Here is a 144,179-nt window from a genome sequence, read left to right on the forward strand (position 1 = left end):
GGATGTGCATTGTTGCATTCCCAGGAGAGCGGGGGCTCTCCACCCAGGGGTCCAGCAATATGTCTGCTGTGTAGCAGCCTAGGCAGCCTCTTAGACCAGAAGTGGATTGTAGGTTAGGTTTCAGGGGGCATCTCTAAGATGCCCTCTGTAGTGCATTTTACATTAAATCCCAAACTGGCATCAGTGTGGGTTTAATGTGCTGAGAAGTTTGATATCAAACTTGTCAGTCTTCAGTGTAGCCATTATGGTGCTGTGGAGTTTGTAATGACAACCTCCCAGCACCATATACTGTTAATGGCATCACTGCACTTACAGTGCCCAGGAATGGCCCTGGGTACTGTAGGGGCACAGGGCTCCTGCACCGGTGCCCACACCACTGGCATAGGGCACCCAGCTAGAGGGGTGACTGAGGTATGCCAGGGAAGTAGGTGTGTGGGCATGGCACACAGGGATGTGGGCCATGTCGAGACTTTGGTTAGTTCTGCACCAGGCCACTCAGTCTGCAAAGGCAGTGGGTGGGTGTCAGGGTGCCAGGCCCCTAAGGGTGGCACAATAAGTGCTGCAGCTCTTAGGGGTCTTCTCTGGTCACAATGCCCTTGGTACCTAGGGTACCATTTACCAGGGGCTGACATGTGGCCAGAGATGCCAATTGGGCTTCAGCTTCAATACAGTTTTAGGGAAGGAACACAAGCCCTGGGTACCAGAATGGCAGGAGCCCAGGGCACACTCAGTCAAAGTACATCAGCAATTCAGCAAAACGTAGGGGCATACCAATGCAAGAATGATGGCACTTTTTCACAGCTCTTTTCTCTTGCCTGATGTCAAAGGGACTTTTCTGCATTTCTGATCACATCTTTCTTGAATCTGTTCCTAGCCTGAATATAGAGGGTAAAAAGCTGGAAAGGGTTAGCTCCTTCCCATATTTAGGTCTGGACTTCGATGAAGATTGTACGTGGCATACCTGCATAAAAAATAGAATAACAAGATTCACACGCGCATTTGGAACCACTTATTCACTTGCAATGCCCATAGGTAAAAAGCCCATAGCCCCTATTTTAGAGATTTATAAGCATACATGTATTCAGATTTTAACATGTGGTATGGGGATCTGGGGATGTACATGCTATGCATCTGGAGGAGGACAGATTTTGCCGTTGAGTTTTCCCCTCCATTTGGAGTTGGGTCTCGAGTATGTCTCAGATACTAGAAATGTGGCACCTTTAGCTACCTGATGTTCCACCTAGACAAATGAAGAAGCTGATTTTAATAGGGCAATTATTAGAGACTGTCTAAACTGTACTCGAGGCATTTGTATCCCCCTGGCTCCAATATATTAAAACCTATTTTACGGATCTTGGTTATCCCTCCATGTTTGAGCACCCAGATCAAATTGTTAAAGGGGATCGACAGCGGGTTTTGGTGAGCTTTCGAAAACAAAAAAAGATCAGTCCAGGGAATTGACTGAAGTAACCAAACCCACGGTCAGGGATTATTGCCTTATACAAGTTCCACCCTACATTGCCCCGTATTTAATATATGTAAATAATGTGCATGAAAGGAACCTGTTATCTAGATTCAGGCTGGGATCTTTTCGTTGGTTGATATGCTTCCCCCTTGGGCAGTATTCTTCTGAATCTATTATGGTCTGCCCCTCTGATGAACAATCAAGTCAAACCATTTTACATTTTATTTTTTTGTCAATTTTATCCTCCATTTACTAGGAAATTTTTAATACCTCTCTTGAGCAGACACATTTTATAAGTGCAAAGCAGCTTTGTACTTTTTGCAGAAACTTAATGATTTTGATGTCAGTTTTGCTGCTGGCAGCTTTTTGAAGTGCATTTTAGCAAAGAGAAGGAGTATGCTGTTTTAATTCTAATGTATTTTATCACTTTCTGTATGGAATGCATTGGTATTACTGCTAAAATGTTTACCTGATTTGCTAACTCCTTCGTAGGCCCGATTTTATTATTTGTGTTTTTTATATATATTAATTGCTGCTATTGATGGCTGCAGTTGTTTGTCTTTGTTGCACTATTAGATACTATTTGCTGCTCTTTACAAACCTAAGCGTTTTGCACTGTCACTTTAGTTCACATCTGATAAATTTGCTGCTACTTACCAACCCAAGTGTTTTGCACTGCCACTTTAGTTTCGAGAAAAAGTACTGTATTTGTGAGCTGTTGTATTCTTTTTAAATGGAAAATGAGTTTGTATTTGCTGCAACAAGATTTATTTTATATGATGTCTATATTTATGTGTATCTTTTATGTCCTGTCTTTGGAAGTACGAATAAAGAAATAATTGAATTGAATTGACTCTGTTCAAGAGTTACAATATTGACAACGAGGCTAGTTACACTTTTTCACTCTTAATTGGGACTCTCTCATGGACACACAACACTTTTCATGTATACTATTCTGTACAGGGTGGCACCGTGACAACAGACTTCCTCAACATTCAATCCTTGACAGGAAAGTCTGATAACAATTTCACCATAGACGTATGGGGTATCACTGATTGCAGGTGCAAATATTTGTTAAAGGTGTAGGGTTGAACAACATCCCTTTCTTACCTCCTTAACTTATGTAAAATATGTGGTATACCCCCTTTTATGACATTTTAAAATTGGGTGGAATTCCCAGAGTACCACAGGATATATATGCTACAGAAATCATGGGGCAATATTCAACACTAATCAATTCAGCCTTCAAAATCTTCTCGACTATGTTGTCAAATGAAATTAATAGTCTATCAAAACTATAATCAGACTTCCACCATGGAGAACTCTGCACAGAGGATATAAGAGACATTTCAAAAAGCCACAACATGTTCCCACTAGTACACCTTGAAATGTGTGCCTAGGGTAGCTTTCCACACATACTACTGAAAATATTTGTAAATAGAAAGAGAAAAAGAGACACTCAGACAGACGTACAAATCTCCATTTGTACTTTAATGTTTGTTTCATGATTAGAGCCCTAATTTTCTAAAATACAAATGAACCAAAAGTAGGTTCCATCAGGTAGCCCAATACATTTAGACGTTATCATGACATTGAATGGTTAATTGGCGTTTCTTCTGTAAAACGGTGTCAGAATTTTGTATATACGTAATGCTGCTTAAATACCAATGAAAGAGATCCATACCATATACATTTTTTTTTAACATAAAATTATATTAGTGAAAAAGCAGAGTCCTAACATCAGTCACAAACAAAACAATGTATGTAGATCAGTACAAGAATCAGGCAGGTTATACATTAACGCAAATTTCGGCTTATGGGTCCATCACGGGACATAGCAAGCTATGAGGTAGGCGAGTCACGGAGTTCTCCTCGATACCTATTCCAGTGTCCCCACTTCATGTCCCACTTCTTAGGGCAACCTCTAATTTTATACACAGTCTTTTCAGCAATCATGCAACGGTCCATCTCAGCCACCCAGCCCACCACCAACGGCCTGTCTTGGGAGCCTCACTTCATTGCAATGGAGCGTTTAACCAACAGAAAACCCAGCGCCGCCCACTGTAATTCCTGGTCGTTCAAATCATTAGCCCCCCATATGTTGAGGACACATTCCCTGGGCGTTAGGAAAAGGGGCTTACCCAAGGACCTACTCATTTTCTGGGTCGCGCCACTCCAGAACTGTTGCACTATCGGGCAGTCCCACAGGATATGATAGAAGGGGCCGGTTAAACCACACCCCCGCAGGCACATTGGATCAGGACGCCAAGGTAATAGTGGACATGTAAGCCCTATGCAAAATCTTCAATTGAATCAACCTGAACTTATGGCAAATAGCCGATTCTCCAGGGGACATGAGGGCTGAACGCCAGTCTTCTTCGTCTAGAGGACCTAGGTCCGCTTCCCACTTGGTCCGCAGTGACTGGAATTGGTCAGGGAGATTATTACAGAGCTTGCGGTAGGTATAGGAGATGGCTTTCTCAGGGAGGGGCTCTGACAGTAACCTATCCTCTAAGGGGGAGGTCGCAGGTATGGAAGTAAGATCCGGGATGGCGGCCAGAATGGCGTGTTTAATTTGCATGTATCGGAAAGATTCTGTGGATGCAAGGGAGTACTTGGCCTGGAGATCACTAAATGTCAGTAGTTTACCCTTATGAATAAGGTCTCCCACCTCCAAAATTCCTATAGTATCCCATTTGTCGAAGCCCCGAAGGAAGCAGAGGGAACCCAGACGCTGCGACGACCACAGGGGTGTCGCTTTAGTGATCGTGTCTGTCCAGCCCAAACTTTTGTTGGCCCTATGCCATATCGCGACCGTGTGTGCCATGGGTCCGATATACCTATTCTTAGTTGGTCTGCTGTAGAGGGCCCCTAGATATCCCTCCCGCCCAGTCTGACATCTGTCCAGGAGGAAGGCCGGATTCAAGGGTGAGCCATGAATCCAGTGGTTAACAGCCACCAACTGCGACGCCCAGTAATAAAGGCGGAGATTGGGCAAGGCTATGCCTCCGTCATACCAACCCTGAAAAAGTTTACAAAGAGCAATACGGGTGGCCCCACCGTCCCATAACAGAAGACGGATTTCACTCTCTACTGTAGGGAAATAGGAGTCCGGAACTAAGAAGGGGCAATTATGCAAAACATACAGGAAGCGCGGGAGTGCTAGCATTTTGAACAATGCCACCCTGCCCAGAAGAGACAGCGGGAGGGACCACCAGTACCAGTGGGCAACGTCATTGTGGAGTCTGCGCAGGGGGCCCAACAAGTTGCGATCGTGAAATATCTTAGGATCAGGCGTGACATATGTACCGAGGTATGTAAAGCCATCAGTAGCCACCGTGATGGAAAACCCGCGGGGTAAGCGGGGTGGGGGGCCATGTAGCATGTAAAAAGTGGATTTAGTCCAGTTGATCGAATAGCCCGAGTACTTTCCAAAATTGGTAAGGACATGAAATAAACTGTTTATAGAGGATCGGGGGGAAGATACATAGATTAGGATGTCATCAGCATACAGAGAAATTTTATCAGTTATATTGTCATTCCAACGAAGGCCTCTGATGGAGACATCCGTACGGACCCAGTGGGCTAGTGGTTCGAGGGTGAGGGCAAACAACAGCGGAGACAAGGGGCAACCTTGTCTGGTTCCCCTGTGGAGGTGGAACCGCCGCGACGTGTGGTTGTTGACCCGTACTTGGCCCAAAAGGTCTGTGTACAGGAGCCGCACCCAGCTAATAAAACAAGGTCCGAAACCAAAGCGGAGCAAGACCTCGAAAAGATAGGGCCATTCGATCGAATCGAATGCCATCGTGGCATCTAGGGCTAGAGTAGCCGAATCCTGCTGTATAATGGATCTGCGACTCATGACATTATGAACTCTTCGAAGGTTTAATGCCGTGTTGCGGCCTGGGAGGAAACCGTACTGGTCGTCATGTATTAGGGAGGGAAGTACCAGAAGTAGGCGGTTCGCCAGAAGTTTAGCCAGGACCTTTGCCCCCGCGCTAATTAGGGAAATCGGTCTATAGGAGCCGCAATCTGTAGGTGATTTATTAGGCTTGAGGATGACCGCAATGGAGGCCAGCCTTTGGTCAAGTGGGAGAATACTGTTGTCACAGCTTTCCGTGAACATATTGTGGAGATGGGGGACAATTTCCGGGGCCATGCCCTTCAAGAATTCAATGGGGACTCCATCGGGGCCCATAGCCTTGCCGGAGTTAACAGCAAAAAGCGCCGCGGTGAGCTCCTCTGCCGTGATGTCGGCGACCAGGGCCTCTCTATCGGAGTCTGAGATGACAGGGAGGCGCCTCTCTTCCAGAAGTTGCCTGGACTCCTCCGGACCATAGCATGCTGCAGCAGTGTAAACGCGCTCTAGATGGTCGGCAAAAGCCCCTGCGATGTCTCCGAGGGGGCTGCGTTATGGGACGCTTCAAGGCGGATGAGGTCAGATACACCCTGAAGGATCTGCTCACTATGCTTCCGCAAGTATCCCATCTTAAGTGCTAGTGCCTTGCGCTTCACTACCGCTAGGTACGCCTCCCAGAGCGTGACCGCCGAGTCTGCAGAGCCGACATTTTCAGCGAAATAAAATTCAGTGCGCTCAGCTAGGGTGTCCTTGATATCCGGAATCTGCATAAGCCAGGGGTTAATGATAATGGGACCTAGCATGTATCGGCGATGGTAGGTTAGGTCCACACAAAGAGGTGAGTGATCGGATATGCCCCATGGGAGCCCCTTCGGGCGGACGAAGCAACCAATATCTGCGATGGGACAGAATAAGTAATCGATGCGAGACATACTGTTATGGGCATTGAAGTAGTCTGTAAAATACGGCGTATCTGGATAGTGGTAGCGCCAGATGTCTTCCAGTCCCATGGAATGCGCGAAGTCAGATAAGTCCGAGTTCAACCGGTGGGAGCTGCGCTTGGGTTTGCGGTCTAGGTCGTCGCATATTGTGGCATTAAAATCCCCTCCGATCAGGAGAGTGCCCGCGGGGAGGCCTAACAGTAAATGTAAATGTAAATGTAGTTGAGCTTATATAGCGCACAGCTACCCGCAGTGGGTGTCCCGGCGCCTGCTTAGGGAACCCTTCCTGGTACTCCCCTGTGAGATAGCAGGGTATCCACAAGGTGAAAGTCAGGCATCCCGCCGCGAGGGGCCGTTGTGGAGATTAAGCAAGCTATTGCCCAGAGTCGCAGAGTGGGAACCCGTGAGTCGAGGAGGCACCGGGGCGAGAATTATCGAGTCCGTGGAATTTTTAGCCCAAGACCCCGCCGAGGCGGGGAATTGAACCCTGGTCCAGGACTGATCTCAGCTTCCGGGTTTGCTGCCTCTAACCCCTGAGCCACACTTCTCCAGTAGTACTCCCAACTCCCTAAGGGGGTCACGGACCAATGTCGGTGGAAGATAAGCAGAGATTATGTTCAGTGGACGCCCTTCCCAAGCGGCCTCAACCAGAGCAAAGCGGCCCAAAGGGTCAGCCCAAATCCGTGAGTGAGTGAGGGCAAGGCTCTTCCTAACCAGAATCCCAGTGCCGCGGGATCCAGAGGTGAACCCCGCGTGGACCAACAATTTATAACCCCCTCTCTGGAGAGCTTGACAAGTGTTACCGACCAAGTGTGTCTCCTGCAACAGAACGATGTCAGGGGAGTGGCGCCGCAGAAATTGGAGGACTACACTTCTCTTGATTTTGTGCCCCAGCCCATTAACGTTCCATGACAGGAACGTGAGATTTCTAGTGAGGGACTTCGTCATAGTAGTAAAACAGAGTGAATATTTGGAAGGAGAAGTGGAAGAAAGGCCGCCCGGGCCGTCGGAACGCCTGGACCGAATGAAGCACATGATCAGGAGGATTGAGGACCGCTCGGGGACCAGGCACCGCCCAGGGTGGCCAACCCACTGTCAGTGGACTCCGAATGAGTAGGTAAGTGTGACAAGAGAGAACCCTGCTGAAGATATAATAAGGACTCAGTTCATCCCCAGAGCCAAACAACACCCAGTGTGGCCTATTCGTCGTTAGTGGACCCTGAAGATGCAGTGCTGTGTGACAGAAAAAAACTCTGCGCAGAATACAAAGGAACATTAAAACAACAACAAAACCAATAAGTGCCCCCCTCCCCCCAACCCTACCCCCATCCCTGCTTCCCTGCCCGCGGATTTAGAACTATCCACACCCCAACTAGGCAGAGTGCCTGTCGACCTCCCAATCATATCAGGGGTACCTGGTGAGCCGGTGAGACCGCTCGCCTGATAGCAGTAGAGTAGTAATTAAAATACATGGAACAGGCCAAAACCCAATTGGGTGCAACATTCACATATTAGAAAAGATACTTTACAGTCAGCATGTGCAGCCTGATCTGGACCTGTGGAAGCGCCTCTCGGGAGCCATGTTATACATCAGGCCGTGTCAAGTCGCCCACAGTGGCGACAAAACCATGGGAGTAAGTTCAGCGTAGCAGAGCTAGCAATAAGCCGTCAAAAGATTCCCAGCTGTCAAAGGCAGTTCATTCCATTATGTTATCAGTCCCAGTAAAAAGTTCCTGGCTTTCCGGCATCTGGCCACCTTGTGAATGGTCGTCTGGAAGGTTACGTGTTCTCGGAGACCTCTCAACTTTGTGCCAACCCTCGAGCCAATCCCATACCTCGTCCGGCGACAAAAAGAACCACGCTTTACCGTCCATTTCCACTCGCAACTTCGCAGGAAAGAGCATGGAATACTTTATATGTTTATCACGCAGGGCTCTCTTAACCTCCAGGAAGCTGCGTCTACGGGCCTGCACCTTCATTGTGAAGTCCGGAAACAGCGTGATACGGGCGTTGTCCAGGCGCAAAGGCGGCCTTGATCGAGCCGTTTGGCGGATGGTGTCTCGATCTCGGAAATTGAAGACCCTCGCAATGATGGGGCGGGGAGGGGCCCCTGTTCTTGGCTTCACTCCTGGGACTCTGTGGGCTCGCTCGATTGAAAAGTAATTTGAGAGGTGTTTCGGCTGAAGGTGTTTAGTAATTAGATCTTTGACAGAGAGGTCCGCCGCTGGCTCCTCTATCCGTTCCGGAACGCCTAGGATACGGATGTTGTTCCGTCTAGCCCTTCCTTCATAGTCGTCCAGCTGGTCGCTCATTTGCTTCTGTTGTTTTTGGAGTAGGGAGACCTGCTGCTGGAGGGTGGATGTGTCGTCCATAAGGGCCGCGGTTTTGATTTCGACATCCTTGAGCTTTGTGTCCATTTTTCGAAGGTCAGTCCGTAGTAGGGTCACTTCTATATTGACCGAGTCAATACGGGTTTCTAGGGAGGTCCGGACCCCAGCTATCGCCTCCATGACGTCCTCCAGCATGAGAGACTTCGCTCCTGGCGAGGGGGACGCAGGTTTGGGGTCACCAGATGAAGTTGTGTCCTTACCGTCCCCCCTAGGGCCCCAGGAGAGCTTGTTGAGTTGCCTCTGAGTGGGCGGCTTAGTCCCTTTGTTGGACGCCATTTGGAACTATGGTCCCCGCCCTTGAAAACGGCAGGCTGGACCCGGGTCAACATGCAATTTAGGGGACCAACTCCGCCTCCGGTCGTGGCTGATTGTCACTAGTTATCCCAGCCGGGCTACCACTGGGGGACCACGGGAGAGGAGCGCAGAGCAGCTGGCAAGCTGGCCCCCTGGCTCCCGGCCAGATATAGGTAGTCCCCAATAGTACAGGAAGGACCCAGGGAGTCCAGTGGCCAAGAAGACTGTATACCAATCAGGGGCTTGGGTTGTCTAGTCCCAGATCTCCTCGAATACGGAAACAGGGAAAGCCACGGATGGACCGAGCCTCACTGTCTCCACCAGCCAAGGTCTATAATGCCTGCCAACCCCAGAGCAATAGCGCAGTAAATAAGGGCCGGTATTTCCCAAGCACCACAGGGGTTCCGATCTCGCCGGGAGTAGCAGGATCTGTCCTTCAGGTCCGCAACATGGGTGTGGCACGCAGCTTGAATACCTCTAGGCACCTCAGGCCCTGTCCGGAGTCCGTCTACTTCGTGGGGGCAGGGAGCCTGTCCTCAACCCCGGCTGTGCGTCGGAAGGCCGACAGGGAGTCCGGGCAGGAGACGGCCGTGATCGGCGCCAGGGGTAGGAAAATCTGGAGTCGGGCCTTCAGACCACCCGGGCCGCAAAGCCGGGACGTTGCGTAGTCGTCTCCTCGGGGTGTGGGCGGGGACCAGCGGCTCGCTCAGCGCGGGATGTGCTGCCTTCTGAGCGACACGGTGAGTCTCCGGCAGTCGCGGAGGATATCTAACCCGCTCCGGTGGGTGCTGGAGGGGTGTGCCTTGTGTCTACGGGTCAACTCATGCCTCAGGTCTCGGGGTCGATTCGCCATCAGTCCGGGCCTCCACAACGGGCGCCATCTTGCCAGCAACGGGGTCGCCCTCCAGCGAGATCCTTCTCCCTCACAGCATCCTCTGTCCGATCAGCGCTGCAGCACAGTTGTGCACCACACTTTCGCGCTGGGGACCACCCGGTTTTCAGGGGTGTCTCCAGCCAGGTGGCAGATCTATGGGTCGGATAATCGTGCGACGGCCGGGAGTCGCGTCAGCAAGCGACCATTCCCTCTGGCTGCTAGCCACACCCCCCCATGCCATATACATTTGAAGCTATGCAGGGCATGCAAATTCTGGCATAGCAGGGAGGTAAATTCGACTCAGGCATTCTGTAATCGTTGAACAATGGACATCAATGCGACATTTCCTTTTAAATAAAAACACCAAAAGACACATCCAAGATAGTAACAGTAGTCTGAGCCCTTTTGAAGTCATACACTGAATAGGGCATATTACCAAGGCGGGCGAAATGAAATTATCGCCGCTTTTGCGGCCATTTTCAGCAGCAAAGCGGCGATAATTTCATTGCCCTATTAGCAAGTTATCGCTAACTGCTGTTAGCAACAGCTTTTAGGTGATAGCGAGCGGTTTGGGGCCCACTTTGCATGTCAGCGATATTTATTGCTAATGACATGCAAAGTGGGCGTACCCAACCTGTTAGCGACTAAAAGCAGTCGCTAACATCGCTATCGCCTATTATCAACGCAGGCGTAGCGTTTAAAAATTCGTGCTAAGCGCGAATATCGCTGAAAACTAATGCCTGCTCAGACCACTTCTTAACCTGTATATCCAATGGGAGTTGGATATTCAGGTTAAGACCCTATTGGCGTTAATGCCTGAATATCGCTGGATTCCCAGCGATATTCACGCATTTCGCCGCTATCGCCGGATATTTTATCGCATTGGAGATAAACGTTGCTATAGCACGTTATCTCTGCGATAAAATCCGGAGATGCGTGGCGATAAAAAAAATTTCGCTAAGCTTATTTAGTGATAAATATCATTAGTTGTTGATAATATGCCCCTTTGTTCTTAACCAGATTGTTTTTTTGTCAGGTCTTGCCAGCACGTGTTTCATCTAATCTGACAATGTGTCTAGGTGCAGGAAGCATCAGTGAATAGGGGGGGATCTCTATGATTTGATCAATATATAGGTTACGTCCTGTTATACGTAACTTCCTCTGTCATTCTTATAGTCCATTTTGAATTTTCCCCCATAACTTTCAGTACCAGAATGCAAAGATAGATTATATGCTGATGAACTATTACTGTGGGGTAATACAAATAGATCCTTTGGTAAAGGGCAGCAGGAAAATGAATTGTGGAAGGCTGCACACTGGAGCCACTAAGATAAGGAGTGGGAGTGGAGGAACTGCAGACAAGGGCATGGGAAATTTTGATTTTGGCAACCTTTTTGGCTGAGGGCAGAAATGTAAAAAGTAAAATTAATTTGGTTCTTATGCACGTACAAGAACAAAAAGACACACAGAGGTGCCAAAAATGAGCATGCAAAACCAAAATGGCTGGCAAAAAATGTAGCCTGGCTCTTTAACAGCACATAGCCTCACCATGTGGCTCTTACCAACCACTCGTAATCCTGTCCCCTGGCTGAGTTTGGTGAGAACCAGGACTCTGCCTAGCTACTTGTTCAACAAACTACTCTTGCAAGAGAACTGAGAGACACGAGAAGCACGCCTCACTGTCTTCTTATAGTGCCAAAAGCTAACCAATTAAAAACAGTAAACCATCCCTTTGCTTGCCAAGCCATTGCAAGCCAGTGCTGCACTGAAGGGAGACATATGGGTACTGAGCCACACTAGGGCCTTATTTAGGAGTTCTTATAGCACCATTGTGTAAGTTTTATGTGACGCTGCAGCTGTGTAAACACTTCGCCACACTGCACCATATTTACAAAGTAAACCCTTACGCTACACTATACCTGCGTCAGATATAATGTATGCAGGATGGGCGTTCCCCCATAAAAAAGGCTTGTATTCATCATTAAATAAACTTTGGAATGCCTCAGTAGAGACTGGCATTATTCCATCCTTATGGAAAACAGCCTACATGCAACCCATCCTAAAAAAAGATAATCTTGAAACAGCCATTTAAAAAAAATTCAGACCCATTTCCCTTCTATCACCCCCTGTTAAGGTTCTTGAGAAGGAGGTTTAAAAGCGGCTGTCTAACTTTTTGGAATCCAACAAACTATTGCATGACATGCAATCTGGATTTCGTGCTGGCTACAGCACCGAAACAGCTCTACTGGAAGTCCCCGAATCTATCCGAGAATCTCTTGACAAAGGCTGCTGTACAATGCTGGTGCTGCTTGACCTGTCAGCAGCATTCAATACGGTGTCGCACAAAATTCTGCTGGACAGGCTCAGGCATTTAGGGATTTCCGGCACTGTGCTGGCCTGGTTCCAATCCTTCCTTGAAGGTCGGATCCAGAAGATATGATTACAGCCATTTGTCTCATCATTTCGCCCACTAATTTGTGGAGTCCCTCAGGGATCGGCCCTTAGTCCTATTCTTTTTAATGTTTATCTTGTGCCACTAGCCCCACTCATTGAACAGCACAATGTTAGTGTCATGTCATACGCAGATGACACTCAATTGATTTTTTCTTTTAAGGATCATTCGGAAGCAGCCCTTACTAAATTTTGGAAATGTCTGGCTGATACATCCACTTGGATGACTAGGAACTGCCTGCGGCTGAACGCCGATAAAACTGAAGTCCTTTTTTTTTTTAATCAACCATCACCCCCTAGTTCTAATCTTTAGTGGCCCTCGGCACTTAATCCAGCTCCCTGTCCTGTTCCATCAGCAAGAAATCTGGGTTTTAAAATTGATGAGACTCTCTCATGCAAAGCCCAGATAGCCCAAGTTTCATCCACATGCTTTTGGAAATTAAAAGCTTTGCGTAAATTCCTTCACCTGCTTCTGGCTGAATGTAGGAAAACAATTGTACACGCATTAGTGACATCTAAACCGTTTGGTGACCGAGCGCGGTATAAATAATTTTAACATAACATCACATAACATCTCAACTGGACTACGCTAATAGTCTATATCTTGGCCTGCCAGTCTACTTGTACAGAAAGCTGCAGACAATGCAAAATGCAGCCGCAAGGCTCATTAAAAACATTCCCTTAAGACATCACATCTCACCACACTTTCGTTCTCTTCACTGGCTTCCAGTAAGAAAACACACAGAATTTAAAGCACTCACTATCACGTATAGAGCAATAAATGGCACTGGTCCATGCTATTTAAGAAAACGCATTCAAAAACTAAGACACACAAGAAACCTAAGGTTGAACTATCAAGAACTCCTCGTTATCCCCCGTTTTTCAAAGGCCAGATTGGGTGAACGGTCTTTCTCGCTAAAGGCAGCCGCCTTGTGGAACTCCTTGCCGTTACAAATCAAACTTGCCCCATCTGAACCTAACTTCCGTAAACTAGTGAAGACGTGGCTCTTTAGCCAATTGTAGCTCAGTCGGGTTACACTATGCTGACCTTCCCTCTTTTCTGCTCAGCGCCGGGACACTCCCGTCAGGGGTAGCCGTGTGCTCTACAAGATGCATAATAATAATAATAATAATAATAAGTGAAATCTATGAGATTTCACTATTTCCCTGTATCAAATCCTTATGCCAGCTTCCCAGCCATGTGTAATGGCACATTGCTGGAGTTGCGTCTGTTTTGCGACACACTCCAGCAAAATGTCTTTACTGCACCACCTTATACGTCCGGATTCCTGACGTATCGGATTAATCATTACGACATGGAACGCCGTGCTGTAAATAGGGTGCATCCATCCAAGCACGGAGGGTGCAATGAAAACTGTTGCATTGCGGTTTTCAATCATCGATTTGACACTTTCATAAATGAGGCCCTTACAAAGCAAGACTGCCCAAAGTAAAGTAATAGTATTGCTGAATCCCATACAAGCAACCTTTGGCGCTGGTTCCATAAGCCTTCTTTTGCTCTATGTGGAGCCAATACCAGCAAAACAACCTGTATCATCATCATCTAGTTGTTAAGGGAAAAGACAGGCCGACCACCCCCCTACCCTTTGATTTTCTTGAGAAAACAATTAAATGCCTGTTGCCATGGTTTTCCTTGATTCTGTGTTGTTGCCTAGATCGCTGGCGCGATAACACCGGGAGTCCTTGATGTAATATACTTAATATGTTCATGTAACATGCTGTTCCATTTGTATTTTATGGTTTGTGATATGTTACTTCATTGTAATTTTGCTACTCCAATACATGCATGCGTCACTGCTACTGATAAGCGTTCGAACATTAGTTCTTTATACATCTGTGGCTTCCTGCTTTTACGTCGTTTGCCTTTCTTTTCAAAGGGCTAAAATCTATGCTTTGCAAATGACTTGCTCACATTTGTTATCCCTTTTTTATGAGGAGTGTTAATGTGTCTAGTTTTATTTGAATACTACTTTAGTTTTGTATATATAATCCCTTAAAAGCAATGTCATCTTTATATTTATTATTGACAGCGACAAATATCCAAATGATACCATAATCTGAGAACCCGAAACATAACGACCTGCTACCAGGCAAAACGATTGAAATAATCAACACACATGACAGAATGCCCAGATCGTAGGGTTCACCTATACTTCTTTCAGAACAAGCTAAATCTGCCACTAGATACAAGAGCAATTGCTTGCCATTGTCCTAAAAGAAACACCCTGTAAGCACTCATACTGTCCTGCGGCTGACCCATCTCAAGCATGCTAGTGCTCATCAAACTCTAATAAATAACAATAAATCGGTAATTAAAATACCAAGCACCACACAATCACCTATTGGCCAGCTAACAATCATGATGTTGCTCATTTAGATTTGTGATGTCTCTGAATTTTACATAATTTTCATATTGGTACTAATAAACAGAATGACAGAATTCACCACATCATCCAAGGCCACCGCCATCTGTTTGAAAGTCTCCATGGCAGACCACACCTAAATCATCGACAAAGAAAGCACCATATTCCACACCACCACAGGAATATAACACAGATTCCAGTTTACGGCACCTGCAGCAGTTGTGTTGAAAATAATGAAATCACTTTGTGCCATCAGGTATCATATGATATATGTGACATCATACATGACCTAAGAGGCTGTCACCACTGTTCATGATTTAAGCAGTTTGTTTGTACAAAATCCTAATGAATGGCCCTTCTACCTTTGTAAGTGGAGTAAATATGATTTACAGAATCCTATCACAACTTCACTCATTCCTCCTTCAATAAAATTGTCATGTTCCAATTTGAAGTGGATATAGTTCTTTATTGATTAATGTTTACTGCCAGGCTGTTTTGATCTGGCAAATCCACAAACTGGCATTTTCAAGGCAGAGATCATAGTTGAAGGTGGGCGTAGTTCTCATTACAAACTAAATTCAAAATGAATCAGTGTCATATTGGTCACATTGTATTGTTCATAAAGTCAGGTTGTAAGTTGTATATTCAACTATGACTGTGAACTTCAACAAGACAAAACTAATCAATGGATTTGCCAGAGCAAACCATGTGTCAGATATTAAGATCACAGAATAAAGAAATAATTGCAAGAAGCTGTTTGTCAGTCAGTCAGTCAGTCAAAAGCAATGTTTATTTAGACCTTAGTCTTTAAACTGCAGTACCCACAATAAAATTATTAAAATAGAAGATAAATACACAATCAGTAACACACGATAAAAAACAACATATTCATCAATGGGTTCTTGTTCCAGGATATGCTTTTTGATGTCCAATACAAACTAAGGTTCACTGAGTAGTTACAAAAACGTACTTACACATTAAAATTCTACCTGTATGGCACCAAGAAGGGAGAATTAATTCATATTAATTTAAAATTTATAAATAATCCTCATAAAATCACTAAAATCCAAGATAAATCTAAAACTTTTACAGTATTTTGCTAAGAGATTTTCACAGCCTTCATAAATATTCCAATAGCTATAGCAATCTCTAAATTAGGCATTTTTGTAAGTAAGTCAATCGCCTGCACACGAGACCGTATTTCATATTTTACAAAAAAAGGCCTCAAGTGCAATTTACGCTGAGAGATAAGCGCCATACAATCTACCAAAATATGTAGCATATCACCCTTAATGCCTAGCAAACATTTACAATTCCCATCCGGGTGGAGCCTAATGGCCTTCTCCCTCTGATTCGACAGCCATGGAATAATACCTATCCTAACTCTTAAAACTTCAGATCTAAGCCACTTATTCGGTAGGGTATCCAAATAAGGGTAGCAAGATTCATTTTGCCAGGATGACAACATAAATTGAACAGACGATTTCCCGCTCAAATAGCCTTGATCAATTGTTCTGGACTGCTCAAGGCCTTGCGTCCTGAGCTCCTTCTTGAAAAATTCAGCCTGAAGTGACTGTTGGCAGAATCTCACCTTTAAGTTCTCTGCAACCTTAATCAATTTCCTTCTTATCTCCTTGGCCCAATTTAGATTACTTGATTCGATCTCCTTCCTACACCAGAGGGAGACCTTCTGCACCCCCCCGGGTCCTGTCGGCTCCACAACCTTAATACATTTATTTGGGCCTGTACACTCCATGAAGTCGTACCTAGCTCTAATCTAATCGCCTGAACTATTGCTTTGCTGGGTAGCGAAAGTAGGGATTTCAGGCATTTACCCTCCTCAAAGTCCCAATTATCTTTGCCGCCAAGCCAAAGTACTTCTGAACCATACAGGGCTTGAGGAGGGATCATTGCATTAAACGCCTGAAGCACAGGTCTATGTGACATGTCACCAAACTCACTATTAAATCTTTTCAGCCCACACACTAAACTGAGAGCTTTTGCTTTTTGGGCTGTCAATTGTGCTTTCCACTTTAAGGAGCTTTCGAACCAGACCCCAAGGTACCTATATTCTTTTACTACCTCCAACTTTAAGGGACCTAGGGGCATATTATCAAGTAAGGGCGTTACATTATCGCCGCTTTTATCGGCAGGAAACTGCCGATAAAGCGGCGATAATGGGCTTGATAATATGCTCTATGAATTCCAATCGAAGCCCATGTTAGATGTGAAGACATCTAACATGGGCTTCGATTGAAATTCAGTTTCCTGCCGATAAAAGCGGCGATAATGTAACGCCCTTACTTGATAATATGCCCCCTAGATACCAACTAAAACCTAAGTCTCTTTTTCCAAAACACAAGATTTTAGTTTTATCCACGTTTACAGTTAGGGACTTTAACACGCAATATTCTTGGAAGACATTCAATTTCCTTTGAAGGCCCATCGCTGTCTGGTCAAAAATCACCAAATCGTCTGCGTAAAGCAGACAAGATAATTTTATACCATCATTTTAGGGCTGGCGCTTCTATCAATCTCTAAGGTCTTTGGGAGGTCAGCAAGAAAAATGGCAAACAAGAGCCGTGCCAGCACGCAGCCTTTTCTGAGGCCATTTCCAAAATATATTTTGGGAGTTAAGGACCCTTCCTTATCCGTAATAATCAGAGCCCAGTTCTCAGTATGTAGCTCGTTTATGAAAGCAAGGAGCACTTCGGAAATTTTATTCTTTCTAAGGGTTTCCCACAGGCATTTCCAATCAACTAGGTCGAATGCCACACGGAAGTCGACAAAGCAGCAATATAGCTTCCCATTTTTCTCAACTGACTTCCGTGCGACAGCCCACAATGCTAGGCAGTGATCATTTGTCGAGTGGCCGTCTTTGAACCCCCCTTGCTCTATTGGCACGACTGCACAATCCTCAACCCATTCTTTTAATCTTCCTAATATTATCTTCGTAAACACTTTTTCCCCGATATCTAGAAGATTAATCAATCTGTAATTTTTAGGGTCATTCATAGCACCCTTATTATGGACCGGGCGGATTACTGCCCCTCTGCAATTACTCGGTATCTTTCCCTGTAAAAACATATAAATATAAATAGATAAAAATTTTGCCCACTATTGAGGCTGGGTTTTCAGTATTATTGCAGGGAGGTTACCGGGGCCGGCTAGTCAGGTTTAGACTTCCTATTGTTTTACTAACATTTGTTACTGAAAAGTCTGCTTTTAAGTCCCCTATCAGATCTATCCAATACATAGGCTCGTCTATCACCACAGCATCACTGGGGCTATACAATCCCTTTTCAGTTTTATCAGGTTTAACGATCCAGGCAAATTATAATTAACTTTAAGATTACGTACTTCTCTCCTTATTTCTCTCTTCTTTGCTAGGCATACAGCTGAAAACCATTTTAATTGCCTAACCTGTGGATTTTGTTGGTTTATTTCACCTACTTTTGCTTTTTTTAAATTCCACTTGAAGACAATGCACCACCTGAGAGATTTTTCTCTCAAACCAATCCAGATTTTGCCCTTGTGGGCTCTCCAAGACTAACCTCTGTTGTAATTTTAGCACCTTTTCTATATACTCATCCGTCAGTCTGGTGGTAGCCCGTCTCGGGTACTTTACATTTTGGGTAATTACAGTCTGATGCTTAGATAACACCACATCCTGTATCTCAAACTGGAGTAGATTATGGTCACTATTTCCCATTTGAGAAACCATAAAACCCTTCATTAAGGCAAAATTCCAGGCATGCGTAAAAACATAGTCAATCGGGCAAATCTGCTCACCTATTTTAAATGTTTTCTTCGCAGGACAGTCCGTTTATGACCGTCCGTTTAAACAAAATAGACCCTTTGTGGCTAGATGGTTTACTAACTTTAGATCTTGCTGTGAGGAAACACTGTCTGTGAAGGTTGCCATGCTTATATCATAGACTTCCATGATTTCTATATGCCTTGGGTCAGACTTAGAGGGGTTGAATTTGTGATTAAAATCACCCATCATAAGAATAATATCGGAGTCATACTTTTCAGTCAGATAGTCCAGATCTTCTTTGAAAAGCCTCAGCTCTACCCCATATTCATCTTGAGACCCCCATTGCATATACACATTTTGTTTGTCACTTTGTTGGTGAATTTACCTTTTTCATGAGGACGTATTTTCAATAAAAAATAATGTCATAACTCAGTTTGGAAAAATACTAAATAAATAATCCATTGATGTTTTTTAATTGCCATTAAACATTTAATTCAATGGTGAACGTAGTTTTTGATAAGGGCAGTGGAAAACATCTTTGTGAAACTGTACTCTGTACTGCCTGAGAGCAAACTGGTGTCGAAAGGTTTGCCCTACACCAGAGACTAGAATACTCATTCCAGACTGGTTGTTAATGACTGGCCTCCTGAAGTGAAACGGAACTGCCTTTGGGAGCATGCCGGCTTATGCTGTTTAAGCACTGGCTACTTGGAATGGAATCTGGGAGGGGAACAGGATGGAAGACAACACAATGGGTGCATTAACAGCTCTTCCTTTTAAAGTGTAGTTCCAAATGGGTACCAGGGTGGGGAATTCCTATCGCCTTACACCCAGGACATATTGCTTGGGGTTTAGCACAAGTGTTCATGTTTATTTAATCCTTTGGACAAATAAAAAACAATCACCTGCATCACAAACCATGTGGCTGTCAGTTTACAGTACAGCAGTCTGTAGGAATGAGAATGGTATGCTGCTAAGGAAAGATATGTATCCTCATTTGTAATATGTTCAAAACTGCATTTATAATTTATTAAACAAAATACTTTTCTATGATGGTTAGCAGTCATAGGAAGTACTCATAGTGAAATGTAAGCCCAACTTGCGTTACTGGCAGTAGTTTCCAAATAGAAACAAATGCACCACAAGTTTGAAACATTTGCCTATTTTAGGCTATTTGTAATGCTCACATAATGCTTCATGATTATATACGAATGCATGCAACCAAATACATTCAAAATTGTGAATGTTTGGTTTCAAAATTAAATTTACAAAACAAAAATGTGCCGCCTGAAAAACATTTACAAACGCTGCAGTTCTGTTAAGTTATTATGTGAACTATCAAAATAATAAAGTACACCCCAAAATTATTTGAGGTTGAAAAAAAAATGAATGTTGCAAATAATTTTGTTAAATTATTGTTCTATGTGTTTACTTTCAAAATAAAATTCCCCCCAAAATATTTGCATATAAAGAAAAGGATGCTAGTCACAGTTTTTCTAAACAGTTATGCAAATTGTAAGGATAGCTTTAAATACCTTTTCTGTAAGGAATCATTTATTAAAACCCGTTTGATACATACCATTATTACGAATAACATGTAAAACAAAAAAAAAATTAAGCACCCGATGATTAAAATAACTCCTCACAAAAGTGCACCCACAAGGTCAATGACATGCAGGGTGCAGGTTTATGCCTTTCAGTAATTCACAAGAGCGTGCAGAAGGAGGCCTTCAAAAATTGTGAATCAAATGTTTGCATCACTAAATATATACAACAGTATATTTGCTATATGCGAAAAAATACTGATCAAGTGCAAGTTCACCTGTTAAAAATGTTCTTGCTTCTATTTCCAGGGGCATAACCTTTTCTGTCATAAAAACTTGGGGGCATATTATCAAGGGGGTTTATCTCCGCTTTTTTGGCTTTAAAAGCCAAGAAAGCGGAGATAAAATGATCTCCCTATTACCTTAGCGACAGCTAGTAGGAGATAGCGACCATCTTGGGCCCCACTTTGCATGTCAGTGATATTTATCACTAATGACATGCAAAGTGGGCGTGCCAAGATGTTAGCGACTGGAAACAGTCGCTAACATCGCTATCTCCTATTACCAACTTTTTGAGATATTCGCGCTAAGCGCGAATATCTCCAAAAACTAACACCTGCCCTGAGCAGTTCTTAGCCATGTTATCCAATGGGAGGTGGATAACATGGCTAAGAGCATTAGCTTGGTAATGCATGGATATCGCTGACTTTTCAGCGATATTCATGCATTGCGGCCGTTTTTTATCGCATTTGCGATAAACCTTGATAATAGCAAGGTTTATCTGCGATAATTTCTGACGATGCTTAGCGTTACAAAATTCGTTGCTAAGCATCGTTAGCGATAAATATCGCTTAACGTTGGTAATATGCCCCTCCATTCCCTACACCTCACTTTTTGGGGGATGGGGGCAATGTTGCAGTGACAACCAATGAAACATCCAATGCGTCCGTGAGCACATGGGAACCTGGGGCCTATTAAATAATGACTCAGAGACAGACTCTGATGTTACCATGTCCCCAGCCTCAGATCCTCTGCCTCCGCCCACCTGCGGGGTTGATTTATTAACTGTAGCCCACGTGACCCACAGACCATACCATGGCCCATGTTCCCATCAGGTGCTGGCTCTCCCAGACCCCTGCTCAATCACGTCATGTTGAGCATTCCTAGTCGCTCCAGTTACGTCACTGGAGTGATATAACAGATGGGGGAATTTTACCCTAGCCCTATTCAGGAATAATGTTTTAGCCTTTTCTAGGGAGGGAACAGGTTGGAGAACAGTTGGTAAAAACCATTAAAAATAGAGGTTGCACAGTCGCAAGATATTCCTGCCCTGAAGCTACCTCATCCTGTCTGCTTCCAGCCTGTCTCAGATTTGCTCATGTGAAAAGATTTGTGCAAGGATATTCTTTTATGTGTGCAAATCTGGCGTTTGCCTGTGTAACAAACACGAGAGGTACTAAAAGTCTAGAAATCAGAGAACTACTGGAACCTAATTGTGTCCCATATTAATGTTCAGACCACACTGTTAATCTAAACAAGTGACAATGTCATGCCAGAGAAGTGAGACAGAGAAGATACAAAGTCTGAAAGACTAGAAAAAGTACCCATCAGCCCACTCAAAAGTGGAATCTCGTCATCTGGGTTGTTCAGTGTTGGAGACAGGTGTCCTGTAGGCTCCTCCTCAGGGAGAGTCTGAGGTTGCCTAATGATGGACCCTGGGATCAAGCATCCAACCAACAGAAGACAGTCTGTGAGCGGAAGGGGCAAAAGTTGCAGTGCTCAAAAGAAGAACAGAAAAGGAAAATAATCCTAGTGATTTAAAAATACCTACTTTGATGACATAAAGAAACTTTATTGGGTCTGACCATCAAAGTGGTATTATTAAAAGCAGTATGCTGATAGCGTGCAAGGAATTGCTATCTACCATGAATGTTAGTTGGTCGACATGTTTCAGCCTAGAGCGGCTTTCTTCAGGACCTATGATTTGCTACTGCAACACTTACTTATCATGTTATAAGACGTGATTTACAACCATTCTCCAATTGATTAAGAGGAAAGATGGTATATCTTCTCCTGTGTATACAAATGTGGGAGACAAAAGTAAAACAGTATTAGAAATATGCATATCTGTAGCATACACTTCACAACTCTGTACAAGTGAAAAAAATATAATATGAAAAATGTAGTTCTCACTCACCCTCATTGTGGGGAGAAAAAACCTCACCTCACCTGGCGACAGCTCAGGTTGGAAGGAGGCCACGCACTGTAAATAAGCGCATGGATCTGAAGTTAATTTCAGGGCAACTATTATAGTCTATTATAGTCAATCATTAGACAGAAATGGCGGATTCTGAATAGCTCAGGAGAACATATTCCTTTGCCATTGTTCTCTTTCAAGAGAGGTATATACACAGGAGAAGATATACCATCTTTCCTCTTAATCAATTGGAGAATGGTTGTAAATCACGTCTTATAACATGATAAGTAAGTGTTGCAGTAGCAAATCATAGGTCCTGAAGAAAGCCGCTCTAGGCTGAAACATGTCGACCAACTAACATTCATGGTAGATAGCAATTCCTTGCACGCTATCAGCATACTGCTTTTAATAATACCACTTTGATGGTCAGACCCAATAAAGTTTCTTTATGTCATCAAAGTAGGTATTTTTAAATCACTAGGATTATTTTCCTTTTCTGTTCTTCTTTTGAGCACTGCAACTTTTGCCCCTTCCGCTCACAGACTGTCTTCTGTTGGTTGGATGCTTGATCCCAGGGTCCATCATTAGGCAACCTCAGACTCTCCCTGAGGAGGAGCCTACAGGACACCTGTCTCCAACACTGAACAACCCAGATGACGAGATTCCACTTTTGAGTGGGCTGATGGGTACTTTTTCTAGTCTTTCAGACTTTGTCTGTCTCACTTCTCTGGCATGACATTGTCACTTGTTTAGATTAACAGTGTGGTCTGAACATTAATATGGGACACAATTAGGTTCCAGTAGTTCTCTGATTTCTAGACTTTTAGTACCTCTCGTGTTTTTTGCTGTCAAGTTGGGGGACTAGGTACTCTCACAGTCTATAAACAAACTCCCCTAGGACCCTCCACCACTCCTTTTGTCTTTTTGTTTGCCTGTGTAAGCCATCCTACATACATCATAGCTTTAAAGAGTCAGGCACCATAACAATTTGACTCTGACAAGGCAACATAAAATGTATCTAGTTGTAAAATGTAAATTCCCAGTCATTGATGTAACACTTAGATCAGGCCCCCCCAATTATGGTTAACAAGGAATCTGAGGCACAGTAAGATGCCGTCTTGTGCCCGCCAAATCGACAGTGTGATCACACAAAGAAGGTGAAACTGTCTATGATGTTGTTGATCTTCATTTGTTAAAGGGTACACTGAATTATAAGGATAGTCGGTGTTTATTCACACTAAAATGTGAAATTGGATGACTGCTTAAAAGTAAATCTGTCAGAGCAATTCACAAGACGCTGCCTCAAACACGAAAGCAATAAATAGAGCAATGGTATGATAAGTACAAGAAATATATATTGAGCTCTGTTATAATCAGAACACTGCCTAGTGAAAGCACTGGCATTATAGGCGACCTAACATGATCAGAAAGCTGGCCTTAATAGAGCCCATTTATAAACAGAGTGTAGCAAAAGGTAAACAACCTTTACTACAATTTTCCGAATTCAATTATCACGCATACTTTCACTACACAAATGCATTCATACCGAATACTTTCACTCCGCACATACATTCACACCGAATACTTTAACTCCGCAATACTATTACTCCGCAAGCTGCATTCTAAGCTGGAATAGGGGTTAGATAGGGAAGTGAATCACCAGGGTTCTGAACTGTTCAGGAAATAAAGCTAAATGAGTAATATATAACGGTGCAGAACTACCGCTTACTGCCTCGGTGTTGGGTTAGGTGCGAATGTGCAGAATATCTCTAATGCACATTCTCAATCTTATTTTTAATCCACATGCATTTCATAGTTTTCATAGATGCACATTGGGTAGATTGTTATTATTCTTAGAATGTGTTTTTAAAAAAACGGACAGGTGCGCTTTGACGATTTGACAATATGGTTTAATGCTCGCATCTCAGAGATGCACTTTCAGGTTGCTCCCCACCAGGGCTGGTCCTAGAACTCCTGGGGCCCCGGGCGAAAGAGAAGATGTGAGGCCCCTCTAATTTTCATGCATCTTCCAGTCGCAGCCGGCATGACTCGCGGGTGGAGGATCTCGCGGGAGTTCGGAAGGGGGGGAGAACAGGAAGCAGGCAGCCTCCCTACCCTCCCCTAAGCCAATCATAATGCTGCAGTGGCAGCGTTGTGATTGATCAGGATGCCGACCAGCCAGGCGCCTATGGGGAGGCCATTTTCCCCATGTAGGCTGCATTGCAGCCTAAATAGAGAAAGGCCAGAGTGCGCAAGACTGGTTTGGCCGAACAGTCAGCGCCCTTAGCAGTTGGCAAAGCAATCCTCCCCTGCCATAAAACAGACCGCCCTCCCCCAACGAAACACTTCTGCTTTCTCGCAATGCTAGAAGCAGAAACATAAAATGGTCGTTTTAGCATTTTGTGTTTCTGCTTTTGCGAGAAAGTAGTGGTGCGCCGCTCCTCCGCCCTAGTGAAGGAGCCGCCCTTGGTAATATCACAAGAAGTGACATCATAGAAAGTGACATCGCAGGACTATTTATCTTATTTGGCATCCCTGAAGAGACCTACCATGGATATCAGTAACATGGACAAAAAGATAAATATACAAATGAAAGAATTCATATATTTTAAAACTTTTAAATGGATTACATTTGTCTCATTAGATGGAAAAGCTAGGTGTAGGTCTCACAAAGATGTATATTATTTACTCCTCGTTAACAGATTGTTTCCAGATGAGTGCATGATACAATTTCCAGTTCTGCCTCATAAAACGTGGAGATCCTGTTGAGGTAATGAGGGGCGGGATCATTCAAAATATAAAATTACACAAGAGAAAACCTCTCACACCATGGATATAATTGCACATTTCAAAAGGCTCCCTTATCTTTCTGTGCCATTATTGTGCTACCTTAGGATGACATTACGTAATTTGTTTTAACGTAAGTCCTCTCACCAGAATCCCACAATCCCATGCTAAGAGACGTAGGACAATCTTTTTTGTGTGTGTGGTCTTTACTCACCAGAATTATGTTAAGTGCAAAAACACAACACATATTGTACAAAATTACGAGACACCATTGCAAACAAATAAAGATTTTACATAAACAAAAACAGTCTTAGAACAACCGAGACCACTGCTAAATCAAACATTGACTTGAAGGTATGCTACAGATTCAAGGGGTTGTCAAATCAACGCTTTTGATTTGGTGTTAGAACTGTAGGAAGTAGATGTGGCCAGATTTAGCACTGGTGGAGCCCTGTGCGACAATGTTGGTGCCCCCAATGACTTGCTCTGCCACGGATTCCCTCACTACCACCCTTTAACAGTGCCCCTCAAGTCTCCATAACTACACTTTCTCTTCTCTCAGATGCATTTAATTTGATAAAGAGCACCACTGATACCAGTTTAGAGTGTCAGAGAACTTTATATCACACATTACACAGAGATAATCAATAACACGTGTGGAAATCACAATTGGTAATTTTACTTAAAACAAAGGACTAGGAGTCACATGACAATCGTAATAGTAGGCAGTATAGTTTACTAGTGATTGATCTGGAGAAACACAAACTCTGAATTTAGAACGTAATACCATGGTTGGAAGTTCTCTTTAATAACCAGAATTGATTTCTGTTCAAGTGAACCCTTTTCACAACATTATGTTAACCAAAGACTGGGGAAAAAACCATAACGATGTAAATTATACCTTGCAGTTGGCATGCAGATTTTAGATGACAGTTAATAGCTCATTGTTCTATGTTAGGATTTTGACTTATAAACTGCAAGTACCAATAGGATCTCTCTGACAAAAGCAGTAATCCACTAGCCTATTTACATCTGCATGGGACATGTTCTTTGTAGCGAGCACATTAACCCTCTGCGCTACCTTTCCATGAGTCAAAACTTCCACTTGACAAACCTCCATCTCTCTCTAGGAAGAACATTGATCACCGGAGTTTCATGACATTTTTATTGTGGCCGAAAATTCCTGGAGGCCAGGAAGGAGGCAGCGAGTGCTTTTAGAAACATAATATACTCGCAAACATGACCCAGAGTCAGCGCTTAATGGGATCTCACCGTTTGCACCGCCCTAGAGCCTCCCTGCTCAAGGGTCCTGTGACCTCAGTGACAGAGTCACTGTTGCTCTAGGGTGTGCTGCTTCGTAGGCCTGCCCAAAAGACTTGCGGTGGGCTTCAATAGGAATTGTGGTAGACAGGCCTTCAAGGTTAACCCACACTTGCCACTGCTAGGGTTCACCTGCTGGTGCTAAGACACCAGGGCTTCTAAGGTCTTGCGGGTCCTTCCAAGGTCTAGCATGGCAATATGCTCCCTCAGGGAGATTGGTCTGGTGGACTGGTCATGAAGGCTGAACCTGGCTCCCCAGTTCCAAATTCAGCAGCTCTGACCATAGTGCCACATCGTCTCCCCACTGAACACCATACTACCCCACTGAGAGAAACTCGCACTGCCTTCAACTACAACCCAATTGTGCCCCGCTACAAACACCGAGAGGCGACTCATTTCAAATTACGCACTAGACAAGAGCAATATGCTGCCTAAAAAAAAAGTGACAACATTCTGGAAAAACCAAACACTCATAAGGAATGTAATTAATTAAAGCATGTGAAATGTAAGCAGGAACAACATGGTTACCTTAACGCTTTTGCACTTATTCAGAAATGAATGAGTGCTTTTGCATGAAAAGTTAAGGCCATGACTACAGGGCCGGAACGGACCTGCTTCAATGCCCATTGAATATATCCTTACAAAACGAAAGCAATATGGTTTAAAAAGACCACATTTGTGAATACAGAGCAGCGGTATGCACTTTATTTTCCAGTCCGCCCATCAAGCAGGTATTGCAGTACATCCAGAAATGGTGCACTTCCCTACACGGGGAAAACAATGCTGTTTAGAGCAAGACAAGAAAACAAAAGTAGCGCTTCACTGGTAAACTCTGTGTAGTGGCACTAATGTGTTTTGGGTGTGAATAAAATGAATCTGGCCCCTTTTCGACCCACTCTGTCTTGCTTTAGTTATTTTTTACATTTAGAATTTTTTATTTCTCTCTTTCCCAAGGCTGCACTTTGGAAGTGAAAAATGTCACAAAAAAGATGCCCTTTCCAGCAAAAAAGTTTTTCTTTTTTGGATTCATTTCACACGGGAACAAATAAAGGAAAGGAAAAGAAAGAGGGAGTAGTGGCTACTGGGAAGGGGGCCCCACACCCTGACCTTGCAGATTTCTATAGTGCTTAGAGGCCCAGGGAAAGGGTGCCCCACACCTGGACCTTGCAGCTTGCTTTAGTGCTTCAAGGCCCAGGGAAAGGGGGCCCCCTCCCCTGGGCCTTCGAAGCAGTAACAAGGCCTTTCTTAAAACACTGCCCCAGCACCAGTTGATCATCTGGCTGCTCCCTCCTCCCCTCACCCACTGCTCCTTACCTGTGTCCGGCTGGTCCTGGAAACAAAGGGACCTTCTGTCACCTAGCAACAAAATGCAGACAGGGAATGGCCGGTACTTGAGAGAGGTGTTGCCTCGCCCCTGACACTCTGAGCCCGAATTGCTGGCCCTGCCGCTTTGACTTCCCCACTCTGTTTGTCCCTCCCCCCCACCCCTGCACCCCCAGGAATGCCACCACGCAGTCGACACCAGACATCTCTGATGTATATTGTAATTGTGTGGGGAGGGGGCCCTGGTGGGCAGGGGAGCAATCTGTGAAAGTAATTCATTTCACAGTGAAGGGGGAGGCCCCCTGCCTCTCACCGGAGCGCGGGGCCCTGGGCGGCTGCCCATACTACCCATGCCTAGCGCCGGCCCTGCTCCCCACTGTCCTTGTGATTTGTCTCATCGGCAGGCTCTTTAATTTGATGGGCTTTGAACCTCATGAGCGATCGCATCTTCTGCTTTTGATAAATGCCCTAACAAAAAATATTGACCCGATAACTCCAGCAGAATATTAATTCTATGGGCATAAAAAGATAAGAAATTGTCCGTGATAAATCCTACGAAACGAATTTTAAATAATAATTATTGAAGTAGTAATTTATCAAATAAAATTAAAAATAAAGTGACTCACTGAATAAATGTAGTGTGTATCTGTTCCTAAAATTAAAGGTGATAAACCTCCTTTGACAATCCTGCAGTGTTGGGGGCACTCTCTTAACCCACCTGAACTGTGCAATGTGAGTACAGTATTCACAGCAGTCTTGTGTGAAGGTTCATCAGCCAGCATTGACGATGGGAGGTACAAATGAGAGGAGGTGGGGGTATCCCGTGCCAGTAACTTAATTATGCAATAATTTAAAAAAGCATTTTAAAGACTTTTATTTTCGTTGTTAAAGCATTCGTTCTTAAGTAATGCGTGATAAATGTAGATTTATATATTAAAATAGATTTTTCGTTGTGATTGCTTCGTTTAAAAAAAATGCAGAGTAATGGTATTTGTGGAATTATAAATGTGTATAAATGCATTGCAAAATCATCCTGTGCCCTGGGCACCCCCAACTTTTTGGTGAATGGTACTGGTGGTTACTGACTCTAACTGACCCTGGGCTATGCCTAACCAGGCCCATGGCCAGTGCTATGCTGAAAGGGACACATTCAGAATACAGTGAAATTACCTACATACACTAGGGTACACCTAGGTATGGGGTACCCCTGTTATTGCCATTACCTACCTTATCAGATCCCATTAAATAATAGGGCAGGGGTATTAAAACTACCTAGAAGTTCCTAGTCCACAATAGGCAATGGCAGTTTAGTGGACAGCAGCATTTTATGCACTTACATGTGTGCACTGCTGAAGCCTGAGGTCAGTTTAAAAGTAGCCCTGGGTGGCAGGACTGCTTTTAAAAAGTAAATTGTGCCCAAACACGACTTTGGTGTTTAGAGCACTTAAAAATGAATAACCTCCAATGTTTTGGCATATTAGGATCCCCCAGGGTCTCACCTAGGTATCTGAGGGGTGGGGGGGGGTGTGGGGGGGCGGGTTAGGTATTGCTAATGTAGACCCTTATAGAATGAATTTTATATGCCCTGGGTTAAGTAAAATTTCACATTTCACTCCATACATTGTGATAATGTGCTGCCCAAATACGACTTTGATGCTAGGAGCACTGTGAAGGGAGGATCTCCATTATTTCTACAGATTCAGAACCCCTAATTTTTCCCCTGGCTGTCCCATGTGGTGGGGGTCCTCCCAAGCGAAGTACTTATAAAATATGTTTTTATAAGCCCTGGTGCTGGAAAAATGGCCCAAGTCATTTTTCCCATTGCAAATCCAATGCCACATAGTTTAACAAGGCAAGAAGTTATTAACTAATAACTGCTGATAGGAGAATGATGGGGCATATTATCAAGGCCAGGCGATAAACTTATTGCCGTCTTAGCATCCGTTTTTGGCGTAAAGCGGCGATAAGTTTATCGCCTAATCAACAAGGACACGCTAGCGTGTGTCTTGCTGACTTAGCCCCCGTTTCCAGCACGCTTAACTTTGCATCGCTAATGAAATGCAAAGTAGGTGTGGCTATGAAACCAACCAGGGAAAATATCACGAAGGTAGCTTCGCGATATTATCAAGGAAGGGTAGCGATATTTGAAATTGCGTTAAGTATGCCTTAATGCAGGAATTTAACGTCTGTTAAATTCCTGACTAAGGCACACTTAACATGGGGGGTGGATTGTGTGGCTAAGACCACAGGCCCCTATCATCATCGCTGAAAAACATTGCTGTTGCTAGGATAATTATCACCATTGCGCTAAGCATTGTTAATACAGCGCTAGCATGGCGATAATTATCTGCGATAGCCGGCGTTGAACATTTTAACGCTAAGAGCGGGCAGCGATAATTATCGCTGGCCGTTGATAATATGCCCTGATAGAACTTCCATTCAAAGACTTCCCAGAATGGTAGTGATGAATCCAACAATATCATATTGTTGCATTTCTCCTAAAATGTACAGACAAGAAGTTATAAGTCCAGATTCAGCCTTACAGTGGTCTGTCCTGATTGGTCAGAGTTAAGTGGATTAGCCAGGCTGCCTTGAAGAGGTGATAAAGAGCCCCTGGGGTTAACCAGCTCTGCTGGGAGGGCAGTGTGCTAATACACAGGAATGTCAGAGCAGGGGGGGGGTCGTAAACCATGATCTTCAAAGGGAAGGGAACGGCCCCAGTGTCATTTACAACTTTACTCTCTTGACCCGAAACCAGAACTAGGATTAAGGAAAGAATTAGCAGATGCAAGGGGGAGAGGATATGGTAAGTAGCCATCCTAGGGGTGTGTTTAGCCAGCTCTTACCTCCCTGCTGGATAATCAGCCATTATGAATCTGGAAGATTTGGTGCACTGTGGGACAAAATAATGTCACACTCTATAGAATATGGTCATATTCTTGGGGAGTTGCCCTGCTTCCATTGGGCAGGACTGATCTCCTGCTTGACCCAGAGAACTTGGAATAAGTATCTGAGAGGTGCAGAGTCTCTCAGATCTGCTGCTTGAATCTTAAGAAAGCAAGACGTTGCCGTGCTGAGAAGGTGGGGTGCAAATTCTAAGACCTGCCCTCTGAAGACAGCACCAGCTGAAACTACAGCCCTGTGGATTACCTTGCTGTAAAAGAACCAAAGATTGAACACCCTACAAGCTACAGGTTAACAGAGCTCACCTGGAACATCACCACCAAGTATCCTCAACCTGGAGAACTACCAGTGGATTTGTAAGTGTTTTTTCAAAGTGGATTGTGGGAACTGAAGTCCTCAAATTTTACGGACCATCTTGGAGCTTCCAGACCCTTGGAGTGAGTTTGAGATACTTTGGGGACCTTTGTGGAACTTCAGGAATATGTTTCAGAAGTTTAGAGAACTTTGGAAAAATGCTCCATAGGTAGACCGACTCAACCTGGCCAGCCAAGCCGCCAGCCTTCAACTGTGAGCCAGCCAAGCCATCCAGATTCGTCCCGCTAAAAGCTCCGTAGGTCCGACTTCCAGAGTTTGACAGGTAGTAGAAGAAATCCGAGACTGGCGAACCTCTCACCGAATCCTGCTGGTAAAGAGCATCGAGGGACCCGCAAGAAAAAGCTCCAAAAAAGTTTCTAAGTTCCAAGCTAAAAACTGTCACCGGGACCTACCGCGAGGGGTAGCTGCTCTGGCCTCCATCGGGGTTGGCCTGAAACTATGACTTTGAGCCGGTCTATCGCAATCAGATATCCCAATGTGGTGCTATACGTTTCTAAGTGCTATATAATGCTACATGTTTGAACATTCATATCTCTGGTTCCCCACATTGGATCTTTGTCGTTTTGGTGTCATTTTATAGATAAAAATATTTCCTATTTCTATAAATTGGTGTTGGATTTTTATTATGTATTGTGTCTTAATTATTCACTGATTTTTTTTATGCTTTACATACCTGTCTTTGAAGTCAAGCCTGACTACTCGCAGCCAAGCTACCAAGGGTTGAGCATGGGTATAATTGGTTGTTATTCCTTAACGATGTGGAGTTCTGAGCCCTATTCTGTGGTAGTAGCCTCATTGCCAGTGGCAGACCTACATTTGCCCCTACCAATAATCCACTTTCCAACATAGAGTCTCTGCATAAGTAAAACCTATGAATAGCCAAAGAAATGATACAAATAAGGCCCTGTATGTTCAGAGTCTGGTAGAGTCAGAAAGGTGTCAGATTCACAGCCTGGCTAGAATCCACATACTGGCACAAGGCCTGGAATGATCAAAGTAATTATTTTCAAAAATTCCTCTTGGGAGTCTTAGGAAATTAAGTCATTCATTTGCATTACCACTTTCGACAATCTATCTGGGCTCCCAGCAGAAAGGGGAAAAGGTTTCAGCACTAGGAGAGGGGGTTGGCTTGTTTTAAAAAGGAACACCAGGCTCTGAAAGGGAACCCCAGGCTACTGTATATCAATGAATCAATCAACTTTTACAAAGCTTGGCACATCACCTGTGAGGGTTTCAAGGTGCTGGAGATGTTTGCTGCTACGTGGTGGTTAACTCTTTCAAACATCCAGGTCTTGAGTTCTTCCTGGAAGTGGTAGAAGGGTAGAAGAGGTTTGTGGTGTTCCTGACAGAATTGGGTCTAGGGAATTCTCCAGGAACTGGCTGGTGCACCGGACAAGATTGGTACCGCACCAACACCTCCATAGAACACCTCTGGACCTGGGAAGAAACATCTGGAAGAAAGAAGGTTTTGTTTGACTGCTTGAGAAATATTAGAGGACTTTTGGCATCTAGGGACTGGAAATCCCCTCCAGGGTGCAAGTGGTGGCCTTCTTTTGCTCCTAGAGGTATACAAAGTACAGAAAGTCTTCTTGCCCAACTGATCACTTTGGGTTGGAAGTTAAGAGACTCCTTACTGGAGAGAGACCAGTTCCCTTCAAGCGTGCTCTGATGACAGGGGGACTATCAGAAAGGCCATAAGAAACATTCCCGAGTGATCAAACAACCATGGGCCTTGACTCAACTCAGTAAGGCAGAGTCTATAAACTTAAACAACAAGAACAAAAGCCAGTACTGAGACTTAATAAACTAAACTACGTTTTCAGCACAAACCATAAAGTAGATTTATAGCCGTAGTTGGATTAAATCCATCAAAGTTTGTTTTTATTTTCAAACTTTCTTAGAGAACATAATACAAAATATTTCATAAATATGTGCAACAACACAAATTGAACAAAATATACAAAGGACATAAATGTCATACACCGTACTCCACTTAGACACCTCCATTCATACTAGCTGTCTCTATCAAAGCCTCACTCAACCATCACTGTCATTCACAATCATACAAAAATACACCCATGCAACCTAAATCCAGATGTACAACAACAACAGAGTGAATCCCACGTCAAAGGATAGAATCTTTTCAATTAAACAAAAAACGGGTAAAACAGGGATAAATCTATTACACACTTAGGCCCTGTATACCCAACAATAGATGTATACTCTTTAAACAACAATTGAACCACAAATTTGTTTTGACAGGGAAAAACAGAAAGGTCGACGCGTTTCAAACCGGACTTTTTAGTCCGGTTCTCATCAGGACCAAAACGAATCTGAAAGAGGATACAAAGAAACCTCCTTAAATTCATGAACATATTCAACATTTCATTAAGAAAGAAAGACAAGACAAACGCCATGCCTGACAGATGCCTCCTACCTTAATTTCAACAATGTGCTTGAGTGGGTTCATCAGTGAGAATAGTGTATCTGTGGAAGAACAACACAGAACTGTGAACAAAAGTAAGTCTGCCTAAAATAGAGTCCTCTGTCATTCGCGTCATAGTGATAAACGGGACCTTTCTTTACCTAATTTCAGTTAGTCTCACATAGGAGCTGAGAAGATCGTTTTAGCGGCGCCACTTGACAAACATCCAATGTCGGTGGTGTATCTGCAACAGCCAAAATAAATCTAATCAAGGTGCAACCCCTACACAGGCTCCATGTTGCTGGTCTGTGGAACCTCATGACCCTAACTCGGTTCTAGAAATCTTACCTCGAGGAACTGTCCTGCAGATCTTGGTGCGTCCACTCTCAAAAATCATGGAACGCGTCCCACCAGAGGCCTCAGGGGCCTGGGAAATGTAGTTTAGTTACCGGCAATACTCCTATAGAAAAGGCAAAAAGGGGGCGGCTTACTCGTAACTGCTACCCAGCCGTCATGTAAACATGCTTTTAACGACACGTAGGCAGAGCCCCCGAACAATCTTTACCTTAAGGGATCAAACAGTTGTTCAGCCATAGTTTGCTTGTCTGTTGATGGAACTCGCGGGATGCACGTCGTTTGCGGGACAACTTGAGAAGTCTAGGGACTCTGAGGGTCGTAATTTGTAGAATCACCTGCAACAAAACATGCGAAATAATCAGAACCCATTACTGCTATCTGCTCTGTTACGATACATTTTAGGGAACACATGGCCAGGGCGTAGTCCGAAGAACGTACTTTCAAAAGGAAGATAGCTTTCCAGCAGCAATGGTGGCGTCCCCAATCAATTCTTAACAGACGCGCGCCAGACTCGGAAGACCACAGGGTGCCGAGGGAGCCTGGGGGATGTAGTTAAGAGGGGAGCCAATCCCATGATAAGTCCTCCGTGTCACGTGATCGCGCTAATGCCTGAGTTGTAAATGGTTCAATAATACTAAATGTCGGGCAAGACTGGCCGGAGGATCGGCTAAGCCAGCGAGTAAGGAAAACTCCATTTTGGCAGATAGGCAGCCTAGTTATATAGGACCCTGGATTTATAAATATATATGTATATATAAATATAATGTGAAGGACTGGCTTCTAGAAATACCCTTAATCATCACTCCTTAGTATCACCAGGTTTTCCGTTAATACATTAGGCTGGAGGTGGCATGACCAACCTTACGTGTGGTGCCGCAGAACATGTGGGCAGCAGGCAATACTATAAGCACCACGGGCACGAAAGATAGGTTAAAATGCCCGGAAAATCTCTGCAAGTTCATTAAGGCCATTCGTTGCTGTGTTGAATTTCATAATTAGTTGTGCTTCCCGTTGACTCAATCTCTCTTCCATATCTCCACCTCTAGCATCCATTTCCATCTTGAAGAGGACAGTCCATTTGATGTCTTTTTCTGTATGTCCCTTATTTTGCCAGTGGTTGACCAATGGTGCATTGACTACTGATCTCCGGATTCTGGATTTATGTTGTGTAATCCGTTGTCGAATTTCCTGAGATGTTTTGCCTACATATAGCTTGGGGCATGGGCAGAGGATACCATAAATGACGTTTTTTGTTTTACTGTTTGAGAAAGCATTATGCTTCTAAAAAATGCCGTCATGCAAAAAAATCTCTATTTACACCTTAGTCAATATCTAATACAATAATTAAATAAGTTATATAATGTCTGATAAAATTGCCCTAAGACTTGACATTGGAGACAAAGCACAATGAGATATCTGTTCGGCCTTGACTTAACTTGCAGGAGTGGAATCTTTGTAGGCAGTTTGCGTTCATGCCACCAAAATGTAATCTTCATGTATGATTTAAGATGGTTCACTCACCTCTATGTGTCATACAACAGCCCCTGGTGCCCCCCTTTTGAATATCAACATCCATGACAGCAGGAGATAATGGCTAACCCTGGTTAAAGCACTACGCTACGCTCGAGTAGTTTGCAAAGTTTGCGCTACTTCGCACTATGCGAACTGCACGTAGCACAGTGCAAACACGCATAGTGTAGCGTAGTGCAGCGGTTATTTTTTGCTTGCTCGCGGTCCTCAACGTCAAGTTGGCGACCGCGAGCAAGCAAAATGACATCCTGGCGAGACTTTTTCCTCGTTTGCGATCAGCAACATCAAGTTGCCGATCGCAAGCATGGAAAAGAAACCTCCCGGCGAGATTCTCAACGCGGGGAGGTTAGGTTTCTTATTGCGAGCGGTCGCGTATGCTTGTGACCGCTCGCGATGAGAAACTACCAGTCCATGTTGAGAAAGCCGCCGCTTGAGTAAAAATCTACTCGAGCGGCAGAAAACTACAGCTCGCACATTGCAAGATGCCGTTTTCAATGATTGCACAGTGCCGCATGCTTGTCCGCACTGTACAATCATTGAAAACAGCATCTTGCACAGTGCAAACAGGGTACTACGCATTTCGCGTAGTGCTACGCGTAGCTCAAATAGTGCGATGTGCACTTTGCATAGCTTCGTGTAGCACTACTTCGCAAACTACACCCCTAATAACGGCAATTAGGTCAGTATCTGTTAGGTAAGTCTGATAACCTCTGATATTAACTACTGCATAACACATAAGTTCTTTCACAAACTTATTTACCCTTTTTTACATTTTTTGTAAAATGTTAAAAGTTTTTTTTTTTTTTTGGTGTTGATTGTTTTCCTTTTATGTATTTAGATGGGCAACAATCATTGAAAAGAATTCTGCTCTCTATAGCTTCTTGATCAGGAAATACCTCGGAAAAACCAAATACAAGGACACTGATTCAGCAGATGACATCACAAGGGTCATCCAGAAATCAAACATCTGTGGCCCAGGCTGGTAAGTTGACATTGTTGGGATATATTCGTATGGTTGAATCAACCCTTAATTTCATATGTTTTTTTATGGTGACATAGGATTGACTTTATTATTTTTTTCACGAAACAATGTTAATTAGAGCAATATGCAGAACATTGAACAACGTTGAACAAAAACTGTATTTGATGAAATTCAACTGTTTACATCTTCTTTTAGCAAGTACTGGGGACAATGATGATGAACCATCTTCAAGTGAAGGATGGCGGGCAATCAAAGGAGAACATTCACTCTTCCCCCAAGCAATGATCGCCACAGTCAGCACTGATCAAGAAGAAGAGGAGGAGGAGATGCTGGTTGAAAAAGAGGAGGAGCACATTATTGACCCCACACAAGGCATCTCCATGAAGGCCAATGCTTACACAAGACTCACTTCCCCACAGCCCTCAACTAGCAGATACCTGTGTACAATTTCTTCCACACTTCTCCCATAAAGGTGCATCTCCAGACTTTTCTCATTCATCTGAGAGAGAGAACACTCCTGGTGAGGGACCAGTCTCCTCAAGTCATCATTCCCCCCCACAACTGCCCAAATGGTACCCTTCTCCATGCCGGTCAACCTGCTGGCCTTGTCAGAAAAACACGCACGTGAGTGGCGGTGGTTGACACGGTCTAATTTTGCTCTCTGGGAGGATTCTTTTCTATAACAGTCTAATGTGTGGGGGGATATTAATTCAATGGGAGTACTCCACATGAAACAGCTTCATCCCTTAAAGGCCACCCTCAGATTATTGATTGCACACCTGTGCCTTGGATATGATGCAAAATGTTGCCAAGACATGGCTGAGATCCGTCAAGTACATATAGTGAGATAATGCAAGGCAACATGCCTTTGCCATGACGATGACAGAGACAATAAGCTAAACATGCCAATGTCATTCTTCAAGGTCAATGAATGCACAAGATTGTACACAGGCATGTCAATCTAGAAGGGACAGACAATCTGCCTACTTCACATCGCTGCCATAACTACCTTTACTACCTCCGCCTGCATACCTCCCCCATCACCAACTCGCACACCAGCCATAAGACAAGCGCACTCTCAGACAATCTCACCACCAGTAATGCTTGGGGTCAAACCCACAAATTAACTTTTGTTTAGTCAAGTTTTTCAACTCTGTCCTTAACGCTCACTGAAAACCTTTTTGTTTCTCTTTCATCTGTATGAGTGTTCGAAGTTGTACTTATTACATAGGAAAGTGTTATTTATGTTCTATTCTTGGTTTACCTTCCAAATATATTACACATGAAAATGTTGTTATGATATTTTAAATATGTAAATAAAAAATTGCCTAAAATAAAATGCATTAATTTGCAATATTGTAGGATGTTGGGGGCAAAAGTGTCCCTCTACGGCTGATGTTATTCTTGGCATGCACTTGTGGGTGGAAATGACGCATGTGCAGGGTGTGCAGCTGGAGACCCTGATGGTATGGATGCCTTTGGATTTAAGGGGGAGGGGGATTCAGGGCTATATGGTAGTGAAGACTGTTCTTCTGACACCATTGGTTAGTCTTCCTCAAAGCCAGGAGAAGCTCCAACATCGGCCTCCCTTGGCTGGTGGTGTCCATATTTCCCAACCTCACAGAGTTGGATTTACAGCCTCTGCCCAGTCTTTTTGTGACAGATCTTGTTTGTATCTGGGCATGCGCAATCCTCCACTTCCTCCCCCTTGCGGGTGTCACACCGCCTTGCAGTCAAGGATCTTCTTTGCCCCAGACCCTGCTGTAATTATATATGGCCAACCCAGTCAGCTGAAAAGGAAGGTGACACAGACACAGAAATGTTTGATTCATATGTTAATACTGCATATCTAATGTCATTGATTTGAAAGAGATATTATATTCCTAAATAGTGATATTGTGTAGCTTTTAAAACACATGTATCAAGCTATTGCTTATTTAGTAATTTTTGCAAATTTCCAAATAGTAAGGAATGATCATTTCCAAAATTGTCTGGAATCAGGGCCCTCATTTATGAAAAGTGACGCATCCTTGCGCATGCGCAGGGATGCGCCACAATTCCTTACGACGCGCTGCGTCACAAATTTGCGACGCGGATGCGTCACATTAATGGAATGGCGCATCATGTCGCAAGTGATGCCGTAAGCCGGAAAAAAGACACGCAGACGCTGGCGTCCTGACGTACCGGAAAGTCACGCAAGTGCGGGAAAAGTGCCGTAAGTCACAATCGCGGAACTGACGTAAGCTTACGCATCGCTGCGTCACATTTACGTTGCGTCACAATCCGGAAACCGCCAAAAATACACGCATCCATCTCCTAATTCTCCCGCAAATGGAAAAAATTGTTACCATGGAGCCTGAAGGACAGAGCAGCAGCCAAGGGAACCTTCCACATGGCAGCCAGGATGTCCAGCCACATGGCACCCAGGATGCGCAGCCTGAAACACAGGGAGAAACCCATGTCAAGAGGAAGAGGAAAATTAATTTTAGTGCTGAGGAGAACAACATACTCATAAATGAGGTCACAGACCACCAGCACCAGCTCTTTGCTAGTTCCAAGTTGCCACTATCAAAAAAAGAGGCAATTTGGCTGTCCATATTGGCAAGGGTCAACTGTGTGGCCCAATCTAAGAGGACAGTCATTGACCTGAAGAAACGCTGGAACGACATAAAGCGCCGGACAAAAGAGAAAATGGCCAAAAACCGCAATGAAGCAGCGGTGACAGGAGGAGGCAGCCCATCACAACAGGAAGAGCTGGATGACCTTGAGGAGCGGGTTGCGGCGGTCATCCCAGACGAGTTGGTGGTTGGCATTCCAGGACAGGACAGTGCAGAGCATGAGGAAGCGCAAGACACACAGGGTAAGTCCCTACAAGGGGAAATGTGCAAAGAAGGTAATGTTGTGCAGTCCATAAAGTAAGGTAGCCGGCTCAATTACCGACGTGTAGTGGAAAGAGTAGTCATGCAATGTCATGAACTGTGAAGGGTCTACAAAAAGTATTGTACCAGGGACATGCACATGTAACATTTGGTAAACACCTACCCCTGTCAAAGTAATAACATATTTTCTAAGTCAAGTCCCAGCCCACTGCTGCACCTGACAAGTGCCACACGCAGGTGCAAATAGCCAACTACCCTCATGAAGTACCATGATGTCATTTTGATCATGTAGTGGTGTCACAATGTGCCACACCCACAATAATAGGCCACAGACAGCCATGTAACATAGTACAACATATCATGTCATTGCACCATTCCCACATTAAAGTGTGAGAAAGCGCAATTCCAGGGCTGTTGCTGGGGGTGTACCCACAAACATCCATGTCCAATTGAGAATGTCCAATAGCAAAGTCAAACTGTAACTATGACGCTGTGCCACAAATATATGCATCCACAGGGTCTGTGTAAGGCATGCCCAACCTCAAGAAATACAAACTGTTTCCTCTCGGATATACCCAACATATAGCTTTTGCATGCAAGTGGACACATAGAAAGTGGAAAAATCTGTAGATGACTGCATCATGCAGGAATGTGTCCCTTCCATGCACACAAACACTGATCCCCTGCAGCGCTGGACCCCCTGCAACATGGTGCAAGTTTGCCTGGGTCGGCGCATGCCAAGCATTGTGCACCTGTGTTGTTGTGAAGGACAGGTGACACCAATAAAGAGACCCTACTCATAGTCACCACATGCAGCCCAAAAATCTGTCATTGTACTACTTTGTGCATGATGGTTTCAGCCACATCATCTGCATATGTAAGGGAATGTACTCATGAATGTTACTCAGCATGCGAAGCCCTGTGCCACATTACACAAGCATCATGTATAACGTATGCATGGTGGGTCTGCACATCCAAATTAAAATATCAGTAGTGGTGATGTGCAATCATTAAACAATTTTTAAATACATTAGCATCTCGCAATTGTGTCACTACCTCACACCTGCATCATGGTAGGTATAGGGGTGAGTCAGTGCCACTGGGAGAGGCCTGCACCAAGGTATCATGTACTTGAATGATGCTCCTCACATGAATGCATGACTTAAGCACTGACCAGCTACGTCTGGATGAATGACGTATATAACATGAATAACAACATGTAGTGACATGCAGTGAATACTTACAACAAGGGGTGGTGATGGACAGAGTCTCTGAATTAAGCAGAGTACTCTCACCCAGTCAAGAGATCAGGGCTAGATCCAACACCGTTTTTTAGCTCATTGCACCATCCCAGTTTCAGAACCTGGCTGTATGCAAATTAGTCTGTCCCTGGCCCAGTGCATCATGGGAACAGGGCAGACCAGACTACAAAAGCCAATTCTTACACTGGGAAGGAAACAAGCTTCCGGGGACCGGTTTCTGGCATTTCAGCCGTCTTCGGCCCGGCTTGCTTGAATCCTGATGGTGCAATGAGCAAGGGACTCACATCTGAGTATACCCTTCCACGCCCAGGGTGGACAAAAATATTTACAACAAGGGGTGGTGATGGACAGAGTCTCTGAATTAAGCAGAGTAGTACTCTCACCCAGTCAAGAGATCAGGGCTAGATCCAACACCGTTTTTTGGCTCATTGCACCATCCCAGTTTCAGAACCTTGCTGTATGCAAATGAGTCTGTCCCTGGCCCAGTGCATCATGGGAACAGGGCAGACCAGACTACAAAAGCCAATTCTTACACTGGGAAGGAAACAAGCTTCCGGGGACCGGTTTCTGGCATTTCAGCCGTCTTCGGCCCGGCTTGCTTGAATCCTGATGGTGCAATGAGCAAGGGACTCACATCTGAGTATACCCTTCCACGCTTAGGGTGGACAAAAATATTTTCAACAAGGGGTGGTGATGGACAGAGTCTCTGAATTAAGCAGAGTACTCTCACCCAGTCAAGAGATCAGGGCTAGATCCAACACCGTTTTTTAGCTCATTGCACCATCCCAGTTTCAGAACCTGGCTGTATGCAAATTAGTCTGTCCCTGGCCCAGTGCATCATGGGAACAGGGCAGACCAGACTAACAAAAGCCAATTCTTACACTGGGAAGGAAACAAGCTTCCGGGGACCGGTTTCTGGCATTTCAGCCGTCTTCGGCCCGGCTTGCTTGAATCCTGATGGTGCAATGAGCAAGGGACTCACATCTGAGTATACCCTTCCACGCTTAGGGTGGACAAAAGTATTCTGCTTAATTCAGAGACTCTGTCCCTCACCACCCCTTGTTGTAAATAATTTTGTCCACCCTAAGCGTGGAAGGGTATACTCAGACATGAGTCCCTTGCTCATTGCACCATCAGGATTCAAGCAAGCCGGGCCGAAGACGGCTGTAATGCCAGAAACCGGTCCCCGGAAGCTTGTTTCCTTCCCAGTGTAAGAATTGGCTTTTGTAGTTTGGTTTGCCCTGTTCCCATCATGCACTGGGACAGGAACAGACTAATTTGCATACAGCCAGGTTCTGAAACTGGGATGGTGCAATGAGCTAAAAAACGGTGTTGGATCTAGCCCTGATCTCTTGACTGGGTGAGAGTATTCTGCTTAATTCAGAGACTCTGTCCCTCACCACCCCTTGTTGTAAATAATGCAGTGAATACAGCACATCTATGTTGTCATGACTTTGGGAAAAACATAAGTGTACCAATGGTGTTCTTGCAGTGAAAGAACATCCAACATCAATAGTTTGCAGGAATGTGCGCCATCTCACCAAAGGCCTCCATTCATGATCTGTATCTCTGCATGCACTGCAGTACACCTATATTGCAAGGTGCGCAGTCCATATGATAAACATCCAGCAAATATGCACCATAGTTAATTATACAAATGGATCATCAGCGATTCTGCAGCACTGTGGGCCTTATTGATGAAGGCCTTGCGCCTCCGGTGCGCCACTTTTAACAATGGAAAAAGTGACGCACCGGCGGCACAAGTCCTTCAGAAATGAGGCCCCTGAAAAGTAAAACACATACATGGACGCAATGAGGGAGTACCACTAAAAAATTGTCTACGATAATGCCAAGTCCTGCAAACTCGCCAAGGTCCTGCATGAATAAAACAACCTATGCTGCAAAGCTACAGACATCACCCTGGCACTACAGACCGGTGATAAGTGTCCAACAAAGTTCACTATAAAGTAAAAGTTTTCACTACAACAACTTTGCTGTACACAGGAGATGCCACAGGCAGCACCACGCAAACCTCTTCCAACACAACAGCCATACTACCATACCCACCGGGTCACCAGTCAAAGCTCAATGCACCCTCTCCAACATGACACACAGCCACCTGTGGGATCACTACAGCCCTGTCCTCATCACATCAACAACAGCACCAAGATCACCCTATTCACAGCCACAGGTGACATCTGCACCCTCCGGGACCAAGAGCTGTGAGTGTGCTCTGACACAGACTAACACCACACAGATTTGCTACACTACATGAAGCAGGATTACAAGGAACAACACTTAACTGGGTCACTCATCCCAGCAAGAGGTCCAAGGATCCGACTGACAACCTTTGTCTTCATAATCATGTAATTCCAATGCAGAATGCAAGAGGGACCATCTATGTGTCTGACCCTTGTCAACATCAACAGGGCTGCCTCAGCGCCATTTGAAAACAAACACAGGCTCAACATTGTATCCATTGCTGATGACAGACAGGTCATACTCTCTCACACCTAAGACTACACCAACCAAACACTTGAAATACATTGTGGAATGCATTACGTTGCAGTCTGCATGAACCACAACTGCTTGTAAAATAAATCAGAGATCACAGAAGTCTGTGTCCTTGGAACAACTCTTTCAGCATGTAAAAACACCTGTTGGATCTCCCACTCTGATGGGAAGGGGCTGCGATGGGAAGGGGCTGCGGCTACCGCTCAAAGAGACAGGTCTTGATGAGTCTTCTGAATGGGAGTAGGTCCTGGGTCTGCCGTAGGTGGGCCGGGAGGGTGTGCAAGGTCTTGGCGGCGAGGTAGGACAAGGATCTGCTGCTGGAGGTTGGTCATAGGATGCGGTGGACAGTGGTGAGGGGGAGGCTGGTGGAGTGGACCTGGCGTGTGGGGGTGTAGAAGCTGAGTCTGCTGTACAGGTAGGCTGCTCCGGGCCACTGGAGTGTATTGTGCGTCTGGGTCTGGAGCTTGAAGCTAATCTACTTGCTGATGGTGAACCAGTGTAGGTCTCACATTTGGGGGAAGATGTTGCTGCGGTGTGGGACGTTGACATTCAATGAGCCGTAAGTGTATTGGATGCGTTGCAGTACTTGTAGGTGTTTGTCAGGGAATCCTCAGTACAGTGCGTTGCGGTATTCCAGTCCGCTGCTGCTCAGCGCCTGCGTCACACTAATGTCAGTCTGGGGTGGGGATCCACTTGTAGATCCAGCATAGCATGTGGAGGCAGTTGTAGCATGAGGAGGACATGGCATCGACCTGCTCAGACATGGAGAGGGAGGAGTACAGGATGTATAGTAAGTTGCGTGCATGGTTAGTGGGTGTTGTTGCTGTTCCCAGTGTGGTTGCCCACCAGGAGTCGTCCCAGGCTCAGGGTGTGGGTCCAAGGATGAGGACCTGTGTCATGTCCAAGTACAGTTTCAGACTGCTGCTCCTCATCCACTTGGTGAGGGAATTCTGTCCCTCGTGGAGGTTTGTTGAGCGTGTGTGTGGGCCCCTGCTGATGGAGAGGATGAGCTGGGTGTTGTTGGTGTAGGAGATGATGTAGAGGCTGTGATGGTGGCCCACGTGTACGAGGGGGACATGTACATGGTGAACAGTGTTGTGCTGAGGGATGACCCCTGGGGTATGCCGCACATGATGTTGATGGCGTCCCATTTGATGGATGGGATTTGGACACTCTGGAGGCTCTGGGTTCTGCGGGAGAGAAAGGATGTGGTTCAGTCTAGGGCCTTCAATTGGAATCATGATTCTCGGAGGTGTGTCTTCAGAGTGTGATGGCATACCGTGTCAAAGCCGGTTGACCGGTCCAGGAGGAAGAGGGCTGCTGACTTGGTGCTGGCTAGTTGGTGCATGATGTTGTCTGTGCGGGACATGTGGACTGTCTTGCTGCTGTATGTACGTATGAATCCGGACAGGGACGGGTGAAACATGTAGGGGTCTACCAGCCTGCGGCCCAATAGCATGTACATCATTACGTAGATGAACTTCGTTGGGAACGTGAGCAGGGAGATGGGCGGTGAGTCCCCGAGGGCCTTGGGGTGTGCCTTGTGCGTCTTGAGGAGGGCATTGCTTGTGGCGTGCCTCCATATTTCATGGAATGTTGCTGCATTGAAGAAGATGTAGATGAACTTGTGTAGTTGTGGTTTGATGGCTTCCTCTGCTTTTTACAATAAGTGGTGTGGTGATGGTACTGGTGGTGATCCGGAGTGTACGGAGTTCATGACCTTGTGTGTTGCGTCCTTGTCGACGTACTACCAGGATGTGCTGCGGTTGGGGCTGGTGGTCCTCGCTGGGGAGGTGGAGACTGGCATAGTTGGTGTGGATGTGGTGGTGAAGCTGTCGTCGATGGCACTAAACGTGCGCTGTGAGAAGATGGACAGTGAGTCCCACACTTCTTGTGATGGTGGGATGTTGACAAGGTTTGCGCATGGGTTTCTCTGTTCAATAACGATGCAGAAGACATCATTGCTGTTGTGTGCATTGGTATCCAGAAAGGTTTGGAAGGAGGAGCTCTTTGCCAATCTGTTGAGGTGGTGATGTATACACGTGGCGTCCTTGTGGACTGTGTGGTTGTGCAGTGTGTGTCCATGGAGCCATGTTCACTCCATCTTCCGGCATGTGCGTTGGTAGGTCTGGAGGTAGTCGGTGAACCGGGTGGCTCTGCTGCAGGCGTGGCTGTTGGAGGGCAATGTGAGTGGGGCAAAGGTGTTGGTGCAGTCCTACATACACTGTCATAGTGTTTCGGGCACTGACGACTGGGTTGGTGGGGTTGTAGTTCGGGCCCTGGCTGAGGGGTGTGACCAGCTGGTCTACGTTTACTTTTACCCAGCATTGGTGAGGCAGCAGTTGTCTGCAGTGGTGTGTGGTTGATGAATAGAAGGTAAAATTGATGCTGCGGTGGTCGGTCGAGTGCAGGTCAGTGGTGTGGTTGGAGGTGACGTGGGTGCCTGTTGAGAAGACGGGGTCCAGCTTGTGGCTCCCGGCGTGGGTTTGGTCCTGAGTAGTCTGCAGCCGGGTCTGGTGAGGTTGTTGATCAGTATGGTGGAGTTGTCGTCGTTGTTGTCCTTGAGGTGTAAGGTCAGGTCCCACAGGATGATGTGGTGCGTGGAGGGGAGTGTGTGGGTGCTGGGGAGGTCATTGATGTAGCAGCATAACTGAGCACAGGGTTGGTGTGCTGTACACGAGGGTCCTCTGAAGGTGGTGTTGGGTGTCGGTGTGGATGTGTATGTGCAGGTGGTTGGCGGTGTTGATGGTGTTGTCTGCATGGGTGCCGACCTTGAGGGTGGACTTCTGGTCGATGGTGACCCATACACAAAATCAGTCAGCGCAATCCCTGCGGTTCAACTTGTAGCTGTCTGGGATGTCTATGGTGATGTTGGTTGCAGAGGAGTAGTCCCACCAGGTCAAGTTTAATGATCACACATCTGGGGCGGAGGTGTCAAGCACATCCCAGAGCCACATGGCCTGTGTTTGTGTGGAGTGGGTGTTGTGGATAATGCATCAGAGGTGGTTGGGTCCACTCAATGGGGGTTTGGTGGTTCACTTGCATGTGAAGCTGCATGTGCGGCAGGAGAAGGGTCCCGTGTGTATGTTATTGTGGTGGCCTGGAAGCAACTGTTGTGTAGGATGCCATTGACTGCATGGAGGGTACCGGCGTAGTACTTGAGTCTGGTGTAGTGGCGTTAGTGGCCAGAAGGGGTCCTGGCGCTGGCCATGGTCCAGGCGCAGATGGCTGCAGACTGGCTTGCTTAAGGTGTGTCTCTGGAGCGCAAGTAGCACAGTCGAGCACAGTTTGGGACATATGGGGATGTGGGAGGGAGGAGCAGCTGGTAGGCGGGAGCAGCAAGTGTGCATGGGGTGGTGGAACAGTGGCACTGAAACCAAAATGGTGTGCAAACAGGGTGTAAAATAGTTGTAATGAGGCCACTAATGGGACACTAATATGGTGGTACTGCACACCTGCCAGTGTGTACTCCGCAGCGGCAGCAGGGGCACACAGGGGGAGCTGGGTGTAGGTTGAGCAACATACCAGGAGCAATCTGTATTATCAAAATGTAACGTAATGAGCATGAAGACACATGAAATGGTCCACACACAAACAACACAGCTGTGATGGCTATGACAGGTGGGATGATGGGAGATGGTAAGAAATCCATGTCCCCAATCCTCAGTAATTGTGGCCTGATACCTGTTGCACACATATAGAGTGCAAAAAGCCACTTGGACTTGCTACTGTGCTGGAATGTGTCCCCAATATACACCAACAATACAGACATCAGGACATGCACTCAAGTTGAATGTTGCAAGTGTGCAAGCACTGTGTGGCCATGTGCCATGTTTTTGGACAAACATTTTGAATCCATCAAATGAATCATGCCATGTCAGTTTAGGTAACATGAGTGATGATGTGTAGCTTTAACTTTGACATGTTGACACACATCAAACTCAAAAAGGGTAGATGACTCAGATTTGTGCATCTGTACACCATATGTCAGACATGATCATAAACATACATCTATTTTTTTATTTCAGAGCATGGCATACATCCTCATGAGCAGGAACCTATGTTTAAATCCGAGGAGGATGGCGTGGAAAGTGTACCAAGTGTGGACACAGACGTCATCCAGGACCTCTTACTATCAATACAAACTCCCCCTCCCCGCACCAGAAGGCAAACCAGCACAGTGGGATCTCCGCTTGCCCAACCTGGAAGCACTCCTACGCCACCTCCCACAACATCTCTGCCTCACCACTCGCCAAACACGCTGAATGCTTTTGAACAACGTGTCGTGGATGTACAGGGGCAGTTGGCACAGGAGGTGCATAAAGGCATTGAGAGCATGGCAGGCACCCTAGAGGGAGTGCTCCGTTGCCTATCATCCAATAGTGGCAGTGCGGAAACTGGTAGCAGCAATGATGCACCACCACGTACTTTGTTTCACGCCATGAATGAGATATCAGAGGTCATGCAGCAGAGGCACAGACAAATGCCTAACACAAGTGCCAGTCTTGAAGTGGCCAACAGGCTGAGGGAAATTCAGGACACCCTCAAAGAAATGACTGAAAAACAGGATGCCTACCTGACCAAATTGGCTAACTACCAACGTGATGTAACAGCTGTGCTTGAAAATCAACAACTCATGCTCAGTGCATTCATGCGGTACCTGATGGGCATCGAACATGATGCTGGTACAATCCCATCTACATCTGCAGCCCCTGATGTGTCTATGCCTCCCGTGTCAACTGCACCACTGATTCCACCATCAGCTGTGACAACAAACACATCTGATGAAGAAGAGTCTGAAGATTGTCCAGTCCTCCGCAGAACCATGCGTTAGCATGACATATTGTACATGGACAATACATAAACATTGTCTGGTGCACATAATACTGACATTGTACCACAGTAATGATGAACAACAAATTACTGCTAGCCAATGGATGTACTATTAATTATCTGTGGCCTCCCTCCATGAGGTGAACATATGATGTTGACACTCCCGTCTCACACAATAAAAACACTACTCACTCATGCATGTCTCAAATGTCATGTTGATGTATGGACTGTGCATGTACAAACTCAACCCTACTGTATGTGTCCCTTGATCATAATAGTCCTGTCATACCTTGCTAATTGCTAACTTGTGTCACTTACATAAATGTGCACCCACAACATGCAATGTCCAACTGGCAACGTTCATAAAGTGACTAGTAACGTGTGTACAACAGCATTGCTAATGTGTAACATTACGAATGATGACTTTAGTTCGAATGAGTAACAGTACAACTTTGTACAAGGAGAGGGTGACTGGGAACATCAGATATGCTTGCACGCTACCATGATTGTGGGTCAGTCCAAGGTGTATGTATGTGATGATGAAATATCTGACATACCACATGTATGTATGAAAGGAAAACATCAGCAGGTGGCTGGCATCAAAGGCACATCCTAACGTAAGATGAGTAGCACACAATTTTATTAACTTAAGCATGAGAATAGGGACATGCTTCACACCAGTGATTGAAACAACAACACTCACATGGTGTCTCATTTATGAAGTCCTACAAATAAATCAGTGCTGCTGCTAAGACTGTGGCCCTCAGGCCTCAATGCCTTTGATACACACTTGGTACAGTCTCCTACCACTAGATCATCAAATTGAATGTCAACTTAGATGAACATAAGCAAGGCATACCACACAACACCTTAGCCCAAGTAAGCCACACTACACACCATCCTCTGGTGTCCACATGTCTACATGTTTCACATCACAAACACCGTGATGGACATACTTTAAGGAGCACCCACACACCCCTGCCCACAGCACATCTTCCACAGGGCTGCATCCCCCATAGAACACAAACAGTGACAGTACATGTCCTCCACCATTGGAACATGCACCTCCACAGTAATTGCAAATGCTGAGAGCTATATGACATTAGCAGTTACACCCCTGCTGACCAAACTGATGTCAAGACCCACAGGCACATCTTTCCACACACATATGCAGTCTAAATCATTAACCAGAGGGTCATCATGCACCCAGTGATGTTCATAGGAACATAGAACATCCCCAATCCTCCGCCATGACAAACAGCATCAAGAGGTCCCTCCTACATGCCACAACAACATCCACACAATCCTCAAAGTAGGTCACACTGGCACTCCATATACACAATACATCGCATCATTGCAAGAAACAATGTTCCACAACACTCTAGCAGTTAGACTCCACTATGGCATGAGGCAAGGTAATACACCACACTGGAATGTCTCCACCCTTGCAGACCGGAGCAGATGATTCAGCCTAATACATTTCACAGCACAACACACAGAGTACTGATGCTGAGTTCCTCAGGGACTGTCCCTCAGTACCTTTGTCTGCTATGTCTACATGGCTCCGCTTGCTGAGGGAATCAGTTAACATGGACTCTGCATAGTACCCTACGCCTAATACACCCAGCTCCGCCTCTCCCTCACCAAGGTACCCAACATCACAGGACACGACTAACCACAATGGATGCGAGATGTGCCAACAAGTATGTGCCTCAGCTGGACAAATCTCCATTTGTTGCCAAATAAAGTCATCATAATCCCAAGAACCACTACCACATGGAAGTATACCTGGGGGTACCCTGGGCTGGATAAACAGTTCTGCACTCATATGTGCCACACAAACTATACATTGTACAGAACACATCCCTCACCCCGTCATTACGGATAATAGCAGTATCCTCTCCATACTTCTTCACCCTCTGCTAACTCTGCAAGTGCATCAAAATTATTGCCAAGTGATGCATTGATTCGATCTGCCACACACCCATCATCATCAGCCTGTGCAATGTGAAAGCCCTCAATAACATTATCAAAAATACCCTCAGTACAAAAAAGATGAATGTCCAGACAACCGTAGGTAGACGTTCCCTGTGGCTCACATGATAATACCACTTACGCCTGCACATACAGGAACTCTACTGCATCCACACCCATACAGATATACTGACACTCAAGGAGCTCACACACACCTACACAGTCAGCATGAACCCTGGGCCAGAAAACCTCTACCAATGAATCTGCTTCTAGGCCCACAAGACATACGTCTGCAATACAGACCTATCCATGGTCACATTTCCCTGCATCTACATAGCCAGGCTGTAAACCAGCTTTCTTTTCCACTTGCAGGAAAGACGTGGGTCATACTGGCCCTCAGCATTGGGAAACCCTGCAAACATTGAGGTACAGTCTCAAAACCAGGTGGCCCAATAAATGACGGGCCTTGTGCCATCTGACCCTCACTTGTTGTGACGTTGTGTGATGCCTGACCCTGCCTAACAGTCATCATCCATCACCAAGGAACATAGTCATGGGATAATGCTGCATGCAGCAAATCCAACCCTTGCACGCATTGATCTGCGTTACAGGCACGTGCAATGGGTGTTGCTGGGTGCCTTCCCCGCAACATCCATTGCCTTTTGACACTGCCACAGATGTAATAGGAACATGAAATGTGAGGCACTGTCCAGAAATGACACAGACCCAGTGCAGGCGTGAAGAAGGCTCAATGTTGACAAATATGATGAATTCTCCTTGTCTCCCCTTTTTCTCACAATGCAGTAGACATAGTAAGAGGAAGAGGCCGTTGTGATGAATGATTAACTGAGAGGTGTCCGTTCCTGTACAAGTCTGATGTTCACTGCAAGGCAGACACACTTGCCCCATTGTGCAAAGGTGACTGCGTTAGCGATGAACAGGACATTGTGCAACAGTGCTGGTGCGAAAAACAGGACTGCGCAGTAACTAGCAGATACGACACGGTCCTGCACTTAATCCTGCAACAGGGTAGCGCTACAGGAAGGCCTGCTGTGCTCCACTACGGAAAAACGTCACGAAAGCGGTCCCAGAATCTTTACACATGATTGTTGATCACATGGGCTCACCTGAGACACATTACCTAAAGTCCCTCAAGGGTGAGTATTGGCCTGTATGATTTTGTGATCGTGTAATGAACATTTGGCCTACAATAGCTAACATGTAACGGTAATCTCAGCTATGAGATCATTGTTGACATTCCTTGGCCAGCAAGGGTAAGGCTCACCCAGAGCTGATTTCTCTACTTCATATGCCTACAAGTACAACTTATTGTAATTGAAACAGATATTTTATTAACAAAAATAGTTCTGACAATTTAAATGTAAGGCTAAACTACACTACACTATTCAAAAATGTATATAAAATCCTACACTAATCTAATCTAATGCACTAACATCTACACTTATCTAGTCAAACTGTTCCTATACCTACCTCACACATACTACACAACACACAGATGACCCCCCACCCCCTATTCAACAATCACACATCAGGCATACATACACTTAATCTAAACACATACTAATTAACCTACCTAACTAAACAAAGATATATATATATATATATTTTTTTTTTTATACATCTACAAATACATTTAACATACACTATACATCAACCCCCACCCACTCCTAATAACTTAACACTTATCCTAACACTATTCCTAAGTACTACAACTATCCTAAATACTATCTAACTATTTTAAAAATGTAAACAATAACAACGTCCGTAACTTGACATGTGTAAATCCATGTCATGGACAAGGAACACAGTTGTTGACTCTCTGTTCATTCCTGCTCGTCCATTTGTTCAATGGTGGCCTTCATGTCGGCAACCATGGACAGCAGGGTGGCCAGCTGCAGTTGCATGCCCGCAACCTTCAATGTCAGTTCCTTTTGGCCTTTTTCAAACTTTTCCATTTGGCCCTCAATCTTGTTAATTTTGGCCATCAGGAGAACACCGTCGATCTCAGGGGGAGCTGCTGCATGCCCTGTTGCTGTACGTCCACCTGTCGTCGTTGGTAGGGCCTCTGCTGTGATGGGTTGCGATTTTGGAGCTGTGGTTGTCACTGGGGTCATATCCGAGGGATGTCCAGAAGTGGATTGAGTAGCAGATCCTGAACCAAGACCAGCTGGGGGTGCAACCAAACCAGATGTTGATGGTGCTGATGTCTGTGAGGGTCCACTCTGTGTAGGAGATTCTGTGTCCATCTGGGGATGTTGATCTTCACATGATCCAGTTGGTTGTCCGGAGTGCATTAGAGAGGTTTTAGCCTTTTCCTTCCGGCTCCGCGTGTTGGATGGTGAAGTGGGAGTTGGTGATCTCCATGCTCCATCAGCACGTGAGTGCTCATGTCGGCGTCCCATCTGCCTGAATGAACGACCAACATTCCGTATGTGGCGGTATCTCTCTAGCCGGATGCGATACTGCCTCTCCTCATCTTGTGTCATGTTTTCTGTAATGGAGCAATGACATCCACATCAGTCTGCACTAACACATTGACACCTGTACACATGCACATTCATGCAATCTTCAGTAAAATTTGTCAAGGGGCTATCGTTAACAGGGCATCAATTTAAAAGCATGATGGCATCATCATCGATGGTCATACACAGGGATGCTAAGTGATGTTGCGTACTACCTAACATGAGAATTCATCTACATGACATGTAAGGCCTCAATACATATGAGATGGTGCATTCCAAAGCATTTGTCCTGGCCATGAACCCAATGCTCGCCATTCACATATGCAGGCCCCTTCTCAACATGATGCCAGTGCATCTGTGTACAGGCAAGGTTTGTATAGGCATTGTAATTGTGCTCATCATAGGCAGATACATAGCAAGGTATATGGACCATCATCCCTGTATGCTGCACAAGCCTACACACATGTTAAATGCACCATGGAAACGAAACATGGCCAAATTAGGATTGTCTTGCAAGGAAAGACACAGGTGTGCACTGCAATTGATTTGGGCACCGCCTCCTATCATTTAACTCTTGTACATGGGGTGCTGCTTGGGATAAAATACGTGCTGCGTTTTCACACTACGCAACACACACTGCACAACACTTTCATGGTAGACGCATCTTGACAGGGGACGTCATATCATGGCCAGCATCAAGGCCTGGTATGTGGATTGACTATGCATGATAAATGATGCAATGGCCATTTATACACATGTACATCAACGCATATTTACAAATGATGTCAATTGTCAAATCTGCCGGTGGCCCTTTTAGTTGCATAGGTAACTGCATGATTATTGTGCTAATTGAAGATGGACTTGCAGCAATGTTGCATCCCTCTAACAATGGCAAGTACTGACACACGTGGGGCACAAGGAAAACCTACTTGTAGGAGGTATGTCTAGGTTGTACTACAATTAGCATGTGTCATGTAGCCATGGTCTACATACACTGACTGTCACGTACCCCAAGTCTCCTTGCTCAGCACGACACTCTTCGACATCTCCATGTGCACACTTGCCACCATTGCATGCACACACCACCACAACATACAAAGCTATGCCAATGACACCCATCTGGTACGGTCCCTCACCCATGACCCAGCCCCAACCAAAAACAACCTCCATGAAGGAAAGATAGACGCTGCAGAATGGAAGAAGGTCAGTCAGCGGATACTGTAGACACACAATACAGAGGTTATCATTCTTGGCAAATCAACATCTGCCAGAGACGACGCCTATTGGTCCACAACAATGGTCACTGCAAGAACACCCACGGAGCATACACCCCACTTGGGATTCTTCCAGGTCTACTCACTCACAACTAACAAACAAGTGGACGACATGTCATCCTTATGATTCTACACCCTGCGCATGCTTCGATAGATATTCTGGTGTATCACCACCGGAACGTGTGAGACGGTCACCCAGGCCCTCATCAACAGCCAAGCGTACAACGGGAAGGCCCTATACACAGGAACCACTGCCAGACTTCACTTAGAATTACTACCCATAGTAAATGCATTGGCACAAGTCATCCTCGACGGCCCTCACCACTGCAGCATTTCTAAAGGCCATATTGACCAACACTGGGTCACCGTCAACACAAGGATCAGGTTCTGCCTCCTCACCCACACCCACACCCACACACATGACATGGGCCCAGAATGACTCCTCAACCGCCTCTCGTTCTCAGATCCTACCGGCCACTTCCGCTCCACCAGCCTCCCACTGCCCACCATCCCAAGGATTGACTCATCCACCACTGGACGTAGATCATCCTCCTACCTGGCCAACAAGACATGAAAGTCCCTTGGCACACAACTACAACAGACCTGGACCATCTTACCTTCATTAAAGAACTGAAGACCTGCCTATTTCATCAGTAGCAGCACACCCCCTCCCTTCAGTGCTTTCAGACCCTCACACCTGAGTATGGTGCTCTATGGAGGTCTAGATGTATTGTTAGATTTTGGTCTCATTTTATGTGATAGATACTTACAGCAGCACAAGAAGTGTTACTGTGTCCCTTGCACACTGTAACACCTCATACATGTGACCCTTATCATAGAGTTTATGGATTTCCACATGGTACCATTGAGTCCATAACACTTCCATGCACATGTGATGTGTAAACATGCTGCATGCAATAATGAAGATTTAGGACTGTCTGCATACTTTGCATGCATGAGGAGACATTGTAAGCATACAGACAAAGATAGTAAGGATTTCACACTCACCAATGGCCTTAGGATCCTTGAAGGACTGCACCTCATCCCTTGTGTATGGTGGTGGACCACCTACAAGGGAAAGACAATAGAGCAGATTCTCAGCGTATGTTGCATATTTCAACACAGTAAAGAGATTACATGAGAGTCAGTGGTATCTTCAACATTGGCTTACGATGCGTCCCATGAGGCAACCTGATTGTAACAACAGTGTCTGGCTAAGTGCTTCACATGTGAAGCACACTCTTCCACTGCATGTATGACACACATGTGATCCCTTGTTTGTGGTGTCACATTGAGATGGCATTTGCCAACTACTTGGACACTTGTCCCATATCGCTAATATGTTTGCATTGTGTAGATGTATGTGATTGTGCTTTTATGGGGGACTTAATTTATAATGCAGCACACCATGGTGAAAAAAATGGCACAGATGCGTGAGGCATCTGTGCGGGAATTGTGGCCCATAGCTGGAGTTGCGTCCCAAGCGCTACGCAGCTCCAGCAAGGCTCGGGGATGCACCATCTGCACAATGCTGCGTCAAGACCTACGCCTGCTTCAAGCAGGCGCAGGGTTTTGACGCAGCATTGCCCAGAAAGTGACTGAGTGAAATCTCATAGATTTCACTCAGCCACTTTCATGAGGCGTTCCTGCGCTGGAAGGCCCCCTGCGCAGGAACGCCTTCTTATGGGGCAGTGCTTTACAACGTTCCAAATATGGCACTTTATTTGCGCGGCAGTTGGTCAAATGAAGTGACGCAATTGCCGTGCAAAGAGGCACAACTGCCTCATAAATCTGCCTTTATGTATGTAGCATTTTTGAGTAGCAAATTATGTTTGAGATTTAGCAAATTAACACCAACCTGTAGTTGATGGTAAGGTGCATTATTTTCCAAACATGCACAATTTAGCTTTTAGGAAGGTGGCAGGTGATGCACACACATGGACATAGGGCATGTATGTGCACCATGGGGCCTTATTTATGAAGGCCTTGCGCCGCCGGTGCGTCACTTTTAAAATGGAAAAATAGTGACGCACCGGTGGCGCAAGGCTTTCATAAATGAGGCACCATATGCACACACATATACTTCAGAGGGCTGCAGCAGGGTGTCTTTGAGACACCCCTGCACCCTTGTAATAATTCACAAATGTCGATTGGCAAATAGCAGATTTGCATTTAGTGTATTAATTTCAAATTATTCCAATGTCCCTCCTGGGCCATTCCAACGCATATGGAATTATCCCTTAATTGCAAAGTATAAACATGCAAAGTTGCACCTACAGAAGATTAATGAATTCCTAAAAAAAAAGCACTTTTTCTTCATACATACCATTTAGCAAATCATAAATAGCGATTCCTTGAAAATCTCTAGTTTAGATTAGCAAAAGGGTTTGTTGATAGATATGGCCCTATATCTGATGTTACAGCGGTGCAATGGGATCATCAGTGAGGCCCCTGTAGTTTCACAATGGAATAGCTTAACCTTACAATACAGCTGTAAATACATGAAATTAATGTAATTTGACTTACCAATTGTTCCCTCGACCTCGATTCCAAGGTGGTCCAGGAGGTCCTGCTCACGGTTGATGACATCAGCCCACCGATGCTTGTACTGTCTGAGGGTCCGGTCCACTCCAAATATTCTCAACATCTGGTACCGGACCCTCTCCCACCTCAGCTTCCTTTCTTGGGTTGGGTAACCCAGCAGTACCCTGCCTCCACTCCCAATCATGTTTGGGAGGTAGTGGACAATCAGCCACAGTAGCCCCCCATACTCCTGCTCAGTGAGGTTCCTAGACCTCGGTGACATTGTGACAAAGCACAAGCCACGCTGTGTGAATGCAACAAAAAAAATGTTGCTTTCACAGGAATCCCCCTATTAGTATAAATCCACTAAACAGAACACTAATCCCCCTAATAATAACTTAGAAAACCCCTTAAAACAACACAAATCCCCCTATTAATGAATATAAAAACCCCTAAACAGACAGACACCCCTTAACACACAACACACAGGTAGACAATACACAACACTACAGAGACTATTTGGACACACTTAGCAAGACACACTGTAAAACAACTGCAGGACAGGACAAAACTCTCAAGCACTTTGCAAACAAACTCCTACACCTCTCAGAGACTACAAAGGAGTGAAAGAGAAAGCGAAAGTATTATATAACTTCCTGTTTGTGAGCAGGGCATGCTGGTTACATCATTTCCTGTTGCGATGCGACTCGTTTCCGTCGATGCGTCATTATTGGCATGCGAATAAAACGTAATTATGTCGCATCGTTGACTTGAAGCCATGGTACAGCTAAAATATTTCCCCTTACGGTGCGACCCCTTATGTTGGAAGCGTCATTATTGTCATGCGACACACTCTTTATTATGTCGCATCGTAGATTTGATGCATGGCTGACTGATGACATATTTCCCCCTCAAGGTGCGACCCCTTATGTTGGAAGCGTCATTGTTGTCATGCAACACACTCTTTATTATGTCGCATCGTAGATTTGATGCATGGCTGACTGATGACATTTTCCCCTTCAAGGTACGACCCCTTATGTTGGAAGCGTCATTGTTGTCATGCGACACACTCTTTATTATGTCGCATCGTAGATTTGATGCATGGCTGACTGATGACATATTTCCCCCTCAAGGTGCGACCCCTTATGTTGGAAGCGTCATTGTTGTCATGCGACACACTCTTTATTATGTCGCATCGTAGATTTGATGCATGGCTGACTGATGACATTTTCCCCCTCAAGGTGCGACCCCTTATGTTGGAAGCGTCATTGTTGTCATGCGACACACTCTTTATTATGTCGCATCGTAGATTTGATGCATGGCTGACTGATTACATTTTCCCCCTCAAGGTGCGACCCCTTATGTTGGAAGCGTCATTGTTGTCATGCGACACACTCTTTATTATGTCGCATCGTAGATTTGATGCATGGCTGACTGATGACATATTTCCCCCTCAAGGTGCGACCCCTTATGTTGGAAGCGTCATTGTTGTCATGCGACACACTCTTTATTATGTCGCATCGTAGATTTGATGCATGGCTGACTGATGACATTTTCCCCCTCAAGGTGCGACCCCTTATGTTGGAAGCGTCATTGTTGTCATGCGACACTGTGAGACGGCATCCCGACAAACCCAACCAGTACTCCGCCCTTTTCCGAACTTACCTCCTTCACCGCCCCCGGGCCTGTCTCCCCGGTCTCTTTCTACCACCATACGGACTCGACCTGAGACGCCAGCAACCCGCCAGAGAGTCACTCGCTTCTTTTCCCCACAGGGACCAACCAGAACAACGGGCCAGAGCGCCTCAAATATCGCGGACTCCGGAAACCCCGCCCCTTTGGCAGCGACAGCACCGGATAAAAAGGAGAACCCGGAAATGCAAGCCGTCGGAGATTTGTGGCAGAAACCTCGGACTGGTGGACGCGAAGGAGAAGACGAAGGTGACGGAGAGCAGTCGGCTGAAGCAGACGTGTGGACCGAAGAGTGGTGGAGTCCACAGGAGGTGGCTGTAGAGCGGCCGTAACTCACCTGGAGAGTTACGGCGGACCGCGTGAGTGTCCTTAACCTCAGTTATTCTACTCACTAGGAGTCCCCTGTATAGTCCTTGTAAATTCCCCTTCTCTTTAGAAATTCACGTCCCCTGCACTGTAATATAATTGTAAAGCACTGCACTGTTTTGTAATCCCCTTTTCTTTCACCTCCCGACCAAGCACCCTTTTCTTCCTCCAGCCCCGTATCCCTTCCTCCCGGGCCCTTCCTTTCCTCACTGACTCCGTTTTCCGATCCTTCCTCACACACCCGGGTGACGGTGGAGATAGCTGTGATCCTACAACTAGGATAGGACTAACGGTCCCTTTTGTTTCTCTTTTGCTCCCTGCCCTCCGTGGATCCTCCCCATCGCCGGACCCTCCGTTGGACCCGCCGAAGACCAAAAGCAGCAACATCGACCCGGAGTGGATCCAGCCCCGGACTTCCTCTTGTTTTCCTTGTGTTCTACCTCTGTGACATTGCCAATAAAACCCCTACTATAGCACACTACATACGGCCTCCTCGCTTGCTTTTCCGGCCCGCTGTACACCCACCCTCACATTTGGTGTCAGAAGTGGGATCAGCCGGTAGCATGGAGGCCGTAGTGAAGAAGATGGCGGAGTCCCAAGAACAGTTTGCCAAGTTGATGGAGCAGTTCCTAAAGACAGCCGAAGACGACAGGGGCCAACTACACGACGTCCTAAAGGGTCAAGGGACCGTCCATGGAGAGGCCATGGAGAAGTTAACAACGGCCCTGGGTCAGCAGAGACCCCTAGCCTCCCTCCCTTCCGTTGTGCTACAGAAGTACGTCCCGGGGGAAGACCCGGACTACTTCTTTACTAACTTTGAACGTCTCGCCCAAGCCGCCAATTGGCCCGCGGACCGTTGGGGGCAATACTTGGGTCCCCTTCTCACTGGCGACCTGCAAGCCGCATACCAGCAGGCCAACATACAGGGCACCACACCGTATGCAGACATCAAAAGGTGCGTGTTGGAACGACTTGGGATCGACGACGATACCTATAGATTGAAGCTACGCCAGGCCAAAGAGAGGCCCCAAGAGAACCCACGGGCCCTCTCTTTTCGAATCAAAGATCTTGCAAACCGTTGGCTCCGGCCAGAAAACTCAACCAAAGACGAGATACTTGAGAAAGTATATTTGGAACAGTTCCTGAACTCGTTGCATCCTGCCACACAGCGGTGGGTGAGACAGCATTCCCGACTCACCCTGGAAACCGCCATTGAGATTGCTTCTGCCTTCAGCCGGGCACAGGAACTCCAGCGGGGCAAGGACGAACCTCCGCACCGGTCCTTGAACGCCGGTACCTCACGGCCTCTCCGACCCCTTCTACAGCGACGACCAGACCCAGCTCCTCTGTTGCCCCCCCCGGTTCTGTTCCGTCCCCCTAATCCAGGACCCCAGTGCTTTGCCTGTGGTGGGTACGGTCACATCGCCCGGATGTGCCCGCAAAAGGAAGAGCCTATGGAGGTCGGGCTCGTAAGGAACTATCTATGCAACCCTCCGGGCACCACACCCCCGGCTTTCCATTATCCTGTCTCTATCAATGGCCAAAGAGTTATGGCCCTTGCCGATAGTGGCTGCCGGCAGAGCGTCCTGAGGCCTCAAGATCTGGCTCACCCAGTCATTCCTACGGGGACGGTTGCCATTCAGTGCGTCCACGGGGACACCAAACAATACCCCACGACCCGGGTGCATGTCCAGCACCGGCATGACCCCGGGACCTCCCTCACCATTGGTATGGTTCCCGCTCTCCCCGAACCGGCCATTCTGGGGAGCGACTATCCGGGACTGCCTACGCTTCTCCAGGACACCTCAGCCTCCTTATCCCAGTGGTGGAAGGACGCCCCATATCCAGACCAGAACCACCCCACAACGATTCCGAAAACCCCCAAAACCAGAAGCCAGAAGAGAAAAGAGAAGAAGGAATACGTCAGCGCGTTCCCCGCTTTCTCTGACGACCATCCGTGGCAAACGGATAGGGAATTCCGAGCGGCCCAGCAGGAGGATTCCCTTCTTCAAGAGGCGTGGGGAAGGGCCCTCGATCAAGAAGACCCTTTGCAAGTAGGTCCCTACTTCTTTAAGAAAAACGGGTTACTATATAGAAAAGGAGGGCCCCAACAGAACGCCCAGTTGCTTGTCCCAGGTCCCTTCCAGGACAAAGTCCTCTTTCTTGCTCACAGCCACCTTCTGGGAGGTCATTTCGGCGACGAAAAGACCAGTCAGACCATTTTAGAGAAATTCTTTTGGCCCGGGGTGTACCAGAGGATCAAGAACTATTGTCAGGAATGCATTATATGCCAGAAAAACAGCCGATATAGACCACCCAGAGTGCCATTGCAACCCCTCCCTCTCATAGATGTCCCCTTTAGCCGAATAGGGATGGATATCATAGGTCCCCTCTTGCCCTCCCGTAGCGGGTGTCGCTATGCCCTGGTTATAGTGGACTACGCCACCCGCTTTCCTGAAGCCATACCCCTGAGACAACCCACTACCCAAACGATAGCCAAAGCCCTGATCTCCCTGTTTTCCCGGGTAGGGTTTCCCCGGGAAATCCTGACCGATCAGGGCACACCTTTCGTTTCGGCCTTGATGAAGCAAGTGTGCGCCGAATTGGGGATAAAACAAATTCGTACTTCGGCGTATCATCCGCAGACGGACGGATTGGTGGAGCGATACAACGCCACCCTCAAACAGACCCTCAAGAAACTCCTGGGCCTGGAAGCTAAAAGGTGGGAGGACCTACTGCCCTTAGCCCTCTTCGCCATCCGCTGCAAACCACAGAGCAGCACAGGCTACTCACCGTATGAGCTGCTGTATGGGCGTCCTCCGCGTACCCTGCTAGACATGGCACAAGAGGCCTGGGAGGCCGAACCGGATCGCACTCGTCCGCTCCCGGAATACCTTGAGAACCTGAAGACTCACCTCTCCATGATGCGGGATATAGTGAGACAGAATCTCGAGAAAGCTCAAGATAACCAAAAGAAGCAGTATGATAAAGGTACCAGGCCCCGTGAATTCGCCGTCAACGACTTGGTGCTCCTCATGATGCCCTCATCGGACCAGAAGCTCCTGGGACAGTGGCAAGGGCCTTACACCATCCTCAGAAGGGTGACCCCTGTTACCTATGAGGTTGAGATAGACTCCACCCGTGGAACCTCCCAGATATATCATGTAAACCTGCTAAAAAAGTGGGAAGGACCCCGTCCCGTCCTGCACGGAAACCCCGCTCACCAATGTCTCTCTTTTGACTCATGTATTGATCCGGACCTGACGTCGATACAAACCCGGGAAATACGGGAATGTCTGGCATCCCTGAAGACGGTCTTTTCCTCCTCTCCTGGTCGAACCAACATCACAGAGCATGCCATAGAAACAACGCCAGGAAAAATAGTCCGCTTAAGGCCCTATAGACTTCCCGAGGCACGCCGAGAGGTCATACGACAAGAGATAGCCGACATGCAGAAAATGGGAATCATAGAACCCTCAGTGAGCGACTGGAATTCCCCAATAGTCCTTGTCCCCAAACCAGATGGATCGGTCCGTTTTTTTATAGACTTTCGGGAGGTCAACAAGGTCTCTACCTTTGACAGCTACCCCTTACCCCGGGTCGATGAAATGATCGAACGGATAGGCAAAGCAAAGTACATATCGACCCTGGATCTATGCAAAGGGTATTGGCAAATACCCCTCAGGGAACAAGATAAAAAGAAGACCGCCTTTTCCACCCCTGAGGGGTTATACCAGTTTTTGGTTATGCCCTTTGGTCTACACGGTGCCCCCGCCACCTTTCAGCGCGCTATGAACTGCGTTTTGAGACCCCACGCACAATACGCTGGCGCATATTTGGATGACATCATCATCTTCAGTGACAGCTGGCCCCAACACTTGACACATCTGTTTGACGTCGTCACCTCCCTGGGGGCCTTTGGGTTTGCCATTAACCCCGCCAAAACAACCCTGGCGGCGAAAACGGTTAAGTACCTGGGGTACCTTCTGGGAGATGGCTTAATCCGACCCCAAGAAAGCAAAACAGCAGCTATCCGATCCCTTCCCTTCCCTCACACCAAAAAGGATCTTCGAGCCTTCCTAGGTCTCCTGGGTTATTATCGACGGTTTGTGCCAAACTTTTCCCAGAGAGCAGCAGCCCTGACGGATCTGCTGACGAAATCAAACCGATCCGAGGAGAAACTACGGAACCCCTCTCCCGAAGCCTGGCAAGCCTTTGCTGATTTGAAAGAAGCCCTGACATCCAGCCCTATCTTAACACCCCCCGACTACTCCCGGCCTTTTATCCTACAAACGGATGCCTCCGATCATGGGTTAGGGGCTGTGTTATCCCAGAAGGATTCCCAAGGTAACGAAAGGCCTATTCTGTATGTCAGCCGCAAGTTGTTTCCCCGTGAAAAGCATTACGCAGTGGTGGAGAAGGAAGCCCTGGCCATCAAGTGGGCGGTTGACCATCTCCGCTATTATCTGGAGGGCAGAGACTTCGTCCTCTACACGGACCACGCCCCTCTGGAGTGGATGGCCCGGAACAAAGGTCAGAACGACAGAGTCCTCAGATGGTTTCTCTCCCTGCAGCCCTTCCGCTTCACTACCAAACATCGAAAGGGATCCGAACAGGGAAATGCTGATTTCCTTTCGCGATACCCTGCGTCTTCCCCCCCTACAGGAAGGACAGCTAGGGAAAGGGGATGTGAGACGGCATCCCGACAAACCCAACCAGTACTCCGCCCTTTTCCGAACTTACCTCCTTCACCGCCCCCGGGCCTGTCTCCCCGGTCTCTTTCTACCACCATACGGACTCGACCTGAGACGCCAGCAACCCGCCAGAGAGTCACTCGCTTCTTTTCCCCACAGGGACCAACCAGAACAACGGGCCAGAGCGCCTCAAATATCGCGGACTCCGGAAACCCCGCCCCTTTGGCAGCGACAGCACCGGATAAAAAGGAGAACCCGGAAATGCAAGCCGTCGGAGATTTGTGGCAGAAACCTCGGACTGGTGGACGCGAAGGAGAAGACGAAGGTGACGGAGAGCAGTCGGCTGAAGCAGACGTGTGGACCGAAGAGTGGTGGAGTCCACAGGAGGTGGCTGTAGAGCGGCCGTAACTCACCTGGAGAGTTACGGCGGACCGCGTGAGTGTCCTTAACCTCAGTTATTCTACTCACTAGGAGTCCCCTGTATAGTCCTTGTAAATTCCCCTTCTCTTTAGAAATTCACGTCCCCTGCACTGTAATATAATTGTAAAGCACTGCACTGTTTTGTAATCCCCTTTTCTTTCACCTCCCGACCAAGCACCCTTTTCTTCCTCCAGCCCCGTATCCCTTCCTCCCGGGCCCTTCCTTTCCTCACTGACTCCGTTTTCCGATCCTTCCTCACACACCCGGGTGACGGTGGAGATAGCTGTGATCCTACAACTAGGATAGGACTAACGGTCCCTTTTGTTTCTCTTTTGCTCCCTGCCCTCCGTGGATCCTCCCCATCGCCGGACCCTCCGTTGGACCCGCCGAAGACCAAAAGCAGCAACATCGACCCGGAGTGGATCCAGCCCCGGACTTCCTCTTGTTTTCCTTGTGTTCTACCTCTGTGACATTGCCAATAAAACCCCTACTATAGCACACTACATACGGCCTCCTCGCTTGCTTTTCCGGCCCGCTGTACACCCACCCTCACAGACACACTCTTTATTATGTCGCATCGTAGATTTGATGCATGGCTGACTGATGACATATACCCCCCCCCCAAGGTGCGACCAGTTTTAGTAGATGCGACTTAATTGGCATGCGTCACAATCTTCATTAATGGCACATTGCAGTTTTTATCAGACAATGTTGTTGCATATCTTAAGTGCTGTATGTTTGGACGCTGGACAAAAGATGCGTGTTTACGCTTAGCGTGAAAGTGTCTCAACAGGAACACAGAATGTTATTGTGTAAATATTTGTTGTTTCTATATTCAGCTGAGTCAGACTATGACATGTGTTGACCAAAGTCACTTTTGGTCCTTGTGTAACGTCACTTTTGGGGGTGGAGTCAGGAATGCATGGGTCAGATTGTGACGTAGGCAGAGCTAATGTCACTTTTGTGCGTCCAGTCAGGAATGCATGGGTCACATAGTGACGTACGCAGACCCAACGTCACTGTTGTGTGTAGAGTCATGAATGCATGGATGAGATTGTGAAGTATGATACACCAACTTCATGCATGTGGCTGCCACATTAGTTATATGATGCAAACTTGTGTGAGCACTGAGGGCTACTTATTCATGGATGGTCATATTTATCCTCACATCCACTGTGTAACATATTAATGAATGTAATGTTTGTCCTATTATTGATGTCCCTCAAACATGACTTTGCAACATACAAGAAATTTTTTATATTTTTACCTGCTGTCTGATTTCATAATGTGGACTCATCTTCACCTGTGCTTTTATCATTTTCTGCACCACTAAATTGGGATGGTAAAAGTTGTTTTTTGACGTTTGGGGAATTTATACCCTAATTAATGATGTTTTAGCATAGATTATTACAGCATGCATTCGTGCGGCACTTCCCTGCAGCAAGCAAATAGGGCAGGAAGGTGCTGTGTCTTTGACATACGGGAGATTCCTGTGCTTTTCATGTGCGCTGACTCGCAATGGCCACCTGCACTATGTATGCTGTGTTGCATGGAGGAATATTTTAGTACAGGTACGGTCACCTTCATACACATGTGCATTCATACCCTGCACACAGTCACACAAGCACTATGGTGCCAGGGTACCTGTGTTGAACAGACACTGGTGAGTGTGGCCATTGCAGGTGAAATTGCAAGGCAGTACAATGTAAATGGATGTGTGGCCTGATGTATGTCTGATGTCAGCCTCCAGACATGAGAGTAAATGTCATGTATACCTGGTGACCTATCCTTAGGACACCCCCGCGCCGCACGGCCACCAGCTGTCGCGTGTGCCCCCCGCCTGAGTGCCACTGCTCTCAGCCACGCTGAGCAGTCCTTCCTCTGGCCACGCCCCCCGCCGCTGCTCATTATCCCGCATTTTCAGCATTTTGTTGTTTAGTTTGTAACTGTACAGCATTCCGTATTTAATTCCTGTTTTGCCCTCTGCTTGTACTGGTGTCCCCCCCTGTGTATTTTGCCCCCCGCGCCCACCCGCCCCGCTCCCCGCTTCCCCCTTCCCGCCGTCGGGAGTGTGGACACGCCCCCTCCCTTCTGTGCCCTCCACACTCCCGCCTCCCAGCGGCTCCTCCCTCCCTGCACTTGGCCATAAATGGCGACCGTGCGCACGCGCAGCGTTGACGCACAGCGGGAGCGCCGACTGTGTGAGGAAGGCGCGCCAAAGGTAAGCCCGTCTGCGCCCGTCCGCGCCTGGACCGCGCCCAGTGCCAGGACCCCTGGCTCCCGCAGACACCAGCCAACCGGCCAGACCTACGCCGCCGCCAAAATCTACGCACTCAATGCCGGCCGAAGCCCAGCCTGGTATCGAGCCACCCCAAGACACACCCACGGACACTTCTGCTGCCACTCCTGCAAGTTCACCTGCATCCAGACCTGCACTACACCAGCACCGACCAAGCCGAGCACCAGCAGCAACCACCTCAAGTACATCCTGCTCAACACCAGCTCCATCCACAGACACGCCGTCCAACTCTGGAACCTGATTGACACCACATCTCCTGACGTCACCTTCCTCACAGAAACCGGGATGAACGCCTCCTCAGCACCCGACATCGCCATCGCCATCCCGGACGGCTACAAGATCATCCAGAGGGACCGCGTGAACCAGACAGGAGGTGGCATCGCCATCATCCACAGGAACTCCTTCCGCATCACGAGCAACACCGACGACGCCCTCGCACCCGCCAAACACCAGCACTTTCAGATCCACATCAACCCCAAGACCAGCCTCAGGGGCACCCTCATCTCCAGACCCCCGGGACCACGCACACAATTCAGCAAAGACTTCGCCGACTTCATTAGCCTGCACACCCTCCTCTCCGCTGACTACATCCTCCTCGGGGACCTCAACTTCCACCTGGAGAACAACACAGATCGCAACACCACCACCCTGCTGGACAACCTCGCCAACCTCCGTCTCAAGCAGCTGGTGACCACCCCCACCCACTACGCCAGACACACACTCAACCCCGTGTTCTCATCCAGCAAGGACATCACCTTCAGCCACGCCACCGGACTCCAGTGGACGGACCACAGCTGCCTCCACTTCAGCTTCAAAAGGACCACGATCCACCACCACCAGCAACAGCTTGCACGCAGAAGCTGGTACAAGATCACAGCCGACCAGCTTGCAACTTCCCTGAGCATGAACCCTCCCACTAGCGCAACGAACCCAAGGCAGGCCGCCACCAACCTCGCAAAGTGGATCAGCAACTGCACTGACGACCTCGCCCCTCTGAAGACCCCACCTAGCAGACCCCGCAGCAAGAAAGCACCATGGTTCACCAACGAACTCAAGAGTTCAAAGAAGAACTGCCCAGCACTCGAGAAAGCCTGGCGCAGAGACCCAACACCAAACAACATGACTGCCCTGAAGCTCGCCACCCGAAAACACCACCAACTAATCCACGCCACCAAGAACTATGCATTCAAGGAACGACTGGACAGCAACGCACACAACAGCAAGGTAGTCTTCAACATCGTTAAGGAGCTCTCCAACCTCAACGCCGGAAACAATGACATCACCCCTTCGCAAGACCTCTGCAAGTCCCTCGCCTCCTACTTCCACAACAAGATCACGGACATACACAACAGCTTCAGCACTCAACCAACGCTTGCCACGACTGTACGACCGCCCCCCACCACCAGCCTCCGCGCCTGGACCCCGATCAGCACCGAAGACACCATCCGCACGATGAACTCCGGATCTCCAACCGACCCCTGCCCTCCCCACGTATTCAACAAGGCCAACGCTGTCATCGCACCCCACCTGAGGGACATCATCAACGCCTCCTTCGACACCGCCACCTTCCCGGAGAGCTGGAAGCACGCCGAAATCAGCGCTCTACTAAAGAAGCCTTCAGCCGACCCCAGCGACCCCAAGAACTACCGCCCCATCTCGCTGCTCCTGTTTCCTGCAAAAGTCATCGAGAAGACCGTCAACAAGCAGCTGGCCGCCTTCCTCGAGACGAACGGATCCCTCGACCTCTCACAGTCTGGCTTCCGGGCCAACCACAGCACCGAGACGGCCCTGATCACAGCCACCGATGACATCCAAGCCCTGCTAGACAGCGGAGAAACAGCGGCCCTCATCCTCCTAGACCTCTCCGCGGCCTTCGACACTGTCTGCCACCGTACCCTAGCGCAGCGCCTCAGCAACGTTGGACTCCAGGAGAAGGCACTGGAATGGATCACCTCGTTCCTCGCCGGAAGGACACAGAGAGTCCGCCTACCCCCCGTTCAGATCAGAAGCCACCAAAGTCATCTGCTGCGTTCCTCAAGGCTCCTCGCTCAGCCCAACCCTCTTCAACGTCTACATGAGCCCCCTAGCAGCCATCGCATGCCAACACAACGTCAACATCATCTCCTACACCGACGACACCCAGCTGATCCTCTCCCTCACCAACGACCCCGCCACCGCCAGAGCCAACCTACACGAAGGGATGACAGACGTAGCCATGTGGATGAAGAACAGCCGCCTGAAATTGAACTCGGACAAGACGGAAGTCCTCATCCTGGGATCCTCACCATCCGCCTGGGACGACTCCTGGTGGCCCCCCGCCCTGGGCAGCGCACCCAAACCGACAGACCACACACGCAACCTGGGCTTCATCCTGGACTCCTCCCTCTCCATGACCAGACAAGTCAACGCAGTCTCCTCGTCGAGCTTCAACATCCTGCGCATGCTACGTGACATCTTCCGGTGGATCCCCACCGAGACCAGAAAGACTGTTACCCAGGCCCTCGTCTCCAGCCGACTGGACTATGGCAACTCCCTCTACGCAGGAACCACTGCCAAACTCCAGTAGAGACTCCAGCGGATTCAGAACGCCTCAGCACGACTCATCCTGGATATTCCCCATCGCAGCCACATCTCCGGACACCTGAGAGATCTGCACTGGCTCCCAGTCAAGAAGAGTATCACCTTCCGTCTCCTCACCCACGCACACAAAGCCCTACACAACCAAGGGCCAGGATACCTCAACAGCCGCCTCAACTTCTACGCTCCCACACGCCAGCTTCAATCGACCGGCCACGCCCTCGCCGGCGTCCCCCACATCCGAAGAGCCACCACAGGAGGAAGGTCCTTCTCCTACCTGGCCACCAGGACTTGGAACTCCCTCCCGACCCACCTCCGCCTGACCCAGGACCACCTTGCCTTCCAGAAGTGGCTCAAGACCTGGCTGTTCGAGCAGTAGCCGACACCCCCTCCCCTAGCGCCTTGAGACACTCCGGGTTAGTAGTGCGCTATATAATAGCTTTGATTGATTGATTATGTATTCCACATATGAGATTGTAATGCAACTTGCAGTGTAAATTTTACTGAAATAATCATGCACAAGGGAGTAAAGGTTGTATGAAGTATTTTTATTAGTCCAAACGAAAATCAAGATGCATGATGAGGATGTCCATTTTCACAATCTTAAAAAAAATTAAGCACTATGTCAGCACGTCTGCGGATGCCTGCTGCTGTGCTTTGGTTTACAGGAGCATGGCCGTCCTCCTGGTCATCCTCCGGCATTTGTGGATTGAAATCAGGTCCATCATCCCAGGGGACTTTTGTGAGCACACATATGTTGTGCAGTATTGCACAAGCCAAAATTAATTTGCACACTGTCTCTGAATACAGCATACGTCCACCAGACTTGTCCAGGCGCCGAAACCTGGCCTTGAGCAGACCAAATGTTCTTTCAACAATGTTCCTGGTCCTGCAATGTGCTTGATTGTACGCTACTTCCTGTGGTGACTGTGGGTTTCCATAAGGTGTCATCACCCACGGCTGGATGCCATATCCCTGGTCAGCTGTAATGGAATAAATGAGAAGGTACAATGAAATGCTTGTAATGGTTCTGGTCGAGTACAGGCCATATGTTGTGGCCAATATTTCATTTGGCAGTGTCCATTGGGCATGGATGTTGCAGAGAACACACCCAGTGACTCACATGCAAGACACCTTTGGCACATAGTTATGCTGGGAAATGGCCACAGATTTTGACGGACATGCATTGACTCCTTATATGCCTCTACATGACCTTGGCCCTCATTTATGAAGGACTTGCGCCACTGGTGCGTGACTTTTTCCTATTTTTTAAGTTAGGCACCAGCAGCGCATGACCTTCATTAATTATGCCCCTTCTATTGATGTATATGTATATGCTACTACAACATTATTCCAGCCATGACCTCATTAAAGCGTCATTGAGGCAATATTAACAGTATCGTAGCATGGATGGTGCATTGTATCATACTATTGTGCTTACCTACAAGTAGGCCATTGCCATACTGGCCATTCTTGAAGCGGTCATTTATGATGCAGTTCCGGAATATGAAGGCATCATGTACACTGCCAGGGTATTTTGCCAGCACATTGGTAAATAGTCCACGGTGATCCACAATGGCCTGTACATTGATTGAATATGTATGTTTGCGATTTATGTACAAATGTGCTGTTGCTGCCGGAGGTACTAATTGCACATGTGTACAGTCAATGGCACCCAGCACATGGGGTAAGCCTGCTATGTCATAGAATCCTTGCTTGATCTCCATCTGCTCTTGTGGATTGTTGGGGAAACGGAGGTAGCGGGGTGTCAGATGGATGATGGCATCCAGGACAGTTGGTAGGAATGATGAGAAAGCTGGCTGGGATATTCCTGCCACTTTGGCAACTGTTGTCTGGAAGGAGCCCGACGCTAGCATATGCAATACAGCCAGGAGCTTTGCCTCTGGCGGTATGTTGGTAGGCTTGTTGGTTCCTACCTCTAGCCTTGGTCCAATGAGTCGCAGTAGATGTTGTATGGTCTGCTTCTTGAGGCGAAATAGACTTATGACCTCCTCATTCCTGAGGCCTCTCAGGACGCTCCTTTGACGGAATAACCGCTCCTTTCTGCGGCGTTGCCTTGGTGGGGGGGGTGGATTTTGTGGGGCGGGGGGTTGTGGTTGGATTCCTGGTGCTCGTCGTCTCCGTCTGGCAGCTACTCGCATCATTACCACCTCCATGGTGTAGGGATAGTTGCAGCAATGTCCACAGTGGCCTCTCCTCTTGCTATGTGCAGATGCGTCATTTCCTGCGCGTCCGTTTTGTAGGCGCACCAATTCTGACGTAACCGCAACGCTGCGCATTTTCCGCAACAGATGCGATAAAAGTGGACAAAGTCATTAATATGGATGCGTCACTTTTGCGTGCGTTTCTCCGTGGTAACGCCCACCTTGCATACATTATTACTTACGTGTCGCAGGGCATCTTGACGCAGCGGTTTTCCGTGCGCAGTGGGCTGAAAGTGGCGCATCGTCGGAGATGCGTCACTTCATTAATATGGCGCATGCGTTGCGCCGACGATGCGCCATTATTTTTGGTGCATCGACGGCGCAAGTCCTTCATAAATGAGGGCCCAGGTATTCAAAGGGAGGGAAAGGTTTGTGCAAAAGTGATTGTTTTTTCTATAATCCAGTGAGTAAAGATTTAACAGATGATTTGCAAAATTGTCAACACACTGCCTAGCTTAGATTAATGTTTCTTTGTACAAGACAATGTAGCATTCTAGAGGATTAGGTCTTATTGTGGATGTTAATGTACAATTTTTGGAAACATTTTAATAATTGTGTGAATTTCGATATTTTTAAGTGAAAAATGTGGTGTGGAGGAAGAAAGGTATACATATACAATGTCACCATCACATCAACTAACTTTGACAAAATGTAAATGTAAAATATCCCAAACATTCAAGTTGTGTTTAAGTGTGATGTTGTAACAAAGTATAGAGTTTGAAAAGCTCTTCCATTATGTCCCGATAAGAAGCTTAATAAATCTAATTAAAAAACAATAAATACATGTTAGTATTTGTAAACTTTCATAACACACAAATAACACAGGCTCAATACAGCATGGTATGGTAAAAAAAGCTCAGACTGAACACATGACTTGACACCACTCTCAAAAAGCATGTGCTCTTAAGTGAATGTACAAATAATTTACTTACCACCTGTCTGGTACTCAAACTATTTCAGATGAAAGTGGATGGTCAGCTAGGGTGCTCTCAGGATGCTCCTGAACAATGGTGTCATGCAGGTGTGCTGGATATTTTACTGGGACGACAAACTCAGAATGTCTTGGGCCTTAAATTGGGCCCAGTGAGAATAATCCTTCCAGCTCTTGTGAGATATCTGCCTCAGCAGGGGGAAGCATGTAGATCTATTCTAATTTGGGCCTGTGCTACATAGCTCAGCTAGGTCTCATGCCCCTTGAGCTGTGGGTACCTTCGGAGGACCCACTCACAAATAACCTCCAATGCTTCATCAGTGAATGGGGGCGGCTATCTCATTTTGTCCCTCAGCCATGTTGGAGGTTTTAACCAAGGAAGGGGCGGCAGAATAGGGGCGGATACTGTTGTGATGAAAGGATGGCTCAATATGGCTAGAAAATGGCGGAGTTCCTGTTTTTGTATGTAATTCCCTGTTTGTTGCCATAGGTGGAGATCTCTGCCCCATGAGAGGTGGAAATGTCAACATGTGGGGCAGAGACTCCGAATGGGGAAGGGAACCCTTGGCATGTGCAGGAAATACCTCCCCATGCAGGAGGGGAACCCCAGCATGTAGAGCCCAAATAAATGTAGAGGAACCCTAAATGAGTAACTGATTGTTTGTGTATGTCATTTATATGTTAAAAGTACGTTTTTGAGTATGCATATTCCAGAGCATAATTGTAGCATGTAAAAGCTTGTACCAATGGGTTGATAATAAAAATCAAGTGAATTTTTTGAAGAGTAGAATGTTTGCCTACATGTAAATAAATAGATTTTTCTCAAAATGGAATAGCTGGATATTGTGGTAGTCCAACATTCATAGTTGACAAGAGACTGCCCAACTATATGAATCCAGCAACCAAACTAGCAGCCCAAGAGAAAATGAGTTAACTAGTTCATCCTGCACCAGTATATTCTGAACTTTATTCTGTACCCCACCATGGTTACCTGGATATGACACATAGATCACAATCAAGATGTGCCCCATTGCATGGCGATATTGTGCAACATACAACAGCCTCCAACAAACTTGCACACAACTTCTGATGAGTACACAAGCAGGACCACTGCTTCATACGGTTTAGATAACTGAGTCACAACTTAAGTATGCAGAAATTGCATTCAATAATGGCTCAAGTATGTACGTGTGCCCTATTGTACCTTTGTTTAGGCAGTGTGTTTGGACATCTGTAGGGTATGAGAATATGGGGAAAGAGAGCATACCTTGTATCAACTGCAAGAAAGGCATGTGAAATGTCTTAAAATGGGGCTGTATCCTAAAAGTATGCATCATGCCTATCGACATGTTGTGTAGTGTGTCTAATTGTTTAATGTTTGAAATGGCACCCCACCAGATGCACGTGCAGCCTTAGTGTAAGATGATATTACTTACTAATAAGCCACATGTCACCGAAATCCCCAGAAAACAAGCAATGTGTAAGCGGCGGCTCACTGAAGATGAAACTGTTGTGTATCCTTACAGGAGAATACAGTGGCGTCACTAGGGGGGTGCGGGGGGTGCGGACCGCACCGGGTGACACCAAATCATGGGGTGACACCAATCGGCACAGCAGCCTCGCCTCTGCTCTCACCTTTACTGTCGCTCCTTGTGCAAGCTTGTTCCTCATGAAGTTCACCCTCGCCAGCGTCTCGCAGGAGATCTGCAATGCTTGACTGCAATTTTCTTTGCTCACAAGGCAACTCTATAGCAGCCTAGCTCACCTGAGGGTGCATGGTTTCCTATTTTTCAGTATCTTGCACAGTCTTCAGTCTTCCAGTGAACCAGTTCCAAATTTCAGCTTGCTCTTCACTACAGGGCCACCTGTTGCTCGCACTCTTGTTTATGCAAATCCAGGGAAGACAGATGGAGTAAGAGAGAGAGGGAGACAGAGGGAGCTAGAGGGAGTAATACAGAGAGAGAGGGAGACAGAGGGAGTAAGACAGAGAGAGAGGGAGATAGAGGGAGCTAGAGGGAGTAAGACAGAGAGAGAGGGAGCTAGACAGAGAGTGGGGACTAGAGGGAGTAAGACACAGAGAGAGGGAGCTAGAGGGAGCAAGACATAGAAAGAGGGAGCTAGAGGGAGTAAGACAGAGAGAGAGGGAGCTAGAGGGAGTAAGACAGAGAGAGAGAGGGAGCTAGAGGGAGTAAGACAGAGAGAGAGAGAGCTAGAGTGAGAAAGACAGAGAGAGAGGGAGCTAGAGTGAGAAAGACAGAGAGAGAGGGAGCTAGAGGGAGTAAGACAGAGAGGGAGACAGAGGAAGCTAGAGGCAGTAAGACAGAGAGGGAGCTAGAGGGAGTAAGATAGAGACAAAGGGAGCTAGAGGGAGCAAAACAGAGAGAGAGGGAGCTAGAGGGAATAATAGAGAGGGAGCTAGAGGGAGCAAGACAGAGAGAGAGGGAGCTAGAGGGAGTAAGACAGAGAGAGAGGGAGCTAGAGGGAGTAAGACAGAGAGAGAGGGAGACAGTGGGAGCTAGAGGGAATAAGACAGAGAGAGAGGGGGAGCTACAGAGAGAGAGAGGAAGCTAGAGGGAGTAAGACAGAGTGAGGTAGCTAGAGGGAGCTAGACAGAGAGAGGGAGCTAGAGGGAGTAAGACAGAGAGAGAGGGAGCTAGACAGAGAGAGGGAGCTAGAGGGAGTAAGACAGAGAGAGAGGGAGACAGAGGGAGCTAGAGGGAGCAAGACAGAGAGAGAGGGAGCTACACAGAGAGAGGGAGCTAGTGGGAGTAAGATAGAGAGAGAGGGAGCTAGAGGGAGGAAGACAGAGAGAGAGGGAGCTAGAGGGAGGAAGAGAGAGAGAGGGAGCTAGAGGGAGTAAGAGAGAGAGAGGGAGCTAGAGGGAGGAAGACAGAGTGAGAGAGAGCTAGAGGGAGTACGACAGAGAGAGAGGGAGCTAGAGGGAGTAAGACAGAGAGAGAGGGAGCTAGAGGGAGTAAGACAGAGAGAGAGGGAGACAGAGGGAGTTAGAGGGAGCGAGAGAGAGGGAGCTAGAGGGAGTAAGAGAGAGAGAGGGAGCTAGAAGGAGCAAGACAGAGTGTGAGGGAGTAAGACAGAGAGAGAGAGAGAGAGAGAGCTAGAGGGAGCAAGACAGAGAGAGAGGGGCTAGAGGGAGTAAGAGAGTGAGGGAGCTAGAGGGAGTAAGAGAGAGGGGGCTAGAGGGAGTAAGACAGAGAGAGAGGAAGCTAGAGGGAGTAAGACAGAGAGAGGGAGCTAGAGGGAGCAAGACAGAGAGAGAGGGAGCTAGATGAAGTAAAACAGAGAGAGGGAGCTAGAGGGAGCAAGACAGAGAGAGAGGGAGCTAGAGGGGTAAGAGAGAGAGAAGGAGCTAGAGTGAGTAAGAGAGAGAGCGGGAGCTAGAGGGAGTAAGAGAGAGAGAGCGGGAGCTAGAGGGAGTAAGACAGAGAGAGGGAGCTAGAGGGAGTAAGAGAGAGAGAGGGAGTTAGAGGGAGTAAGACAGAGAGAGAGGGAGCTAGAAGCAGTAAGAGAGGGAGAGAGGGGGCTCGAGGGAGCAAGACAGAGAGAGGGAGCTAGTGGGAGAAAGACAGAGGGAGAGGGAGCTAGAGGGAGTTTGACAGTGAGAGAGGGAGCTAGAGGGAGTTAGAGAGAGAGAAGGAGCTAGAGTGAGTAAGAGAGAGGGAGCCAGAAGGAGCTAGAGGGAGTAAGACAGAGAGAGAGGGAGCTAGAGGGAGTAAGACAGAGAGAGAGGTAGCTAGAGGGAGTAAGACAGAGAGTGAGACAGAGGGAGCTAGAGGGAGTAAGACAGGAGACAGGGAGCTAGACAGAGAGAGGGAGGTAGAGGGATTAAGATAGAAAGAGAGGGAGCTAGAGGGAGCAAGACAGAGGGAGAGGGAGCTAGGGGGAGTAAGAGAGAGAGAGGGAGCTAGAGGGAGCTAGACAGAGAGAGGGAGCTAGAGGTAGTAAGACACAGAGAGAGGGAGCTAGAGGGAGTAAGACAGAGAGAGAGGGAGCTAGAGGGAGTAAGACAGAGAGAGAGAGAGAGCTAGAGGGAGCAAGACAGAGAGAGAGGGGCTAGAGGGAGTAAGAGAGAGAGGGAGCTAGAGGGAGTAAGAGAGAGGGGGCTAGAGGGCTCAAGAAAGGGAGAGAGAGGAAGCTAGAGGGAGTAATACAGAGAGAGGGAGCTAGAGGGAGCAAGACAGAGAGAGAGAGAGGGAGCTAGAGGAAGTAAAACAGAGAGGGAGCTAGAGGGAGTAAGAGAGAGAGCGGGAGCTAGAGGGAGCAAGACAGAGAGAGAGGGAGCTAGAGGGAGTAAGAGAGAGAGAAGGAGCTAGAGTGAGTAAGAGAGAGAGCGGGAGCTAGAGGGAGTAAGAGAGAGAGAGAGCAGGAGCTATAGGGAGTAAGACAGAGAGAGGGAGCTAGAGGGAGTAAGACAGAGAGAGAGGGAGCTAGAGGGAGTAAGACAGAGAGAGAGGGAGCTAGAAGCAGTAAGAGAGGGAGAGAGGGGGCTCGAGGGAGCAAGACAGAGAGAGGGAGCTAGAGGGAGTAAGACAAAGGGAGAGGGAGCTAGAGGGAGTAAGACAAAGGGAGAGGGAGCTAGAGGGAGTTTGACAGAGAGAGGGAGCTAGAGGGAGTAAGACAGAGAGAGAGAGACAGACAGAGGGAGCTAGAGGGAGTAAAACAGAGAGGGAGCTAGAGGGAGCTAGACAGAGAGAGGGAGCTAGAGGGAGTAAGACAGTACCTAGCGCCGTACATTTCCGACAGAGGTGGTCCATGCGTTAAGTCGTGAGGGGGTGACACCATGAGTTACCCGCACCGGGTGACACCAACCCCAGTGACTGGGAGAATCGTCTTACACAATAGTGAAGCATACCCTAGCATCGCAGACAACTTGCATGTTGATGGTGTGCTAGCGGCATCTGTTGCTGAAAAGTCGTGTTGTGAGTGCCACGTGAATACAGTCATGGACACCTAGCACATGAGGGAAGTTGGCAAAGGCATAAAATTCCCTTGCCACCCTATGCCTCCCCACCAGCGACTATGGCATGGCAATAAACTGGCACACTCTTCTGTTGGTGCATCTCAGTGCATAACGACTAGCTTGCCTATGAGATGCCTATATTGTAAGAGCTTATTATCCTCGGAGTGATCTAGTGGCCGTGAATGGGGTGCAGCCAGTATTTTGACATGGGCAGGGATAGCATGAGAGCAGGTTGTAGATAACTGAAGCTCCTGCTCCCTCTGCAACCATGGCAGGATCACTTTCAAAACCCCTTCGATTTTGTAGTATTTCTCATTATTCAGCCGCTCCTTTTGTCCCCCCCATATTTACTACAAAAACATATGTGTATATGTGCTGAGATCTCTGCAATAATAGATCTGCTGTAACATGTCAGTGGTAGTAATGTGCTTCTACGCATCCTACAAAGGACAATTTGTGCATCAGCTCTTTATTACTTTTTAAGTATGTTGCATTATTGCAATTTACATCTGCTCACATTGATAATAGTATATACCTAGATGCTTGTTATTTTACATAACTAAATATATAATATTTATAACACTCCTAGCGTTTACGGTCGTCTCTCTTTAAGAACACTTCCAAATATTCTTCATTTGCATCATCATTTTAACAGTGCTAATAGCTGAGCGTCAGATTTCATGATAAATGTTTGCACATTCACCAAGAGGTATGTCAAGAGAAAATGATTAACATGCCAACATATCAGTGCCGAAAAATGTATTACAAAATGTAAATGCCACGCTTTTCTTGAAAAACTATATATAAAAAGGATGGATTGTCTGATTATGCCGCCACAACCTGTATTTAAAATATCTACAAGGGCTCATGCTGTTCCACTGGCCAACCTCCTATCCGGAGGGAAAATTCATATTTCCATGAAACATGAGGCATCTTTCACTGTGTAATATATGTAACTATATAGTCAGCCACCTGTGATTTTTCAACTGTGAAAAGCTCTGCAATAGGAAATGAATTCCAAATTGCAGCAGAAAGTAATTGTAAAAACCTAATTGATAGGCTGCAGATAGATAGACCACTCTGAGCCCGAATAAGTATTGTGCAGAAATGACGACCGACTTTTCATTTTCTTCGGTGCTTGTGGGGGAGCAGCTGAAAGCCATCAATTGAAAGAAATAGTGCATCTCTAACATTTTTAAGTGGTATGTTATCAAAGATTGCTTGGTCAATAGGTTAGGAGCAAAAAAGCGAAGGAGACTTTGACAATAAATGTGATTTCTACTTGAACTCTATTGTTATGTTAAATGGAGTTTTGTAGAGCGCTCAGCTACTCAGACAGAGTGTCCCGGCGCTATCAGACCCAAAGAGGCGCAGAACGAAAGACGCAGATGGAATTACTGGCAAAACAGCCAGGTCTTGAGCTCTTTTCTAAATGACAATAGATTGTCCATCTACCTTAGTGACACTGGTAAGGCATTCCAGGCCTTAGGCGCCAGATGTTTGAAGGAGCGACCTCCGGTTCGAGCACGTCGGATGGCCGGGATCGTGACCAGCGCCAATGAAGCTGAGCGTAGGGCTCTGGCAGGATGGTGAAAGCCAATCCTGTTTCTCAGATAACGAGCGCCCTTGCCATTCAATGCTTTGAATGCGAGAGTAAGGGTTTTAAAAACAATACGCTTTCGAATGGGCAACCAGTGAAGGGATTTCAGGAGCCCCGTTGCGTGGGATCTCCGGGCGAGACCGAATATTGCCCGCGCCGCAGAGTTCTGCACCACCTGCAGGCGGGACAGAAGATAGTCAGGGAGGCCGAGGTAGAGCACGTTTGCGTAATCCAATCTGGATCCTATCAGGGCTTGAACAATCGTCCTCCTATGAGAAATAGAGAGGAGTGGAAGAAATTTCTTCAACATTTTGAGCAAGCCAAAACATTGCCCAACCAAGCCCAGAATCTGAGGTTTGGAGGTAAGCCCACTATCCATCTCCACTCCCAGATTTTTCACAACTGAAGTGTCCGTGGCCGGAGGAAACATATCTGCCGGCCACCACGATTTCCAGCCGGTTTCCGGGAGACAACCAAAAAAAGGACCTCCGATTTATCGGAGTTACACTTGATTGGTTTAGTTGGAACCAAGCAAAGACGGTATCCAGGCAGTTCTTAATCCGCGCTCCATTAAAATCTATGTTCTTTCCAGAGGTGAAGAGGAGCTGTGTGTCATCGGCATAAGAGACAATCTGGGCACCACAAGACTCAGCCAGCGCCGCCAAAGGGACATATAGATATTAAAAAGAGTGGGGCTCAGAATAGATCCCTGAGGAACTCCCACCTCCAGAGGCGGCACCGCGGCTGAGTACGGAGGGGCCCAGACTGTCTGTTGGCGGTCCGAAAGAAAGGACTCAAACCATCTGAACACCGTCCCCTCCACCCCAATCTCCGAGAGTCTTGCTAGGAGACGGTTGTGGGGGACGGTGTCAAACGCCGCCGAGAGGTCTAGCATCACCAGCAGTGCCTTTCCCTCACCGTCAAGAACCTCCTTGATGGCCTCCGATACTTCCATTATACAGAATGCACCTGGAGCTCAACAGTACGATTTATTTGTCTGTCGTAATTTAAATAAGACTAAAAGTATGAAAGACTTCACTAAAATGGTGGCTTAGCGAGACTCGTCCTTACTTTTTATGGCCCATAAATCTCATCTTAATGACTCGCCTTCAAGATTCAGCTTCAAGTCATAACTTGGGCAAACTCAATTCACGTGTCTCTCTTCTGAGGCCCTGAAAAGTCTAGGATTTCCAGGATTTGTTCTCTCTGGTCAGGACCTTATGCTCTATCATCATTTAGTGGCGGGAATACCTCTGATTCCTTCAGGTGGCGCCCAGCCCTTTAATATGTCTTGAAGTCCTCCCAGTGAGTTCTGCATCTACTGCAGTAAGGCTGATGCTCATTGCTGTGTCCTTGAGTCAGCAAGAACAGGGATCTCACACCTGGGGGTTCCTGGTTCACAGAAGGGTCTTACTAAATGTCACTGTGGCCATTTTCTGACATGTGGAGTAGGATTGGCGAAGACATGTCCAGTGTGGTGGCAATGGCCATGTTGGATCCTGCAAGATTACCGGAAGACTAGCGAGATTATCTGCAACCAGGGTGGAACCCTGCTATAAATAGGGAAGGAGCCCAATGACTCACTGCTAGGCAATGCTGTAACTTTCTAGATGCAAGCAGCAGCACAAGTCGGCTTAGGTCAAAGCGGGGGTGCAAGCCTTCCCTTCTTGATGCTTGATTATAACAGGGTTTCCTTAACCTTTTGTTGGGGACTTTTGGTGAACTTTGTTATGTCGGCTAAAAGACTTGTTGGATGTTTGATGGTGCATCTTTGGGAATTTTGATTGTGTTTGACCCTCATGGACCTTTGACTTTTGGTTAAAATCTCTTTACGATCACTATTAGTTGGTACTCTGTCTTTGTGAAGTAACATTTGACCAAAGACAATTTTATTTACTAGCAAGTAAGTAAAGATTCTGGTGATGGTAAGTCCACCTGTTTCAAAAGTGACTGAGAAAACTTGTTAAAAACCAGTGGTGATCCAAAAACCATTACGATTTTGCTGTAGCATTAACTGGGTCCTTACTTACTATCCGATCATTTGGCCCTCCCATGGATCGTCCTGTGTGCTGAGAGGGTATATATATTAGGAGGAACTTACAGTTAACCAATGAGGACCAGGAAGGATAACTGTAGTTAGAAACTCGAAACTAAACTCAGATAAATAAACCTCAAGAATATAACATAGCTATAAAATATGATCACTGCACATTCCAAATCTCCTAAAGAAACCTATGTGGGCAAGGATATACAAACCAAAAGTTCCCTTATGGCAATAAAGAATAATAGCATTAAGTACTGATGATCAGAAACTTTCCCTTTGATCATTGTAATTAGTCATAGTGTAGCCCAAAATAAATGCACAATCACAAGGAATGACAAGTCAGAACAGCAGAGTCAGTTCAAAGTACTTACTTTGGTTTATCAGTTAAAATGGAAACGATTTACAGTTAAATATATTTAGCATTCAGATTAGCAATTCTAATCAAATATATTTAATGAAATACCAAAGCTCAGTATTCAGGAAGGATCAGGAGTTAAAGAGAAGGGAAGTCTCCCTCAGTCGAGGTAGCCTGTGTGCCCGGAATAGATAGGTAGACAGGGAAGCCTTCCGCAAAGGCTTATTTCAGAAAAGTTCAGCAAACGTCCATGTAGCTAGTCTAATCCATTAAGACAGTAATCTGTCTTTCTCTGCCACCATAGCAGCACAACAAGGACCCTTTGCTCCACACGCTCAGATCCACTTTAGATCACTCAAAAATTCCTTACGAAAGGCTATTATACTTGGTCAGCTCCGGGGTGACACCTCCTGGCATCACTTTAATTTATCAGACCGCTCAGTCTATTGGTCAGTTTATATAGGATGAGTGTGAAGCAACAGTAAAGAAGACACAAACTCCGGAAGAATAGGTGGATCGATTAGGCAGTTCCTTAAGTTATTCAATATGCAACACATTGAACAATGGCACATGAAGGAAAAGACATAGAAAGTTCAGAAGGACACTTTCCCAGGTAGCTGTTTTAAATGTTATGAATGATTGTAGCAAATGCTCGGTGCAGTACAGGAGAAGTCAAAGGAAACAATTATTAGTTCAATAATACTGGCATATTGTGGAATGTTCCCATACTCTTGGGCTATACCATTCTATGATTTCACTGTAAGAATGAGGCCTACATGAATTTAACCTAACCTACAGCAAAGTCATAATAATTATGAATCATACATTAAGGAGAATTAAAGCATATAAGTTCCAATATATAATTGATCAGTGGCGGCTGGTGGAATTTGAAACTAGTGGGGCATATGCAGAAAGAATCAACGTATGCGAGCGAGCACAGCGAACGAGCCCGATGGCAATAAGAGTCCCTTTCCTGAGAAAGACATTTTTAAAAGATTGGCAAATGGTGCATTTTAAAGCAAATGAATGCAGCGATAAACCTCCATGCGTGAGCCCAATGCTGGTTATAGTTTCAGAGACCCTTGATGCTCCCAGGTCAAAAAAGGAGGAATCTCCTGGCCTTCTAGAATTACTTCCCAAATAATTTCCACGTTCCATTATTAGTATGAAAGGATATTTTAGAGTAAAGAAAAGAAGAGGATGTGGTGAAAGGACACTTGCCCGGTGTCTGTTGTTTTTGCCAGCAGTATGGCACAAATGTGCTGGGTCTCTTTTAGTTCAGGGCCTGCCTTGCTGTTCTGTAAGTTGTGGGCTTTTAAGTAGATCTTCACAAGTTCACTTTTATCCAATCTCCTCTGCCTGTCCCCTTCTGACTCTACCACGCCCCAGTAACAGGCACACTGCAAAGGAGACATATAAACTGGCACACGAGAGAGGTAAGATGCTAAACCTCCTTGAAGCTGTAGAGTTAAGATGTGAGAGGTCCAGGTTGTAAATGTAAAATGTAAATGTCATGGTACTTATAGAGCGCACTGTCACCAGACGGTCACCATGCGGTGTTGCATATGCGGTTTCCTGGCGCTGATACTCATACCGATGTGGAACTCCTCCTGGCTTTCCCTGTGAAGTGTCCACTCCTGGGCACCCCCAGGGTGAAGCCAGGCATCCGTAGCGCTGTTGGGGCCGGTTCTGTAACCCTAAGGCTTTACAGGAGTAAATGTAAGATTCTGTAGCCAGCACAGGGAGCAGTAACCTACAAGAAGAGGCAGAAGCAGAGGTAAGATGCTAAATCCAGCACACCTAGTGGTAAAAGTCTAGTAGCTGAACCAGCACAGGTAGGGGTATGATGCTTGAACTTCTACGGGTAGACGCAAGAAAGGGCACAAGGATAAAATGCTGGGATTAACACATCATTAAGGTACAACCCAGGACTCTGTGGATGGAAGAGGCAAGAACTGTTGCCACAATACAGCGGCGAAATGCTCTAAAACATTGTGACACCTCTTAGCAACAGCTCCTTGTGAACATCATCAGTGCCTCATGGCGCTGGATTGATCAGGTAGGTACTCAGTTTTGTTTCCTTTCCTGCATCAGCCTCGACTCTTATAAAGACAGGGCCTCCTGCTGCAGACCAGGGTAATCCATGGACCCAATTCTTATTACCACATCACAGCTGCACTAAGGGCCCTACACTGACCTCGCTGGAGGCTAAAACTTAAACCAGGTTAACTGCTTATTGGATGCAGCTGCTACCCTAACGCACCTTTCCTCATTTTACCTGCTGGAGGCTGACCACTTACGCGTTCAACTTTTTTACATCTGAGTTAACTGACTGCACAGTTGTGTGCAAGGCCTGTCCTTACAAATTCCTTAAAAAACAAAAAGACTGGACTTTAGCTCCACTCAGGAGTATTTCTCCCGCCCCTTCCTGCTATTGGTTCTTTAATGTTTCACTCTGCTTTCAGTGTTTACATTACGCCTGATGAACAATTTTATGTGGCGGAAGATTTCAGAAAAATCACACATTAAATTATTTAACTCATTGATGAATTGTGTACACAAAGAAGAAATGTTTTTCTTTCACTGCAACAGGCTTTTTTTTAGTCTTTTACACAAGGCTCAATACAAGCCAGAACTACAGACTTTGCCAATGCTTGTTAATGTTAACATTCGATATATGTTTTTGTGTGGTAGTGGAGCACAGGTGCTTTGCTGCCATGTTCATGCATTGGAAACCAAAAAACTCAGAATAGAACATTTCATTAGGCTGAGAGCTCACCGCAGAGATTACTAGTTATTCCTATTAGCGGTCTCCAGAGGATGAAGGGGTGAGTTGACCACCCAGTTTCAAATACATGACCTACAGTAAATATGGAGATCTCACCAACGCTTCCGTGAATCCACTGAGCTAGCTTACACTATCTACATATGAGTAACGGAAGCTGGTGGGAAGCGGCAGGAAAGAAAATGCATCAACTCAGAAAAGTAAACAAATGACAAAGATAATAAAAATACGATGCACTCAAAGGGCAAAGAAAGACAGGGGCGGGGCAAGGGGTGTTAGTGGCACAATGGCGCCCCCACCTCGCACTGTGAGATGGGAGTAAAATGAAATTAAAGGCGTTCACAGGAACTCTTACCACCATCATGGTAATCTGTGCCAAGCTGATACTGCCATCGAAGCACAAAAAACCAACCCTCACAAACAGCGGACACATCCTTGTGCACACTGCGATACACACAACACCCACAGCACCTTTACCAGGGTCAGCATGCTCAAGTTTGGGAAATACCAAGGAGTGAGAACAAATTCACATGTTCATATTCTATTCATTTGCTTAATTTACGCGTGTTCTTGATACATTTTTGCCCCTAACGAAGCATAATTAATGCGCAATTTCAGTAATTTTGTGTAACAAGCATAACACAAAATCACCAAAAGGATACCCGAGTAATCACAATTTTGCCTGGGACTAGTGCTCTTTCTTTCTGAAAGTAAGGCTTCAGCATACAGTCCTGTAACCAAGACAGTTCATAAAAAACACAAAATTACTAGGCTGGCTTCGCCTTTCTATTAACTCAGGATAGTTCTGGTCAGACCTGACTAATGGAGGTCCTTCCCTCACACCTCACGTATCGTAGAAATGCCTGGCTCCTCGAGGAAGAGCCATCGCGAGAGGTGGAGTATGGTTGTGCATTCCTCCACTAGGCGATCATTCCTGTAAACTCACCTCCACTTCCTGCTTCTGTCAGTACAACTCACTCCATCAGTTACTGTAAAAATACTCTTGTAAGACCTACATTTATTAATATTAATGGGGTAGAGCGATTTGCAAACCCTTAGAATCACTATCTGAAATTCTTTGAGTTTCACACATTGTAAATTGCGATTACCTAATTGCCATTCTCAGGAATTCGCAACTAGGTATTCGCAATTTACAATTTTGATGCATGTAGCCCTTAATGTTGTGATGTAGGAGCTGTAAAATGGGCTGAACTGGGGGCAGACTGGAGGAAGGGGATCGGACTTGAGACTTACTTCTAAGATGTTAAGCATGAGAGCAAAAGAACTGAGAGTAACCTAATTGGTGTAATTGGATACCTAGAAGTGCTGATTGCCTACTGTTTCCTTGATGTCCCTGCACAATGATGTTGTGATTCAGTCTTAAAGCTATCGCTTGAGTAGTCAGATCTAGAACATATTTCTGCGTATCTTGCCTCTCTTTATTTACTCAATTAGCTACATCTGTCTGCACCCATACTTTTTTATATTCATGCCTTGTGCTTCCGAATTTGAGACAAGAACTCTTGTGCCTAATCAATTTTTTAACGATTGAACCATCAGAATAGGAGGGGGCACCAGGGTTGTGATCTTCTTCCTTGAATTATGGGATAAGATATTACCATTTCCATGCTGATTCCCTGGTTTACTATGTGATCTTATATTTAAAACAAGAGATTTACACAACCAACAAGCATGCCCTTTATGGTCTTGAGGTATCCTAAATTATTATGGTTCATCATATCAGAACAAAATGTTTGTGTCCTTCCATATGATAATGCCATTGAGAAAAGCTTTCTGAATTGCAAGTAGTTCTCTATCATATATGATGTAGTTACATTCTGCTGAATTTAAGGAGAAAGAAAATAATTCAACTGGTTGTAACTCATTAGGCATGGGATACCTTTATGGGTTCTGACTGACACCATTTTCTCCTGATTCCTAGAATAGGAATTCTTTTCCTTATGGAATGCACATAATGCATTTTTATTACAGTGTATTGATTGCTAACTGATTGATTATTGACCAGTCAGTCAATGATACTTTTATTTGATTTCGTAAGAAAAACCGTAAAAGATTGTAGAAATACGTTATACACAGTAATTAAAAGCAATGATTTGAAAGATGCAAAGAGGTAAAAAAAACACTGTTGTCATTACGCAATCCCCATTAACATTTAGAATAAGAAATGTTATGTTTATAATCAGTGCGGTATTAAAGTGCTAGGATATTTCGTTGAGAATCTATCAAAAATTAGTGCATGAAAAGGTGAGGTCTAGTCAGTCTGTCTTGTGAGGGCCACTCACGTTGATTCTTGTGATTTATCTAGTTCTTTGGCTGCCATTTCCAAAAACGTAATAGCTTTGCAGTACCATTGCACTGACAGGCCTCCCAGACTTTCTATGACAGCAGCTCTGCATGTCCTTAATTGTTTTTTCCTAAAAAACTCACGAAGGATGATTTTCCGGCTTTCTAAAAGAGAGGGGCAGATGCATAGGAGGTGAATGAGTGTCTCATCTCCCTGTCCGCACAGTCTGCATTCTTTCGTCGGCCACGTGCGTTTCCATTTCGGGGTCAGATCCTTCGTGGGGAGGTGCCCCAACCGTAGCATCGTCAGGTAGTGCTTTTTGTGGTGTGAGAAGTGTTCTGACAAGTATTGTTGTGGTTTCAGCGTCTGATACGATTGAATCACAGCCCATGCATGTTTTTTTGTTGCAAATGCAGTTTTATCCATTAACAAAGACCTTTGTTTCACTGCCGTGTTCGCCACTTTTTTTAACACGGAATAGGAGGTGATTCTATGCGAGGCCTCTTCAAGGTGTAGGTCTGCAAGTGATTCTTTTAGTATGCTGACGATGGAATTATTTTGTCTCGCTTGCTGTTCAATTTCTGCCCAGCAAGAGTGGGCTAAGATGTTTTCTTCTGCTTGCCTCATCCGCCAGTAATATTTGACCACCACTGCTTGTCGGGCTGGTTTCTGATTTTTGAGCCTGTATTCCAATCGAATCTGTGGCTGAGATATTCTTAAAGAGACTTGACTGGGGTTGGTTTAAAGCGCCTGCATCTTTTGTATTCATCAGTTCTGAGCCATAAGTAATAGTTGGAATGCATTTTGCTGCAATTACCTTTAACAGGTGACCTGTTGAGCAGCCTTTTAACTTCCTCTTTAGAATTTTAAAGGCGTAGTGGAGTTGTTCTGCCTTCATTTTTCCTTGGTTCAGCTGGTTGTTAAAGTTGAGGTTGTGTTCGAGTTGAAACCCAAGGTATTTGTATGAATTCACCTGGGATATTGGTTTGCCATCTAGATTCCAGATGAATTTACCTTTTGACCCTGTGTCAAGGCCCGCTCACCTGTGAATCCTGATTTTCTTCTGTTGGGAAGATGAAGACTGATCGCACCTGCCCCTGCGCCTCTTGCTCTGCTGCACTGAGTATGAACAGTGCGCAAACACAAGAAACTCAAGGGAAGGGGGAAGTGGATACAATAACAAAATGAGAGACAAACACAGCTCCTCTTGCAGTGGCTACCAAAGGCGAATACACTCGGTCTGTTGAATCTAGAACAGATAAATAAAATAAGACAAAGTGTTTAGATGCCCTTCTCAATGATTCATGCACCTCAATCTAAACTTGTTAAGTTATGCACATATGTATATATATTACTTGATACCTCTCTACTTTGGACTTTCAGCTCACCAGAGCTTTCGGCTTGATCACAAATAAACCTCTTCCCTTTAAATAAACATATACGTTATTAATTTGTTGTGTGCAAAATCTATAACATTTTCATGTTGTTATCTATAAATTACCTAAAGTCAACTCACTGTTATATCAGCCAAAATAACATTGTCCATTGTACTCTGCTCACTTTGTATATCAGTGGCCTTTTCTTGGGAAATATAGTTATTGCACAAATGACAAGCAAAATTATGTCTCTTTCATCAAGATTGAATAGCTCCTTTTATCTGGGCGCTCTGTAAATGAATATCAGTTCTTTGCCCCAAATTACTAAAGAAAACTTGGGCCGATAATTGCCTTTAACTTGGTTTGAACATGTCCTTTCATGTACATGAACTTTCCACTTACTTGAAACACTGCACAGTTCTACACGATTTTCTTACTGTCTGTCTTTTGCTTTTGTTTCAGGAGGTAACTGCAAACACAACAATGATGGACAGAATGTGGATCAATGTCACACATTCACCCCAGTCAAAAGATCTGGGCCCAAATCCATCGTTTTTCCACTCCACACCACCCTGGGTTAGACAATGGCGATATGCAAATCAGCGCTGACCCTGTTGCCCCATGGGAACAGTCCAGTCCGAACTACAAAAGCCATGTCCTTCCCAGAACGGAAACAAGCATCCGAGGACCGGCCCGGTTTCGAGGTAACACCTCTCATCAGCCCGGCTAGCTTGATTCCAGTGGTGTGGAGTGTCTGGGACTCACGTCTGAGCATCCCCAGTACACTTAGAGCGGTAACTGCAAACACAACAATGATGGACAGAATGTGGATCAATGTCACACATTCACCCCAGTCAAAAGATCTGGGCCCAAATCCATCGTTTTTCCACTCCACACCACCCTGGGTTAGACAATGGCGATATGCAAATCAGCGCTGACCCTGTTGCCTGTTGTTTCAGGAGGATCTTTTCCAGAGGGACCGGAAGACTGGATGCGCCGGAATCGCCGAGGACGAGCAGCGGGGACGGACCAGGAAGTGAAGCAAGATGATCCGATGCTGCCAGGAGTCAACAGGAAGGACGAAGGAAATCCAGGAGCGGAGGAGGAATGGAGCAGGAAGACCGGCACGGGACTCACAGGTAAGTTGAACAATCCGACGAGCACAAGCAAGCCCTGATGTTCCACGGAGTCTTTTATAGGCGAAGGGCGGGCGGGGCTCACACGCGCTGCACGTTGCACATGAGACAGTTTAAAAATGTGCAGCGCTTATTAGAATAGGAGCCCGATGCCGCACCTGAACCCAAATGCCAGCAACATCAATGGTGTTTGGAAACTCTAACAAGCCTTGATAAAAACAATTCCAGATAATAAATAACATGCAATACAAGGGAGTTTGGCCTGGCACAATGTTAAAGATACATCACATTGATAAAGACACGATCAGTTTGTGCTCCTTCTAATGCTGGGATAAGGGACAGGCCCTTTGTACAGAACAAACCCTTAAACCCTGTTTTCCGATGTTTGGAAAAACATAGCACCTTTGTTTTCTTGTGATTTATTGTTAATTGGGCTGTGATCATGTATGCTCCTAGTTGGGCCATTGATCGCTGCAGGCCTATAGGTGTTTGAGATAGGAGAACAATGTCGTCTGCACATTGAAGGCTAGTGATTGGCGTGTTGCCCAATTTAGGGGGTCGGTTTTAACTTGTTGGAGAGGTTTCTCAAGGTCAGCAGTATAGATGTTAAAAAATCAGGGGGCCAACACACACCCCTGTTTTAGTCCATTTTTTGTTGAAATCTTGCTTGTTATACTGCGTCCGACTCCTTTCTTTACTTGTACCCACGTTTTTGTATAAAGGTTAATTATCGCCGCCAGAAGTTTGGTTGGTAACCCCCAATTTTGCATTTTGGCCCATAACCTTGCTCCTGGTACTTTATCGAACGCTGCTTTAAGGTCGATGACGGTACCACTTTGCCACTGGTTTCAAGCAAGCCGGGCTGAAGACGGCTGCAATGCCAGAAACCGGTCCTCGGAAGCTTGTTTCCAGTCCAGGGAAGGCATGGCTTGGCAGTTCGGGCTGGACTGTTCCCATGAGGTACAGGGTCAGACTGATTTGCATATAGCCATGTCTGAACTGGGGTGGCAGAGTGGGCTAAAGAACGGTGATGGATTCAACCCAGATCTTTTGACTGGGTGTGAGTGTTTGATTAGTTCGGATGCTCCGTCCATCACCACCCCCTTTTGTACCGCTTAAGGTCGACGAAGCACGCGTACAGAGTCCGTGATTTTGCATGTGCTTGTTTCGCTAGAAGAGTAACCGCTGAGATGTTTGTGAGGGTGCACATTCCAGCCCGAAATCCGATTTGTGTATTTGGCATTAGATTTGTACGGCTCACCCATTCTTCTAGATCTGTCAACAGGTTTGTAGCATAAATCTGTGCCTCAACGTCAATTAGTGCAATCATTCTATAATTGCAGGGGTCCGAGCGTGAGCCTGATTTATATATAGGGTTGAAGATGCTTCCTCGCCAGAAGTCAGGGATTATGCCTGATGTTAGCGCGTGTGAGAAGAGCGGAGTAAGAATACCTGACCAGAACGGGGGGTCATGCCGGAAAAAAGCGTTTGGCAAACCGTTGGGCCCTGGAGCTCCTTCAAGCCTTAGATTTTTTGTGATGTTTAGGACCTGCTCTAGTGCGATCATGGGATATTCCTACATTAGAGACTCCGTAATTTGCAATATCGGTGGGTGGAATAGCGTTGTATGTATGTTCGATGTGTGCTCTCCAGGCATCCTCCATTATTTCAGAGTTGAAATGACGATTCTTGCCGTTTGATATCTGGTTAATGACATCCCAGAAGCGCTTGGAGTCTCTTTGTTTTGTGGCATGATGGAGTTTTGCCCCAAGCAGTTCACTATAGTTTTTCTTAGCCACCTTGATGTCCCTTTTTAAGTTTTTCCTTAATTTTGATATTAGAGAGAGAATGCCCTGTGAAGGGTCTGAACCTCGAGTTCGTAGTTGTCTTAAATGTTTATTCAGTTGTTTTTTTTGTTTCCTTAAGTTATTAATAAACCACACTGACTCCGCTGACCTTCCTACTTTGTGACCGATGTCCTTTCTTGTGAATTCCATATGTAGATCATGTGTGAAGGATACCCAGGCCTTTATACATGATGGTTCGACCTTAAAGTTTTCCAGTGGGGCAGTGCATGTGGCCATGATATCACCTATATTTTTCCTTTTCCAAGTGAGTCGTTTCAGGTTGTAACATTGTGTTTGTTGGGACATTGCTTTGTCTGGTATTGGAATTGCCGTGCTTATGTGCAAGGAGAAGGTTTGAGGATAATGGTCACTTTCTGTCCTTTCTATTATTTGGAAATTTGAGATGTGTGAGAGGATGTCATGATCTGTTAATTGACCAATACTGATGGATTTTCTGGTGATCTAATAAAGATGACTCACTAAAAGATTTATAATAAAACCCTATAACTCATACCAAATTCTAATTTTTGACCAAAAATAGATTATGAATCATGATTATAATTTGTGTGATCTTCTCTAAAACAACAGCAAAGATCCTTTGCCTCATCACAGAACCAGAGAGAGTTCAAAATAAGAGCGAGAGTTAGCCCATGTGATGGTAAATTGAGAAAACTTTAATTGAGAATTGATTCACGCTCCAGCACTTTACCCTGTTTGAGAAGGGTCACACTAACTGAGGGACCTTGCCCTGATCTACACGCATTCATTTTGTGGGGGCTTGAATATGTTTATCTTGAAGGCCATCTTCCATTCAGCTCCAAACTCTATACTCCTAATTGAATGCACACAAAGGTCTAATTTGGTGAAGACGTTGGTGTCCTACAATTGTTCCAGTAAGACCGAGAGGAGGAGAAGAAGATTGTGATTATGACGGGTGATATAATTCACTTAGCTATATACTATATAAGGTCAATATTTACAACCAGATTTTGCAACAATAAAGCACACTTGGGAGAAGTGCCATATTTTAAAGTCCTTCTTCAGATTGAATGAGAAATAGTCTTGGAGACAAGCGAATGAATTTAAAGGCTGGGAATCTTGGCAGATGGAACCAAATCAATAGTGCAATCATAGGGCTCATAAGGTGGTGATGTCTCAGCAAACTTTTTATCAAGCACATATACAAATTCTAAATAAGCCTCAGGTATTATATCTGAAAGCAGAAAGTGCTTTCCATGTTATGACAAGACAGATCAATGAATGTTTGAATTTCAGGCCTTCCCATGGGAAGCAATGTTGGTGACAAACATTCTTACGTCTAATCAATACAAATACTATGCAACCATAACCATGTTGGGAATAGAGCTAGAGTAAAAGCAGGAGGATGAGTAAAGTAAAACTTCTGTGTCTCCAAAACTATTTCATTGGTAAGATGAGTACATTAGTACCAGAAAGGAAGTATCAGTTCTAGGCCTGGTTGAAATTTAAATTATGCTGGCGTAATATGGGTAATTTTAGACATTTTGTGTTACATAAATTACAAGGAATTCTAGAAATTACGTTAGTCTGCCACTTTGTATATTTACATGCCATTCCCTATAAATATTTAAAGTGAATGGTGCTATTCTATTCTCAAGGTTTTGCACTGCCCACTGTGCCACGCAAGGGGCCAAGGTCAACGCAAACCCTAAGTGGGATTTATAAAGCAAAGCAATGCAGGGATACCTTGCATGGCCCTGCATGGCTTGATAAATCTGGAGTAACGCAAGGCATCACAAATCGCTGCCTTGTGTTACTCTGCCCTAGGGAGGTTTTCCATGGGTGGATCGTGGGTGTTCCCTTGCATCCGCCCATGTATTTATGTGCATGCCCTGAATTACCATTAGTGGTAGACCTGAGAATGCGTCAAAGTACCACGCTTACCAAGGTGAGGCATAACCAGGAGAAATATATATATTTCTCCCCATTTTTTCCTCTTTCTGGGTGTAATGCATTCTGCAGCACACATAGAAAGAGGAAAATGCCTCTGAGGATCATTTTTGTGCAGGAGGAGGCCTCTTCCAGCACAAAACTGTTTTTGGCCTACTGCTAGGCAGCAGTTTGGGTATCAGTGCAGGTAGAGAACTAGAATGTGGCATATAATTTTAAAAACAGCCCATTCCTACCCTCTTGCTTTCATACAGCAATGCAAGGTGGCTTGCTGCATTGCGTTGCGTGATTATTTGTGAAATGTGCCTCAGTCTGTAACATGTGGTCAGTTAAAGTTGCAGAAGTAGTGTGGAAACTGACTATGGAAACCACCTCTTCCATAAACAGTGATAAAAACTGGAGACCCCCCATTTCAGTTGTCCATGTTACCTCTGCACTCAATTGAATAGTGATAGATGTTACATGAGATCTCTTCATTCTTGTCCTAAGGTTAATAGCCTCATATATGCATCTTGTCTTGCATGCCTCTTTCCAAAGTTGTCCTTAAACTATAAAAAAAATTAGGGGTGTCTAAAATTTGTGTAATTTGCTTTTGCGAAATTTAAGCTAAATTATGTGAAATTTCGTGTAATTAAGAAAAATACATGTCTGCCATTTAGTGCTATTTTTATTGGCAAAAACGCGTCCTTGTGTCAATTTTTGATAGAAAATGTATTTTTAATTAAACAAAAGTGCAAAAACAAAAGCACAGTTTTCCCAAAATTATGCCAGCGAAATTAATATTTTGTTCAATAAAAAATACAGGGTAGTTGTGCAAGGAAAGCTGGGAAATATAGGGACCTTCTTTGATGGTGCCATGCCCACCCACTGGAATAAGGTGTCACCATAGTTCTTGGTGTGCTCTCAGGGGCATATTTATCAACATTTTTTTGTTTTTTCTTAATTCTGTTTATTAAGATTTTAAAGCAGTACATAGCAATCATGACAGTGAGGCAGGGTAATTTCCACATATTTCACATAGCTTACGTATATTGATCTTGACATTGAAAGACATTTGTATAGCGCATGGCTACCCAGAGGCATCCCAGCGCTAGCAGTGGCAGTAGTGAGGTGTTCTGTCAATTTAAGGGAAAAGAAATGTTTTCAGGGATCTACGAAAGGAGAGATGGCTGGATTCTGTTCGCAGGTGGAGGGGAAGGGAGTTCCAGAGTCTAGCAGCGTTGAACGAAAATTGTCAGCCTCCACTTCTGGCAGTCCTGATCCTAGGGATAATGGCCAGGTTCATAGTTTTGGATGGAAGGGTTCTGTTGGGCTCATAAGGCTAGATAATACTGTGAAGAATGGGGGCCAGTTTTAAATAGAGATTTATGAACAATACACAGGGACTTGAACTTAACTCTCTCCTGGACTGGCAGCCAGTGAAGTGAATTCAGGGCAGGTTTGGCTGAGTGGTATTTAGGAATGCCCAGTAAGAGTCTTGTGGCCCAATTTTTAATAGTCTGTTGTTTGGAGAGAGTGGCAACAAGGGCACCCAGTTAGAGGGCATTAGCATAGTCCATCTCGGATAGAACAAGGGCCTGGACTATAATTTTCCTGGCCTGAAAAGGCAGGAGATGAAGGACCTTCCGAATCATTTTAAGGACCCCGTAACATGAGGCAGCCGTCTTCCGAGCCTGAGTTTTAAATGTAAGTTCATGATCGATCCATACACCCAAACTCTTTTACTGGGTCTTAGGGATGGGGAATGAGCCCAAGGTGGTAGGCCATATTTCAATCAAGTCATGGGGAGGGTGATTGCCCAGGATCATAATTTCGCTCTTTTCCCCGTTCAATTTTAGAAAAGAGGCGCTCATCCACGTTGCGATTTCTTCAACGCACGAGCGTAGGCAGGGAGCGGAACTTTCCACTCTATTAAGCCCAATCACCGATTGCGTATCATCTGCATAGGTGACTATGTGTACTCCAAAGGGTAGGACTGCCGCTGCGAGGGTGCAGGTATAAAAATTAAACAAGGTGAGGCTTAGGGAAGATCCCTGAGGCACTCTGCAGCAGAGGGGTGTCCATTTGGAGGTGACTTCATTGGCGAAGACTTGGATGGATCTCTTGTTTAGGAAAGAGTGTAGCCATGCCAGGGCAGTTCCAGTGATACATAATTTACTGAGCCTATGGATCAGGATCAGATGGTTTACGGTATCAAAAGCCGTGCTGAGCTCAAGAAGAAAGACCACCGCGGTGCCACTAGAGTCTACTATCTTTCTTGACTCTTCCACTACTGAGAGCAGAGCCGTCTCTGTTCCTTGTAGTGGGCGAAAGCCTGTCTGGCTGACCCCTGGGAGCAAGGAAATGGGGTGGTAGTTTCCCAGATTTGAGGGATCAAGACTTTACCAGGGCTTCCTTCCACAATGGGGGAACCACCCCCGAAGAGAGTGAGATGTTGATAAGGTCTAAGATCACAGGAGAGACCACACCTGCCACCTGTCTAAGTTTCCCTAAAGGGGCAGGGTCCTTGGATGAGCCACTTTTTACCTTAATTAGGAGGCTTTCTAATACAAGCATCTCCATCGCCGGGATTATGTCCAAGGTGGGCTGATGATAGCAAAATAGGGGGGCTAGGGAATCCTTTTTGATGGAGGGAAATAAAGAAAAGATAGTTCCAATTGTATTTGAGAAAAACTCCGCTAGCTTATCACATTGTGCTCCCGAGCTATCAGGGATGACAGGTGGGGGGGGGGGGACTTTGGAGAGAGTTTTAACAATGCTAAAGATCTCACGAGTGGAATTGGATGCTACTAAGATTTTATTTCCGTAGCAGTCTGCCTGTGCTACCCTGATTTCGGCTTTATAATGATGAATGCTTTCTCTATATATTTTTTTCTTGTCTAATAAGAAGCTTTTCCTCCAGTCTCTCTCTCGAGTATTTTGCCGTTTTGTTTCAGGCCCAGTAGTATAGCTGAGTACCAATGTTTTTGAGTGATTCCTTCTTTCATTTTGATACTTTTTACGGGAACAAGAACATCTAGAGATTTTTGGAGCCAGTTGTTAAAATTGTCGTTGGCCGAGACCGCATGTAAGGTGGGAGCAGGTTTGGTTTCTTCCAATTCTGTGGTCCATTGTTCAATTGAGAGTTTGGACCAGGGACGTATTTTTGAATACGTGGGGATCTTACATGGGGCTGCGTGGGGTGGTGACCAGATGAGAGGAATGAGAAAATGGTGTGACCACGGGACAGCAATGGGTTTTCCTCCTGATAGATCCTCTGAGTTTGAAAAAATATGGTCTAATAAGTGACCCTATATATCTGTGGGTTCACTAATTTTTTGTATGAATTGGAAGGCTGCTAAGTCCTTAGTAAGTTCATTTGCGGATGCCTGAAGGAGGTCATCAAAATGGAGATTGAAGTCCCCCAGTAGGGTAAAATTGGCCAATGAACCAGCCAAGTTTGCGGCCAGGTCTGGTAGTCAATTACAGAATTCCACTGAGGGACCAGGGGTTCAGTATATTAAAATACCTGAAAAGGTGAGGACTGGGGAAAACTCGATGGAAAAGGCAGTATTCTCACAGTCTGGGACAGGGCTGCCAGTCAGTCGGCAGGTTAAACCATGTTTGTAAATAATGGCTATCCCGCCCCCCTTCCCTATAGGACAGTCCAACCTCAGGATGGAATAGAAGCTTGGCAAAGCCTGGATGAGATCAGGGTCGGAGCTAGGGGTAAGCCATGTTTCAGTAAGAAACAGTACCTCAGGCGATTCCTCTTCAAGGAGGATAGAGATTTCTGCCGTATGTTTAAGCAATGATCTACAATTTAGGACAAACATTTTATATTTCTGTGGGTTAGTCGGGGCAGAGTGAGGGTCTATTGTTAGGTGGAAGCTGCAGTGCGAGCATTTATGAAGGTCACTAGAGGGCAAGATAGAATGTTTACATGTTCTCCCAATCGGGCCTGCCAGGCAGCACAATTCTTCCGAGCCGTACTGCCTCCACTGGCCAGTATGAGGAGCAGGGGTTTTGACCCTGGACCCGTCCAGATGCGAACGGGCGCACACGGGCTTGCCTTTGGCGCATCCGGGCCCCCATCTGTTTTTACAAGCCTCTGGCAGGAAGTGGGGTAGTTGGGGGATCAGGGTTCAGAGATGTGCAAAATATGGCAGATTAAAAACATACAGGCAAGTTTTAAAAATCAGTTTCCATGTTTTCCCAAACACACGCAGCACTTGCTACTCACTACAGGATGGCCGGACCCCCAGCTCCTTTTAACAAGCCTCCGGCAGGAAGTGGGGTAGTTGGGGGAGGAGTTGCGTCCCTCCCTACAAGCGGCACACATGAGCTGTGACGGAGCAGGGACGCAAGAACAGGTAGGATCAGTGCTCGAAGATTTGCAAAATATGGCAGGTTAAAAACATTCAGGCAAGTTTTAAAAATCAGTTTCCAAGTTTTCCCAAACACACACAGCACGCGCTACTCACTACAGCGTGGCCGGACACCCAGCTCCTTTTAACAATTCTTCAGAGCCATACTGCCTCCACTGGCCAGAATGAGGAGCAGGGGTTTTGGCCCCTGGACCTGTCCGGACGCGGACGGGCGCAGACGGGCTTGCCTTTGGCGCGTCCAGGCCCTCATCTGTTTTAACAAGCCTCCGACAGGAAGTGGGGTAGTTGGGGGAGGAGTCACGTCTCTCCATATAAGCAGCACACAAGAGCCGTGACGGACCAGGGACGCGATAACAGGTAGGATCAGTGCTCGGAGATGTGCAAAATATGGCAGGTTAAAAGCATAGAGGCAAGTTTTTTTTAAATCAGTTTCCAAGTTTTCCCAAACACACAAAGCACGCACTACTCACTATGGGCCCGATTCACAGAACTAACTTAAGACAAAATCCTAAACTTACTACCATTTTGGTATTCACAGAAGGCACTTACTCATTTTGGTATTCACAGAAGTTAGGAGTCCTAACTTTAGGACTCTTAAATGCCTTCTGTGAATACCGAAAGTCTTAAAATTAGGATTTTTCTCAATTTAGTAGTAGTAAAGTTAGGACTCCTTACTTTAGGACTCCTAAATGCCTTCTGTGAATGCCGAAAGTCTTAAAATTAGGATTTTTCTCAATTTAGTAGTAGTAAAGTTAGGACTCCTAACTTTTGGACTCCTAAATGCCTTCTGTGAATACAGAAAGTCTTAAAATTAGGGTTTTTCTCAGTTTAGTAGTAGTAAAGTTAGGACTCCTTACTTTAGAACTCCTAAATGCCTGCTGTGAATATCGGAAGTCTTAAAATTAGGATTTTTCTCAATTTAGTAGTAGTAAGTTTAGGACTCCTAACTTTCGGACTCCTAAATGCCTTCAGTGAATACCGAAAGTCTTAAAATTAGGGTTTTTCTTAGTTTAGTAGTAGTAAAGTTAGGACTCCTTACTTTAGAACTCCTAAATGCCTGCTGTGAATATCGAAAGTCTTAAAATTAGGGTTTTTCTCAATTTAGTAGTAGTAAAGTTAGGACTCCTAACTTTCGGACTCCTAAATTCCTTCAGTGAATACCAAAAGTCTTAAAATTAGGATTTTTCTCTACTTTACTTCTACTAAACTGAGAAAATTCCCAATTTTAAGACTTTCGGTATTCACAGAAGGCATTTAGGAGTCCTAAAGTTAGGAGTCCTAACTTTACTACTACTAAATTGAGAAAAATCCTAACTTTAGGACTTTCGGTATTCACAGATGGCATTTAGGAGTCCTAAAGTTAGGACTCCTAACTTCTGTGAATACCGAAATGAGTAAGTGTCTTCTGTGAATACCAAAATGAGTAAGTGCCTTCTGTGAATACGAAAATGGTAGTAAGTTTAGGATTTTGTCTTAAGTTAGTTCTGTGAATCGGGCCCCATATATCAGGTTAACTGCATAAAACATACAAAGTAATAGCCTAGTACTGACTTAACTCAGAGCTGGAAGTAAGAAAGAACAGGGTGAAAATACAGTCTAGGAGAGGAAGCAAGGGAAGAGAAAGAAGAGGGTTGCTGATTTGCCTCAAAGCATGGATCTTCAAAGTTGCAGCTCATCCCACCTGTCATCTGAGAGTTGCGCATATTAAGCTGGCCCATCCCTGCTTCTCTCTCCAACAGACCCATCCCACAGGGAAGAAAGGCTACTCATCTATAGCCCGAGAATGGTCCTGACACCCGACTTGCCCAAGTGCTAAGTTTGTAAAATATTAAGGGAGTGATTATGATGACAGGCAGATCGCCACTGCCCGGACGGCGGTGGCGATCCGCCCACCATCACAATCACATTTACCCCCGCCATATTACCATGGCGGGGTGTACCACGGCGGATGGAAAGTCCGTCTGCCACTTTCCCACATGTCGGCAATCGTTACGACTGCCGGCCGGACAGAGGTTGGGTATGATATGGTGGCGGTGCTTGGAAGGCACCTCCATCCATATTATGATGCCTGGTGGTAAAGGCCTTTCCATGGGGGCATTGAAGCCATGGAAAGGCTGGTGAGAATTGCTTTGGGGACCCGTTGCGGGCCCCCGGAGGGGTGGGGAAGTGGTGAGCTGCACTTGGGGGGGGTCCCATTGCCATGCACTAGGTGGCAGGCACTGTGCGGTGCCTGCCACATTGTGCATGGCAATGTACAGCATGCCTCTTTGGCATTGGGGCGGTTGCTGCTGTAAGCAATGTTGAAGATGTGGAGTGTAACCACCAGGTTGGCAGTCGCATCCTAATTGGCGGTGCGGAATGGCCGCACCGCTGGCGGTTGGTCCCAGCACAGCTAGGGTGGCGACTGGGGCCCCTTGTGTCAGGGCTCTGACCAGGAGGCCACTGCATCTTGCGCCACCCATTGCCCTTGTCATCTCTGCCAAAACAACTACTAACCATCTCTCTCGCATGTAAATGCAACAGCTCAGATTATTCCAGGTCCCCAAAGCTAAAGGAATGGCCGGGGAGGGAGGTATAAGCAATTTTAATGTTTATTGCAGTCCTAAACTACCATTGTTCTGCTCATCTCTAAATTACATGGACTGTTCTAAGTATGGTGTTGACAATTAGGTGCCAATGCCGAGCACCAGAAACCAATTAAGTGCCAGTGCTTAGCACCGGAAAGCGCCGGCTCAAATTAAGCACTGCCCTGCCCCCGCAGTCGCTATTAATCCTGGAGAAGGCACCAAATGTCTTTTGAGTGTGATCCGGCCGGCATCAAGTCCCAATATGTCTCAAGTTGACTCTGGCAATATATCACTTCTTTAAACCAATCCTAGCTGGGGGGCCCTGTGATGACCCCAGCACATCGCAACCCATCACTTGCCAAGCAGAAATAATAGTGAAATCAACTTCCGGCTCTCCGGGGGACCTCCTTAAAGTATCCAAGCAGAGCCGTAAGGGTGTTACACTCTAGGTTCAGACTCGTCATCTTCTCTATCGCATTGAAAAACAAACCTACGATATTGTTCAAAGTCATGGCACTCCCAAGACAGGCGCAAAAAAAGCAACGCAGTGGTCTGAGTTTCGGATACAACACGATTTATCTATTACTCCCACCTTGAGCAACCAGTCCGTCATCCAGTACAATCTATGCAGGAAGAATATATGACGTTACAACTAAAGCCATTACAACGCATGCTTTTACAACACAGTTTATACAATGCACATACCATTACATCGCAAGTTTTTACAATGCATACCATTACAACACAAAATTATATTAATGCATTAAATGAACCATTACAACGCATACTAGTACAACGCATATAATTACTGCGCTTTTTTTATTGTATAATAAACCCCTGGGACGGGATGCAGGGAAAAGAGGGGTTTTGGGTGGGGTAGTGTACTAAAACACATATAGTTAAAATTAACACTAATTATGGAAATTAATACTCGAGCACTAAAATTAATGGCCATGTTTTATTATTATATAAAGAATATTATAATAACAAATAAGTCGGGTTGCAAATCAGTAAAGGGATTTTAGGTGGGTTACAGTACTAATACACTGTATTTTTGAAAAGTACTGAACATTAAAATTAATACTCAAGTACTAAAATTATTACACATGTATTTTTTTATCATGAACAATAAAAAATAAAAATAAAAGGTCTATTCGAATATACTTCTATTTTTTATATAATGAAAATATATTTTCACACATAAAAAAATTTGAAAAAGAAATTAACAATATAATTTTTCATAGAATATTTAAATTAAATACACGTCATATAAATTTTTCCAAAATATTTTCAAAAGGGCAACGACCCCAAAAAACGAACATATACACACTTTATTTTACGAAAATATATACCATTAATCATTTAGAATATCAAACATAATAAAACGGCAATAACACAAAATAATCCAAATCCAAATGAATAATCCACCATTTTAAACTTCACGAAAACAAAAGTCCTACAACACTTTCAATGAAATCATCTTGACCCACAGGTCTCGCCTGAAGGACAGACGTAACATATATTTTAAACAATAACGAAAATGTATAAATCTAAAAAAATTATTACAGTTTTACACAGCATAAAAAAAAACAACAAAAAGATATACACAAACCATATTTTGCTTTTAATTAATATATACCACAAAAAAATGTATTAAAGCAGCTGTCCACCAATTTAAAAACAGTGGTTAACTGACTGCCAGACGCACCACACATGTTTTGCCTGCCAGAAAACAATAGCAATCAAACAGTGCCATCTACAATTCCAAGTAGGTGCAACCTATATTAAATGTAAACTATTAGAAAATTAATCCACGCTGAAATGTAATCACATGTACCATTGTAAATATCTTACAGCTTTTGTTGAAAAATTGTCAGAAATGCATAAAGCACAATAAAAAATACAGTCACAATAAATATATATAATGTGAGTAAATATAACTTAATATATTTAAATATTTATTGTTTTAAATAAAACAAACATTTATTAACATTAAAAAAGAGTACAATATTGTAAACTTTTAATCTAATACTCTAACAAGTGCTTACCTCAGAGAAATAGCTATATAGTTGTGGGTGCAAAACTACTATTCCAACTCCAATGGGTGCTTACCTCTGGAAAAATAATGGATAGTGGTGGGGACAAAATTACTATTCCTACTCCAATGGGGGCTTAACTCAGGTAAATTAATGAATAGAGTAGGGGGCAAAATTACTATTAATACTCCAATGACGGTTTGCAACAAGGAAACTGCTGGATAGTGGTGGGATTAAAATTACTATTCCTACTCCAACAAGTGTTTAAATCCAAAATCTGATATTTACTTTTTAATGTGCACATATTTTATTAAAAAGAATACTGTGCATACCTAAAAAAAATGCACGCGAAAAATAAACCCGAAAAATAGTTTTTCTGCAAAAAACACAATAAAATCCAATGATGCAATTCATTCTAGTTCGAAAACAATTCCATTTCGATTCCATGTTCCATAATCTATTGCCGAAAATCCATCTCGAAAAAAAATTAATTCGCACATCCAAAATACAAAAACCAAAACGAAGTGGATGTAAAAATATCCGATCTTCTATTTTCCAAAACGGAAATCTTTCTATTTCCAATCATATTAAAAATACATCTAACCGTGACAATGATAAACCCTTCTTTTTAAACAAAAACCTGTTGCAAAAAGATAAATATATACCTTTTGAAACACTTTCGTTTATTAAAGTTTTCACCACTGTGGCGGGCGCATCCTGCATTTTTAGCATTGTGGCGGGCGGTGCTCTCAGCACCGCCCGCCACAATGCTAAAAATGCACGAATGCATTTGCATTAACAAAGCGGCTGGCACCGCGCGGTGCCTGCCACTTTGCTAATGCAAATGCAGGGGGGTACCACAGGTACCCTCTCGTGTGCACCCCAACCTCTCCTTCACTCCAGGGGCCCGCAAGGGGCCCCCGAAGTGAAGACCGCATGCCTTTCCGTGGCGGCGGGCATCTGTTCTGGCACATCCTACTATGGTTTGCGGTGTCTATTAGACACCATATTAGACCTTTTCCGCCCTGGTCTCAAGGCGACCGGGGAGGAAAAGCGGCAGACGGTCTTTCCGTCTGCCGCGGTCCCCCCGCCATACTAACATGGCGGGGGATCATTTATGTGAGGATGGCGGGCGGATTGCCCCCGCCAGGCCGGCGGCGGCTACTACGAGCCTGGTGGGGGCAATCCGCCCGCCATCCTAATGGGCCTTAAATTGTTTTAAAGAAATGAGACCCTACCTCTGAAACCTGTAATGGAGTGAAATAGTTAACACACGACAAAAGTACCTAAAACACATTTACTACATCTATCTACCTCCCTCCTCTCTCCTTACAATAACCATTACCACTACACTATGGGCCAGATTCTGATGTCGGCAGGAAGGGCTCCGACCATCGGTCAGAGCCCTCCTGCCCGCATCAGAACGCGCCATTCGGATTCTTTTCTGACCGAGCCATTCTGATGGGCTCGGTCGGTGGCTTACGACGGGCTCGGAGAACCCATCCGCCATCCGGAAATCCTTCAGTACACCACCGGTCACCTCTTTCCAGCCGAGGGAGTACGATAGCAGTTTCCCACTGCCTTTTTGTGCCGTTCGGAATGCATGCTCCAATTGTTGAGTATAGCATTGCGACCGTCCTACTTGCAGGTCTGTAGCCGACGACAGGAGGTTGGTCGGGGTCCAGTTCCTGAACTATGTTGGACGGACTCCGGCCTGGGACCAATGTATTTTAATAATTTATAAATTGCCTTACCTTGACAGAGCTCTCCCTTGCATCTGATCTGTAGCGCGACGATCCCCGTAATGACGAAAATGACGTTTACGTGGCAACGTCATGTCTTTCTGTAAAAATGAAAAAAGGACATTTTTTACCATTGACTTCAATGGAAAAACGTAGGAACAATTCCTTAAAATGTGTTAAAAAATGTAAATGTACATAATAAATTGCCTATTTATTTTTGTTAGTAAATTATTTAAACAATTTTTTAAAATCATTTATTTGTATAATATAATTTTTTTTTAAATGTTAATACGTTATTATATATTAAAATATTATAAACATACCAAAATATTTGTTTCGTATTTACACAATAATGTCTCTTATTTTCATATTTAATTTAATACCTGTGTACTAAAATAATCAATAACAACCTTTATTCAACATATTAGTTTTTAACAAATATTACATTTCCTTTAGTATTACATTTAATACCCCAGTATTAAAATAAACAATACAAATATTGAACATTTTAATGAAGATATCTTATTAATTAATTACATGTCTTGTATGTCTTTCTTCATGTTATATTATTTTACAATATTATAAAGAAGACAAAATATTGTTTTTCTTATTTACACAATAAATCTCTTTTTTATACATGTTTTTACTTTTATATAAGTGTAAAATAATTTCTAATTTTTATTATAAAAATACCTCAATATTGAATGTAATGCCTAAGTATTACAATAAACAATAACAGCCTTTTCTAAACAAATATAAAATATTGTAAACATCTATTAAAATTACTGTTGTATTAAGTTTAATACCTGAGTATCAAAATAATCAATAACAACTTTTTTAAACATATTAAATATTTTAAACACGTATTAAAATTACTTTGGTATTAAATTTAACACCTGAGTATTAACATAAACATAAAAATAAACATGGAACACCTTTTTTTAAATTACTTTAGTATTAAATGGAGTATTAAAATAAACAATAAACACCTTTTTTTAACATATTTAATATTTACAACACATATAAAAGATACTTTACATATCAGATAACAGATTATTAATTAAAAATGAATACAACTACCAAACAAATACCTACCATCCTATACTTACCAATGCGTTGCAAAAGCATGTATTGTAATAGTATACATTGTAATGGCTTGCGTTGTAATGGTATATGCGGTGTAATGGCATGCGATGTAATGGTGCCTGCGGTGTAATTGTTGCGTTGTAAAGGCATTGTGTTGTAATGCCTGCATTGTAATGGATGTCTCCCATGCAGGAATATAAAATGTATCAGGTGGAGCCTGTAGTTGGGCGATAGCCCTCTTGCTGGAGCACAGTAGAAGGTCCATGGCGTCTCTGCTATGGCTATACCCAGCTGGGCTTCACACTCCTGATGTGCAGTACGGATGCTCACAGGAGCTGAGCGCTGCATTTCCGAATACAAACATATTATTAATTTGTACAGGGAGGAGCTTTCAAGAAAGGTCTTCAGTGCCTGCAGAGTGGTTGGCACCACAGGGAATGACGTGAAGCTAGCCTGTAGGGTGGCCCACAGTTGCCAATATGTAAAGCTCTCTAGGGCCGTGTTTTTGATATCTCCTAAGGCTTGCAGGTTCATGATAAACAAACCCTCTGGGAACGTGCCCCCCATAGTATTAAGCCTAAATCTCTTCAGCCTGCCACAAGCACCTGCATCTTGGGAAAATGACGGGACAGGGTCCCTGACCAGTGGTATGGAGGGGCCAAAAAGTACCTCCAAGCAATCCCGCTGTTGCAGCTCATGCCATGCCCAAACAGTACAGCTAATCATATCTATTGCTTCTCACGGCCTGGTCTGAGGCCTGAATAGGGTCATGTGAAAAGGGGTAGGTACCGCATGGTCATACTTTGACATGGTGTGGGCCATAAGCTCTGTAGGATAAAGCCAAAAAAAAGCACATTGTGCATGTGCTCAGCTGTAAGACAGGTCCATATACTTTCATGATTAGACACTGTGTCAGTGATATGGGAGGGATGTTTGCGTAATCCGAAGCACCGCTATGTTTGTTTAAAGTTCACAGTATATCCTCGGTGACGCGGTGCATTTTTGATAGATAACAGTGATCACATTTGAGGCTGAGTTTACCCCTAGTATGAAGCTTTGAGAATTGTAATTATAAACAGTGACCGATAGACACCTTTGAGCGCCTATGCCCGCGTGCGTGTAAGGGTATGAGATGCCCCAGTGATGCAAAAAAATTGGGTGTGGTTAAAAACTGGCCCATTAAGTTAAATATTGCTATCAGTTTAAGTTGTTGAAATCTAGGAACCAAACAGTCACTATTAGATACTGCAGGACTTGTACATTCAAACATGGCGGCTGTATATATGCGAGTCGCTATACAACTTTAAGGCCCTCGTTCTTGCCGATGATAGGTGTCACGCTCTCGCGAGATGTGGTATCACACCCGCGTGATTTCGAGCGGCAGTTTTGTAAATAAAACTCGGAGGGTAAAGTTACAGTCCTGAACGGCTGGAGATAACGCACCGTTTGCTGATCTGGTCGGTAAGGAGAGGGGCGTATATTTGAAGTGGTACACGGAGACTTGAGGAACGCCTCTCGACCTCTAGTACCGGCCACTCTTTTGGTCTGAGAATTACATGTAGCAAGTTGGATTAGCCCGCAATGTTTGTAATATGCTTCTCTTTGCTTCTCTTTCCTTCCCCGTAGAGATAGCTACCGACTAGAAACAAAGGGCGACCCACAGGCAGGGGTGCAGCCCTACGCAATAAATGCGTATCAATCCTTATGGCCGGTAGGAGTTAACTTGGCTCATTAAGGGTAAATATAATTTTATGGTTTCTGTGCAGTGATGTGTTTTTTATGAAACGAAGTGACATGGGTAAGCTAGAAATACAATTCATGCATGTTTTATGTTTTTTTTGACAGTCTTAGTGTGTTCAACAACGCTGCAGTGGTAAAAAACTATAGCCCTGAAGAAATTGCCTATAAAGTTGAGGAGGTAATGAAGCATGTCGGCTTGTGGTAATTGGTATGCATGTTTAGCAGCCAACCTTGCTTTTTAACCTGGTAGGTTGCACGAAGTTAAAAATAAAGAATCAGTAATCGTGAATACCTATACCTATATATTTTAACTACACATTTTGTTATTACTTTTTTCACACGTTTTTCACTGCACTCACTTTTTGGTTTGAACACATTTACTTTTGGCTCGATGACTGCCGATGATAATAACAGGGCTTATCTGGTGAGTACCTATCAGGTATCCCCGATGGTGGTTCGCCCGTGAGGGGTCATCTTGCCTTTGCACATTTTTTCACAGTAGCACAAATTATGTTTGGTGCTTCTATATAGACTGTCGCAATTGGGATGAAGGCGGTTTTAATTTGGCAATAAACGTTGTACTCGCTACCCCTAGTGCAACTAAGGAAAAGGGGAGATCATTGTAAAATTACGGTATGAGTTATACGTTTGAATTTAGATAGAATTGCCTATGAGGACCCAGTCATTGTTGTTTGAATGACCATATCTGGAGTGCCCAACTCCCACTTTTCAAAGGGGAGAGTAAGGATTTCCCAGGTAATTCTGTGTTGTTTGCCTGCCCAGGCAAGCAATACTAAAAATGAGCAAAGCCTTTGCCTGAATCTTCAGGTGAGGAGGAAGGGAAGATTGATGAAAAGATAAAGGAATTTGGGCAATATAACCATTTTAGCAATGTCCACGAGTCCCATTAATGAGAGCGGGAGCTAGTCGATCCTCCAGTCCATCAGACTGCCATAATTCACCCTCCAGAAAACATCGCTCTCCCAACTCAACCATATGGCCAGATATTTTATCTGTTCATGCGCCCACCTCCAGCCAGTCCATCAGACTGCCATAATTCACCCTCCAGAAAACATTGCTCTCCCAACTCAACGATATGGCCAGATATTTCATCGGTTCAGTCGCCCACCAGGGAGGAAACTCCATGCGGAACGGCGCCATTACCTCAGTGAGCAGAAATACCACTGACTTGGCCCAGTTGATGGAAATGCCGGGCAATCCCCTAAATCTGGTAAATTCTCTTAACAAAGGATCTAAGTTGACTGTAGGGTGTTTGGCGTATAGAGTCACATTGTCCACATACATAGAGACCAGTACCACCGGAGGGTGAAAGCTAGGCCTCGATGCGCATGGTGCTGCCTAAGACGCGCCACCAAGGGTTCCATAGCCACAGCAAAAAGTATGGGGGAGAGTGGACATCCCTACCCCATTCTCCAGGAGATTGGAAATAATGGAGAGATCACCCAATTAATACGAAGGTGCGCCGTGAGTCCGGTATAGATGAGGCCAATTAATTGAATTATTTAGAGCTAACACCCACCTCCTGAAGAATGGCAAAAACGTATGCAAATTATGTGTGGGGGCTCTACCCGGAACGAATTCCAATTGATCTGATCACACTATGGGGGGCAGCAAAGGGAGAATAAGTGAGGCAATTAACTTAGCCAAGATTTTATTATTCACCTTAATTATGGACAGTGGTCTATGGATTTCACAGTGCTTCAGGATGGTAATAAGCACCTCCCTAAGTGCTGATGATAATTCACCCCTTTCCAAAGATTCACTATACATATTAATAGGATGGGATGCCAGAATAGCTGCAAACTCCTGATAGAAAGCGGCAGATAGGCCATCCAGACCCGGGTGCCTTATCTCCCGGAAGAGCTCTGATGAGCTGCATGCCCCCTTCCTCCATGAAAGGCTTGTCCAGGAAACGTTGATGACCATCCCCATGCCAGAGAAACTGAAGTGAATCAAAAAAGCTAATGAGATCAGGGGTAGTACCAATTTGTGGCTTCTTATAGAGCAAGTTGTCATAGGAGAGCACAGTCTCCTATACCGCCGCCTGTCCAACGCTGGATCATTCTCATAATTGTGGAGTTTGGCAATATAATCATTGCTCCAGGGTTTACTGGGCAATCCCGCCAGGGTCTTACGTGCTGGCTCGCACTCCCCATATCTTCCAGTGCAGGCCACTTTACTCAGATAATGCGTCTCCCTCACCGCAACCTCCTCAAAGTCGCCTATCTGGTATGCGGCTCAGCATGCCTGCACCACAAGTAGCATAGTGCTCACGCTTAAGGCCTCTGATCCGCCCTCAGCACTCCCACCTGTTTTGCAATGCATTCTCTTCTAATCACAGTTTTAAGTGCTTCCCATAAGACTGAGCAGGAGTCCACTGTGCCAGCATTCTGCTCAAAGTATTACCCTACTGCAGTGCAGAAGGACTCACAGAATACATTGTCCTGTAAGGCGCCCGGTGGCAATCCCCACTTTAATGCCTGGCCAGGGCACTCCAGCATGGTGAGCTCCAAGAGCACTGGTGAGTGGTCCTAAAGAGTTCTCGACAGGTGGGTTGCAGCAGACACCCAAGCATTGCGCGAGGTAAGCCAATAATCTATATGTGGCCAGAAGGAGCAAGCGGAGCATACACAAGTTCCCTCCAGCTATCTCTATGTCTGCTAGGCCATACATCTATTAGATCATTATCTACAATGATGGAGTGGAGTTGCGTCGTCACCTTAGGGTGAGAGCGCCGTAACTCTCCTGATCTATCCAGCTGGGGATCTAGGCTCACATTAAAGTTACCTCCCCAGAACACCACGCCAGGTCCCAAAGAGCCCACCAGCCTACAGATATCAGCAAGAAAAGCAGGGTCATCCACGCAGGGCCATAAATGGATGCCAGTCCAATCAGGTACCCCTCAAGTGTGCCAGCCAGCATCACATATGTACCTTGCTGATCACACAAAGCAGCGCTTATGTGCCAAGGCTGCCCCTCCTGGATGATAATGCCAACCCTTAGTCATAATTCTAGTAACAAGCTATATGCTTCTCCCCTATTTATTTATTTATATTCTTATATCGCGCCTGAATCAGCCCCGAAGGGATATCTCTGCGCGTGGCTCCTGAGTAAGAGGGATAGATCATATTAGGGGAATGACAGAGGAAAAGAACAAATTAACCAGATGTAAATAGGAAAGTTTTTAATTCCTTCCTAAAAGAGAAAAGATTGGAAATTAGTCTCAGCTGTGTAGGTAGAGAGTTCCACAGCAGGGGGCCTTTTAGGGAGGGTGCTCGACCTCCCTGTCTAGCTCTGGTAACTTTTGGTATGTGTAGCAGCATAGTGTTGCTGGATCGCAGAGCACGTCCGGGAGAGTAAAGGAAAAAAATGTCTTTTAAATATTTAGGACCAGACCCATAGATACACTTGTGCATAATGCAGCAGAGTTTAAAACTCACCCTCTGTTGCACTGGAAGCCAGTGAAGGTGGCAGAGGAGGGGACGGGAAGGGGTACGAGGGGGAGCATTCAGGATGAGTCTTGCCGCGGTGTTCTGCACCACCTGCAGTCTGCGTAGTTGTTCATGGTTGGCGGAGCTAAGGAGACTGTTGCAGTAGTCTACCCGCCCAAGAATCAGAGCCTGTACCAGCGTTTTCCTATGGATGTTCGGTAGGAAAGGGAAGATACGCCGTAAGAGACCAATTGTGCGGAAACACGTTCCCGCAACCTGACTGACATGATCTTTCATAATCAGATTTTGGTCCAGTCGTACCCCCAAATTTTTGATGGTCTGTTTAGGCGATGGGACAGGTCCTAACTCAAGTGGCCACCAATCCGGCGACCATAGCAGGGTGGCCCCTCCAAACAACATGACCTCTGTTTTGGTCACATTGCACTGGAGGAAGTTCTGGGCCATCCAACCAGCTACCGCCCTCATGCCATTTTGAAAGGATTGCATGACTGCAGGTGTGATGGTTTGAAAGGGAAACAACAGCTGAGTGTCGTCAGCGTAGGAAATTGGTGAGAACCCATAGGATCTAATAATCTCGGCCAGAGGGGCCACATATACGTTAAATAACGTAGGGCTCAAGCATGAGCCCTGTGGCACACCTTTGGTAAGCTTCCTGCAGACAGATTTATGGGGGCCTAATTTGACACCCTGTTGTCTGCCTTCAAGAAAGCTTTCAAGCCATGCAAGAGCGGTCCCCCTTACTCCCGCTCCCTTCAGACGGTCGAGAAGAATTTCATGCGACACCGTATCGAAGGCAGCGGATAAGTCCAATAGCACCAGAATCACTGAGCTCCCCCTGTCCAGTGACATTCTGATGTTATCTGTCACTGACAGGAGCGCTGATTCGGTGCTATGGTTGGGCCTAAAACCAGATTGCGAGTGGTCTAGGCCACCCGCTGCCTCGATGTAATTCGACAGGTGTGCATTTACATGCTTCTCGACCATCTTGCTGTAATATGGCAGAAGGGAGATGGGACGGAGGTTGGAAAGTTCAGTCCACGGGAGAGCCGCATTCTTGCGAATAGGGTTCACCACTGCAATTTTCCATTCAGTTGGAACTTTCCCCTCTTTGAGAGACTGGTTAATTACATCCTGAATGTAGGGAGCTAACAGGGTAGGAAGGGAAGTTAAGATTTTAACGGGGATGAGATCATCCGGTGAACCAGATTTTATTTGGGTCATTATGGTGTGGAGTTCATCAATGTTAACAGGAGGAAATGTGGTTAATGTAAGGTAGGCATTTCCGCTGGGGGAGGAAACATTTATAGTGGCACTATTTAGTTGGGATACTAGAATTTTTTCATGGATGGTCTCTATTTTGTTTTCAAAATATAATGAGACTTCATCACATAGACTTTGTGAAAAGTCATCAGGGCTTATGCAAGCCACGGGTTTTACAAATGTTTCCAGAATCCTATACAATTCTTTCGGAGAATTTCCGGCTTCCACGAGCTGTTGGGCAATATTATTTTTGCGTGCAGCTTTGATGTGTTTATAGAAATTGGTTTGAGCTGCTCGATGTGCCTTATTGTTCTCCTCCGTATGTGATCGCCGCCATCTCTTTTCTATCCTCCTACATTCTTGTTTCTCTTTCCTGAGAGCCTCAGTGTACCATTTTTCTTGTTTGGCCACAGGTAGTTGTCTAAAAGTTTTCAGAGGGGCGATTTTGTCTATGGCCACAGTTAGAGAATGCTGAAACATAGTTAACTTTTGTTCTACATCCTCAGTATCTCTGATCTCAGGTTTTTCCCACACCTTTTCTAGCGACTCTAGCGTAAGTTTCTGCCACTGTCTACGTATAGTGGGGGGTAAAAAAGTCTTCTGAGGACCATTGTTAACTTTAAAAATAGTAAAGTGTAATAAAAAGTGATCTGACCAATTGACTTTAGTGGGTTTGTAACACAAAATATTATCAAAATTAGTGTATATCAAATCAATACAGTGTCCACCTTCATGAGTGGGATCCTGATTCCTTTGTGTAAGACCAATGGTAGCCATATCAATAAACAAACCATTAGTCCCAATGGAATCAGGTTGGTCAGTATGAATATTAAAATCTCCGAGGAGAAGAAAGTCTTCGTTGGCCCGTATATAGGGGCCTAACATCTCTAAGAGAGATGTAGAGAAGCTGGGACATGGAGAAGGTGGTCTATAAACAAGAGCACCTTTACTGGTCTTTCTGTTAGGGAGGGTAATTCTAAAGATCATGATTTCCATTTCCTTGCTACATTGTTTATCTAAAATGTCTAGTTTAAGAGAATCTTTATAGATTATAGCGATGCCACCGCCAGTTTTATCAGGGCGGTCAGAATGTTGAAGTTTGTAACCCATAGGCACTCCTACATTAATGGCAGATACCGTATGTGGCTTTAGCCAAGTTTCCGTAATGAAACAGAGATCTGGGGTCAAAGAGTGTATTAGGTCCCAGATCTCAATTTGGTGCTTGGGCATCGAACGAACATTAATAAGAATGCAATGCAAATCATGTGGTGACTTAATTGGTTCTTGGGAATCAGGAAATTGCATTGAAGAAAAATGACATTTTTTGCATGAGAATGGACCTCCAAAACACGGTCTGTTATTCTGTGGATAGCATGGGGAGGAAAATTGCCTTAATGTTTTCAGCTGCAAAGCCTCATACCTGATATGGATGTTAGCACTACCTATTCACACAACTCGCAGGCGCACGCCAGTGTGTTCAGTCAGATGCAGCTCCTCCAATAAGCAAATATCAGCCCAATGCAGATTTAGATATGCCAGCACCATTCTCGTCTTCTGTCTATTATTCATACCACATATATTCCAGGTGACCACCTTCAGCAGCGTCATGGTGATATCTCTACTACCACATTCAATTACTCCAGATGACTGTGCTCATCCAGGGGCTTTCTCGGGACCCCAGTGCAATAAGTGAAAAACACAGGCAAGGCAGGAAATAGCACCAGAAACAGAAGAAAGAGAGACAGGCACAACAAGGCAAACATCCTGGTCAAAACCCACCTGCACCCATTCCAGCCACCCAGACAGGAAAAATACCACTCATCTCAAATGCAGCCCCCTAGAGCTAGATCTATAGAATCCTGAGAGAAACATCTCTAAGGGGAAACCACTAGTCACCTTGCACTTCCCCACACCAAGAGGGCTGAGTGGCCGGAAGAAAAAATCAGCAGGTAGCCACCAATCAGCAGCAGGTGGGGGACATAACACAATGCAATTTAAAAATATCAGAGGGTATATCCATCATAATCAGCATTCCAATGCCCCTGACTTGGCTTAGTCGGGAATTGAGCTGCACCCTATTCAACAATCTTAACCATCATTGTCACTGATTCAGCTGGCATACTCAGCATGCAGTGCTAATCAGGAGTTCTCTCTAGTTTGCCGGATTCCCTTGACAAACTTAGCAGCTGCTTTTGGACCGGTGAAATAATATGTCTTTCCAGCATGGAATATATGTAGCTTCACACGGTAGAGTACTGAGTATTTGGCGTCTGTCGTTTGGAGGGGTCTCTTCACTGGCAAGTTGAGCCGCACTGCTTGCACCACTATTGTGAAATCAGGATAAAAGAACACCATATGTCCTTGATATGACAGATTTTATTCTGGCGTGCCAGCCTAAGCACAGTGTCCCTGCCCCTATAGTTTAAAAGGTGCACCACTCAGTGGCAGTCTCGGGAGCAGCAATATGTTTCCCCACTCCACTGTGCAGACATTCAAAAGTGACTCCCTGAACAGGGCTTTTTGCATTTTTTCAAAGAAATCCTCAATGCGGATCATTGCAATGGATTCCAGAATTCTAACGATTCTAGTGTTGTTCTTACGGGATATCGCTTAAAACTCCTCATTCTTGTTCTGTATAAGTTCCAGCACTTTTTCCAACTGATCAAGGAGACCTTTTCTCTCATGTGATGAAATCTGTCTGCCACGGAATCAGTTTTACTGTCAATCACTGTTAGGGACCACTTGAGGTCCCAGAATATCTTTCATATGTCAGTTCACGGGAGGGTGCTGCACTTGCCTTCAGTTCCTGTGGTCCCTCCTCCGAGGGGGTCACTGATGCCATCTAAACGGTTGGCTTAGACTGCCTTGCATCGATCCTTCCAGCAGTGCTGTGTGGGCCTCCGTGACTTACCCACCACAGCTCCACTTGGTCCACAGCTGCAAATAAGGCTCCCCTAACAGCAGGAAAGCTCAAATTTTGGTTGCAAGCAGGCCCTCTGCAGCTGCCGCCTTACTTTTCAGGCCCTTTGCGGTCCTTACTGCTTGATGCAGGCCGCTCCGTTTGAGGCACCAGGCCACAGGAGCTGGCACAGTCAGCAGTGTCAATATTGCAGTCATTTCAGGCTAATTAAGAACTCCCAATAACAGCAGCTATTATGAAGTCTCCTTCGTCAACCAGCAGCCACCGATACCATCAATAAAGACGGATAAATGCTGGATTTTCGTTCCAGCCCCAGAGCCTCACAGAGTGTCACCCATCTTGCGGCCGGGCTCTCTAGTACCCCCCATACATTTATCAAAGCTGTTCATCATCCCTGCACCATGCAAGGTAAAGTAAGTGCAACGCAAAACCTGGATGAGATTTACCAAGCCATTCAGGGCCACCTTGCATGGCCCTGTGGTACTTGGTACATCTGGAGCAAGGCAAGTCAGCTCGAGTGAGGCGTTCCATGGGTGCTGCGTGGTTGTTCCAAGAGTGGTAGTCCTGGCAGTGCATCATAATTGTGCACCTTCCCTGGGGAGACATAACGAGGCGAAATATTTGTATTCCTTCTTCTTTTTTCCTCTTTATTTGTGTGCTCAAAGAAGAAAATGTCTCAAGGGATTGTTTTAGTGCATGTCAGTACCTCTTCCTGTACAAAAATAATCCTGCCTTTGTGCAAAGGTGCCTGAATTGGCACAAGACAGCCAAACGGGTGCCTGTGCAAGGAGAGAGCAGGAATGCGCCATATCTTGATAGATATGTCATGTTCCTGCCCGCTCTCTTTTATGCATATTCAGCAAAGCAAGATGTTTAGAAATATGGCCCTTAGTGTTTGAGGATGCTGGCTGCTTGGGTGCTGTTGCCTCCAGAACTCCCTTGAGTTTCTGACTCCAAATTGATCTGATTCATTCAGTCCAACAAAAAGGCTGTCTGTTCTCCAATTGTATCTCTATCCTACTGAATCTTGCCATGTGCCACCCCCTGAAATGAATTTTTCGTAGTCCATGGGTTACTTATAAGAAATGGCCCGATATCTTGAATGGGTTCAAGAGGAGCTCTGGAAATGGATGGTAATTTCACTCTCTCCCTAGTAAGGAAAGGCCCAAAGTCAGATCTTTGCGCAAACCCCTACGGAGGGAAAGAAGTAATGGGAAGAGAGAGAAAACATCAGTCTTTGGAATACAAGCCCCTGGGAGCTTCTGAACATAGGAACGAACGCTTATGGAGCTTTAAAACACAGAAATGGAAGAAAGCGTACTTAAGAGTGGCTATCACAGGTAAGTTACAGAACAGGATGAAGAGAGAAAAGTACCTAGGGGATAAATCTTATAATGCCACACTGAAATCTAATCAAAAGTACAAGTGCTTAACCACCAAGATATGGCATGCGGCTGTCATTTACCACTCAGATACATGAAATCCGCTGGAGAACTGGAAAAACAGATTTGGAGCAAGTTTTAAGCTTCAAGTTGGAAGAGTGGTAGTCCTGGCAGTGCATCATAATTGTGCACCTTCCCTGGGGAGGCATAACGAGGCGAAATATTTGTATTCCTTCTTCTTTTTTCCTCTTTCTTTGTGTGCTCAAAGAAGAAAATGTCTCAAGGGATTGTTTTAGTGCATGTCAGTACCTCTTCCTGTACAAAAATAATCCTGCCTTCGTGCAAAGGTGCCTGAATTGGCACAAGACAGCCAAACGGGTGCCTGTGCAAGGAGAGAGCAGGAATGCGCCATATCTTGATAGATATGTCATGTTCCTGCCCGCTCTCTTTTATGCATATTCAGCAAAGCAAGATGTTTAGAAATATGGCCCTTAGTGTTTGAGGATGCTGGCTGCTTGGGTGCTGTTGCCTCCAGAACTCCCTTGAGTTTCTGACTCCAAATTGATCTGATTCATTCAGTCCAACAAAAAGGCTGTCTGTTCTCCAATTGTATCTCTATCCTCCTGAATCTTGCCATGTGCCACCCCCTGAAATGAATTTTTCGTAGTCCATGGGTTACTTATAAGAAATGGCCCGATATCTTGAATGGGTTCAAGAGGAGCTCTGGAAATGGATGGTAATTTCACTCTCTCCCTAGTAAGGAAAGGCCCAAAGTCAGATCTTTGCGCAAACCCCTACGGAGGGAAAGAAGTAATGGGAAGAGAGAGAAAACATCAGTCTTTGGAATACAAGCCCCTGGGAGCTTCTGAACATAGGAACGAACGCTTATGGAGCTTCAAAACACAGAAATGGAAGAAAGCGTACTTAAGAGTGGCTATCACAGGTAAGTTACAGAACAGGATGAAGAGAGAAAAGTACCTAGGGGATAAATCTTATAATGCCACACTGAAATCTAATCAAAAGTACAAGTGCTTAACCACCAAGATATGGCATGCGGCTGTCATTTACCACTCAGATACATGAAATCCGCTGGAGAACTGGAAAAACAGATTTGGAGCAAGTTTTAAGCTTCAAGTTGGAATGCCACTGTTTAAACGCCACCCAAGACAATATGGAGAATAGAAGACCTTGCCAGGATGTTGAGCAGAAGACTTGAGGCCTGTATGATTGAGGAAGCGGCACAAATCCATAATCAAAGAAACTGAACCATGTGAAAAATAACAAATATGCAGGGAAGCTAGCATAGATGGGAAGTCCACAGAGGAGTGAAAGGGAAATCCACTATCCTGGTAGTGCCAGGTGTGAATCTACGGGACAGATTGTCTTATCTAAGTCTGATAGCCTTTCCTATTTAGCCTAGGAAGAGACTGATAATATCTCTTTGTGTTGGCCCAAAAACCTAGCTTGCCTAGGACGCGACTGATGATTTCTCCCTGGCTTATAGGTGTCTAAGAGATTGGAGTACTACTTGAGGGGGTGAGAACACACCACAAAAAAGAATCAAATCTTTGTCAGGGTGACCCACAAACATCACTATATAGTCTGTGCTTATCCCTTAGGTTGTTTGGCATAATGCCGTCAGGCTTACTTAGAGGAAATGTGTGAAGTATTATGCAAATATATGAATTTTTCAGGTTTGAGTTAAAAAGCACAAAGCTCAAGCTGTGGTCACCTGGTCAAAGTTAAAAGTTAATTCCGACCGCAATGGATTGTTGATCAAATACAAGTACTAGGTAAGTCTTAGTGGAAAGTTTACCTTTCAACTTAAAAAATGTAATACAAAAAAAGTGATCTTCAATGAGTCGTCGGCAGGGCAAGCTGCAAAATGGATCCAAAGCAGGTCTAGCCAGGCTGTTGGAAAGCGATCTCTCGATGTGGTCATCAACGAAGATGGGAAAGCTGTAAATGACTGAAGTTCTATCTCCATACCAGGAAAGGCCTTGATGTTGACAGGATGCTGCTCATCATCGATCACGGCAAATCCCTCTATGTTTGGACGTATAACCTATTCAGGAAGTCAGATAGTCTTCAGTGCAGCAAACCAGTAAGGTAACACTGTTTGGCAATAGGATGGCTGTGGCTTCGACTGCAATTCCGGTCTCATTCGTTCTTCAGGCAGAAAGTTGGTAAAAAGTTTCTAAGTCACAGCTTTTGCAGTTTGGGCATGAGTAGTACATTCCAACACTAGACAAGAGTCCAGGACCTAGGAGGGCACCCCTTAAGGGTTAGTACTCACTTCAACAGAGGCCAATAGCAGGGTCCAAAACAGGCCCAGTTGTAAATGGTCAGCTGGGCAGTTTCCTCTAGAAGCTTGCTTGTGTCCCTGTAGCTGGAACAGGAGATCACAGGAAGGATGGAGAGAAGAAAGAATAGATAAAAAGGAGGATAGAGAGAAGTTAGGAAGAGTGGCAAAAGGCAGAAAAAGGAAGTGATGTATACAGAAATGGATGGATGGATGGATGAAGGGATGGATGGAGGCAAGGATGATGGATGATCATGGTTTGAGAGAATGATGACTGGAAAAGATGCATTGTTAGAGAGAAAATATAGAGTGATGGATGGGAGGAAATAAAAACCATAGAGTGGATGGATTGAGAGGTGGATGGATATAAGGAGAAATGACAGATAAAAAGGAAGGAAAAATTAGTCAAAGAATTATGGAAGAAGCATGGATGGAGATGGATAGAGTGAGAAGGAAGAATAATGGAAAAAATAGAAAAATGGAGAGAAAAAAGTACAGAAAGCAATGTAAGACTGTAAGAAGGAAGGACATTTACATGTAAGAAGGAGGGAGGACTAGAGATAAGTAAGGGCTGAAGACCGAATGTAGGATGGAGAGTACGAGGTAAATTTAGGAATTTCAGAATTCCGTTAGAATAAGCAGCCCCCTGAACGACTGCCAGGTTCACTTGCCTGCTCACTCAGTGCTATTTGAGACATGGTTGAAATTACAATGTGAACTGAAGGGAAAAAGTAGTTGAAAAATAGTTAGGGCATTAGAAACACAACATTATAGTTTGTTGATGTGGGAAGCCAATTTTACTCTACCGATACAGATCCCACCATGTCTCTATACCCAGAAACCCTTCCTCCTGGTGGAGGTATGACCAGTAGATGAAACGATCAGCTACCAGTACATAAGTGGAGAGAAGATATACCATTGATAGAAACTAGCAATTGAGGGTCTCTATGCAATGTATTATGAGACTCTGCTTCCTAGAACAGTGTGATTACACTCCCCTTAATATCTATGTACTACTAAGCACTGCAATATAGGTAGTGAATAAAGATAGGAGAAAAGACTCACATGAGTATAGGGTGCGTCAATGTAGAGAGGGGAGAAACAGTTGGGCTAACAGGGTGTTTCCCAACAAAAAGTCATAGAGAAAGGGAGGATATGAAGGAGGAAGAGGAGGGATACTGGGAGCCTCCTGATTTAACATAAACAAGGGATCTTTGTGAATATTTTTTTTAAATGCAGGTAGGTTGCCCTGAGTGTGGCGGCTGTCTGAGACTTCTCACACCGGCGTGGTCGGGGGACCACTACAAAGCCTGTTATTCACTGAGAGGGCGGTGGAGTACCATCGGCGGCCGAATGGCGCGGGGCTTTCCATGAGTGACCGGAAGCCGGGGGCCCGAACCTGTGTCGCAGTTTTCATCTCGGACCGGCCCACAAAGCGGAGGTCCGCGCAGGTGCATGCCAGGAACTCAAGCCTGATTAGAGTACGGATTGGCTGGGGGCAGCTGGGGTTCGCACACGAGCAGCGGCACGGTGAGGAGGATGGCCGGGCAAAAGGGCGGCAAGGGAGGCAGTCGCACGCTCACGGACATGCTCAATAAACCGCCCAGCAAAGGAGACAAGACTTCGACACCGTCGGGAGGCGCATGCGGATCTCAAGGAGGGAGCAACGGGGAGCCTCCGGTCACCAGATCCTTTTTAGAGTCCCTGTTCGGGACTTTGAGGGATGACTTTCAGGAGCTGAAGAAGGAGGTGGCCGGTGAAGTACGGGAACTGCGCAGGGAGGTAGATGGACTTGGAGAGAGGGTTGAAGCAGTTGAGAGCTCCACGCAGCGCCAGGATGATGAGATTACGCACTTGCAGCAGGAGGTACTCCGCCTCAGGGACCAACACATAGACCTTCAATCACACAGTGAGGATCTGGAAAACAGAGCGAGACGGAACAACATTAGAGTCCGGGGAGTGCCGTCTACAGAGGAGCCCTCCGGCATAGCGGCCTATTTGCAGGACCTGTTTCGCACTGTCCTTGGTGAACCTGCGGATTTCCCTATCAGGATTGATAGAGCTCACAGAGTGGGCCCGCAGCGGCGGGCGAGTGGACCTCCGCCGGATGTACTGGCTTTCCTTCCTGATTTTCCGCTAAAGGAGCGGATTATGCGCGAGGCGAGGAAGACACAATCAATAGCATTTAGAGGTCACCAAGTGGCGCTATATCAGGATCTCGCTGCGACCACGCTCCAGAAGCGCAGGGCATTCAAGATTGCGACGGACTTCCTAAGGCAACACGACATGCCCTACTCCTGGGGGCACCCATTTCGCCTAATATTCCGATGGAGCGGGGAATCGCACCAGTTGCGGTCTCTTCAAGATGTTTGCGAAGTCTTAGGGATCACAGCAGAGGAAGAGGAGTCGTCCACACCACGAAGGAGGAGGAGTTCATCTGGCGGTGGCTGGCGGAGAGTCTCGAGACGCAGAACACAAGGGGCCTCACGGAGGCCGGATTCACCTGCGGTCAGATCTGGAATGGCGGACGCAATTCGAACGGCACATGAGACCTCAGAGGTCGAGGGAGAAGTGGCGTTGACCGCATAACTGGACTCCGGGGGGAGATTGACAATGCATTACTGATGGAGCTGGCTTGGGGAGGGGGCGGGAGCGGGATTGCGAGGGTGGGGTGCTGGTGGCAAGTCGCCCATGAAGGTAAATCACCGCAGACCTGTCCGTAAGGGGCAGACCTGGGACTATTTGTACTATGTAAGGTTACGGGGGTTGGGTTGGGAGGTTCATGTTGGGGGACGGGGGAAGGGGAGACAGGGGTCGGGGAGTTGGGGTCCGGGGGTCTTGGGATCCGGGAGGGGGGAGTTCGGGGTAGCTCGGTCCGGTGTCTCAGTTCTGTTCGCTCAGATTAGCCAGACATTAAGGGCGGATCTGCAGAAGAAGTCGGTGTTTGTCGCATTTGCTTGTCTAGTGCTGGGAGGTTCCATTAATCTGATATGGCTGGTTTGAAAGTAGTGACTTTGAATGTGAAAGGCCTAAACAACCCCACTAAACGAAGGGCAGTTCTCTCATTGTTAGAGGCCACGCAGGCTGACATTTGTCTGCTACAGGAAACGCACTTGCTGGTGGGTGACTGTCATAGATTGCGGTCCCGTTCCTTCCCCACGCAGTTCTTTTCTTCCCACACCACTAAAACAGCAGGGGTTGCTATATTGGTATCTAAATCCTTTAGGGGTGAGGTGCTACACAAATTGGCTGACCAAAAAGGGAGATTACTGGCGTACAGGTTTAAGTTGGGGCTCCTGCAATTCACGGTGGGGTCGGTTTACTGCCCAAACGAACGTCAGGAACACTTCCTCCGCACCACATTGATAGACGTCACAGCATCCCCTGACCAACATCTCATCCTGGGAGGGGACCTGAACATGGTGTTTGATTCCTCGTTAGACAGATCAGCACAGCGCTTTCCACAGACGGGGGAACTGTCGAACACCATGAAAACGCATTTAGCTGAACTTGACTTGCACGATCTCTGGAGAGGATTTCACCCTGCAGATAGGGACTACTCTTATTTCTCGCACGCACACAAAACATACGCACGGCTGGACTACTTGCTGGTCTCTGGCCCGGTTCGGGACATGGCCTCTGCCTCTGAGATCGGGGTCATCTCCCTGTCGGATCATGCACCAGTCTCGGGTACCTTTCTGCCCCCGTCGACCCCGGTGCAGCGCGGAGTCTGGCGGCTACGGGACGCCCTCTTGCACAAAAAACTTGTGGTGCAGCGTATCACTGAGGCTGTGACTGAATTTCAACTTCACAACGCTAACCCCGAGACCACATTGGCAACTCAATGGGGAGCGCTTAAGTCGGTTTTACGGGGAGAGTTTATATCAGTATCGGCAGCCGAAAATAAGGAACGGAAAGTTAAGCGGGAGGAACTCACGCACAAGGTCAGGGAATTGGAGCGGGTGCATCACCGTACGGGGGCGCCTAGAATCTGGAAACAACTTAAGGCGGCGAGGAAACTTCTGTCGTCTCTAGACCTGGATAGGGCTGAATACGCGGCGCTCCGTCTGAAACACGCTTATTACACAGGGGGGGATCGCTGTGGTCGGTTGTTAGCGGCTAAGCTCAGAATTGCACACCAATGCCGTCGAGTCAAAGAACTTGCGGTGCCGGGCGGGCGCACGGTCTCGGAAGACGCCGATATAGCTGAGGCTTTTCGTCAGTTCTACGCTGAGCTCTACGCGGAGGACGGTACAGTGACTGGGGACCCTGATGAATATCTGGACTCAGTGACTCTCCCGTCCTTAGCTCAAGTACAGACTGACTACCTGGACCGGGAGATTAGGATAGAAGAGGTTATCACGGCGATCGCTAGGCTAAAACTCGGGAAGGCTCCGGGACCGGACGGATATACCACCCTCTTCTATAGGACGTTTTGCACTACCCTAGCTCCAATATTGACCAAACTGTTTAACTCTTTTGACTGCCCAGGCGCTATCCCTCCGGATCTCCTGCATGCCACGGTGTCGGTCATACCGAAGCCGGGAAAGGACAGGGCCCAGTGTGGCTCGTACAGACCGATCTCCCTCCTAAACGTTGACCTAAAAATCTACACAGGGATATTGGCTGCGAGGTTGGCGCAATATCTCCCTGGACTGATTGAATCAGACCAGTCCGGTTTTATACCCGGCAGGCAGACGGTGGATAACACTAAGCGGTTGGTGCATGTAATGGAGAAGGCGTCACGGATCCCTGGGGAGAGGATGCTCCTATCGGTCGACGCCGAAAAAGCGTTTGACCGGGTGCATTGGCCGTATCTTGAGCGAGTGATGGCTCGAATGGGTATAGGGGAGAAGTTTAGGTGCATGGTCTTTAATTGTTATAAGTTCCCGTCAGCGGCAGTGCGGGTCAATGGCTGTGGATCGATGCGCTTTAATATTGACCGCGGCACAAGACAGGGGTGCCCACTATCTCCCCTACTCTTTGCTCTCTACATGGAGCCTTTTGCCCAGAGAGTGAGATGTAATGCGGATGCTACGGGAGTGCGGATGGGGGGTTATACCCACACGGTTAGTTTGTATGCAGATGATGTCATTTTTGCGCTAGAGGATCCGCAGAGGGCTTTGCCCGCGTGTATGGAAGAGCTCGGGGCTTTTGCGAGAACGGCCGGGTTCAAGATGAATATGGGGAAATCCACGGCATTGGATATCTCCCTGACGCCTGGGACGAGACGAGATTTGCAGAGGCGTTACCCACTAAGGTGGTCGCGGGTCCATGTGCCTTACCTTGGTATCTTGCTGGCTCCCACACTGCCGGCGATGATAGCGGTCAATTATGAGACGTTAGGCAGGAAGGTGAAGGAGGAACTGGGGAGATGGAACAAGGGGACGATATCGTGGCTGGGCAGGATAGCGGCGCTGAAGATGACTGTGCTACCACAGATCTTATACCTCTTCCGGGCACTTCCGCTGCAACCCCCTAAGGGTTGGATAAGGATGATGCAGACGGCTCTATCCCAATTTGTCTGGCAAGGCCGCAAGCCCCGGATGAAGAGAACATTGACGACCCTAGCGCCGGAGGCAGGGGGGCTGGGAATCCCTGACCTTCACAAATATTTCCAGGCGTCTCAACTGAGGTACCTGGTGGAATGGAGCAGATGGAAGTCGGATAAGCACTGGCTCTTCCAAGATCAGGCGGTGGCGGGTCGACCGTTGCAGGAAATACCATTCCTCCGTAGACAGCACAGACCCCCGAACCTCTACGCCTCACAGGTCACTAGGGTTCCGTTACGGGTTTGGGATGCCACTTGCGAACGGTTCGAGCTTACCTCGTTCCCATCTCCGTTCACTCCTATTGTGGACAACCCAGACTTCACGCCAGGGACAGAACCGGGTGCCTTTGCGCACTGGCGGGAGAAAGGCTGCAGAGCGCTTTTCCATGTGTACGGAGAGGATGGGATCCTCCCCTTTGAGGGCCTTAAAGAGAGTTACCAGCTGGTGGAGGCGGACAGGATGCGATATTGGCAGGTCAGACATTGGGCGCTACATCCACAGGTGCGGGATGCAGCGGACAGGAACCTGCTCCCCTATGAGCGATGGTTGGCGACGCGTGCTTCAGATGCGAAACTCATATCGGATCTATATAAAATGCTACAGCCTCCGACCGTACACATTTATAACCCTGGCCGGGAGAGGTGGAACAGGGAGCTGGGGAGGACGCTGAGTCATAAGGAATGGGAGCAGATCTCATACCGAGCGCGACACTCTGCATATCATGTGGGGCTCACGGAAACCTTCACCAAGGTTTCGACGTACTGGTACCGCACTCCCGAACGCTTGCACGAAATGAACAGGCTCTTAGACACTACATGTTGGCGCGCTTGTGGACACACTGGGACACTGACGCATATCTTATGGGAATGCCCCCTGCTACTGGATTATTGGAAGGAGGTGCTCGATGAAATTGATAAATGTTTTGACATAGAGTTACCTCGTTTCCCAGCATACACCCTACTGGGCCTGCCTAATGCCTTGATGTATCCGTTGAAATCCCGGAGAGGGAGACACATAGCCATCGCCTTGGGCTCCGCTGTGCAGAACATTCTAATACACTGGCGCACTCCCACTGTTCCCTCGATCACGGGTTGGTTGCATAGGCTGTGGCATGTACTGGGCATGGAGAAACTTTCGCTTACATTGGCGGGGGAGATGGACCAATTCACGGAGCTGTGGCAGCCATTCCATACTTTATTGGCCACTGAATTCAGGGAGCTTACGTGCCCCAGATACCTGAGACTCCTTAGACTTACACCACCGATCACCTAAAAGGCCTGTGGGGAATGGATGAGTGGGGCACGCACGTTGGGAACATGATGGGAAAGGGCTTATGTGTTTCCGAGAACTTCCTTGCGCAGCACCGGACTGAGAGTTGGGGGGAGGGAAGGGGATGGGAATAGGGGGTTGTTGGGGTAGTTTGTTACATTAACTGTGAAATACAGTGGGATTGTTCTATGCTTCCTGGTCGACGCACGACTACAATGCTCGAGGGTGCCACCCATAGAGGCTCTTGCTTAGTTCCGACTGTAGAACCTTGAGGGTGGCGGTGAACTCTAGAGACTACATCAGCATTGATTTCTCATACTAGGTGCTATCTGTTATTGCCTGGTCCTTTTCTTGTTTTACATTGCTGTACTGCTGTATTTCCTTAATAAAAATACTTAAACCTAAATGCAGGTAGGTTTTTAACATGTATGTGGATATTTTTCAGGAACGATTTGATATTCTGGTAACTTCATTTATTTTGAAAAATTTGAAGAAATGGGTTACAGGAGAATATTTTTTCCAATATTATAACATGCGCCAGAATTACAAACAACCAGCAATTAGATTTCACAAGATACCTTGGAGATTAATGGCCTTATTTATGAGAAGTGTTGCGCCGCTGAGACAAAGGAGCAATGCAACACTTCTCAGTGCGTCCTCCTTGTGACACCATGGATGTGCCATATTTACGGTACGGCGCATCATGTCCCAAGGAGTTACAGTTACATCAGTGAGGGGTTTACAAAGTGACGCATCTGCCTAGATGCGTCACTTTGTAAATAGTACAGTGTAAAAGTGTTGCAAGGCCTCATAAATATGGCCCTATGGCTCTTCTCTCTTAGCTGTGAGAATGCTGAATTGTTTGTTGCTGATAGAAACTTAGGGCCATGAGGCCTTGCATCACTTTTACGCCGCCTTTGCAGCACTTTTTGTGATGCACTGGTGGCAAAAAAAAGAGCCATGTTGTGCCCTATTTACAAAGTGATGCATCTAGGCTGATGCGTTACTTTGAAAACCCCAGTGCTACATTATACCTGCATCAGGTATAATGTATGCAGGGTGAGAGTTCCCCGCAAGAAAGGGTCGTAGGAGTGGCGCAGTGAAATCTATGAGATTTCACTGCGCCACTTCTATGACACCAATGCATCAGAAGCACCCCGGATCATTTCAACCAACTCAGGCGTGAAACATGTCGATGTCATGAAGGTGTTACCACTACTAGGTACCCCTCTTGAGACAGTTGAAAGGAGGTACTTTTCCTGATCTCAAACACTTTCACTACCCGGGTTCCTTCAAAACCCAGAGGTAGCTCCAACCCACTATAGGTTGATATCCCTGGAATGGTAATCCTATTAATAAAGTACAGTGTTGGAAATTCCTTTACACATTTTAACCTGCACTATACACCCTACGTCACGTCACAAGCCACCTCACTTGAACTCATCAAACGGCAGCCTCGAAAAAGATCTCCACTGAAGCGACCCTTCGGGGGCCCCGTTGGGCACTACAGCGCCAGCCCAACGAGGAGCACTGGCCAATTATGAAGCATGACATCCTCTAGGGGATGTGTGAGGGCAACATAAACAGTCCCATTGACTGTCCATTCTCATTACCTCAGCACAGGCACTCTCCATACTCTGAGAGATTGTGCCTTTTCCCCCTCCTGTATTACCTTAGGAACACTAGCACTTTTATAGAATTTTGTAAATTCTGCCAGGAGCACGGGCGTCTGGACCTCTTGAACTAGCTCCTTGTCCACTACTGTACCCCTTCTCCTATATAGGGGGTCCCTTGTTTGAAACCATATCAACTGGTACCTCCACAATTTACCTTCTGTTTATAAATGTGTGCCTGTATACAACTTTGTTTTCTTTTGCAATAATTTAAATCTGTTTGAAATTGCTTGCTTTCTCTTTTTTTGTAAACCTACCTACATCAGCTGCTATTACATACATATCAAATCAGTCCTTCTATTCCCCTCCAAATAAATGCAGGCAGTAAAAAAGTTGGTGGCGCCACCGTACTTTACAATAGGATACTGTGTGAATTCTCAGTTAGTTCAACCCCTCCTCCCCCTATACCTTTTTCGCAGTTTTCTTACAACGATAGTTATCCTGGCTGCTGAATGCCAATTACAAAGCAATAGTTGCTGAATAAAATCAAGATTCAGTTTGTTTATTAATTGTCCTTTTTCTTTATTTAATTCCAATGTTCACAATCTCAAGAAAGTGCAGTCTCTGTGTGATGCACAAAACTATGCTTTCCTCACTACGGCAAACATAAGGACACCTTTTCTTAACTTCGCAACATGTAATTCAAGTGCCATAAACCTATGCACCAAATTGCCACAAGCCTGTGTAGATTGCTTATACAACACTGTGATGCAAAGGTTAGGCACTGCGTTGGTTCCACTCCGAGGCTAAGTTGGATATGTCACTGTAAACCACCCTTAGCTGAAGTTCAAAAATGCATCCTGGTGCATATAGCCTAGCAAAGCTAGGGCTCCCTCACTGATTATTAAGAACTGGAGCATCTCAATGGAAAATACAAACAGGCTGGCAGTTTTTTACAATGCTCCATATCTACTCACTGATGAACAGCATCATTTATAGGATGACCATCTCTATAGAAATTCCTCATTCTACCCGCAAGTATGTTCACTCATCATTGTCACACTGAAATGTATTAGTGTCCTATATATGGTTAAGAGGGCAGATTTATTGGATGTAAATAGAACAACACATAAGCATTAAAAAGAAGATGAGCGCCAACTGAGGAGACAGAATTTCTGGTCTCTACATTCACTGTTAAAACTAGGGTTGCAGGTTGTCAGAATATGCACCCTGTACAAGCATGAACCACCACTCTAGTTAGGGTAAGATAGATACACACTAAAAGATAGCCTGTGCTCACCCTCTGGTAGCTTTGCACAGAGCAGTCAGGCTTATCTAACGAAGCACTGTGTAAAGTATTTGTGTAACACGCACACCTTAACACAATGAAAACACCATAAAATACTCCATACAGGCTGTGCACAATAGACAAGAATTGTATGATTAAATCAAGACCAAAATGACAAAAATCCAATAAGTAGAACTAGAGTTATGAATTAGTAAATATTAAATCAAATTATAGTGCTTAATGTCATACAACTCCAACCAGGAACATTTGGTCGTGCCAGGCCGGGGTTAATCACAAGTTCAGGTCGACCATGATGGAGTGCAGGCCAGCTACAGGACTCCTGTGGGTCTTGCTGAAAAAGTACCTTGGATGGAGGAAGTGTCAGCATCGAAGATTCGATCTGAGGAGCAGAAGAGTTGAGGTGTCGTAGTTGTTCCTGTGGAAGCAGGCAAGGCATTGGTTCCTATCTGTACAGTCAATGAAGGCTTCATCAATGAACCCCTTTTAGATGCAGGTGATGTGTCATCGTTGAGCCACACAGTCCGGCGTCATTGAGTCACACAGTCCGTCAAAGCGATGTTGAGCGGCAGTCGCGTCGGCTTCGAAGGGCTATGCATCGGTTCCGATGGGCACAAAGTGGTTGATGAATCGATTTTCATGGATCAACACAGCAGAAATCAGCTTGCAAGGACTTAGGACTGGAATGGCACCACTTGGTAGGACAGGACTTACAGATGGCAGAGTCCAGGTGCTGTTGCAGAGCTTAAGGAAGTCTTTGAAGACCCTGAAACTTCAGGACAGGGGACAAGCCAACAAGCCTTTGGAGTCAATATGGGTTCAGGTGAGATGGGTCCAGTCCTTGTCCTCAGTGGAGCAGAGATCAGCAGGCAGCAGGGCATCACAGCAAAGCAAAACACTGTTTTTCCAGAGCAGCAGTCAAGCTGAATGTCAATCCTTGTAGCACAGCAGTCTTTACTCCTGGCAAAATTCTTCACAGGTCCAGGAGTGTTCTGTCTTGGTAGGGTCAGTACTTATACTCACTGGTGCCTTTGAAGTTGGAGTGACTTCTGAGAAGGGTCTTTAATGTGCACACAGATCCTTTCTTTCCAGCCCTGGCTCCAGATTATCAATAGGGGATAATCAGTCCTTGATGTTGGAAACAGTACACTGCCTATTCAGATGTGTCAGCTCTGCCTCTCTCTTCCTGCCCAGGAAGATTTATCAGAATGCAAATGAATGCAGATGAGCTCTCTGTCACACCCACCCTTCCTGTGTCTGTGCCTGTTTAGAGGGAATGCACAAAGTGTAGCTGTCACCTACCCCAGATGTGTATTGGAGACATGCTGCAGGCACACACAGCAGTAAGAGCCGAGAAATGCCCATCTTCTAAAAGTGGCGTCTCTAAAATAGTAATGTTAAAGAGAATTTATCATTATCATATCAAAGAGACAAAACATGATGCCACTACTCCTTTCTAATCAGGAATTACAGCTTAAAAGTGTATTAAGGAATTCCCAATGCTAGGCTATGAGAGGGGCAGGCCTCACAGTAATGAAAAATTAATATGAGTATTTGTCACTACCAGACATCTAAAAACTAAAAAGTATATGTCCTACCTTTTACTTACACAGCACCCTGCCCTTAGGGCTACCTAGGGCCTACCTTAGGGGTGACTTCTGTGTAATAAAAGGAGCGTTTAATGCTTGGTAAGTGGTTTTAAATGCCAAGCCGAAGAGGCAGTAAACTTCCCACACAGGCCTTGCAATGGCAGGCCGGAGACAAGGTTGAAGTCATATTTTAAATTATCTGGAAATGCAAGGTTTGATAGAAAGGGAAATAACCCAAGAAGATGAATGGAATTATTTTGCACAGCATATTGATATCGTAAAAACAGCTGTGATCCAGTTAACTTGAGGGATGAAGGAAAGAACTTGATCCAAAAAAAAACCAGCAAAGATTTTTCATCAAAAATAGAAGTGAAAAGCGATCCAGGCTCAATGGCCCCCTGAACTGGTAACAGAAAAACTGACAACTATGCCTTCATTTTCTTCTAATTTAAGGTTAAGTAATTTGTTCTGATCAAGGAAGCATCTTCCAAGGGGCACATATGAAAATTAAACTAAGAGTGACCCAAATTGTCATCAGGTCTGATAACAATTGTTCTGGATTGCGGTGAGGGGGGACCAGAGAGCCTGAAGCAAAATGGCTGCACACTGGGAAAACTCTGGGGTTCTACATCAATAATCCACCCTTAATGCCCAAATAAACTCTGCATTTGCATCAGCCGGTACTGGAAGCAAATGGTGCAGAGCCTGGGGAGCCAAATTTGGCCACTCTTGACCTCAGGCAGTTGCTAGAAGGCCCTGCACTGGGTTGGAGGAAATCTAATGTGTTGCAAAGGGAAAGCAAATTCTTCCTATTTAAGGCTATCTGTCTCTGAAGAGGCTTACCTCACTTAAAGATGGCGAGGAATATTATGACTCAGAGTATTGAAGCTTGAATGAGAATAAATAAAGCAACATTTGAGTTAACATATCAAGCCCATTGAAAAGGCTATGTAATTATGTAGCCTAAGGAGAAAAGATATCTCAAACGTATTTTAAAGTTAACATTTCTTATTTATGAAAATAAACTCCTAATTTGGGGGCCGATTATGATAGCAGTTTTTCCGCATCCTCCGGGCCGGCGGAAGCCACCGCCGGCCCAGAGGATGCGGAAAAACCACTGCGGAGCCTCAAAAGACCCACCGCCATATTAGGATGGTGGTGGGTCTGGGATTCTGTCCGCAGCTTTTCTGCCGCGGTCACCTTCCGACCACGGCGGAAAAGCTCTAACATGGCTGGCGGTGTCTATCAGACACCGCCAGCCATATTAGGATGGTGTGAATGACATGCTTTTCCGCGGCGGCTTTTCCGCCGTGGAAAAGCATACGGAGTTTCACTTTGGGGCCCGTTGCGGGCCCCTTGGGTGAAGGTGGGCTGGAGGGTGCACCTGGGGGTACCCCCCTGCATTTGCGTGCACAAAGCAGCAGGCACCGCGCAGTGCTTGCCGCTTTGTGCATGCAAATACGATGCATGCATTTTTAACATTGCGGCGGGTGCAGCTTGAAGCTGCTTCCGCCGCAATGTTAAAGATAGAGGATCTGACCGCCTCCCTGGCGGTCACATCCTAATCTGCTCGGAGGGAACGCCGCAGCTCATGCGGACGTTCCCTCCTCCTCAGGGGTCGCGGACGGACTCAAGTCCGTCCGCGATCCTAATCGACCCCTTAGTTCAAGTATAATGAAATAAATCAAATATATGAGCATTTTATAAAGTTGTCAGTGGTTGTTACACAGAAATGTTCAACTCTACGGGGCCTATTACGATGGCTATGTCCGCCCACCACAGTAACGGAGCGAGGGACCGCCCGCCGATGCTGTGGCGGTCCCGCCATGCACATTAGGTTGCACCCAACACACTGGAGGGTGCATGCTGTGCCTTTTCCATTGCGAGTGGATCTGCTGGCTGCCGACCCGCCTGCAATGAAAAAGGACTGTGCACAGCACTGCCATGCACTACATGGCAGACACCACGTGGTGCCTGCTACGAAGTGCATGGCAATGAGAGTGAGTACCATAGGTACACCCCATGTGCTCCCCGCATGTGTTCACCCCACCCCCTTCATCCTGGGGGCCCGGAACGAGCCCCCAATGCAAGGGCCCGCAACAGGCCCCCAATGCAAGGGCCTTTGACCACCAGCATCGTAATATCGATAGCGGTGTCTCGCAGACATCGCCACCATATGCAGGCACTTTTTCTGGCGGTCGACGAGTCAACCGGCGGAAAAGCGGCGGACGATCTTCCCATCTGCCGCGGACCCTCCAGCCATCATAATATGGCGAGGGGTCATTCTAGTGAGGATTGTGGGTGATCCGCCCGCCATCTGCCCGCAATCAAACCTACTTGCCATCCGCCCGCCATCCTAAGGGGCTTCTACCACAATTTAAAAAAGTAGCAACATGTAAACTATTTCTAAATATCATTCAATTAAAATCCTTTATATGAATAAATTATCTTTATAATGTTAGGCACTTGTACTGTAAGTTTCAGACGTCTAGAAAATTGCTTGCATAAATGTCACCAATGCTGAATTTTATTTGACACTCTATGATGAAGTCACTATAAATGCAAAGTTACATCATTAGTTTTTTTTATAACAGCTTTGTAAAGAATATAAGGTAATCGGTTACTAAATGCCCTAAATTCACCATTGTATTAATCCTAATGTTTCTACCTAGTCAATCACACTTTTCCTCTGCTGGTACATCAGCTTTTTTTCAGTTTCAGTGTCATTTTTCTAGACCTGAGCAAAGTGCACATTTGTCCTATAAAGCATGATCAACTTTTACACCGCATCAGTGCCATTTACCCAACCTATAAACTTCCATGGAAACTTGCACATCGTCAGGATTCTGTGTAAATGGAGCTGCTAGTGACACTGGTAGCAGTATTTCAATCTTATCATAGGTAGATCACAAAAAACAAAATACAAAACATATTATTTTTCTGAAATGATGCGCCTGATACCTGGGTTTTCAACAGTGCACTTCTGGATGCAGGAGATGAACCACTCAGAGAAGCATCTTTTAAAGAACTGTTGCATACCATGTCGATGCCTGGATGATTCCCAGTGGGATTTGTAATCTACCCAGAGGCAGAAGAAATAATGACAAAAATGAGAATTGCACATGGAGAATGATTCCTGACTTGAAGTGATACGACTTAATTTGCAAACAATTTCAAGCAAAGGCATATTACTTTGGCGCTCAACAGAAACACAATAGCAGAATATGGCAAAGCTCGCCTCCAGAGGACTACAAGATGGTAGTCATAGAGATTATTCTTATTTAGAAATGAACAGGAACATTCTAGAAATAGCTGCAACTAGGACATAGCTCATTATAATATTGTAATTATTACTCTATACCTGGACTCATGGGGTAAGCCTGCCAGCTGGTACAGAAAGAATCTGCTGGCGCTGGCAGTAACAATGACACAAGAGAGTCATACAAATCTTTAAGCGCCTGGAAATTAACATTGGCAATAAAGATGGCGACATTGAAGAACAGCAGAAATGGCAGACATATATTAAAGTTCACAAGTAGACGGAGAAGCTTGAGCAGAACACGTCTGAGTTTTTTTTCTTTGTATATATTAGTATAGTGATGGTAAATGTAAAATATATGCAATTCTAATCACTCATTAAGGAGCGTATTTACAAGCACCTATTGCTATCACAATGTCGCTGAAAGTGACGTGAAGGCGATAGGGGCCTCACCTTATATACAAGGCAGCATTGACACTTAACGTGGCTTAACGCTGCCTTGTAAATAAGGCCCCCTTTCATGCTATGCTTAGCGTGAAAGTGAAGGGCAATGGGTGTTGCGGGTCGTTCCACCGCAACACCCATTGATTCTGACGCTGCCTCCTATATACAAGGAAGACATAAATAGGAGGCAGCACCAGAATTAGAACCAGGTAAAACCCGGCCTTACCCTGGCACAACAAGGAGAAATGTTTCATTTCTCCTTGTTTTTGCTGTTTTCATGTGTGCTGCGTTGTGTAGCACACATGAAAACAACAAAAGGCCAATAATTGTTTATGTACAGGAAGGTCCCCCTTCTGTGTCTGTTGCATTAGGCAGCACACATAGAAGTTACAATGTGACATTTAAAGATTGTTTATGTGCCAATCTTCTCCTGAACGCAGACACCCTTGAACTATGGTGCAAGGGTGCCTGTGTTGGCGTTAGGTTGCTAAACGTAGAGCAGGGGGAAACACAGGGCTGCATCTCATTCTTGTACATATGGTGCAGCCCTGCATTTCAGAAGTGGCGGAGCTTGCGTTAAGCCAAGGAGGTTAACAACACTCTCCGCCACTTCTTTGTACATATGCCCCTAAATGTTTTAGTGTCCATGGGCTAGATGTAGGTAATTGCAAATTACTGATTCGAAAATACCGAATGTTACCGATTCGGAATTTTCGAATCGGTAATTGCAATGTGCAGCCTGTCCCGCCTTAGGAAAGCAGAGTCCCGCCGCCCGATCTCGCTTTACATTGATCGGCGCCCCTCTGCCCTCCTTGCTACCCCAGGACACTCACCCGCCTGATGTAGATCACCGCCGGATCCAGCATCCCAGCATCAGCGTCCTCACTAGGAACGACGTACACCTCAGGCCCACCCAATCGTTCAAGATTTCAATCCCTCACCAGACATCCGTGACTCTCGCCACCGCTAATCCCCGCGCCTGTGTCCAAAATGGCAGCCAAAAAGGACGTCGCCTGATCCGAGCCTCCACCGGAGCCGCTTTCTTTCACCCTGCAAGTTCATGGACGGCTATGTGGGCGCCAAGTTACAGCCCTGACCGTCTTTAAAAGCTAACAATCCCTTCAATGAAACTGCTTGCTCTTTTCCGCCTCAGTCCCGTCGCCTGTCTCCAAAATGGCGGACAAAGAAGACACCGCCTGACTCGAACTTACACCGGAGTCGCCTCTTACAACTAACAAGGTAACGACCACTGCGTGGGCACCAAGCTACAGCCCTACCCACCTTTTATTGTAGCAAAAAGTCTCCTCACCGGCTCCCTCTGCTGCCCACCACCGCCTGTCCCCAAAATGGCGGACAAAGAAGACGCTGACTGACTCGAACCTACACCAGAGTCGCCTCTTACAACTAACAAGGTAACAACCACTACGTGGGCGCCAAGCTACAGCCCTATCTACCTTTTATTGTAATAAAAAGTCTCTTCACCAGCTCCCTTTGCTGCCCACGGCCGCCGACCCTGTGCCTGACCTCAAAATGGCGGCCAAAGAGGACATCGCCTGACCTTGCAGTGAGTTATTGGCTGCTAAACTCGTGAGGGGTGCCAAACAGGGGAACAACGGAACGTCCTCTCCCATTATCTACAACCACCTGCCCCCTAATAGACCAAAGAGGACTTGAGACTTAAAGCCTACCTTTACATCAGACAGGGTGCAGCTCTATCAGAAAGATCATGGCTGTTAGAGCTTACTAACAGCAACCATAGAACTGCGTCAGGTCAGATCCCGCACCTAGCTGGCTGTTGGTGTGTATGGCTGGGAGGCATTCTGCATGTCCTCTCCTGACCAGAGTCTCCATCACACACCATTCCCATGGCGCTAGTTCATAAAGGTCCAACTGCCAATTAGAGATCGATTACCTGCAAACTCCTAAGCAGTACCACCCGGGCTTTAAGACCCCCTCCTCGGCCTGGAGCCTCACCCTCATCTCTCTACGGGAACACCAGGATTCGCCACCCTGTGCCACCTAAGCTCCAAGCTTCACACCGCCACCCTCTACGATCCTCACGATGGCCCGGGACCAGCCTCCCCCTCCTCCTCCAAGCCCACTTGCCCACCTCAAACCTCACAGTCGGAACTCCTTCACCATCATCTTCCCCCCCTCCTCTCTAAAAAGCTTTGACGCACTTTCAAGCAAAAACTCATTCGCAAACATAAAGACACCCTAATCATTGACATCTATCACTCGACCTCCATAGGACCGATGAAGATGGACCTAATATTCCACACCGATAGACCCGAATATTGGGTCTCCACAATCAGAACGCGGATGTTCATCGCCAAAACGACCTCCACTCCTCATAGCTGCAAATTAACTACGATTCTTCCGTTCAGATCAGTAGGCAGGGGCTATACAACCGTGACTATCTTCACCAATGGCACAGTCCTCATACAAGCCAACAATGATAACTTGGAAGCTTTTGACTCCTTATTTCCCTCTCTCAAGTCAGCCCCTCCTACCCCACCGCACCTCGTCTCAACACCCTCACCGTCCACTCCCTCTACAGACAGAGAAGACCGCGACACGCCCCTTCTCGATCCACGCACAGCCCGCCAGGCTCCCCCTCCCCCCGCCATATCTCACCCCCCCACACCCACCCATCCACCTCCAACAGGAAACTCAACTCTCACCCCCTACCCCCCTTACCACCTCACACCCCACAGCTACCGCCCATCTCCTAAGACAATCACCTCCCTACCAACAGGCAGTCCTCAGCCAACGAACCTCCCCTCTAATCTCCCCCTACTCTAAAACCTCCCCTGTCTTATCCTCCTCCTGACCCTCTCCCCTTCTCTCCCATGTCCAATCTCCCACCCAGCCTTCTTCCCACACCTCCCCCTCCCTCTACCCCGATCTCTATCTCCCAACCCACTCTCCCGAACTGCAACATGCTCGGCCCCACTGCAGCTGCCCACAACCCCCCCATTGACTCCATAACAAAACGGCTCACAGCCTTGGAAAACCAGGTCGACACCATCACCCAAGGCCTAATAGAAACCCTCCTCAACCTCGGTATAGCCTGCAATCCCACCAAACCCCCTCCCCGAACGCCCCTCCTCGCCAACGCCAACATCAACCAGGGGCCCACAGCAGCCCTCAATGCCCACCCGATCGATCCCTATCCCAAGGGCCTGGTTTCCAGTCCCCAAAAATCTGAATTCTCCAGAGCCCCATGCACCAGGCCCCTGACCACAATCTCATCTCACACCCTAGCAGGCTCAAAACACCTGACCTCCAGACCACTCAGATCAGAAGCTCCTATGTCAGACAGAGAAGCAGCATTACTAGCCACCACCTATGACTCTCCCTTCTCAGTCTCACCTAAATCTAAAATCTAAGTAATCACTGGCTACCGGAAAGATCAACCCACTCTCAAACGACAAATATTACCAGTCCTCACCGCTATACCTAGAGAGGCTAAAGACAAAACCACCAACACTCAGGAGAAAATCACCAACTGCCTCCTAATCAACTGCAGATCGGCCTCACTACATGCAACGGATATAGCCGAAGCCATCCTCACACACGACATTGACGTTGCGTTCCTCACTGAGACCTGGCTAAACAAGACATCTCCCCCCTGCCTAGACATGCTGGTTCCACCTGGCTTCTCCCTCATCTCCAAAGACAGGATAGAACAGAGAGGAGGTGGGGTTGCTATCATCCACAAGGACAGCTGGAACATCACAGAATCCTCCTCCTTTGAATACGACTCATTTGAATGTCTTTCCGCTGTCATCAAAACCAAAGACAATGACTCTCTAGTATGCCATCTACTCTATCACCCCCCGGGCAGAAACAATGAGTTCGGAGATCAACTATCCAACCTGATTGCTCAAAACGCTCTTGGCGATTCCAAAAACCTAATTCTTGGTGACCTGAATCTCCGATGGAACGAAATCCATAACCCTCTAATCAGATCGCTATCCAGCCTCCTCGCCGACAACAACCTCACTCAACATTGCACTGAGGAGACACACTACAAAGGAGCCACACTGGACGCCATCATTGCACAAAAGAATTCAATCACGGTCAACCACATACTTCCCGTTGACTGGTCAGATCATCATATGATCCTATTTCACATCAACCACCCCATCATCCCGCTTAAACCTCCCCAAGACCCCCCCAAATGGTCGAGAAACCTCTCCCAAGTACCCCTAGACATTCTAGAAGGTCAGCTAAGTTCACTTCTTCCAGACAACTCTCCACACCTTTCGACCAATGATCTCATTGACCACTACAACTCTGAGCTGGTCTCCATTCTCGATAATCTAGCTCCTCTAAAGCTCAAAAGAAGCCATGCCACTCCTTCTAGAACCTGGTTCAACGCGGACCTTAACGCAAAAAGAAGAACCTTGAGAGCCAAAGAAAGAAAGTGGAGAAACAACCCAACAGCCATCCTTCGCCTACAGCTAAAAACAGCCCGCAAGAAGTATAACAACCATATCAAAAACAAGAAATCCAACTTCTTCCGAGAGGCACTAGCCAATTCCAAAAACAGACCTAAGGAGCTCTACAACATAATCAGACATCAAACATCCAAGCCTCTGCCCTCACCCCTGCAGGCGTCCAAAGAACTATGCGACAACTTCGCCAGCTTCTTCAACGACAAGGTCTTAAAAATCGAACTATCTCTAGACATCAGCAGCACGGCCATCCCTCAGGCCCTCCCTTCCGGCCCCTCTCCCCTCCTTTGGCTAAGCTTTCGTCACGTGCAGGAAACTGAGATAATCTCGCTGATCTCGACCTCCAAACCATCAGCTCACATCTCAGACCCCATTCCTCCCTCGCTAATCAAAAAAATGAAGCTCACCTTAGCACCTCTCTGGGGCAAAATCATAAACAGCTCCATAGAAAGCGGAGTGGTCCCCGACTGTCTAAAAATGGGACAAGTCACCCCTTTGCTGAAAAAACCCGGTCTTGACTCTACTGACTTGAACAATTTCAGACCGATTTCTAACCTCCCTCTACTCGCCAAAACACTGGAACGCTGCGTTCTCCTGCAATTGACTCATCATCTGATTAACATTAATCTCCTGAACCCCCTCCAATCCGGCTTCAGACAAGGCCGCAGCACAGAAACCGCGATGCTGAACATCATAGACGACATTCACGGTTCTCTTGACGCTGACAAGTGCTGCCTCCTCATACTCCTTGATCTATCCGCAGTTTTCGACACGGTGGACCATAAGCTCCTCATCAAGACTCTGCAAGCAAGAGCTGGCCTCGGCGAGGTAGTTCTTGACTGGTTTTCTTCCTTTCTACACAACCGCTCGCAAATAATAAAAATGAAGAAAGAATCTGCCGGCGCTGGCAGTAACAATGACACAAGAGAGTCATACAAATCTTTAAGCGCCTGGAAATTAACATTGGCAATAAAGATGGCGACATTGAAGAACAGCAGAAATGGCAGACATATATTAAAGTTCACAAGTAGACGGAGAAGCTTGGGCAGAACACCTCTGAGTTTTTTTTCTTTGTATATATTAGTATAGTGATGGTAAATGTAAAATATATGCAATTCTAATCACTCATTAAGGAGCGTATTTATAAGCACCTATTGCTATCACAATGTCGCTGAAAGTGACGTGAAGGCGATAGGGGCCTCACCTTATATACAAGGCAGCATTGACACTTAACGTGGCTTAACGCTGCCTTGTAAATAAGGCCCCCTTTCATGCTATGCTTAGCGTGAAAGTGAAGGGCAATGGGTGTTGCGGGTCGTTCCACCGCAACACCCATTGATTCTGACGCTGCCTCCTATTTACAAGGGAGACATAAATAGGAGGCAGCACCAGAATTAGGACCAGGTAAAACCCGGCCTTACCCTGGCACAACAAGGAGAAATGTTTCATTTCTCCTTGTTTTTGCTGTTTTCATGTGTGCTGCGTTGTGTAGCACACATGAAAACAACAAAAGGCCAATAATTGTTTATGTACAGGAAGGTCCCCCTTCTGTGTCTGTTGCATTAGGCAGCACACATAGAAGTTACAATGTGACATTTAAAGATTGTTTATGTGCCAATCTTCTCCTGAACGCAGACACCCTTGAACTATGGTGCAAGGGTGCCTGTATTGGCATTAGGCTGCTAAACGTAGAGCAGGGGGAAACACAGGGCTGCATCTCATTCTTGTACATATGGTGCAGCCCTGCATTTCAGAAGTGCCGGAGCTTGCGTTAAGCCAAGGAGGTTAACAACACTCTCCGCCACTTCTTTGTACATATGCCCCTAAATGTTTTAGTGTCCATGGGCTAGATGTAGGTAATTGCAAATTACTGATTCGAAAATACCGAATGTTACCGATTCGGAATTTTCGAATCGGTAATTGCAATGTGCAGCCTGTCCCGCCTTAGGAAAGCAGAGTCCCGCCGCCCGATCTCGCTTTACATTGATCGGCGCCCCTCTGCCCTCCTTGCGACCCCAGGACACTCACCCGCCTGATGTAGATCACCGCCGGATCCAGCATCCCAGCATCAGCGTCCTCACTAGGAACGACGTACACCTCAGGCCCACCCAATCGTTCAAGATTTCAATCCCTCACCGGACATCCGTGACTCTCGCCACCGCTAATCCCCGCGCTTGTCTCCAAAATGGCGGCCAAAAAGGACGTCGCCTGATCCGAGCCTCCACCAGAGCCGCTTTCTTTCACCCAGCAAGTTCATGGACGGCTATGTGGGCGCCAAGTTACAGCACTGACCGTCTTTAAAAGCTAACAATCCCTTCAATGAAACTGCTTGCTCTTTTCCGCCTCAGTCCCCTCGCCTGTCTCCAAAATGGCGGACAAAGAAGACGCCGCCTGACTCGAACTTACACCGGAGTCGCCTCTTACAACTAACAAGGTAACGACCACTGCGTGGGCACCAAGCTACAGCCCTACCCACCTTTTATTGTAGCAAAAATTCTCCTCACCGGCTCCCTCTGCTGCCCACCACCGCCTGTCCCCAAAATGGCGGACAAAGAAGACGCCGCCTGACTCGAACCTACACCAGAGTCGCCTCTTACAACTAACAAGGTAACGACCACTACGTGGGCGCCAAGCTACAGCCCTATCTACCTTTTATTGTAATAAAAAGTCCCCTCACCGGCTCCCTTTGCTGCCCACCGCCGCCGACCCTGTGCCTGACCTCAAAATGGCGGCCAAAGAGGACATCGCCTGACCTTGCAGTGAGTTATTGGCTGCTAAACTCGTGAGGGGTGCCAAACAGGGGAACAACGGAACGTCCTCTCCCATTATCTACAACCACCTGCCCCCTAATAGACCAAAGAGGACTTGAGACTTGAAGCCTACCTTTACATCAGACAGGGTGCAGCTCTATCAGAAAGATCATGGCTGTTAGAGCTTACTAACAGCAACCATAGAACTGCGTCAGGTCAGATCCCGCACCTAGCTGGCTGTTGGTGTGTATGGCTGGGAGGCATTCTGCATGTCCTCTCCTGACCAGAGTCTCCATCACACACCATTCCCATGGCGCTAGTTCATAAAGGTCCAACTGCCAATTAGAGATCGATTACCTGCAAACTCCTAAGCAGTACCACCCAGGCTTTAAGACCCCTTCCTCGGCCTGGAGCCTCACCCTCATCTCTCTACGGGAACACCAGGATTCGCCACCCTGTGCCACCTAAGCTCCAAGCTTCACACCGCCACCCTCTACGATCCTCACAATGGCCCGGGACCAGCCTCCCCCTCCTCCTCCAAGCCCACTTGCCCACCTCAAACCTCACAGTCGGAACTCCTTCACCATCATCTTCCCCCCCTCCTCTCTAAAAAGCTTTGACGCACTTTCAAGCAAAAACTCATTCGCAAACATAAAGAAACCCTAATCATTGACATCTACCACTCGACCTCCATAGGACCGATGAAGATGGACCTAATATTCCACACCGATAGACCCGAATATTGGGTCTCCACAATCAGAACGCGGATGTTCATCGCCAAAACGACCTCCACTCCTCATAGCTGCAAATTAACTACGATTCTTCCGTTCAGATCAGTAGGCAGGGGCTATACAACCGTGACTATTTTCACAATGGCACAGTCCTCATACAAGCCAACAATGATAACTTGGAAGCTTTTGACTCCTTATTTCCCTCTCTCAAGTTAGCCCCTCCTACCCCACCGCACCTCGTCTCAACACCCTCACCGTCCACTCCCTCTACAGACAGAGAAGACCGCGACACGCCCCTTCTCGATCCACGCACAGCCTGCCAGGCTCCCCCTCCCCCCGCCATATCTCACCCCCCCACACCCACCCATCCACCTCCAACAGGAAACTCAACTCTCACCCCCTACCCCCCTTACCACCTCACACCCCACAGCTACCGCCCATCTCCTAAGACAATCACCTCCCTACCAACAGGCAGTCCTCAGCCAACGATCCTCCCCTCTAATCTCCCCCTACTATAAAACCTCCCCTGTCTTATCCTCCTCCTGACTCTCTCCCCTTCTCTCCCATGTCCAATCTCCCACCCAGCCTTCTTCCCACACCTCCCCCTCCCTCTACCCCGATCCCTATCTCCCAACCCACTCTCCCAAACTGCAACATGCTCGGCCCCACTGCAGCTGCCCACAACCCCCCCATTGACTCCATAACAAAACGGCTCACAGCCTTGGAAAACCAGGTCGACACCATCACCCAAGGCCTAATAGAAACCCTCCTCAACCTCGGTATAGCCTGCAATCCCACCAAACCCCCTCCCCGAACGCCCCTCCTCGCCAACGCCAACATCAACCAGGGGCCCACAGCAGCCCTCAATGCCCACCCGATCGATCCCTATCCCAAGGGCCTGGTTTCCAGTCCCCAAAAATCTGAATTCTCCAGAGCCCCATGCACCAGGCCCCTGACCACAATCTCATCTCACACCCTAGCAGGCTCAAAACACCTGACCTCCAGACCACTCAGATCAGAAGCTCCTATGTCAGACAGAGAAGCAGCATTACTAGCCACCACCTATGACTCTCCCTTCTCAGTCTCACCTAAATCTAAAATCTAAGTAATCACTGGGTACCGGAAAGATCAACCCACTCTCAAACGACAAACATTACCAGTCCTCACCGCTATACCTAGAGAGGCTAAAGACAAAACCACCAACACTCAGGAGAAAATCACCAACTGCCTCCTAATCAACTGCAGATCGGCCTCACTACATGCAACGGACATAGCCGAAGCCATCCTCACACACGACATTGACGTTGCGTTCCTCACTGAGACCTGGCTAAACAAGACATCTCCCCCCTGCCTAGACATGCAGGTTCCACCTGGCTTCTCCCTCATCTCCAAAGACAGGATAGAACAGAGAGGAGGTGTGGTTGCTATCATCCACAAGGACAGCTGGAACATCACAGAATCCTCCTCCTTTGAATACGACTCATTTGAATGTCTTTCCGCTGTCCTCAAAACCAAAGACAATGACTCTCTACTATGCCATCTACTCTATCACCCCTAGACATTCTAGAAGGTCAGCTAAGTTCACTTCTTCCAGACAACTCTCCACACCTTTCGACCAATGATCTCATTGACCACTACAACTCTGAGCTGGTCTCCATTCTCGATAATCTAGCTCCTCTAAAGCTCAAAAGAAGCCGTGCCACTCCTTCTAGAACCTGGTTCAACGCGGACCTCAACGCAGAAAGAAGAACCTTGAGAGCCAAAGAAAGAAAGTGGAGAAACAACCCAACAGCCATCCTTCGCCTACAGCTAAAAACAGCCTGCAAGAAGTATAACAACCATATCAAAAACAAGAAATCCAACTTCTTCCGAGAGGCACTAGCCAATTCCAAAAACAGACCTAAGGAGCTCTACAACATAATCAGACATCAAACATCCAAGCCTCTGCCTTCACCCCTGCAGGCGTCCAAAGAACTATGCGACAACTTCGCCATTTTCTTCAACGACAAGGTCTTAAAAATCGAACTATCTCTAGACATCAGCAGCACGGCCATCCCTCAGGCCCTCCCTTCCGGCCCCTCTCCCCTCTTTTGGCTAAGCTTTCGTCACGTGCAGGAAACTGAGATAATCTCGCTGATCTCGACCTCCAAACCATCAGCTCACATCTCAGACCCCATTCCTCCGTCGCTAATCAAAAAAATGAAGCTCACCTTAGCACCTATCTGGGGCAAAATCATAAACAGCTCCATACAAAGCGGAGTGGTCCCCGACTGTCTAAAAATGGATAAGAATTGGCTTGGTAGTTTGGTTTGCCCTGTTCCCATCATGCACTGGGACAGGAACAGACTAATTTGCATATAGCCAAGTTCTGAGCTGGGATGGTGCAGTGAGCTAAAAAACGGTGATGGATCAAGCCCTGATGTTTGGACTGGGTAAGAGTGGTCTGCTTAATTCAGGCACTCTGTTCATCACCACCCCCTTTTCTGAATCATTAAAAATGGGACAAGTCACCCCTTTGCTGAAAAAACCCGGTCTTGACTCTACTGACTTGAACAATTTCAGACCGATTTCTAACCTCCCTCTACTCGCCAAAACACTGGAACGCTGCGTTCTCCTGCAATTGACTCATCATCTGGATAACATCAATCTCCTGGACCCCCTCCAATCCGGCTTCAGACAAGGCCGCAGCACAGAAACCACGATGCTGAACATCATAGACGACATTCACGGTTCTCTTGACGCTGACAAGTGCTGCCTCCTCATACTCCTTGATCTATCCGCAGCTTTCGACACGGTGGACCATAAGCTCCTCATCAAGACTCTGCAAGCAAGAGCTGGCCAGGGCGAGGTAGTTCTTGACTGGTTTTCTTCCTTTCTACACAACCGCTCGCAAATAATAAAAATGAAGAACTTCACCTCCGAAACCCAGCAAGTCAACAAGGGTGTCCCCCAAGGATCAGTACTTTCTCCTCAGCTCTTCAACATCTATATGGAACCGCTCGCCAAACTACTCAGGAATGCCAATATCCTCTTTCACCTTTACGCGGATGACACACAGATATACCTGGAAACCTCTTCACTTAACGACATCCACAAACTAAATGCTGTCTTAAACGATGTTCAAGATTGGCTGACAAAAAACCACCTGAAACTCAATCCCGACAAGACCGAAACTCTTCTCATCTCAAACAAAGAAGACAATCCTCAAATCATTGAGTGGCTGAAGACGATCGATGCTCTTAAAGGTTCTCTCTCGCTAGCTGATTCCGTTAAATCTCTGGGTTTCACCCTAGACCCCAAACTAACCTTGACAAACCACATTAAGAACTCGGCAAAAAGTGCTTTCTTTAACCTCAGACTGCTGAACAAAATCAAACCTTTCATTCCAAACAAGGACCTTAAACTAGCCACGCAATCTCTAGTTCTATCTAGACTGGACTATGGGAACTCAGGGCCCGATGTAGGTAGAACTTATTTACCGATCCTTAATTACCGAATTTTTACCGATTCGGTAATTAAGAATCGGTAAATAAGAAAGGGGGGTATGTAGGAACATCCAGATGTTCCATTTACCGAATCGGTAATTATCTGTATTTACCGATTCGGTAAATACCGACCGGTAATGCTCCAGTCATTCCTATGGGCTTTGAAGCCCATAGGAATGAATGGGGCATTACCGGTCGGTATTTACCGAATCGGTAAAATAGCCTCCTACATAGGAAAAGGCTTTTACCGGTTGGTAACGGACGATTTTGGCCGTTACCGACCGGTAAAAGCCTACCTACATCTGGCCCCATATCATGAAGATACAAGGTCCCGTTCTGCGCTGGTGCAGAGCTGGAAGGACTGTGCTGCGTTAAAAATGAAATGCTACTAGCTGCAGTGCGTGCACTCACTCAGGGGGCTGTTTCGAGGGCGTATCACAAAACATATTTGACTGGTGCTATTACAGGTCCTTGGTAGTAAGAAAGTTACAGCCTGCAAAATCCCTTTTACAACCGTTTTATGGAAGCATATTTGCGCTGGTGAACATATGTGACAAGTACAGTTGTATAGTTGTGCATATTGATAGCTTGAGTTTTGTTGAGGTGGTGATTTCTTGTTTTTATTAGGTTGTGTTTTGTGCTGCTTTATTGCATTCTGTCATTGTGTTGTACAGTGGTTGTTGTGATGCGTTCTCTTTAGATTGGTTTGCTTTGTTGTACCGGTTGTGTCTTATGGTGTTATTATTTTGCTTTGTGATGTTTCGTGTTAGATTGTGCTCTTTAATTGGTTTAGAAATATCACCAAACGCTGCTGCATTTCTAGCCAAAAGCAGCACATTCCTTTAAAATCCCCTTGACAAACAATGTCCACGGTGGTAATATACTTCTTCTCCATCTCCTCAACCAATTAAGACACCAGTCAACTCAAAGCTATGGCAGAGACCATGAGCTGTCTGACATAAAATGAGCACTGGGAGTGGTAGGTCAAGGCCCAGTTTGCCATAGGTTTGGGGTGACTGGTTCCCTAAGTAGCTGGAGAGCTGATCCAGCTGTCACCTTGGAGAGTATTAAATGGTTGCTTGTCATCAGTGCTTAATTTGAGCTGGTGGTTCCAGGTGGACCCACTGGAACTCATTATGGGTGTCCAGCCTTTATTTTTAATTATCCAACTTTGACCTAGAACAGAGAGAGAAAGGCAGAAAAGGGGTAATAAGGAAGGGAATGACAGAAAAAGTGACAAAGGACGAAGCAGAGATGACAAATAACCAGCAAAAGTAAAATAAATAGGCAGTCAGGGAAAGGTGGTGGACAAAAAGGCATGAAGTGCAACCAAGACAAGACAGCTACTCGGCAACCCCAACATTCTTAAGTGCTGGCCAC

This window comes from Lissotriton helveticus, chromosome 6 (genome assembly GCF_964261635.1).
Source record: "Lissotriton helveticus chromosome 6, aLisHel1.1, whole genome shotgun sequence".
NCBI lineage: Eukaryota > Metazoa > Chordata > Amphibia > Caudata > Salamandridae > Lissotriton > Lissotriton helveticus.